Here is a 125,596-nt window from a genome sequence, read left to right on the forward strand (position 1 = left end):
TCAAATATTCACATTACCGCAGATCCTGGAAAAAACCCAAGAACACCAAATCGACACCCACCATCTTTTCATCGATTTAAAGGCCGCATATGACAGCATCTATAGGGACGAACTGTATAGAACAATGTCTAGTTTGGCATCCCTGCCAAACTCGTTCGTTTGTGCAGGATGACCATGGAGAATTCACGCTGCTCCATAAAGGTTGGAAACAACTTAACAGAACCTTGCGATGTCAAAAAAGGTTTTAGACAAGGTGACACGCTGTCATGCGATAGTGAAGAGCTCACACGTCAACACAAGAGGCACTATCTTTCAAAAGTTTGTCCAATTACTGGCATATGCTGATGACATTGACATAATCGGAAGAACTCAGCGTGATGTCAATGGGGCTTTTGTGAGTATTGAGGCAGAGGCGGCAAAAATGGGTTTAACGGTTAATGAGGGCAAAACAAAGTACATGCTGTCGTCTAGAAAGGACATACAACACCGACGTTTTGGTCAAAACGTCACAATCGACAGACGTAACTTTGAGGTAGTCAAGGACTTCGTCTACCTAGGCTCCGCTGTGAACGCAGAAAACAACACCAGCGCTGTTTCTTTGGACTAAGAAAGCAATTGAGTGGTAATGTCCTCTCTCGAGGGACCAAAGTGTTGCTATATAAGACCCTTATCACCCCCGTCCTGCTATACGGTGCAGAAGCATGGACCATGACAAAAGCGGATGAAAGCACCTAGGGTCGCTTCGAGAGAAAAGTTCTTCGTGTGATCTACGGTCCCGTATGCATCGAAGGGGAGTGGAGGAGAAGATGGAACGACGAACTGTACGGGCTGTACAGCGACGTAGACTTAGCCAAAAGAGTAAAAGTCCAACGACTAAGATGGCTGGGTCACGTAGAGCGCATGGAAACCAATGCTCCGGCCCGGAAAGTCTTCGAATACGCACCCACAGGACAGCGCAGTAGAGGAAGACCGCGGATCAGGTGGCGCGCACAAGTGGAAGGTGACCTCACCCAACTTGGAGCGCAAAACTGGAGACATCTAGCTAGGGACCGAGCTAGATGGAGAAGTTTGTTGGGTGAGGCCCTAGTTCACACAGGACTGTAGCGCCACCTTAAGTAAGTAAGTAAGATCTACGGTCCCGTATGCATAGAAGGGGAGGGAGAGGAGGAGAAGATGAAACGACGAGCTGTACAGGGACGTGGACCTAGCCAGAAGGGCAAAAGTCCAAAAACTAAGACGGCTGGGTCCCGTAATGCGCATGGAAACCAATGCTCCCGACCGGAGAGGTTTCCAATACAATCCACATGACAGCGAAGTAGAGTTTGCGTCCATTATCGTAAATGTAAGACTTTGAACTGAAAACGGAAAATTGGTTTAATAACTAAGTATGACAGATGTCGAATTCCAGCCCTTTACTTTTGAAACCACAAAATGGATAACCAGTTATTTTGTCGTTGCAGTTCCACATCCGAAGAAGAAGGATGTGAGCCTGAAAACGAATATAAAAAGCTAAGAGTACGATCGTCAGTGAAACGATAAATTTTAATTAGAAGTTAGAGAGAAGATAATTTAAAAAAAAATGGGAAAGAGTGTTGGAATTAGAACAGAGTCCTGAGGTACACCAGCATTTATTTAGTGGTTTTAAGATTTGAAACTATACAATACCCCTTCCGATCCGAACGGTTATTACTAATCCAGAGAAGAATTGATTCATTCAGTTCCTTAAGTTTCTATGGGAAGTGGTATGATTTTGTCTGTCTTCTAAAGGTATGGAAAAACTCCACACATCAAAATAGTAATAAATAGATGTGTAATTTAGGGCCGCTAAAGTCAAAATCATTTTAAAATTTTCGGGGTAAGTATTGGACAGGCTGACAGCACCTGACTTCACACTGCATTTTAAAAACTAACTCCTGCGTTTGGTTTAAATTTCATATGTCATGTCATGTCGTCGTTTACCTAGAGAATGGTACAATGAAACTACATTTCTGTACAGAACAAACGTGCACAAACTTCAAAATCGATTAGATCTGTTTAAAGATGTTATATTGTTGTAAGAACTAGAGAATATTATTACAAAAAAAAAAACATTTTGTAAGAAATAAAAACAATAGCACCGAAACCAAATCGATTTACGAGAACCTACACCAATTTTCAATTGGCACCCTTAAAATTCTATCGCAGATGGATATTGGGATCTTTATAAAACCTCTGAAATTGCATTATTTTTTTGTTCTGCCAACTAAAAGACAAAAGTCCAAAGTTTCTATATTTTATACCTAAAGATGCTATATTGACGTTTAGCTTTGGAAAATGCAGAGGCAGACTCAAGACACAGAGAAGCAGAGACACACCCGATTGCTTTCGAAAAACTTTTATATTGGGTAGTAGGCAAGACTTGTTACTAACGGTTAACTGGTTCGGTTCTTCTTCTGTGTGTGTGTGTGTGTTATGTCTCCCATCAGAAGAAGTCCTAGACAAGATGAAGACGAAGAAGATTTTAAGATAAAACAACAACAACACAAAATGGATAACTCTATTACCGTTATTCATGGCATGGCCTTGGTGTGGTACCATAAATCTTAAACTCTGATGTTCGTCTATTTGACTTTTGCCAACTATTCTCATTTTATGTTGACTCGACGTGTAAGGCAGTAAAATATACTCCTTGTGTCGTCGTCGTCGTGGTCCTTCGCTTGTTACAAGGAGGTATAGGTAAGGTTCCGAATACCGATGATGATGACGATGACGACAACGACGCAGCGAACGTTAGGTATATGTAGGTACCTAACCTAACTTACCTATACTACTGTAAGAAAATTGAAACTTTCCAACAAGCCTTGCGATTTTCCGAAGGCCAAATTCAAGATCGAGAGGGTGACATGATGGAAGATGGTACCAGCATCATCAGTACCTCTATATCTAACCTCCGCTTACCATATATGATTCTATAAGAAGACCGAGAAGACTCGGAGTGGAAAGGGAAGCCGAGTAATATCCAATTGCCATCGTTTAAATTTGTCACGCTCTGGTGACGATTTTTACGCTGAGGATTTTGTAAATTACAACTTTGTAGCAGCATTTTCAGCAAAACCACACGGAAGAACGATGACTTTATAATTTCACTTCTTAGTATAGAAATATTTCACTGCTAAAGGCGTTTCTTGTTTTGATGAGAGATTCTAAGGGCGGTAAGGCTGGAATGGAGGGCTGGAGTTGGAGATTCGAATAATATGAATTGTTGTTGGTTTGGGTTTGCAGAGAAGGTACCTATGTACCTGCAACGAATAAATTGGAAAGCAGCTCTAACTTGGAAGGAATTATTTTTATATGTGTTATTTTCTTTTCGTTGTTTTTAATATTTTTCAGCCAAATTCTTGCGGCGCATCGTAATTTGTGATTTTGAAAGAAAAGCACGTTTATTATTAAAACGTTTCGTTAGACTTAAATGCTATAGGAACGAGGATACAGAGTTCCGCCCACATGCACCATTAAATAATATATTATTAACGGTAGGAGTAAGGTACCTACTAACGTGCTGATTTGGCAATTTGGTAAAAATTTTAATTTCTGAATGACATAATAATCGAAGTTCCATATAATAAACGTGTGTGTATCACGTAATCAAATATTATAGGCTTCAGTTGTCTTCAGTGGGTGTAATGTTTTTTCCTAAATGTACCTATACTTTATACAATTTGAAAAAGATACAAAATGAATTAAATTTTTGCAACAACGTGGAGGCGGGAAATATTTTCAAAGTGAAATGACGAAAAAGCTCATATTTCTTAAAATAATATTGAAAGCTTGGGGTTTTCTGCTTTTTATTTATTAGCTTTTAGCAAATAGGTACAATTTAAAAAAAAGAGTTTGGGATGAGACCCACACTGATAACTTCCCACGCAATATGCCTGGGAGCCCTTTCTGCATTTTTCTGCTCTATTATCTGTAAAACAAAATTTATGTCAATCGATATCTCTTCTGGTTCTTGAGCTAGGGACGATGAAAAAAACGTCGCGTACACACCGACGCACAGTCATCTTTCTAAAAATATTTTATTTCGATTTTAGGGACCTTGAAACGTCGAGAAATATCAAAATTGTCAATTTGAAAAATCGTACTAATTACAATAATTTCCTTACTTACTTAAGGTGGCGCTACAGTCCTGTGTGAACTAGGGCCTCACTTCTCCATCTAGCACGGTCCCTAGCTAGATGTCTCCAGTTTAGCGCTCCAAGTTGGGTGAGGTCACCTTCCACTTGTGCGCGCCACCTGATCCGCGGTGTTCCTCTACTGCGCTGTGGGTGTGGATTCGAAGACTTTGTCGGGCCGGAACATTGGTTTTCATTCGCTTTACGTGTCCCAGCCATCTTAGTCGTTGGGCTTTTACCTTTCTGGCTAAGTCACGTCACTGTACAGCCCGTACAGCTCGTCGTTCCATCTTCTCCTCCACTCCCCTTCGATGCATACGGGACCGTAGATCACACGAAGAACTTTTCTCTCTAAGCGACCCAAGGTGCTTTCATCCGCTTTTGTCATAGTCCATGCTTCTGCTACGTATAGCAGGACGGGGATGATGAGCGTCTTATATACCGACACTTTGGGCCCTCAAAAGAGGGCTTTAACATTCAATTGCTTTGTTAGCCCAAAGAAAAGCGGTTAGCAAGAGTTATTCTACGTTTGATCTCATCGCTGGTGTTGTTTTCTGCGTTTACAGCGGAGCCTAGGTAGACGAAGTCCTTGACTACCTCAAAGTTACGTCTGTCGTTTGTGACGTTTTGCCCAAGACGGTGTTGTATGTCCTTTCTTGACGACAACATGTACTTTGTTTTGCCCTTATTAACCGTTAAACCCATTTTTGCCGCCTCTGCCTCAATACTCACAAAAGCCCCATGGACATCACGCTGAGTTCTTCCGATTATGTCAATGTCATCAGCATATGCTAGTAATTTAGCAGACTTTTAAAAGAAAGTGCCTTTAGTGTTGACGTGAGAGCTCTGCACTATTTTTTTAAGTACGAGGTTAAAGAAATCGCATGACAGCGCATCACCTTGTCTAAAACCTCTTTTGACATCAAGTTGTTAAGTTGTTTCCAACCTTTATGGAGCAGCGTGAATTGTCCATGGTCATCCTGCACAAACGGACGAGTTTGTCAGGGATGCCAAAACTAGACATGGCTCTATACAGCTCTTCCCTGTATATGCTGTCATAATGCTGCCTTGAAGTCGATGAAAAGATGGTGGGTGCCGATTTGGTGTTTTGGGTTTTTTCCAGGATCTGCCGTTATGTGAATATTTGATCAACTGTGGACTTTCCTGGTCTAAAACCACACTGATAAGGACCTTTCAGGTTGTTGACGATGGGCTTTAGACGTTCACATAATAACGAAAAGATTTTATAGGCGATGTTAAGTAGACTGATTCCTCTATAGTTGGTGCAGTTTAGAGGGTCTCCTTTTTTAGAATCGGGCAAACAATACTGAGGTTCCATTCATCGGGCATGCTTTCTTTCGACCATATCTTACAGATAAGTTGGTGCATGCTCCTAACCAACTTATCCTGCTTTACACAGCTCGGTATTCAAGCCATCCAGCGGCCTTATTAGACTTCAGCTCAGATATTGCAATCTTTACTGCGTCTAAATCGGGAGGACGGGATTGTTGGCTTTCGTCGTCTATGTTGAATGGATCGTCCTGTCTGACAGCGGAATTCAGTACGTCGTCGCCGTTATACAGTCTGCAGAAGTGGTCCTTATATATTCTCAGCATTGACTGCGGTTCCACTATGATGTTTCCACTTTCGTCTTTGCAGCCTTCGGTTATAGGTTTATGTACCTGTGAATTTCGTTTCACCTGTTCATAAAACTTTCGAACTTCATATTCATTCCTGCTTTTAAACCTCTCAACATCTTCGACCGTTAAATTGAGGAGCTCTGATTAAACTTCTCTCTGAGAGTACTTGATTTACTCAGGAGATCCATCAAAGACTCTAAGAATACAGTGATGAATTTTTGTGTTGAACTAAACTGTCACTAATGTGTTCACATCTGTCAGTTAGTTGTCAAATCTGACAGTAAAAAAATATGTGTCTAAATATCTAACAATCTTGCGATGTTCATATTGCCAAACATACAAATTCGAACGGAACCGGAAATAAACTGTTAATGAAGTAATGTTTTTCAATTGAATTTCAATATTGCTCAATGCACTTTTTAAACTTTTTATTTAAAATATTAAATCAGGATTGGTCTGAACGACACAGCCTGGTTTCTGTTTGACATTTGTTGAGTACTGCCACTCATTCCACGCCATCAACCCGAACTCTATCTCCGTCCAGACCTTTATTAAAACACCAAATTAAAAGCCGATGTTATGAGTATTTTGGTTGTGATATTATTTTAAATAAGTTTGAATTTATTGTAAAAAAAATCGTGTTAAGCATTTAATATTGAAATATCATATTTTTATTCATTTAAGGCTCTCTCCAACGGTAAAAGTTTACAGAAATACACAAAAATATCAATAAAAACATTCTTTTATTAAAATTACATAATTTCAATAAATAATAAACCTGCAACTCTCGATGATGTTGTTATTATTTTGTTTGCCTTTTTAAAGCCTTTAGTACCTACATATCTACGTTCCTAGTGTTTTTAGTTTGATAGGTTTATTTAATCCAAGCCTTTGCTTTTTACAAAGCCCCCAACGTCATCATCGACCGCTATGGCATTCAACTAAGTGGGCCGGATTTGTACTTAAGCCTTTCAATTAATCTCCTTCAATTGCATTTATCTGTTTTACTCCAAACAACCTCGTTCTCCTGCAGGACGATACCATAGGTTGTTGAAGGTTGGTTTGGTTTGGTAGGAACTCGGATGATATAACTGATCAATAATACACAAAAAATATCTATAATACCAATTGAAACTTTAATCTAAGCCCCCAACCGAATTCACGTGTTGGATTCCGATTTTTCCGAGTCCTTAACAGCCCTTATGGAGCTCATAAAAATGCAAACCCACATCACACGGAAATACAACGAGTAGGTGAAAACTAAGTAAAGGGATACCAAGTGGAGTTGGGGAGCCCGCGGCCCTGGATGGCGGGTGAATGGGTGAGAGGAAGTATCATAATTCTACCGCGGCCACAAATTGTTTTAAATAAAATAAATTGAAATTTAATGGAGATTTTTATCGCTTGAAATACCGTTAGTCCTTTGGAATATGTGCTCACCTCAGAACCCCAGTACTTGGTGATCCTATAGTCCTGTTTCTGGTTCTGGTTCTGGTACTGCCATAGCCATTGATGCGAGTCCTCGAGTTGGAAGAGAGGTAGGCAGGCACTGATAATAATTTCACCTGGATCTCCGGATTGAGAGGGAGCTTTTGCGAAACAGGACGATAGTGATGCCATATTAAATTGGACCTTTGCCAGAATCAAACCAGAACCAGAACCGAATTGAGAATCTGTTCGTTTATAGGGCACCCCTGTAGCAATGAGTTGGGTTAATTCGTTACTTACATTATGATGGTGCTTCAACACTTGAGTAGTTTTGAATCATGGAGCGGAATGGCCAACGGTTAAAATGTGTTCCGGTGCAACGATAGCGGGTTACATTACACACACCACTCCTCTTCCTTGTCCTCGTCCTCGTCCAATGTTCATGTTGTTGGTTGGTTTTCGTTTTGTGTGATATTGTGGAAGTGGTGCTGGTTGAGGTGGCTGTTGGCTGGTGGATGTTCGACAGTTTCACAAATCTTGCCAGGAGATATGATTCGGTCTCATCTGTGGATTGTTCAGGACGATTTCATTCTTGATTACCGGCGAATCGGAGGTCTGATGTGAACCATTGCTTTGGCTCGGTTTGGTTAGGTTTTGGTTCTGATGGGTCTGGTCCTGGCTCTGGTTCTCTAGTTCTCTGGCTTGGCTATATTGGCTCCCATCCATTCCACTTCCATCACACTTCTTGGTGAAACCACAAATTCGAACGAGCATGAATTTAATTGGGAATCCTTGAAGTTTAAATTGAAATAATATAGGTGCAGATAGAGAGAGATTGCTAAATGGAACACAGAAAGTTATCGGCTAGAGAGGAGCAAAAGTAGGATATCCGGGATACACTTTGAAGGTATGAAGATATAGGTACCTAGAAAGAAAGAGTTGCAGTTTTCCAAACAAGTTTACGGTAGTTATATTCAATGTGGAAGAGAGTTTACTAATTGGCTAAAAGTTAGGTTAAGTGGTGGGAATTGTTTTTTTTTTTATTTCTTTCTCGTATTTAATTTTTGAATGAATAATGATTTGAAAAGATTCTTGCAATGAAATATTCAATAAAAATATTTTTAATTAGATGGAAATGAACTTAATTGTAATTAATTAAAGGAATTGAAACACTTCATTGATATTCAATCATAGGTAAAGGTAGATTACGCCACTACGGCTACGGCTACAACTATGGTTATGGGTACATAAGGAATATATGAATAGGGGTAAATGCCCCAATTAAATTGACTCACAATAAGGATATTGACCAAGAAGTTCTTTTGAGATATACAAATGGTGGTTTTCGGTATTCAATAACTTTATTGAATAGAAAAAGGTGGAAAAAAACCTTTGGTTTCTTCTTCTTTCTCGCTCTTTCTTTGGTTTAACTCAAACGATTCAAGTCGCAAATACTCGTCAAACCATTGAACTCAGTCATGCATGACCAGCTTTAAAGTCAACCAACTGTTAGTGTTGAAAATATCTGAATTCAATATTTTGACAGGTGGTTTCAATTCAATTTCTAGGGATTTTAAGAATCTGTCATCAACACAAGTGACAGGTAGATCTTTGCAAATCTGTCATTAAAAAGTGATTTCCAGGCATTGGTATGTTCGTTTTTGAACAATTGTTTTGTAAAAAAAAACCGTTAAAATGTCACTGTTGCAAATTGTTTTAATTTGACAGAATCATTTATAAACGACAGTTGTTAGAAATCTTAGTTCTGTTAATATATCGATATCAAAAATGAAAAAAAAACTGTTTCATAAAAATTTTAATAAAAATTGATGAAATAAATAATAAAATATTTGCTGAAAAACAATTAATTTTTTATAAACAAATCATTTGATTTGACAGTTCAAGAGCTGAGTTGTGGATTGTTACAAATCGTTACTATTGGACACTTCAACAATGAGTTTAGGAAAGATGCGATGACGCCATATTGTTACAAATCGTGTTGCTGTGACAGGCGGTCAAAAACTGCATAATTGTGTGACGGATGAGTCACGAAGATGCACGTTTTGAGTATGCGAAGGGTAGCCAGGAGAAAAACATGAAGAATTAACCCATGTTCTACGAAAAATGTGCACCCTTTTTCTAATTTGCACACCACCCTAAAGTTAGTATGGCTAAATGCCCAACCTAAAGTGTGGGAATACTAAGAAAGGTCACCTTGCAATGTGTTTTCCGTTCCCCTAAAATTGTTTGCACGGAAGTTTAAGAGTTTAGAGTCTTTAAATTTCGAACTATCGAATTCTGTCTCTCAATTACGTTTGAGAAATGCCAAGGTTCCCAGTTACGAAAACGTTTTCCTCAAGTTATTAAGCTGGTCTGGTTTGGGCTGGGGATTTCATTCGCGAATTCTCAATAATTTTTCGTTTACTTTTTAGACCGATTGGATTCGACGGATAAGAACTGAACACGTCCATTAAGCCAAGGTTGGTGTTTAAATCACCAAGGTAAAAGAAGCCACAAATGTTTGGCTGGATTTAATCGTTTCTGTGACTTTGTAAAGAAGGGAGGTGAGTGCAATTGGACGATAATTACATGATGGGGAGGATTCGCCTTTTTTAGCGGCGGGCTGGACAAATGCAGTTTTTCCATGACTCGGAAAAGACCTGTAGAATAGGACAGATGGAAAAGCTAACGCAGTAGTTCTGCCAGCGTTGAAGAAGACCTCTTCAGAACAATAGCGGTGATACTATCTGGGCCAGTGGATTTGTGAATGTCAAGATCTTTAAGTACTCTGGTAACTGAACTAGTGCGAAAGAAGATTGAATCGTTTACGCTTTCAAGTACAAGCGGAGTCACTCATGGACAGCATCGAATTAACTGTGCTGCAAGCAAATTGGCTTTATCAATCGAGCTTACATAGGGAGTGTCGTTGGAAACTAGCGTCGGAACCGACGAAAACCTACGTGTTACGCAATTTTTTTACAAATGACTAAGAATTATGTCTACCATTGGGACATTGTAGTATTTCTTGGCGTAGTTTCTGATCATGCAAAAATTTAATGCATCGTTCATATGCGTAACAGGTTTTTCCAGCTTGTTTGAACTTATTCCAGTTTAACTCATTTGAATTGGCTTTCTAATTTCAGAAACTTACAATTTTGGTCCTAATAGCCTCTTTACAGCTCGAATTAAACCATATCTTCACTGGAATCCACTATCTAGGAAGCTTAGTGCCAGTTAAAGATCCTGATGAAGTCATTGAGACCGTCCCAGTTGACTTTCTCATATTGCCAAACGGTTCTCGTAAGGGTTTTGACTTTGACTGTTGTTTTTCGACATGATACAATGGTCTGATGTGCCTGGAGGCGATAATACACTGACCGTATATTAATATGGATCAGAAATAAGAAACCCGTACCGTTATGGTAAGTGCGTTGGACTGTCATGTCAGAGGTCTTGGGTTCAATCCCTGCTTGTATTATCTACAAAAATAAATTCTCCAAGTGCAATTTTTGCCATGAAAAGTGCTTTAGCAAATAAGATCTTCATATTGGGCTTGAAACTATAGGTCCCCTCCATCCCTGACAATAGTACTCGCACAGAGGAATGGTTGAGAGTTGTAAGTCACTAGGCCCTAGTTCTCAACGGACTTTTGCGCTACCTGATTAAATTTACTTATTTTACGAGATAGGAAACAAGGAATTGCCGAAAAAAGAATAATGGCATTTGGTGGCCCGTGGCAGCCATTTTGTTTTAGTGACACCTGCCAAATATTTTCTTTATTATTCAGTTGCTTATGCCAAATCATCATTGCAACTTACACATTTGAACAGCACGTTCAAATGATAAAACTTTATTATCAAAATGAGTGTTCGTTAACGCAAGCGTTGCGTGCATTGCTCCCATTTTTCGGTAGACGTAGGGGCCCTTCACAGTCGAATCTTCAACGTTTGGTGGCCAAATTTGGGACGACCGGTTTAGAAAACAATTAGCCACCCCCGTATGTTCAAGAAACGCAAGATTAGTCGAGAACATCGCCACGGTCCGTAAAAGTGTACATAAGAATCCGAGGCAGTCTACTCGCTGTGCACAAGAACTCGGCCTTTCGTAGACTCTTGGCAAAAATTTGCGTCGGGATTCGGACCTACACTCGTACAAGATCCAACTGACCCATGAGCTCAAAGTACATGACCATAGACAACACCGTTTGTTCGCTGACTGGGCTTCGAATCGTTAGGAAGAGGAACCCAAACTGTTTAAAACAATATGGACGTTTGAGTCTTGGGCTATTTGACATTTAAAATTGTTGACATTGTGTTGTGGTAAAATTTACCAGTTTCAACTCCCTTTTTGCTAACAATTCTTACTGCGGCCTCAAAATTCTAGAAACCTGGACCATCTCTTCTAGCATTTTGGGAAAGCAAATTAACAGGTCTTACCAAAGTGTGCGAAAGGATTCCACCCCAACGAACTGTGCGACGGATACCCATGCCCAACAATGTCTGTAGGAAAGTCACAACAACTTTAACTTAGTATGGCCGAGGGCCCATCATAAAGTATATTAACTGTAAACAAATCACTCCAAGAATTGACTTTGTGTAGGACACGAATGGCCAAATAAGGCGCATAAGCCGTGCCAAAAGTGATCGTCTTCAGTTTAAAGACTTTGATGGGTTGCTTTGGATTTTCACGCCAAATAATGAGTTAGTATCGATTGTATCGATCCAGTTCTTGCACAAAAAATTGTCAATACATCTTCTCAATATCAGTTGTTAGTGTAAATTTGAAAGCTCCCCATTTTAAAGTTATGTCAACAATGTTCTTTTAGGACCTGTCATCAGGTGTTGATTAAAGGATGTATCATCATAGGTTTTTTGAGGCTGCGTCAAAAACGACTCTTAATTTTGTGGTAGAGCTAGAAAATAGTGAAAAGGGGTTGTCAAAATTGTGTCGTTTACATCTACTTCTTCCATGTGTTTCAAACTAAGTTATACCATGATACATTGGCTGTAACTTTCTTGCAATTACGGGTCCCTTTCAAATCGTCTTTCCAAAGATAAAAAACGTCGAGTTGCTATTTCTTTGCTGGATCCTTCAGGATGAAATCCTACCTTAAATGGGAGATTCACTTCGTAACGGAATTTCTTCTATCTCCCAAAATTCTTAGATTTATGTATCGAGATCAATGTGTTGGAAGAAACTTCGGATCGACTTTGGAATAACTTCAGGATTCTTACCCAATATAATCCACCCCAATTGGGTGTTTTGTGCAATGGGAGCGACTACGTGCTCGCTGCGAATAATTTTCGGTAATATAATGTTCGGATAACCGTCTGAGCCGAAAAGTATGTTGTAAATTAGCCAAATAATCATAATTGTGTGGTATCATTTTGTGGGACGGAAGAAGGCCAGTCAACGACTTAAAATGTACGATTTGGTTGCGCCTTCAAACGCCGAATGTTTAGATTTAAACACGTATGTAAACGTAACTTTGACTGATGCCGTTGCTGACCTTCCCTAGCCCTGATACATTAACGTGTGTTTGGTGTTGAGTTAAATTTGAATGCCTTACTGCTGACTCAGAGATAAAAATGGTATGTGAGCCAGGGTCAATAAGTGCTCTAAGATCTGAAAATCTTCCATATTCACATTTAACTCTAACGATGGCAGTGGCAAATAAAATTTGAGTACCGTGGACTTGAGACGCATACAAATTGTGTCGGGTATTGCAACCAGGAGCATTTTCGCCCGTTGGTTGGAAAGCAGGAGTTTTTTGAATTCAAACTTTCTTTCAAAAAATGCATTTTTGTGATCCAGTCAGGATTGTTATGTACAAGTGACATAAAAATATCGTGATAGGAACGTCACGATGTATAAGATCCCGAGAAAGTTGGGGGTTTGATTGGAGGAAGCTTGAGGACATTTTTTGGTTGTGACGGATGTGTTGCTGGTGGAAGGCCTGTTGCTGGAGGTGCTCCCACTGTAGAAGTAAGTGGAGCAAACGAAGTTAATCTGTCCAAACCATCCATCATTTCAGTCTCGAAATAAATGGCACGGAATTGATCGAACACCCCTATCATGTCTTTCTTTTTAAAAGCCTCTTTGAGCTTCCCCCCGGTAACGATTTCCTAGTGATATTGTTTGACATTTTCTAGATTTTGTTCAAGTAGCTCCATGCGAGTTTTCAAATAGTAACTCGTTATATGAGCCTGGCCTGTCTTCTTAAAATTTGAAAAATCGCCCTCTAATTGCGCCAAATCTTCTTTTTGAAGCTCCCCAAACGACATAATGGATTTTTTTTATTTATAAAATGTAATTAAAAAAGAGCAAACAAAATACTTTAAAAATGAGGACTTACTTTGTGTGTCTTTGATGGATCATGTAGAGTTGTGTTGGGTTTTAATAACCCGTCGCGGCAGCCCTGATTTCCACAGCACAAAAATGTTCTGAAGGACCAATTTTTCTGCTCGCCAGTTAAATTTTCTATTTAAATTTCCAATTAATGAAAAATAAAACTCAAAACTTCGTTATTATTACTTTAATTCGCAAACAAAATTCGAAGGTATTTCACAAAATGGTGTCGTGTTGAATATAATAAGAATCAGAAAAAGATTGATCTTCTTTTTATTCAAGAAGGTTGAAAGATAACTTTTATAATTATGTATAACATAAATAATTAGTTTGACAAGAAATGTCACATTGGGCTAATATCATATTGGGTAGTTCACAATAGTAGGTAATTTATATTTAAAATGTTATACAGATTTAATTTATTTTGTTTTAATTGTTTCTTTTTAAAGAATAATATAAAAATAAATCTATAACATATGTCAAACACCGACTGACGTTTCTTTTAAATTGTCAAATTAATTATTGCGGCACATCGGATAGTGCAATTTGTTTTAGTTTAATCTAAAAAAATAAAAAAAATAAAAGAATTTAAAATCGCGTTCGGTGGTAGATTATATTGGATTCGAAAATCCAATATTGTTTTAAATAGTATTTAAATATATATATATGTTATATCCAAGCACACTTGTGCGCCCCAACAAATTTCAAACAAAGATAAACCCACGCAAAATCTTGACTTCAAATTCAATTAAACACATTGTAATAATTCTTCAAAGATGATGCAACGATAATAAACATAAATTGCATATCAGCACTTCTTGGCCTTCAGCCTTGTGCAAGAGTATCAAATGTATATCAAAAGTATTTGACAATATTGAATCATTGCATCATCCGCAGTCAAACAAAGGTTTGCTGCGTTAGCATATTAATAATATAAAAGGGATCTCCAGATCTCTTTCTAGTTTAGTTTTTTCACAAGTTTATCAACGTATAGCCGATGATTTCCCCCGACCAACGGTAAGGGATCTGACGCTTAAATAAAAGTGTTTTCAATTAAAATAAAACGGTCTTTTATTTTGGTTGCCCTGTTCCCAGAACAGGAAGAAAGATTTTTTTTGAATCTTTGAGAAAACTCAATTAAAATTGGCGCAGTCGGTAGGATTCCAGTCAGATTATAAGTGAAAATTATAAGAGACATGGTAATCCAGTGGTCGAACCGGAATTAAAAATTTTTTTTCGCGACCCAAAAAAATTTGTTTTTATTGTGAAAATTAATAAATGCAAAAACGTGTTTTAGTTAACAATAAAAAATAAATGCAAACAAAAAAAAAAAAAAATTAAATAAAGTAAAAGTGATTAATTTTCGAACGAAAATCGTGAATTTCATTTAACTAAATTTAATTACAAAAAAAATAATAATTTTTCGAACGAAAATCGAAAATTATTAAAAAGAAAAAATTATTTAGTAACCAACGCCAGTGAATATGGTTAATGTTGCGAAGCCTCATAGAGAGGAAATAATTTTTAGTGAAGAGTGAAAAGTGGAAGAGTAGAAGTGAAATTAAAGGCGGATGAACAATTATAATTAATAAATTAATTGAAAAAAAACCCTATACTGAAAATTGAGTAAAAATAAAAAAATGAGTGAGTGAAAAAAAGAAAAATTAATAAATAAATAAAAAGAACATAAAAAAAAAAAATATAATTTTTTTTACATAAAAGTAAAAGTGCAAACAAATTAAAAACAAAATAAAAAAAAATAAACCAAAAGGAACGATAACAAGCAAAATCAAAAAGGTTAAATGCAACAAATAGTGCAACTAAAAGAAAAAAATATACCTACCTAAAAAAATTTTAAAATTTATGGTTCAAATTATATGTGGAAAATCCACTTGAATCCAACGTGGATGTAAGTGGCATGATCTAAAGCCCCAACGAGATCAAGTTGATGAACCGAATCAGAAGAGATTCGCAACGAGCTGAATTAAGGCAGCTAAACTACAACCAGCAAAGAAACTTTCAAGAACAAGCAGACAACATGGAACCATCAGTAGCACAACAACAGCAACAGCAGCCGCAACAACCACCATTAGTAGGAGGTAATAATAATTTAAGATCTTTGGAATTAAATCCCCTTAAATATATAGAAAGATTACAAAATTTTGACGGTAAAACCGAAGACCTCCCTATTTTTATTTCAAATGTGGATGATATAATCCCCACATTATTAACTTATAATGACATTTCTCAAAAAATGTGTATAAACATTCTTAAGAGTAAATTTATAGGAAGAGCCAGACAGGCTATCGAAATTCATACCCATCTTACAAAATGGATTGATATAAAAAACATGCTTTTGCAAAATTTCGGTGGATTTAAAAATTCGTTCCAATTATATGAGGATCTCAGAGCTTCTCAATATAGAGGCGATCCGATTAAATTTTATAACTACATACAACATACCCTTTCCTTATTAAACCAAAAGAGTTTACAAGAAAATAATATTTCTGATATCCCTCGTAATAACGAAACAGCGCTTAAAATCTTCAAAGAAAGATTACCGACGCATATGCGAACAATTCTATATGCATTAAAACCCCCAACCATGGAGTCAGCACTTCATGAGATAACTCAAGCAGGATTTATCACACGACAAAATAATGACTTTAATAATGAAAAACAAAAGCACACTAATACTAATAAAAAATTTGAAAATAGATATGAGAATAAGAATAAAAATAATAATAATAACTTTAAAAATCCTAATAATCCATTTAGGAATAATGAAAATAATAAAAATTGGCAACCAAAACCTTATGTGCCGAACAATCAAAATAATTATAATAGACCAAATAATAATAATTATAATAATAACAATAATAACAGAAATAGACAGTATCCTCAAAGATTTGAACCAATGGATATCGATCCAAGTTCATCCCAAGTAAGGAGAGCACATGAAGCTAACTACGTAGACAAACAAAAAGAACAAACGCAAGCAAATTTTCGGCATTTTGCCTCGGAATCTCACTTCCCTATATTAAATTAGAAAAAGGGAATACAATTTTAAGACTCCTTATTGACACCGGAGCAACTAATAGTCTTTTGCGGGAACAAGATTCTCCAAAAGAATTTACAAAATGGCGTACCAATTCCATGACAATACGGACAGCAGGAAACCCTATAGTAGTAAAAAAAGATGTATTAATACCAAAAAACAGATTTGCACTATCTGTAAAAAATGATTGTGAATTCCAAGTGCACACCTTCAATGAAGAGTATAATGGAATAATTGGAAACAATATTTTGATTCCAAATGATGGAGAAATAAATTACAAAAATAAAACATTGAAATTGAATGACGAAATCATTCCTTTATTCTTCAGCGAAAATGAAGAAAAGGAATATGAAAAGACAATCAATTATTTTAATGAAATAAAACCTGTAGACTCCATATTAAATAATGAAGTGAAAAAGGATCTGCGAACAGATCACTTAAACAAAGAAGAAAAACAAATATTATATAAATTAATAAAAGAATGCGACGGAGCATTTTATAAAAAGGGTGATGATTTAACTTTTACAAATCATGTAAAACATAACATCCCAACGGAAGATAACTCTCCCATATACACAAGGATATACAGATATCCTGAGATCCACAAAAAAGAAGTGGACAGACAAATAAAAGAAATGTTAGAATCAAAAATAATTCAACATTCTACTTCGCCTTATAACGCCCCAATTTGGGTCGTTACTAAAAAAGAAGACCACGCTGGTAATAAAGAGTGGCGAATAGTAATAGATCATAGAAAGTTAAACAATGTTACTAAAGAAGATAAATATCCTATTCCAAACATGGATTCGATATTAGATAAGCTAGGACAAGCAATATATTTTACAACGTTAGATCTAACAAAAGGATTTTATCAAATAGAAGTTGAAGCTAAAGATAGGGAAAAAACAGCATTTAGTACATTAACGGGACATTATGAGTTCGTAAGAATGCCATTCGGTTTAAAGAATGCACCTGCAACTTTCCAAAGACTCATGAATGAGGTCTTGAAAGATTACATAGGAAAAATATGTTACGTTTATTTAGATGACATCATAATATTCTCCTCTAGCCTACAAGAACATATGGATTCACTCCATAAAATCTTATTGACACTCAAGAATGCAAATCTTAAAGTATCACTAAATAAATCTGAGTTTCTACGAAAAGAGACAGAATTTTTAGGGCATGTAGTAACCCCAAATGGTGTAAAACCAAATCCAAAGAAAATTGAAACTATAAAGAATTTTCCTATCCCAAAAACAGTAAGAGAAATACAAAGCTTTCTAGGATTAACAGGATACTATAGAAAATTTATAGATGACTATGCAAAAATAATTAAACCTTTAACTTTATGCCTAAAGAAAAACAGCAAAATAAATATAAATGATCACGATTACAAAGAATCTTTTCATAAATTGAAAACTTTAATGACTAACGATTTAATAAATAGACACCCTGACTTCTCAAAAGAATTTACACTAACAACTGACGCCAGCAATTTTGCTATTGGAGCCGTGTTAAGTCAAACACATGGACCTCTCAGTTTTGCCTCAAGAACACTTAATAAACATGAGTGCAATTACAGTACAATTGAAAAGGAATTATTAGCAATAGTTTGGGCAACGAAACAATTTAGACATTACCTATACGGTAGACAATTCATTATTAAAACAGATCATAGACCTTTAGTATGGTTACACAATTTAAAAGAGCCAAATACCAGACTCCAACGATGGAAAATAAAATTAGAAGAATACGATTTTAAAATTGAATATATCCAAGGCAAAGAGAATAAAGTAGCAGATGCACTTTCCAGAATCAAAATAGAAGACAATAAAGTCATATTACATAACCAAGATGAGTTAGCAACACAGCATAGTGCTGAATCAGATAGTTCACATCTTATTCCTATTAGTGAAAAACCGGTTAATTTATTTAATCGACAAATAATTCTTGAAATCAATGAAAATGATCATCAAGAAATTTTGTACCCACATGTTGGAAAAAGAAGAATAACATTCAGTAGAAAAGAATATAAAGAAGAAGACTTTATAAACATAATAAAAGAAGTAGATACAACAATACTAAATTGCATATATGTCAAAGATGACGAATTATTTAAAAAATTCCAAGATATATGGAAAAAGGAAAATAAATTAAGTAATAAAATATTACAAAGAAGCATGATTATATTAAAAGATATAAAGGAGTTAGAAGCAAGAGAAATAATATTAAGAAATCATAAAAATCATAATCACGCAGGAATCGAAAAAATATTCTTAGAAATAAAACGAGAATATTATATGCCGAACCTTAAAAATTTAATTAATAAAATAATAAACAATTGCTCAACATGTATGGCAAAAGCAGAAAGAAACCCAATTAAACTACCTTACGAAAAAACAGAGACTCCAAAGAGTCCTAACGAACACTATCATATCGATATATGGTTTGTTAATAAAAAAGAAAAATATATATCATGTATTGACAAATTCTCTAAATTTGCAGCAATTGAACCAATCAAAACAAAAACTTATGTAGACGTAATAAACGCTCTCACTAGAATATTTTCATACATGAAGAAACCAAATAAAATTACTCTCGACAATGAAAACGCATTTGTATCAGAAACATTTAAGAACTTTTTAGAAAATAACAACATAATCATACATTATTGCACAGCTAATAGACACACCGGAAATTCCGATGTAGAAAGACTTCATAGCAGTCTAAATGAACATATGAGAATCTTACAGCAATTACAACTATCCAATGAAGAAGATATACCAATAAAGCACGCTACAAAAGCACTTGAATCTTACAATAACGTAATCCATTTAACTACCAAAGAAAAACCAATCGACGTTCACTTTAATAAAATTGACAACGAAATAATCTATAAACGAATTGAAGAACATAAAATAAAAATATTAAATAAATTAAACATTAATAGAAAAGATGTAAGCATAGACGAAAATTATGCGAAGGTAACAGAACAAGAGAAAATAAAAAACAAAATCGTACCTAAACATAAAAAGGTGAAAGTTATTAATAAAACTGATAAAAAATACACGTTACAAGAAGGAAATAGATTTAAAAAAATTCCTAATCGCATTCTTCATAAAGATCAATTTAGGAAGAAAAAAAAATATCAACAAATAAAATCTTCCAGTTTCAGATCCAATAAGGATATTGCATCAAATGTTGCAACCCATGGCGATAATGCAGAAAATAATTATAATAATGATGATTACGATAACCCTCAACCAAGTACGAGCAGAATTGGAAGTCATTGACTTAAATAAGGGAAATGGATTCACTTTAATCCAACTAGAAGAATATCCACTAATAGAAAGTTACGATACTATAATTCATATTATAAATCTAACTGAATATGAACAAAATATAGAAATTATGGAAAGGAATGTTAAAAGAATTCCAGAAGAAAATGACAGCTTTATTAGGAAAATGTCAAAAATACGAAAAGAGTTTGAAGTACTCTTACCCCATCCTAAATCAAATAGACAAAAAAGAGGATTAATAAATATTTTAGGAACAGGTATGAAATTTTTATACGGAACCATGGACGAAAATGATCGCCATGATATCGAAGAACATCTAAAAATAATAGGAACAAACAATCATAATGAGATAACAAATTTAAACAAACAAATAATAATAAATGAAAAATTTAATAAACAAATCAAAATACTTACTGAAACTTTAAATAATGAAACTAATAACATAATTAAAAGAATCAATACATTTGTAGAAAGCTACGATTACGTAAAAGATATAGCTAAAATACAGTACGAGATAAAGTTAAGAGAAAACCTCGAATATTTACATGAAGACATAGAAAAAATAAAAGAAATAATAATGACTTCAAGATTAGGAATACTCAGCAGAGATATTTTAACTGTAGAAGAAATAGATAAATACGGCATTAATATAAATAACTTGGAAGAGTTAAAACTCAGTTTAGCCCTATATAAAACAAATATTATATTTATAATTAAAGTACCCAAATATACAAATGAACTGTATAAAAAGATATACGTTCAACCCATTCCAAATAAGGATAGTAATTCCCAATTAAAAATACACAAACACCTTTATCTGACAAAAGATCAAATAATATATGACAGTACTAAATATGTACAAAATTTAACCAAAATAAATGATGATTGTATAGAAAATATACTTAAAAAGTCAATGAATTGTAAACTTATAAAAAATATAAATGAACAAGTATTAGAAATAGGAAATAATAATCTTGTATTAATTAATGTAAAATTACAAGAACTTAATCAAAATTGTAATAATCAAAAAATTAAAATTAAAGGTAACTACCTTATTAGATTTGAAAATTGTAAAGTTAAAATAAACAATAAATCATATGAAAGGAAAAATTATAAGCATGAGCTTTTAATTCCTAATACAATATTGGATATAAATTATACTAAAATTGAAGAATTAACTTTTGAAGAATTAAAATACCAAAATATAAACAATTTAAAAGAAATACAAGAATTGAAATATAGTCATAAAAAGTCAAGTTTCAAAATATATTTTATCATTTCATTCATTTTAATAATTGTAATAATTTATGTTTATCTAAAATTAAAAAGTAAGAAAAGGAAGATAATAAATAATGTAAATCTTCCAACGGTCAATTTCCGACCCTTAGAAGAATCTAAAGAGGGGGGTGTTATATCCAAGCACACTTGTGCGCCCCAACAAATTTCAAACAAAGATAAACCCACGCAAAATCTTGACTTCAAATTCAATTAAACACATTGTAATAATTCTTCAAAGATGATGCAACGATAATAAACATAAATTGCATATCAGCACTTCTTGGCCTTCAGCCTTTGCAAGAGTATCAAATGTATATCAAAAGTATTTGACAATATTGAATCATTGCATCATCCGCAGTCAAACAAAGGTTTGCTGCGTTAGCATATTAATAATATAAAAGGGATCTCCAGATCTCTTTCTAGTTTAGTTTTTTCACAAGTTTATCAACGTATAGCCGATGATTTCCCCCGACCAACGGTAAGGGATCTGACGCTTAAATAAAAGTGTTTTCAATTAAAATAAAACGGTCTTTTATTTTGGTTGCCCTGTTCCCAGAACAGGAAGAAAGATTTTTTTTGAATCTTTGAGAAAACTCAATTAAAATTTATATATATTCAATCAGTCGGACCGGTCCAGCGGTGGAAAAATCTGCAAAAATTGGCTGCGTTCAATCTCTGGAGTAAGGTTATCCGAATGTTAAAGAAAATCTGATCCAAAAAAGCTGGGAAAAGAAATCCAAAGCTATCCAAGAATTTCTGGTAATTATGGGTATTTGACAGAATAGCTGATTAAACATATGTTTCCCTAAAGGAACCCGAACATTAATTTTAAACAGGGGCGAACGCAGGGGGAGTTTTGGGGGTTAAAGCAAAAACTAGAGGTGTCACAGAACAGTGAAAACCGAAATGTAAGTTATTATATTGCAGTATACAGCAGCTGTAAAAACAATAGCACCAAAAACATATTTTCTAGTCTTTTAAGAATAAAGTTAAATCATTATCTAGGGAAAAATAAGCAACTGACTTTTAAAAAAAATTAAATTTTAATCATACATACAATTTATTCGAAAACTTTTTTTTTCAAAACCTACTCTAAAAATAGCCGGTGAAAAAATAGCACCACTACTATATTTCTTAACAAAAAATTATTACTTTGAAAAACATGAAAAAAACAATCAACAAAATTGTATTCTAAATAGTGTGTTGAAATAAAATTAATACTTCGTAATAAAGTTTTTGTTGGCTATTACCAACTCACATCGCCTGGTCATCGATCCATATCCTGGAATGTTCTATAGCGAAATATTTTTCCAGGAGACCTTTATTACGTCCCACAGTGCTTCGTTGCTAGTTGGTTTCATTTCTGGAACTGCTTTGTATAAGTCAGACCACTACATTTTCAATTGGATTGAGATTAGGCGACTGAACTGGCCACTTTTTCACATTTATGGTATGGAGTTGAAACCAAACAAATAGCATTCTTGCTCATATTTTTGTGTCTTTAACCTCTTGGAAGACCGACAAAAGTGGAATTTCTTGATCTTCATAGGATAGCATAATGTTTTTGAAAATGTCAATATTCAAAGGAAAAGCAAGCCCAAACCATTATGCTTTATCCTTCATGACCTACCATTTTGAGAGTAATCGTTTACTTTTTGAAAACTATCCACAAATGCGTCTTTTTGATAATGGTGTGTGCCTCTTTTTAGAATTTTTTCTGTATACTGCATAAATACATACGTACTACTTGACATTCTTTTGTATATGTAAATCAAACAAATAAATTATTCAAAATCTGAGTGATCATTTTCGTTTATTCTAAATCTGTAAGTGCTAAGCTTTGCTAAAGACCTTAGGTTACCAATAAAAAAAAACGATAAGAAAAATAATGATTGTAATGAATATAGCAAGTCTTGAAAAACACCACAAAATCAAAATCTAGGAAGGTAGTCCCTATCTAAATGATTTGACAAACTTTGTACAACTGAATCAAAGACTTTCTTATTTTATCCATAGAATTATGTTAACGACATTGCAAGTTTTTGTCGAAAAAAATTAAACGATAATGAAAAACACGAAGTTCTTGTTCATTGTTGGGCTCCTGATGTAGATTTTAAGTTTCCAATATCTGGCCAGAGAAATTAAAAATTTTAGTACTCTTGGTTACGTTCTTTTGCGTGGTTGGCTTATTCTGCTGCAGAAGACGGTGCTTACTGCCAACATTGTGTCATATTTGCATTAAAATCCGTCGGGAAACGATCTCATCAGAACACAAATCTATTAGTCAGGACTGCGTTTCGAGATTGGAAAAAAGCGCTTGATAAATTCAGAGAACACCAAAATAAAAGTTACCATAAAGACGCAATGGAGGATGGACAAAACTTTAAATCAATTTTTGAAAATAATAGACTTGATGTGGTTAGCGAAATTGATTCAGGCCGCAAAATACAACAACTCGAAAACAGAAAGAAGTTGATTCCGATCATAAGAGCTGTTTTATTCTGTGGCAGGCAAGGAATAGCGTTGAGAGGACATCGTGATCGGGGTCAATTGTCATTTGATAAGCCGGAAGAAAGTGAAGGAAATTTTAGGGCGCTACTTCGTTCCGCAATTGAAAGTGGTGACAAAGTTTTGGCCGATCATTTCAATAGTTCCGGATTGAATGCAAAATATATAAGCTATCGCATTCAAAATGGAGTTATTGACGCTGCAGCAAAAATAATAACTATGAATACTGTCCAACGCATCAACAAATCAGGATTTTTTTCTGCTATTGCTGACGAAACTACGGATATCAGCGGGAACGAACAATTCTCAATATGTGCCCGTTATGTTGATACAACCGACAGACAATATATTGTTCGCGAAGATTTTTTGTGCTTTATACTAGTTGAAGACGTAACTGGAAAAGGGCTTGCAAGTACCTTGCTGACTTCAATGAAGGATATGGGCCTGAATCTAGCTATTATGAGAGGGCAAGGTAATTGTCAATAAATCAATTATAGCTGTTTCTTAAATGATTTAGTATAACATGATCTTTTTGTAACATTTTGATTTCTTAGGCTATGATGGGGCGCGTGCAATGAGTGGAAGATTCAACGGCTGTACTGCCAAGGTCAGAGAATTATATCCACAAGCGATTTACGTCCACTGTGCGAACCATAATTTGAATTTGGCCATTACACACGCCTGTAATATTCCACCAATACGAAATTGCATTGGAACCATCAAAGAGGTTGTTAATTTGTTCAGAATTTCAAACAAAGCAGCTACAATTTTAAAAGACCAAATACACGCTTCCTGTCTAAAAGCAAAACAAACACGGCTTTTAAAATTTTGCGAAACGCGTTGGGTTGAGCATTTAGACTCCCTTAGTTTGTTTTATGACGTTTATGAGCATATCTGCTGTTCGTTAGAGATTCTGAATGAACAACATTTGAAAAGTGATGGAGTCAAACCTCACACTTTACTAACAGCAATACAAAATGCTCAGTTTATTGTTTCTTTAACAGTGATAAAGCCAATTTTTAGCCTTTTTAAGAATCTTAGTGAGTTTCTCCAAATAAAAAGATTGCGATCTCAGCAGCTGCGTAGAATATGCCAACCATCTTTACGAAGAAATTGTCGAAATGGGACGTAATTCCGAAACAAGATTTAGTAGCATATTTACAGAAGCTAAGGAAATGGCTGATAAAATGGGCTTACAATTGGTAGTCCCACGAATTATTGCCAAACAGACAAAGCGAGACAATTATGCGGGTGGTCCGGAAGAATATTTTCGTCGGTCTGTCTATGTTCCTTTTTTGGACCATTTGTTGGTTCAGTTAAAATGTCGGTTCCTCGACCATCGTGAATTAATTTCCAAAATTCAAAATATTTTACAAGAAAAATGTTGCAAACTTCATGAAGAAGACATGAAAAGAACTGTTGAAGTATTTACTCATGAATGGCCAGATGATATAAGAGGATATTTTGATGATTTTTTAGCTAAGATGAGAATGTGGCGCAGTTAAAAATCTTACTCTTATTTCTTATAAATTCTTTTTTTTTTTTTTTATAATAAGCGCACACTCAAGGGGATATATTACCCTTATTATGTAGACACAGTGTGAGCACTAGGAAAGGGAGAGAGGGGTTGAAAGGAGATGTCGGTGTACATTGGTTTTGAATTCCTGAATATTGCAATAGCTGGGAAAGACAGAGTGTGGTAAGGCATTCCACATTCGCATAGTACGGCTAAAGAACGAATCTCTATACTTGACAGTACGACCGAAGATGGGCTCGAGGGTATATTGATGAGCATTCCTAGAAGCGCGAGTGTTACGGTTGAACTGTTAAAGGGGAGGAATGCAGCTGGCTATTTCTCTAGAGCATAAACCATTAAAATAACGGTAAAACAGGGTGAGACAAGAAACATTTCGACGATGTTCAAGTGACGTAAATGATCTTATGATGGTAATATCACCAATCAATCTAAATGCTCTACGTTCAATACTATCCAAGAGGCTTAAGTAAGTTGCAGGAGCACCAGCCAGATATGGGAGTTATACTCAAGCTTTGGACGTATATAAGACTTGTAAATAACAGCCAGATCAGAGGGGGAGAAAAACTTCTTGCATCGCCTTAGAAAACCCAAACACCTTGCGGCATTTTTGGCGACATCGCGTATGTGATCGTTCCACAAAAGGTCGTTGGTGATACACATACCAAGAATATCCAGATGTTCAGTTTCCTCGATGCAAGTGCCATTTATGGATAATGGCAGCGGGGGTATATTTCGCTTTAACGATACAAGACAGCATTGCGTTTTCGAAGCATTAAATTCCACGCGGTTTCTTATTCCCCATTGTACAATGCTGTTTAGGTCGGAATTTAATGAGCTTATCATATTTTGTCGTTGCAGTTCCACATCCGAAGAAGAGGGGTGTGAATCTGAAAACGAATATGAAAAGCTAAGAGTACTATCGTCAGCGAAACAATGTATTGGATTAGATGTTGCAGACAGGAGATCATTAATAAAAATGAGAAAGAGTGTTGGAGATAGAACAGAGCCCTGGGGCACACCAGCATTTATATTATGGGTTTCAGACTTGAATCCATTCAATACAACTTGTATTGAACGATTCGAAAGGTAATTACTAATCCAATGAAGGAGGGATTCATGCAAACCGAAAGCACGCATTTTCGATAAGAGAGCCTGATGCCAAACCCTATCAAATGCTTTTGAAATATCAAGTGCAATAATCTTACTTTCTCCAAAGCTATGTAAAGATTTGTTCCACTGTTCAGTGAGATGAACCATGAGATCACCAGTGGACCTATTGCTACGAAAGCCATACTGTCGGTCATTGAGAAGCTTCCGTTCTTCAAGATATTTCTTGAGCTGATAATTAATCAGCGTTTCCATGACCTTGGAAAGAAGGGACGTAAGTGCAATCGGTCGATAATTAGACGGTGAGGAAGATTCGCCTTTTTTGGGAATAGGCTGGACAAATGCGGTTTTCCATCCGCTCGGAACGAGACCTGAGGAGTAGGACAGATGAAAAAGCTTACGCAGTGGTTTTGCCAGCGATGAAGAACACCTCTTCAGAACAATAGCGGGAATACCATCCGGACCAGCAGATTTGTGTATGTTAAGATCTTTTAGGACCCTCGCTACGGTACGAGTGCGAAAAAAGATTTGCCCCATAGAATCATTAACTCGCTCAAGTACAGGCGGAGTCATAACACTCACTGGCAGAGTTGAATTGGCGGCGAACTGCCTAGCAAAGAGATTTGCTTTCTCTAAGGAGCTAACAAATGGAGTGTCATTCACAACGAGCGTAGGAACCGAGGAAGAGGAAGAATTCCTCATATTTTTTACAAATGACCAAAAATTTTTACTGCCTTTGGGACATTGCAGTATTTTTTGCCGTAATTTTTGGTCATGTAAAAATTTGGTCCGTCGAATATGGGCGTTGCAGGCCTTCCTGGCTTGCTTGAACTTATTCCGGTTTTCCTCAGTTGGATTGGCTTTAAAACAACGGAAACTTACCTTCTTAACCCTAATAACCTCTTTACAGCTCGCATCGAACCATGCGTTTTCCTTAGGTCTGATGCTTTTAACCCTATTCGGGATAAAAGTTCTCATTCCTAGGAGAATCAAACTTGTGATCATATCAGCGCTGGCGTCAACGTCACTATCGAGGAAGCATAGTGACCACTTAAAGATCCTAAAGTAATTATTGAGACCGTCCCAGTTGGCTTTCTCGTATTGCCAAACGGTTCTCTTAGGAGCTCTTTCTTTAACTGGAGAGTTTTTACACGAGAAATTTGCTGATATGACACAATGGTCAGATGTGCCTAGAGGAGATAGGACACTAATAGTGTACTTACCAGGGTCAGAGGTAAGAAACAAGTCAAGAGTGTTTTCTGCTCGACCTACCACGTCCGATATTCGAGTGGGCTCGTTGACCAGCTGAGTTAGGTGGTTTAACTCAGCGAAGATCTCAGCACACACTCCTTCTGGTGTTGACTGGCCCGAATGTTGAAGCCATGAAGAATTATGTACATTGAAATCGCCCGTAACAACGATTTCAGTGCGAGGATAGGACGAAACAATTCTTTGGATGGAATCAGACAAAGCATCAAATTCACGAGAAGTTGATACTCTGTCTAGATTTGGGCTTCGATAAAGGAAGCAATAGTGAATGATTTGCTTATTCACGGAAAATTTAAACCACATAAAATTGAAAAAAGAATTTGTGCAGGGACCATATTGTGGCAAAAACTGATAAGCAACATCATTCCTAATGTAAATGGCGAGACCATGGTGAGAAAAGAATAATGGCACCAAGTTATACCCTTGAATAAAGAATTCAGTGGGATCGGAATCCTCACCCACTTGGGTTTCATTTAGTGCCAATACAGCTGGCCTGTTTAAAGCAGTATGGGAGTACACAGAAAGAAAATTCGATCTAAGCCCACGAATATTACAATAATCTACCCTGAAATTTCCAGCCATTGCAAATAAAAGAAACACAAAAACCAAAACAGACGAAGACTATAAGAAAAATATTACTGCGTTGAACCACAGAATGCTATTCGATACACGCCACTACTAGTGTTATGCCTTAGTAGTGACAAGAATCGAATCCGGCCCTGTTAATTCAAAACAGTAAAATTTTTGTTGTCAACAATCTGTTATCAACGATGACGTAGTCTGTGTATCAATTGCATTAGTTATTAAACACAATGCAATTTGATACACAAGCTAAGCCATGCGACTGTACGAGAGAAGGGGAAAGTGAAGGATGGTACTCACTGTGCTATCGCTATGTTGAGTTGGCTTAATATGATGATGTGTATTATTTTTTTGTTGGTTGTTTGTTGTTTTTGTTTTATTGTAATTGATTTGGTGTGGTGTGATTTATTGTTTCTTTTATTTTTGTTGCTTTTTTTGTTTTTTTTGTTCATCACTTATAATATTTTTTTGCTATTTTTTTGTTTCGTTTTGTTTTTGATTATTTGTTTTATTTAATTTTGTTTTATGTTAACATTAAGTTTAAAAGGAAAACACTTAGACAAATATCACGATTAGGCACAAGACTCGAACAAGACGCGCTTGCGCAACGGACGCACAACACAGGGGGACCTTCCCCAACGAAAGTTCACTGACAACTGATGATTTGATGATTGATTTATAGTTGTCAATGTTAAATAAACTATTGTTGCAGACATTGCTTGAGTATGTCAGATGAAAAACGGCCCAAAAACTTTATAGACGCCTTAAGTGTTTGCGATGCTTTTTATATAAGACAGTTCATCGCTATATGCAAATCGGTGCGACACTGCCAGTATCTGTGGGTACAAGTGAGCGGTCTTTCTCATGTATGCGCAGATTAAAGACTTATCTGCGAAGCAAAACCGGTGAGGAGCGGCTGAATGGCTTGATGTTACTTAACATCTACAAAGAAATAGACATCGATTATGAGGATGTAATAAACATTATGGCAAAAGTACCAAGGCGCTTGGATTTCACTTTGGAAATATTCTGTATATATCTAACCAAAAATGTATAATATGTAGATAACTACATACGAGTATGTATGTGTATATATTTAATTTTTATTCAAACATGTTTATTAGTACCTACATATATAAAATAGTGCCAAAAAAGCAAAAACAAAACAGTTGAAATTTAAAATAAAAAAAATAATATAACATACATATATTTATTGAAACCCCCTTCGAAATTTTTTTCTGCGTTCGCCACTGATTTTAAATGTCTATTATTAGTATCCATTTAAAAATTATGTTGTACAATAATTATGGCCTTCGAAATCTAAATCTGTGCCTGCTTTTATTGAATAGCTGAAAGTTGTTTTATTTGTTGACAGTTATCTCAATTCAAGAATCAAACTCGTTCAGTAAGTCATCTAAAATTTCAACTAACCCTGATTGAAAGCAGCCATTCAGATTGAGTCACATTTCTGACGTTATCCGTTTTGGATTGGTCGTTTAACACCTCGGTCACCGTTATGCTGAAGACTTGATAATTTAAATAATTCGCTTTAATTTTGTTTCCATTATTTGTTTGTCTTTCAAAAATTCTTTTATTATTTTATATTTGTTTGTTTAAACTGAAATTCTGGTAATTGGCTAAAAACAAAAAAAAATCTTTTCACGATAAATCCAAACTAACCACACGAATGATTTTAAAGGAAACACCTGGCTCGCTGGCCATATCCATCCCAGGTACTTAATTACATGAGGAGCCTGGCCATTATTGATGGTCATGATATAGGATATAGCGCGTCCCGAGCGTGCACTTGGTACAACCGTAGCCATAGCCATAGCCATAACTATAGCAATCGCCATCGTCATGACCAGACCATCCATTGCCCTGATCTTTTCAGTTAGCCATTGAAGTTTTCATTTAATTTATCGTTCGCTCATTGTTTGTTAATTGCTTTTTCGTAGCCCCTATTCAGCAATTTATATTAATTTTGTTTTATCTTCCCAACAAACAACCCCTTCCATCTTTTGCCACTCTTGATGCTAACGTAGGTACTACATATAAAATATAAAGTATGTATTTATATAAACGAACCTTGGCTATAAGGGGGTTAGTTATACTTATACCTAGATATCTAGCTGCAGCTTATACGCCATTTTATACCCTTTGATGTTTAAAAGCTTTTTATTCGGGATTAATTTTCGTCAGCGAATATAGCTGCAAGTTGTAGCAATACATTTAATTCCATTGTCTAGTGCCAAGAGTAATGAAATTAAAGTAGGTACTGCTTCAAATTCATTTTGGCCCTCTGTCGGCTGTCGACTGTCGACTTAGTTCAGTGGATTGGATAGTGTAGGGAGGTTCTGATGGTGATGCAGAAGTGAAATGCAGTTATGACTGCGAGAAAGACCCCTCTTCGATAGGGGTTAAACTACAGATGCTTTTGGTCGTCGTCGTTCTTGTCGTCCTTATCGTCGTCGTCGCCGTAGTCGTAGCCGTTGTCATCATCGGAGTCGCCCAGCGACTACAACTACGACGACGTCAACATAGGATTCGTATTCGTAGTCGGAAGTCGAGCTGGAGCTCATTTCGTTTTAGATTTAATACGTTAAAGGATTTCCGGTTCAGTCCAGTAACATACACAAAACTCTTATCTATCCATATTTATAAACCTTCATATATATTATTATTTTACAGAAATGAGACTTTGCTGCAAGGCAACGGCTGCCTCTGCAGCTGCAGTAGTGGAAATCCCTTTTTTCCTTCCATTCATTTAGATGAAGTAATTTTTATTGTTTTCCTGGGAGTCAAAGTCTATATTGTGGGACAATGGATTTCCAGATGCACGACCCGGGCCCCCTTGAACGCCCTTTAGCCATTTAGTGGGATTAGTGGGCTGATTGCTGTGTGTTCACAGTGCATTTGTTCAGTGGTTTCCATTCTACGAACTGTACGAGTATCTATAGATCCTGGATCCTGGCATTAAATTTATTTTTGGTGGTTTGAGATTGTAATTGTGGGGGCTTAGAATCATCCTGATCCCTGTATCTCCTATTCAGCCCACAAGCACAATGACAATCTACATAGAATGATTCTGTTTTTGTTGCGCACAGCACACAGGACGAATAATTGTCTTAGTTGAAATTCAAATGCAAAAGATTGCGTCACTCACGAAGAGGAAACACCTACGGCAGTAGACTTTTGTGGTAATGAGATTTATGAAACGTTTGCATTTGTTTCGACAAAGCTTAAGTAATGCTTTGCAATTAAAAACAAAATTCTATAGATATTTTAGTACATACATTTTCTATGCTATATAAAGGGTAAAACTTAACCCTTTGGATAAAGGGAGATGCTGATGATAGGGATGATAGTTTGAGAAGATGCAGACCAATCCGCACTTATGCATACAGGCTACAAAGGAATTTGAAGTTGAGGTATCTTCAAAATGAGATGTTTGCCCTTTTTGAGTTTCCGGTTTAAAATTCCTGATAATACATATAATTGGGTATTTTCTGTCCATTCTAAGCTGTTTAAGGTTAAATCTAAAGGGTGGTTAAATTTAAATTTTCAAGGACCGATGTTGATTTTGACTAAAGTACAAATTATTTAGAAAATTGTTGACCTTTCACAGCAGAAAAGGAGCGAAACATCGACCTGCATCCAATGCGAAGGCGCTGGGGCATAATTTATTGAGGCCATCATTTAGCTCTTGAATTGTTGCTGGCTTCAAGACGTACACTTTGGTTGACGAGTCGAAGTGGACGGCTGTTCAGCCACACTATCGCTAATGGCAGCATTATTTTCTGCAGTACGAACTGTTTGAGAATACACTTGTGTTTTCACATCCCCTACAGAACCGGTTTGTTAAAAATTTTGCATGGCTTTTTAAAAAGTCTAAAAATCTGAACTGAACCTACTTGATTGTTCAACTTTCCATGGTTCCAATGGAGTCTGAAATTGACAAATGTCAAATGAAATGCAGAAAAAACTCATAGGTCATAGGCCTTAAAATTTAACCACCCTTCAGCTTCAATACATCAATTAAACGTGAAAAGAAACAAATCAGCATCGGATATCCCTGTTGTATAAAGAACTGAGCTGAACTGAAACTACTTTTTGCTTAGGGTTTTATGCCACTTAAATTGAATACAATATTTTCGATTTTATGTAAAACACTACAAAAAATAGTCAAGATGATGCTTCTCTTCTTACGCAACTTTTAAATCAAATCCATATTTAACAAAAGCATAATAATAAACAACATTCATTTATTTTCTGGTGCCTTGACCGAGATTCCTCTTGAAAATTTATCTCCACTTCTGGGTGTGATCAAATCGAATGCTCATTTTAACTCTTAATGCGTTTTCAAGAAAAATTCCAATTCTCAAATGTATTTGAAAAATGTATTTTGATTTTTGACAATGACGACCAGTTAATTTTTGTAGTAAGTTTTAATAATTTTAAGCCCTTGCGATCCATTATCGTTAATGGCAAATATTCAACCAATAATATGACATTTCAATAAACAGGCTGAGAAATGAGAGTGTCAAATGCCAAGATATACACTTTTGCAGGGTGATTTCGTCAAGCTTCGGCATTATTGCGATGGCTGGAAGTTGAAAATCAACATTCAGAAATGCAAAATTATTCTGTTCAGGACTTCGCTGTATGGAGCTTCAACGGATACGAGAACGAACTGGAAAAATCTAGTGATCGTTGGACCAAACCAACAGCCACTGGCAAATAAAAGTGAAGTAAAGTACCTTGGCATCTGGTTGGATCAGTACTTATATTTCGACAGACATATGAGTGCTGATCTGCCCAGAGCCTTTGCCTTGACAAAACGATTGTTTTTTAGCAGCCGTCTAGACAGCAGGGTGAAGGTGATTTGCTACATTGCTCTTATCCTCCCGATGTTTGCCTATGGGTTCCCGTGCCCGGTATGGTTCAACGTTGCCCCATCTCAAATGGAAGAGATTAGGGTGTTTGAGAGACAACGTCGGTGACGTTACCTTGGACTACAGAGAACACCAGAGTTGGAGTACAAACATTACTATTTCAACCAGGTTCTATACAACAGAGCCAACAAAAACAGAATAGATAATTTCTTGCTGAGGGATAGGGAGGCGTTTCCGCTAATCTACCACGTCAGCCGTAAAACTGTCGATAGACCGAAGTGAGGCAGGTGAACCAGTTTTGGTGGCTTCAAATTGAGAATGTCAAAATTGTCTAGGGCGTTTGTTCTTGGCCTTACTGTGGCTGTTCTAGTTTTTAAGTAGTTTTAAGTATTTTTGAGTAATATTATTGGTTTTGGTAAGTCTTAAGTAGCTTAGCTTTTTTCTTTTTATATAGTTTTAAGTTTATATAAAGTAAAAAATAATGATAGGTACCAAGTTTTTTTTTATTTTCTTGGTTTTTGATTAAGTTTTTGGTATTTAGTATTAAAATTGTTCTTAGGCCGAAAAGCAATAGTTATAAGATAATGGATTAACTTAGAGCACCCTTATAGGGCAAGTAAGATATTTTTTTAAGATTTTGAAATTTACGCTAGTTTATTAAGAATTTTTGTCTAGCTCTATGATAGCTTTAAAATGTTGATAAAATAAAAAAAAGGACCAAAGATACAAAGTAAAGTTAAATCTCCTGCATCCTGCTCTTCACATATGTACCTGACGTATGTTGCCAAAAATGCCACAAGATGTTTGAATTGAGACGATTCAAGACATTTTTCTCTCCTTCCGATCTGGCTATGTTTCTTGCCTCACCCTTCTTTAACGTTATTTTTAAGGGCGTATACTCTCGTAAAATAGCCAGAAGCATTTCTTCCCTAAAACAATTCAATCATAATACTCGCGCTTCTAGAAAAAACCTTCAATACTCTTTAGTCCAACTTTTCGGTCGTACTGTGAAGTACAAACAATCAAACAATGGAAACAATCAATCGGTGCTTAGCTAGATGTCTCCAGTTGCGCACTTCAAGTTGAATCAGGACAATTTCCACGTGTACACGCCACCTGATCCACGGTCTTCCTTTACTGCTCTGTCCTGTGGGCGCGAATTCGAGGACTTACCGGGTTCTAGTATTGATTTGCACGTGACTCGCCACCTCACCCATTATTGTTTTATATTTCTAGCTAAGTCTGCGTCGATGTAGAGCCCGTAAAGCTCGTCGTTTTATCTTCGTTTTATTTTTCTCTCGAAGCTCCCTAAGTTGTTTTCATCCGCTTTTGTCAATTCTTCATTTGATATCACCGCCGCTGGTGTTATTTTCTGCGTTCAAAGCAGTGCCTAGGTAGACAAAGTCCTTAACTACCTCAAAGCTACGTTTGTCGTAGATGACGTTTTGACCGCGACGTGGGTGTCGTAGGTGCTTTCATAATGACATCATGTGAACTCAGATAAGACATCAGCATATGCCAGTAATTGAACAGACTTTTGAAAGATAGTTCCTCTAGTGTTGACGTGGAAGCTATGCGCTATTCTTTTAAGGACGATGTTAAAGGAATCTCATGACAACGCATCACCTTGCCTTTAACCTTTTTTGAGATCGAAAGGTTCTGTTAAGTTGTTTCCAATCTTTATGGGCAGCGCGAATTCTCCATGTGTCATCCTTCACAAGCGGACAAGGTTCTATACAGCTCGTCTCTGTATGGGTGCTCCCATATGCGGCCTTAAAATCGATGAAGAGCTCACAGCCGGATTGAGGGGAGGGCAACCGGGGCTGAAGCCCCGGGCCATCCACAAATGTTTGTTTCAAATTTCAACTAATAAACACTAATAAATATATTTTCCTTCGATAATTATATAATCTTAAATAACAGAAATCATTAATCTTTATTTTTTCACTCCAATCAGGCAATCAGTGAAATATCAAAATCTCAAATGGCACTGATAAGAAGCACTTCCAATTCACTACCCATCTTGAGGGAGTACCACAATCGCTTAATGGCTGCGTGGGGTGGTACTTGCCCGCAACCTCGGAGGCCAGTACAGAGCGGCACCGAATTCTGATTGAGAAATTATCGGAGAAGAAAACCGGCCAGTTTTTAGTTTTAAAAAGCTCAGCGACACTCGTTGGCGTTGTCGGGCTGAAGCTACAAAAGCCTTAGTCAACGGCTATTCGGAAATCGGTAAAACTGTAACCAGCATATCTTTCATTAAAGAGCAAAAACACATCGTGAGGAATGAAGTGGTCTCGAAACCGCTTTGTATGCAACATTTTGAAACGATATCTTGGAGCGATTCAACGCTATAAACAAGATGTTTGTAAGACTCGAAAATGATTCTTGAATCGGCAATGCTTGCACTAGAATCATTGAAATCATTCGTGGAATCCAAAAGAAATGATTGTGATAAATACGATGAAGGTTGAATCCGCTTGATTACGGGAAACCACAAGACGTTAATCTGTCACAAAAAGAAAAATATAAAGTATCCGCCTTCATCCCAGTGATTGACCAGCTATCCGTTTCTCTTACTGAAAGATTGCATGCCTATGAAGCTGTACGTTCGAGATTTGGATTCCTGAATCACTTCGAGAAGTTGGATGGTAAAAATTTGCACGCTGCAACAGATGCATTGGTGAAAGTGTATCCGAATGATTTAGAGCCTAATCTTGTTAATGAGTTGCTTCAACTTGTGTCTTTGATTGACTCATACAAAAAGGAAAAGGATTATGAAACAGACCAATCACCGGAATTCTTTTACTACCAAATTCTCGAAAAGCCAAATTTCAGAGCTACATACATTCCCAAACCTCGAAATTGCATTGAGAATGTATTTGGTGTTGATTGTAACAAATTACAATGGAGTAGGCTCATTTTCTAAAATGAAAATTATAAAAATAGGCTTCGAACCACAATGAAAACGATTTACTTCGAAAACCGGATTTCAACGAAATCATCAACGATTTTCCGGCGAAAAAAGCTCAAAAGATTCCGTTCGTTAACCCTAAGATTTTAGATAATTCTTTTTTCCGTTTATATGTGTTTGTTCAATACTAAAGGAATCTACTTGGTTTCACAATAAATTATTTATTGAAAACCTAGAGTGAAAAAAATGGTTTACTTAATTTTGAAAATAATTTGAGACCTCCGCTTCTTTATTGCCCCGAGACCTCTAAATCTTGCCCTGGAAGATGCAAGTGGATTTCGCTTTGATATTCTTGAGGTTTTTACGAGATCTGCCATAATGTGAATATTTGATCGAATGTGGACTTTTTTGGTTTAAGACCACACCGATAAGGACCTATCAGGTAGTTGACGATGGGCTACATATTGTTACAGCAAATAAGATTTTATAAGCAATGTAAAATAGACTGAATCCTCCATAGTTGGCACAGTTTAGCGGGTCTACCTTTTTCCGAATCGAGCAAACAATACTGAGGTTCTATTCATCCCTCTCTGATCTGGCTTTTAAGATTCGAATACGTCCAAAGCTTGAGTATAAATCCCATCTTTGGACACCAGCTCAGTATTGAAAACAGAGCATTCAAATTGATTTATGATGATATCATCGTCGAATCATTTACCTTATTTTCTCTTAAGCACCATCGTTCCTTAAGTTTTTAGACTCCCAATTTTTCAACGTTATTTAAATAACTAAAATCCCAAAGGCCAAAGCAAGCTGTTTAGTTAAGAGATGTTGTTTGCTAATGGTGCTTTCCTTAATTTCAAGACAAATCTTAATTTATTAAAGCTGAATAACGAAATCTAAGTTTTTCACCTTTACCAAAAAAAAAGAACAACAAACAAAAAATTTAAAAACGTGTCTTTGTTTAATTTCATTTTTGTATTTCCAGACCTCAAAATTACCATCACACCATATATGAGAAGCAATTAACCGTAGAAATCCTTAAATCAATACGTTCCAATCAATGGTTACCAACAATGTTTAAAATTGAATTTCAAAAGAAACTCTCACCCATATGATTCCGAAGGTCCATTTGGTTAGATGACAGCAGTGCTGCAGAGGCCGACAATGACAATGAGCTGAGCTGAGCACAGGCGACCAGGTGAACAGGTTTGTTTTAAAGCCACATCATCCGTAAAGTGTGTTCGATTTGGATACTCAAAAGCTATCTCTCTTATTTCTTAACCCGCAAGCAAACCACAAACAATTCGACATCCGTAAGATACAATAGCTAGCTGGAATGATAAAGCAATGTCACCATGGCCAACAGAGAGACGACACCAAGCTCTATGAGTACGAGTTCTGCCACTCTGATGTGTTCTGTTTTTGTGATGCCTGGTTCCTGTGTTCCTCCCGTGTCTTCAACTACATTGTACCTGGGTACAAGCTTCGATTGTGTACACCTTGCTCTCTCAGTTCTTCGACCAGGAGTCAGGACAACAAGAGGTATGAGAACATTCATTTAAAATGCAAAACCACATTTCTCTTGAATATTTGCTATGATGTCCATGTCGGTGTCGGTGTTTCGTCAAACCATTTACCTTAAAGGACGTTTCTAACTATTTTCCTTTTGAGCACAAAGGCCTATAGCTTATACAATGGTTTTCTCCTTGGTTTAAACTCTCTGGACACATCAAAAACAAAGCTATGTACTTATGTATGTTGTTGAACTATAGTATCCGGAAACAGAACTGCCTTGCCTTGCCTTGCCTTTGTGGAGTGGACATATTCGAGATTCTTTTGGACGGGTGTTGTCTTTTGTGTGAATCACTTTTAAGACGCATTTATGCAAAAAGGAATTAAAGTAAAGGGGTCTAGCTTTTGGTTTTGGTACCAAACACAAATAATACGGCTTTTAAAATTCCTTTCAAAAGCCTTCTTGAAGTTAATTTTCGATTACCAATGAGTGTCTAGAATTTGCAATGTTTCTTCGTTCTTCTTGAATCTTTGAAAATTGACTATGAAGTATTTTTGTACAAAAGCAAACCGAAATAATTCAATATTTGAACTGGGGAGAGGTGTTCAAAGAATCTTGAGAGGCATTTTGCACACTAATCGAGACGAATTGTTTTATTGCTTCATTACAAAAGCTGGAAATTGAACCCATTTAAGCCTTAGGGGCTTTCGAGTGAGTAATCCACAGTAAGTGGTCTACATATAATTTTAATTTTACTGTAGACGATCAACGATAGACCAAATGTTCAAGTTGAAGCAAATTCTCGGAAAGAACGAGTTTCTAGTCCAGACCTACTATCCAGACCTAATAGCATGTAAGTCTTTAGCTTATTTAGGCCATGTTGAAACTTGGGATCCTTAAAATACTGATCCAGCTATGCCACTAGACATTAAAAAACATTTCATACGAGCTACTGCAGGCAAGTACGGGTTTCAGGAATAGAGATCCGCTGTTATGTGATTGCCTCATGAAACAGGTTGTTCGAAAGTGCACTATCTCCAACAAGTCTTCCCAACAATTAAACTTCATGAGAAGCGTTCACAGCTGTGCGGAATGCGCTGGTCTTGAAGTGGGTGAGGATAAAATAGAAAATTTGAATTAGGAAATACGATTATTCGTGAATATTTGATCCTATACGCGAAGAGTGAATAAAGAAGAAAATTGTAATCATGAATTGTACAAGCTTAAACAAGATGTGGTTTGTGGATGCAACTCAGAGAGCCTAAACTAGTCTAATCCCAGGGTTTGGAATAACTAAGAGGGATTTTGAAGCCTCGTAGCGTCCATTTTGCTTTGGGGACATCTGTCAAATCTTTTGTTTATTATTCAGTTGTTTATGTCAAGGAATCATGGCAAGGCAAGTTACACGATTGAATAGGACGTTCTACTGATAAAACTTTATTATCAAAATGATTGTTTGCTAACGCAAACGTTGCACTCATTGCGCCCATTTTACGGTAGACGTGGTGGCCCTTCTCAGTCAACTCTTCAATGTTTTGGGAATATCGGTTCAGTCAGTAATCATCCAACACCCGTACGTTCTAGGAACGCAAGATCGACCGAAAACATCGCCACGGTCCGTGAAAGTGTACAGCAGAACCCGAAGCAGTTTATTCCTCGCTGTGCAAAAGAACTCGGTCTTTTTAGACTTCAACTTGGCGAATTTTGCGTCGGGACTTGAGCCTACACCCGTACAAGATCCAACTGACTCAGGAGTTCAAAGTTAGTCGGTTACTGTCAACAACAAGCGCTACATAATGATGATAACTAATGTCTTAAGCAAATTTAACTATAAGGACCTAGACGACATGAGGTTCCAGCAGGATGGCGCTGCGTACCACAAACTAAACGCCACGATTGACATTTTGCATGAACGATTTGATGGTAAGGTTATCTCTCGCGGAGATGATGTAAATTGGCCACCAAAGTCATGCAATTTGACCCCGCTAGACTTTTTCCTGTGCCGTTTTTTGGAGTTGCAGGTCTATGCAAATAAATCACAATCGAGTGATGCTCTAAAAGTGAAAACAACACAGGCCATCGCTCAAATTCAGCCGGATCTAGGCTAAAGAGTCATTGAAAATTGGACCTCTCTGATCCATGCCACCGTTAGAAGCCTAGGCAGCCATTCCACACTTAATGGCATACATAGGTTAGGTTATAGCGGTTGTCCAAGATGGAAACGGGCACACTTAGGCCAGTTTAATGGCCCATTGTGATTCAACATGAATCTTGAGGCTTCCTCCTAAGATCAATGGAACTAGTTTTTTTATGATTATGCTGATATGATTTAGATCGTTTAGATCGTTAAAAAGGAATTCTCCTAGGTAATTCTTGCGTTTTCGAGCCAGAGCAGGGCATGTGCAGAGAAGATGAAGAACTATTTCTTCCTCTTGCTCGTCCATACAGCTTCTGCAAAAGTCATTTGAGAATACGCCTGGTCTCGTGGAGTGCTTTCCTATTAGACAGTGTCCGGTTATGACACCTATTATCGAGCTTATATGCGATCGGCATAGGGATAGCAAGCACCTTGAACGTTTTAAATCCAGTGTTGGCCAGATGTTCTTTGTGACTTGACACGTGGTGATGGTGATGTTGTTCCACGTGGTGCCTGCCCTCTCACAGCGTCTTGCATTAGCAACAGTTTATAAGCAGCTATTGGTATACCAGTACGTGCCCTACGTGGTAGGATGGACTGTACTGCACCGTTCCTGGCGAGTTCATCTGCCTTACAGTTACCTGGAATGTCTCTATGGGATGGCACCCAGCAAAGGAATGAGAGACTTAATTTCAGTCGTTCCGTGTAGACACCTTCACCAACCCCTTCTTTTGTTTTTTTGACCCATCTGTGTAAAAATTGATTGACTCATTCTCCAAGAATGTTCTATCCTCCTAAAAAGAAGTCTTTGTGCTTTGGAATTGATTCTAAATATCTAAGAATTACGGAGTGGCCAATGTTGTTGTTAGTCCACTGCGACGAAGCTTTGAGGCGAATAGCAGAGCTTGCAGCAATTTGTTTGCTAAATATGTCAAGAGGTGTTAGGAAGAGTAAGGTATCCAGTGCTGCAGATGGGGTCGTTCGAAGCGATTCGCTTATACATACGCAAACTGAACGTTGGACTTAATTTAACTTATCCCTGTTTATAGCTTTCTCTAAAGCAGTCCACCATACTGCCACACCATACATTAAAATCGGTCTGATTACCAATGTGTATAGCCAATGCGTGATTCTGGGTTGTAAGCCCCATTTATTACCAAAAGCTTTTTTGCAAGAAAAGAGACCTACAGTAGTTTTTTTTTTTTTCCTGTACGTTGCGTTTCCAATTTAGTTTCTAAGACAAGACCCAGGTATTTAGCTTCGTCTGAGAATTGTAATTGGATCCTTTAATATAGGGAGGTTCAACAAATGGAATTTTGTATCTCCTCGAGAATAAGACCAAATCGGTTTTGTATCCAGGCCACACCGATCAGCCCATAGTATACATGCGCCTTTCTAATAAAAAAATAATGTACATTTTGTTAATACCTCACACCCAGCTTGTTTTATTTTATTTCAACATTTACCCGCCCTCATTGAAAAACCCTTTAGAAAGAATGAACCTTCTCTGCCGGGAACAGGAAAATGGAACCGAAAACGATGGAAAAACGAAGGCCAATCGTGTCTGCTGATTGAGAAAGTGATATATGAGTATAAGCCTTAAACAAGCTAGAGTTTCATTAAGAAGGTTTTGCTACATTCAAAAAGTATGTGCATAAAGCGAAAAAACACACACATGGTAGCGACATCTATCTCTGAAAAAAAGCTACGACGGTCCTGTTAAGTACTTTAAGAAAAAGCTATTGAAACCGCCATAATTATTCCTTATTTTTTTAACATAATCTATTTAGTCGCCCCTTTTAGTGCCCTAAAGAACTGGGTTATCTCTAATGTGGGAAATGAGATCCTATTTCTCCTTCTTGCTTAAATGTATTAGTGTGTTGAAAAAGTGAGAAAATGAAAGCTTAGGCCGTTTACGCGTTTCACTTTTGTTTTGCAGTAATGAGAGGTAGAAATTTCCAGTGTGTTGGTAAAAGACAAAAAGATTCGTCCACTTATGCACTTTTTAAAGTTAAATGCAAAGGGTGATTTTTTAGCTATTATCTTTTTCGAAACACTGGTTTAAACAGCTGACGCACGTTTCGTTTGTTTCACTGTCAAATATCTTTAGTTTGGTCTATAATTTAACCATGAACAACAACAACCACACGAACAACGCTTGCAAATTATTGAATTTTATTATCAAAACACGTGCTCTGTAAATAAAAAGTCACAGTTTGGTGTGGTTTATGGGCTAGTGGCATCATTGGACCGTAATTCTTTAAAAATGATGAGAATCGTAACGTTACCATGAATGGTGAGCACTACCGTGAGATGATAACAAACTTTTGTTTGCCCAAAATGCAAGAGCTTGACTTGCATGACATGCATGTGGTTTCAATAAGACGGTGCCACATGCCACACAGCACGCAACAATGGACTTATTAAGAGATGAGTTCGCTAAACATTATACTTCACGTTCGGGACCGGTCAATTGGCTGCCTTGGTCACGCGATTAGACTATTTTTTGTGGGGCTATGTTAAAGCTCATGACTATACAGACAAACCCGCTTCGAATGACGCATTAGAAGACAACAATGGAACATATGTTCCATATATGCCAAAATTGAACTAAGCGGATGGACCACTTGAGGCGCAGTCAAGGTCATTATTTGCATGAAATAATCTTCAAACATTAAATTATATGGACCGTACAATCGATTCAAATCAAGATTACATGCATTTTTCTGAATTATATGTGTTTTTTTTTCGAAAAACTTTCCTATAGCTTTTAAAAAATCACCATTTACTTAAGCCTTAAAGTTTCTCAAATCTAGATTGTAAGAATCCTGATTAAAGGTCATTAAATTGTAAATTTTAAACTGCTTTTAATTTAATTTAAAAGTTCAGTTCTTCACGTCGTTTTCGTAATCGAAGTTGAAAACTCAAAAGCTTCAAATAGTCTAAACTAGATTGGAGTAGAATTGGCGCAACATCGTCAATATTCGAAAGAGAATTAAATTTCCGATTAAGGCTGCTATGCCGTTAATTTGCGGATTATTTCATAAATTGTTGTTGGCTTATCGACTTACAGCTTTTCTTTCAAATAACTCCAAAGAAAGAAGTTCAACAGTGTCATATCACATGATCTTGATGCCACCAGCCCATAAACCGCACCAAACAGTTACAATTTATGGGTGCATTGGTTTTCCCAAAAGCCGTAATTCTGATTTTTAACGAATCCACTTAGGTGTAGTACCCGTGGCCTGATGGTAAGTGCGTTGGACTGTCATGCCAGAAGTCTTGGATTAGATTACTGCCTATGCCATCAAAAGTCTTTTCACGGATACTGCCTCTTGCAAGAAATTGACAAATTCTCCAAGAGTAACTCTTGCCATGAAAAAGTATTTTCTCAAATTAGCTGTTCAGACTCGGCATATATACTGCAGGTCCCTTGCATTCCTAACAACATTACTTGCACACAGGAATGGTTGTGAGTTGTAAGTCACTACGCCCTAGTTTTCAACGGACTGTTGCGCCACCCAATTTGTTTTATCAAATATGTGTCATACTGAGGGTGTTTTTTCTCGTAAATGGATCATCCACTGTTAACGAGGCTTTAAATGGTCAAGAGTTTGTAAGCGTGAAAATACAAATCTTTATGTGTAATGGCTAAAACATAAACACGCTTCAGGTTCACCTTCGTCTGCGTTACGTTGGGCCTGCTTCAAGGTTGCTTTGAATGACATTTCTGTCATTACCAGCTGTTATTTTTTCTCAGAATAAAAACAAAAATAGGAGTTTTAAAATCGGAAAAATAAATGTATTGTGGAAGTAGCTTACACCCTATAATAACCAATGGGAATCCCTGCAAAAGCAAATGTATTTGGTTTGTTGCCTTTTTTCAGCTGTTGAGCAAATATGAACTAGAGCTTCCGTTTGGAGTCACATTACGTAACATTACGTTATCTCCTTACGATTGTCAAATGAAACGTGAGGTCGAAGCTTCATTGTGATAGCATATGCATTGTATTCCTTTGGCTGTACTCGTAAACGTCAGGAAAAGACTAAGCTGAAGCGTGTTTGTGTTTCAGCCGTAATGATTATCAACGACGAGCGTGAGAATACAATTGTTGGACACGGCGACGAGTTGAGGTGGACGCCTCTTCAGCCACACTATTGCGAACAGCAGCAATATTTTCTGCCGCACGAGCTGTAAGAGCATGCACAATTTTTGTAACCGAACAATTCACAAAGCTTTCATAAAAAGCCTCAGTAACTTAAACACGTTGCTTGATTGTGGATCTTTATATTTTTTAAGTTGAGTATATGGCTGCGTTCAATCTCAGACAGGTAGGGTATCCGAATACCTTTTTGTTAGTGTTTTACTTGTAAAAAAACAGCTGATCAAAAACAGCTGAGATGTCAAAAAAGTAATCCCAAGGTATTAACGAATTTCTGGGGTATGTAGGTATCTGACAGAACGGCTGATTCAACACATGGTTGAATTTCAAGAAAATTGAACATTGATATCAGCTTTTTTTATTTGTTTGTAAACAAAAAAAAAATGTTAGTTTAAGTTGTATTTGAGGATGTTCTGTACATAATGGACGATGAAGAAGCTATTTGCCTCCGAATTTTAGAAGGTAATCTTTCTTCTTAAACGTCAAAATTGACTTGTTTTGTTCTCGTTTTGTAGATGACCAATTTGCTAGGTCTTACCTTCAGTCTAGTGTCCAGCATTCTGAAGTTGAAGAAAATCAAAAAAAAATAAATAAGTCTAACTTTTTTGTGTTTATGTATAAAAGCAGACAGAGGCGGACAGCTTGTGGAGCTACAAGCAAATAAGGTCGCTGAAAGGAAAGATAAGTTATTCTTTCAGATGATTCAAAACCAAAGAAGAACCACTCTATTCCCATTTTTAATTTTTGGGAACATATATCCATTTTGCTCTTCTTGAAGGAGTGCAGAAAAAGATAGGACCAGCTCCGAGACCCAAAAAACCAGCGGCGAACAATTTTTCAAGAAATTGCAAAAGTTCTTGAAGAATACGGGTCAATTTTTGATGGGAAGAAATTAGAAATCAAATCAGTTGAATTATCCATTAATTGTTTTATCTTACAACAATTTTGACTTACAAGCTTAAATATTCCTCTGCCGTTTGGGAACAGCTGAAAGATGTTTATATTTTTTGACAGCTATCTCAATACAGTTATCCAACTCGTTCAACAAAGTATCTAAAAAGCCCCCTATCCAAGATACCCTATCCAACACGAGATTGAACGCAGCCAATCTAAAATTGACAAATGTCAAATTAAATGCAGAAAGAACATGACCAAGGCAACTATTTAAGTGTTAGAAACTTCAAACTTCGAACCTTACTTCACTAACCTCTACTGTCAGTTGATGGTGTAAAAACTGCCAAAAGCATTATTGTCTACAAAACATTCTTCAGGCAAGCTACAAGTCCATTTCTTTTCCAATTCCATAAGGCATCCTTTTTAATGAAACTTCAAATATTTTTGTGCATAAAATTAATAAGTCACAGAGTAATAAAGTTTAGCTTTCAGTTAAATTAAAAATTATGATCATATGTCATTTTGACATAAGTTGAATTGACTAGAAAGTTATTCAACATTCCAATAAAGTTACCTTATTTGGAAGGCAATTTTTGGCAGCTGGCCAATCAGATACTAGCAAAATTCCCTTACCTTCAAATCTCTTATGTCAGCTGAATCTGCCCAATGTCTATTGCACTCAATTCAAGGCTGCTTATGTCAAAATTGCAGCTGATTATTAAGGTAAAAATAATGAAATAAAGTTCCAAGTTTGTTATAAATGTCATATGAAAAGAATTCGATTGCCAACGAAGTTTCTTATGTTGTTACAATCTATCCACTTCCATTAAAGTAGTAAAAATGTACGACTACTAATTATAGCAATCATTGAAATCCATATTGATTGAGTCTGAAGGATTCGAGAATTTTAAAAGTTTAGTTACACGAATATAGCAAATCAAAGTAAGTCGACAGAGTCAAACCGCACCACATCAGTTTAACTGATTTGAATTTTGGTCTATATTTGATCATCTTGTGTTCAGTTGGATCTTTAGCTCTGTCGTGTGTTGTATGGTCAGCTTACGAAAAGTCAATGCATAAAGAAAATCTTGAGGTTCTTGATTAAGCCTAGTACATACTTGTGAACCATCTCGTGAACCCATACAAATTTCAGTTTTTGGTTCACATGTGAACTTGCTCGTGAAGCTGAGTGGAGAACAAAGTGGAGAGTTTTCGTTCACGGGCAATTCACGTGCAAAATGTACGGGAACTGTTGGTGAAGCTTTGACATTTGGTTTGTTCATGTTCACAACGTGTACTCACAAGTGTGTACCAGTGAGCAATGTCAAAAGTTCACTTTCTCCACTGGTGAACGTTCACTTCACGAGGAAGTATGTACTAGGCTTTAACATGAAAATCTAAAAGTTGTATGCTGTTTTATGCAACATAAAGTAACTTTAAGCAACTTAAGGCTGCAGGCAACTTTGCGCTTTACTATGTGTTTTCGCCTTAGACACAGAAATTGTCTGACCAAAATTATTTTGAATGCTTGCTAACCTCAAAAAGATTTAATTGTTCATGAACTATATTTAAATAGCCCAAACTTCATTATTATTTTGAACATAAAAATTAAAATAACTCGCTACTTTTTAGATTCAAGATAATTCACCTCACTCACCCTTACACAATTTGTTCTGTACTTAAGTAACGAGAAACTGACAGCCAGCTGCGATCCCTTTCGACTCTCGTTCTACAAATCGACTCTCGCTATACAAATTTAATCTGACATTTCACAAGAAGCCGCCGTTAGTGAAAAAAACTTGATTTGAAAAAAAGTGATTCTCCATAATTTTTCACACAATTTCTATAAAATTTATTTATTTATTTAAAAACATAAAAGAAAAACAATTAAAACACCAAGTTGTATGTTAATCTAGAAGAAAACCATACAAAATGCAAATAATCGAAGTGAATGATCGTGAGAAATTATCCACATTAGTGATACAAGAATTAAAAGAAATCGGAGTCAAATATCGCAAGGATAAGAAAATTAAACCCTCTCAGGTAAAGATTTGAAAGATTCCTAGTGCCCTAAATTCGTAATTATCAATTTATGATAAAAAATATTGTTTTTTGTAGGAAAAAACCTGTCGCAAACGAATCTTTCGCACGCATCTGCATCTCCTCGAACTTACAGATGTGATTCTGGCCAGCGGCAGCGTTGTCCAGATACCACGTTTCGTCGCAGACGCCTGCAATCGTATACTCGAGCATGTCGAGACCGAAGGTCTCTTTCGCAAAGCGGGCTCGTCCCTAAGACAAAAAGAAATCCGAATAAGCCTTGAAGCGGGCTTACCTCTGGGAAAGACCCATCACGTCATAGACGTGGCAAATGTCGTCAAGTCCTTCTTCCGGGAACTCCCCGAACCCCTACTCCCATCCTACATACAAGAGACCCTCTTGCGCAGCCTCCTAATCGGCGACAATCGCATCAAAGCGATTCTCCTCGCCATCCTCCTGCTTCCACCGCTCACTATCAACACCTTATCCTTCTTCCTCCAATTCCTCAATACAGTGTCCCTGTATTCCCACATGAACAAGATGCCAGTCGAGAATTTGGCCATCATTTTCACTCCCGGCCTGATGCCCTTTCCCGACATCGCCAGTCTGCGTTTCAATAATCACGTCAAAATGGTTCAACTTCTCATCGAGAATGCCCATGCCATAGGAACTGTCCCCGAATGCATTGTAGACAAGCTCCATATCCACGAAATCTTCTCGAAAACCTCGGGAAAATCGAAGTCCGTGGAAGCTCTGGACGTGAAGAAGAAAAAGAAAAGACGCAGCGGTTCGCTTACTCGTAATTGTTGCTTCGCTGATCCATGTTATTCAACTGAATTGTTTTTTCTTTCTCTTTTTCTCTCTCTTTGTTTGTTGTTGTGTACACAGAAATGTTCAATGGATTGAGGAAGATGGTTGGAGGAGCCATCGGCAGCGCTGAGAACCTCGGTCACACTCCGGAAGCCACAAAAACTCCCCCAATGGTCAAGAATCCAGTTGCCGCAACTCCTTGTCTTTCAAAGTCGTCCAAGAAGAGGAAATTTGCAGATCCTGTTTGTGCCTTCAGTGCCAAGAAGAAGTAAGTCTTAGGCGTGTTCTTTGGTCAAGTGGTGTCCTCAATTGTGCACTCCTCTCTTTCAGGAAAGATCTACTCGCATTGCTGCCCAGCAACAGTGGTGGATTCTTGCCCAATACTCCACTCATAAAGTAAGTTTGGATCCAACGCAATTTTGGTCACTTTCTTAATGTTTTTTCTGTCTTTCCAGGGAGTCCAAGAAGACCCGTCTCAGTCTGGGTGGACGTCGCCAAACAAAGAAAACATCTCCCGCAGCTCCGGCTCTGCCCTCAATGGAACGACGTTGGAGCATCGTCGGATCGGGTTGGCCTCGCAACAAGAAGACCGACAAAAAGGAACCCACCTCAACCATAACGAAGCCTCTATCGCCAGTTGCCTCGATGCCATGCATTTCAAAGCTGGATTTCCCACGCGTCGAGTTCCCAGTCATTGAGCAGACGAGCTTCGTGGACAGCTCTGTGCCAGACTCAACAACCGCTGATGTGGAGAAGAACACAAGCGAGACATCAGACGGAGAATTTGTGCGGGTTCCCAAGAACTACTACGAATCCATCATCGAACGAGTGTCTGCAATTGAGACCCGAATGTCCCAAGAATTTGGGAAAATCCAGAGCTCCCTGTCGAGTGGTGATGATTTGGATCTAAGCATGAAGCAGGCTCATCTGTCCAACGACGATCGATTGAACTGCAGCATGAGTGGTCTGGAGAGAGTCCTGAATGAATACGAACAGACCAAGGAGGAGACTGAGCGACTCACATCGCCGTACACAGAAAATCTAGCTAAGCGCCTGAGTCGCGAGTTGAAAATCCGACGAAGCTCGGAGCATCGTGTCATTCGTTCACCGAGTGCCAGAAAGATAGGAACAATGAGGAGACGATCCAGGGAGGCGGCCAGGCTAACTCGCAACAAGACCTGGCACGACAGTTCCACGTCGGAGAAGCCAACTGCCGCAAAGCAAGTCATCCTCTACCCACCCAAAGCGACACAAGACTTCTGCTCCAAGTGTAATCTTAAGCGAGGGCGTCCCAATACACTGCACACTGGTCTACCCCAACAATGCACTCCCACTCTCACTCCCGTTGATGATAAGAAGATGATTTGTCCAAGCCCAAGGAATCCACCACACACCGATGAGAAATGGACAGCTGGAGAGGTTTTCTTCGATTCCAAGAAACCCCTCAACTTTGACATGGAACACAAGTCCCTAGAGGAGTGTATTCCTTCGACCCCGGTTACAGCAGCCAAGCCCGAGCCATTTGCTGAGATGAAGACACCAATGTTGCCCCCGAGATCGATTCGCAGAAAGGCAATGGGAAACAATCGTACCCCGGCCTCGGCAATGAGGTTGGTTTCCACAAGAATTCTGGCCACCCCAGGAGAAGATGAGATCAATGGAAGAGCATCGATTGCCAGATTGAGAACTCAGAACGCCGGAATGGTTATGGCCAAAGCAAAGCTTTTCGATGGTTTAGGTGGCAATGAAAATGAGAACATTCCACCGGCGACTCCAACGACACACACCACAAACAACCGCCGCAGGAGCATAAGACTCCCCGCAGCGCCATTGAACTTGAAAAACAAGATCGACGATGTCAAATTACCCCCAACAGACGAATCACCATCGGTGCGCAAAAAGAACAACACCGCCAAGAGCCCGGGCTATATTCAGAAGCGTCAGCGATTGTGTTTGGCTGCCAAGGTGCCCAGTAAGCAGTTCTTGGACTCGATGGTGAACGAGGAGAATCTACTGTCGAAGATGTCGCCATTGAACGTTTCCTTCAAGAACATTTCGAACCAAAACCGAGGTTCCAATAACAGTCCACGAACTCCAAAGAAGCGAACTAATCATTTTGGTGGAGTGAATTCTCCGAGACGTGGTCGCAACCCAAACTCGGCTGGAGGAGGATCGAGGCGAAGGACTCCCCACAAACAATCCAACACACCTGGAGCTGGAACAAGGAAATCTCCGCGCTATGTTAAGGCAACTGGAAGAACTTGAATTTGTTATATTCTTGAATTTTTGAATTCTCGATGCCATCGTTTTATTATTATTATTAATTTCTTATATTTCATACAAAACATACATTTATATATTTACTCGACTTACATTATAATCTATATACTTAAAATTTAAACAATTAAAAATACACTGTCTTTTGTGTATTCTAACTTATTTTTGGACCAAAAACGATCAAACTAATAAAGATTTATAATTAATCTTAAAGCAAATTTTTTTTTGGGTGTTTTTGTTTGATGGAGGTGGCATGGCATCTAGATGAGTTTCTGATAGGTGGGGCAACAGTCGGTAGAGAACTAGGGTCTAGTGACTTGCAACTCACAACCATTCCTGTATGTGAGTAATGTTGTCAGGGACCTACAATTTTAAGCCAATTCCGAACGGCTGATTTGAGAAAGCACTTTTCGTGACAAAAAAAACTTTAGATTGAACCCAAGACCTCTGGCTTGACTGTCCTACGCACTTACCATCTGTTTTTGTGTTAAGAATTAAAACAGTCAAAACTATTCAGCCATATCACAGGCCCCGTCGTAATTGATTCGTAGTAAGTTCCCCGAAAAAAAAGTAGCATTGCTCCCGTCGTACTAAAAAAATTTGCTACGAAATTCGGAGTTCGTGAAATGGACAAATAAAGTTGTCACAAATAAAATGCATTTCCAAAGGCTTCATGAAATGCTTCAAGAAAAAATTGAAATTGCCCAAGGATTTTTGAAAATCCCTAAGGAGGAAGTGAATTCCTTTTGGGAAGCAGTAAAAACAAAGTTAAATAGCCTAGGCCCACCTTCTAAGGACATCTCTAGCTGGAGAAAAGTAAATTGAATAGATGAGTCCAAAGTTTTTTTTAATTTAATTCAATTCTTAGGTGTGGTTTGATTGGAAGGCATATATCAAGAGAAAAATGGTTGAGAACAAAAAAGAATGCAAGGCTACAGGTGGCGCACGAAAAAAATGCATTCTTTTAGCAGCATCGAAGAAGGTGGAATAAGACTGACTGGCCTTGACAATTCGATCAGAGGAATAAAAGATACATAATCTTTTGGATCCGAAAATTCTTCCGAGCCTTTAGAATGTAATGAACCATGTGAAGAGATTTTGACACTCCGAAATTAGTATTTCTGTGTGGCAATGCTTTTTTGATTTCGTTCGGGGCTCATGATGTAAACGCATTCGCATTCGTAGCGTAAAAAAATTTTCAGGGACTTGCTTCGAGGGACTTTGTAAAAGAAAATAAAGTTACATTCAGTTATTATATAGTTTTTTTACTTCCTATAAGAAGTTATTGTAATGGGTCCGATTTGTCAAATTGAAAATTTTAACATTTCTCGACATTTCAAGGTCCCTAGAGTCGAAAGAAAGATTTTTAGAAAGATGTCTGTGCGTGCGTGTGTAAGTACGTTTGTACGTCCGTACGTTCGCGACGTTTTTTTCGTCTTCCATAGCTCAAGAGCCAGAAGAGATATCGACTTCAAATCAATGTTGTTATACAGATAATAAGGCAGAAAGATGCAGAAAGGGCTCTCAAGAAAATTGCGTGGGTGGTTTTTTTACCATAGCAGTTTGAAAAAAGGTGAAAATGTTGGTTAACCCTAAATATCTTACGAACCAAAAACGCTAGAGACTTGAATTAAATTTTATATAATAAATTGTAACGTGATATCAAAGAAGTACATTTTTTGAAAAAAAATCCATCTAAAGGTTTTTTTATAAATCAAAAAAACTGAAAAAAAAATTTGTCACCTCCAAAATTTTACGACTAAAATAAGATTTCATTTCCAAAACAATTTTGTGCAACGAAGAATAATGTTTTTGACATCTCATAAAATCTTTAGAAAAATAGAACTGACAGTTTTTTACAAAAAATAAAAACCTAAAAAAAAAATTTATAAAATTTGGTAAAAATTGATTTTCGACTCAAATATCTTTTCAAAACTTTGAGATATTGGCTTTAATTTACTTTTATCTTTCAAAAAATCTTGTTGTCAACATTTAGTTAAAGTTTGAAAAAAAATCGAATTGACAGTTTTTTTAACAAAAAATTAAAAACCAAAAAAAAACTAAAGTTGGTAAAAATTGATTTTCGACTCAAATATCTTTTCAAAAATTGTAGATATTGGCTTTAAACTACTTTTATCTTTCAAAAAACATTGTTGAAACCATTCAGTAAAATTTTGAAAAAAATCGAATTGACAGTTTTTGTACAAAAAATTAAAAACTTAAAAAAAATTAACAAAAGCTGCAAAAAATTGGTTTTCGACTAAAATATCTTTACAAAAATTAAAAATATTGGCTTCAAACTTATTTTATTTTACAGAAAATATTGTTTTCGATATTCAGTAATTTTTATATAAAAATTCAACAGTCCGTTTTTTCATAAAAAATAAAATCTACAAAAAATAGTATACATGAATTTGGTAAAAATTGATACGAGTACATATAGACAAACTTTTAAGCAAGACAAATGGAAAGACGGGATGGGAAGTTATCAGTGTGGGTCGCATCCCAGCCTCTTTTTTTATGTTATAATTATGCTTGCGGACACTGCGCCCCTGGATCGCTGTGCCCCAGGCGAGCACCTTTTCATAGAAAGCTATAAGTTAAGCCTAAAAGCTGTATTGCTACATACGCAGTTCATACGAATTAGTCTTATGAGAATACATATAAAAAGTGCTCTGCTTCTGATTTAATATGAGGAACACCAATGGCAAATCAGCGGGGATTTAAAAGTCGTAGCTATGCTGCTTGGACTGCAATTAGTCTACAGAAAATGACCCTCTACTTGATCCACAAAAGGTGTTACTTCCGCCCTTGCATATAAAGCTAGGTAACATGAAAAACTTCGTAAAGGCAATCGACAGTGATCGAGCTGCTTTTCAATACCTTCGCCAAAAATTAACAAGAATAAGTGAGGCTAAAGCCAAAGAAGGCAAATTCGTCGGTTCGCAGAAAAGAGATTTTTTTTAAAGATGTCAACTTTGACGTGGTTCTAGACGGTGAGGAAAAAAAAGCCTGGAATGATTTTCGCATTTTCTGGGAAATAAGAGGAGTGACAAGTAAGTCGAAAATATGCTTTCGTCATACCAACAATTGGGTTGTAATATATAATATGTCTTTAAAAATCCACTTTTTACATTACCACTTGGAGTTCTCTCCGAATAATTTCGGAACTTTTAGCGATGAGCACGGTGAGCGCTTTCATCGGGACATCGCCAATATGGAAAAGCGGTATCAAGGCCATTGGAACGCTTCAATGTTAGTGGACTTTTGTTAGACTATTTATAAAGATATTAAGGAGTCCTGTTGGGGATTGAAAAAACATAGGAAATCCTCTACATTTTTCTAAAAACTGTTTTTTTTTTTTAAGTCAATCTAATTTTAATTCATAGTAATTGATTTTTTATTAAGAACATATAAATACATAAAAAAAATACTTTACATAAGGAATACTTTTATAAAGTCAAAATTTGTAGACCAGTGACCGACATATCGTCTGCAGCGTAAATTTCAACAAGGTTCTATTTTGCTGTTAGAACTTCTTGAACTGAAATTTAGATTGGGATTGTGTAGATAGAATCTGTTTTCCTGTTTTCTGTTACTAAAGTCATAAATATTTAGGTTCTACATAAGAGTTACTATGACCTACTTAATGGTTTGAACGGAATTAAAAGTTGGTTAGGTTCAGGGACTTGAAAGTAAGAATTGTTTCTAATATCCAATTGGCCAGCTGCCAAAATATTGCCTTCTTAAGCATAATTCACATGAGCACGACCAACGACCAACGAATGAACGAATATTCGTCGATTTTGACATATCTTTCATATGAGAGTTTTTAATTCGTCGCGAATAAATTTTGACTTTGACCACCGCAACCAAAACAAGAATGATTTTTTTAGATTAAGTACGCGCGATTATTTTATTCGTTGGGAGTGTGGATAATGTGGAACGCGAATAAAGTTTGACAGTTCGTATCAACTTCAATTTTTTTCGCTACGAATATATTTGTTTTCTAAAATGTATTAATATATGATATTGAAAAGTAAAAGTATGCATCATAAATCAAATAGATACTATATTGCTATCGTTTTGTTAAGAATTTTTGTGGAAATATGTCTTCAAACGTATATAAACTCACATTTTGTAAGTCATTCGTAGTTCGTTGGTCGCGCTCATGTGAATGCTGCTTTATTAAGGCAACTTTATTGGAAAGTTGACTGGAAAGTAAATCTACAAAAATCTCCCTAACAATCAAGTCAACTTATATCAAAATGACAATTGATCACGTTTTTTTTTTTTTTAATTAAATTGGAAGCAGAACTTTACTTACTCTATGATTTATGTTCTGTACAATTCCATTTTATATTTTGTGTTAAAGGGTTCCTTATCAAATTATGTAATATTTATTTACAATTCAAAATGCAAATCGTGATAGACTTGTAGCTTGCCTGAGGAATGTTTTGCAGAAATAATGTTGATAATAGTTTTCGTACGATAAACTGAAGGTAGAGATAATATTGTACATAAGTGATGTTTTAAGATTCTGAACAGTAATAATATTTATTTTCAATAGATCAAACATAAAAAAATTTGTACGATGTTATACCTAACGATAAAATAAACTAAGTATTTAAAAACAAAGTATCAAATCTCAACTTTCAACACCCCATCAAGGTTTTTATACTTTTGTAGCAGGGAGTCCTTTGGTTAGAACATCAGCAGGCATCTATTCAGTTTTCAAATATTCTACTTTTAATTTATTATCTTTTATAAGATCTCGAATGAAATGATGCCTTATATCGATGTGCTTTGAACGTTGCTTTTAGATATGTTTATTGCACTCTTGTTATCGCATTGCAATATAAGTTCTTGATTCCAATTAATTAGTTCTCGCAATAAAGATTGAAGCCAAAGTGCTTCTTGAGATGTGGAGGCTAAGGCCATATACTCAGCCTCTGTGGTGGAGAGAGCGACAGTAAGTTGTTTCTTTGCATTCCACGAAACAGGTCCTCCTTTGTATTTAAAGAGATAACCTGTAGTTGATTTTCTGTCATCTGAGTCACTAGCCCAGTCAGCATACGAAAATCCTTCTAAACAGCTTTCAATGTCTAGAGTGTATTATAGCTTGTAATTTATTCTTCCTTTTATATAACGGAAAAGACGTTTAACCGCTATCCAATGAGATTTTGAAGGATTATTATTAAATCTTGATAAAGCCCCACTGCAAAGGATAAATCTGGCGACTTACTTTTGCTGCATATAAAATGCTTCCAATATATACATATATGGAACGTTTTTCATGTAATCAGTTCGTGTTTGCTTCGTTGATGTTTCTTTTATAAGCTTTTGGTTAATATCTAAGGGTGTGGATACCGAATTACAATCCTCCATATTGAATCGCTTGAGAATATTCTATAAGTATGTCCGTTGGTCTATCCATAACTTTCCCTTTTCACGATCGCGAGTTATTTGCATACCAAGCACAAATTTAGCTTTTTCAAAATCTTTCATCTCGAAGATCTTAGCCAAATTTTCTTTAATAATTCTTTTTCCATCTTTGTTATTTGTAAAAATCAGTATGTCGTCTACGTAAATAGCAAAGAAAGTTTTATTTGAGCTGTTTGTCTTGTAATAAATACACGGATCGGTTTTTGATTGTTAAGTCTAATTTTCCCTAAAGTTTCATCCAATTTCTTTTTCCAAACTCTGCTAGCGTGTTTGAGACCGTAGAGTGATTTCTTGAGTTTACATACTTTATTTTGAACATTATCGAAACCTTCAGGGAGATTCATGTAAATTTCATGGTTAAGTTTACTTTGCAGGAAAGCAGTCACCACATCCATTTGATCGATATCCAATTCATATCGTACAGCCAAACTTAAAAATACCCTTATGGACGTGTAACTTATGACGGGAGAAAATATTTCTTGATAATTGATCCCTTGACGTTGCGAATACCCATTCACGACCAATCTAGCTTTATATTTATTTTTCGATATTACCACTTGCATCTTTTTTCGTCTTAAATGTCCATTTGGAATTTGTGGTTTTTTTGGAACTTATTTTATGTGGAAGTTAAAAGCAGAGTGTAGTACCCGTGAGATGATAGTTAGTGCGATAGATAGACTGTCATGCGAGAGGTCTTGGGTTCGATCCCTGCCTATGCCACCAAAAGTTTCTTTCACGGGTACTGGCTCTTGCGAGGAATTGACAAATTCTCCAAGAGTAATTCTTGTCATGAAAAGTGCTTTCTCAAATTTGTCGTTCGGATTCGGCTTAAAACTGTAGGTCCCTTCCATGACAATAGTACTCGCACACATTAACGGTTGAGAGTTGTCAGTCACTAGGCCCTAGTTCTCAAACGCAGAGTGTAAGGTTATACTTAGGAAATTTATTGGTTTATGTCCTATGATGACATTTCAATAAATTGTACAATTTTACCAAGTCTATGTTTTGTTTTTTTCTAGGTTTTTATTTTTTTTGTAAAAAAACCTTTCAATTCGATTTTTCTCAAAATTTGTCCGAATGTTGGAAACAATATTTCTTATAAAATAAGTTTGAAGCAATAATCTCAAGTTTTGGAAAGATATTTGAGTCGAAATTCAATTTTTATCAACTTTGAGTACTGTTTTTTTTTATTTTTTATAAAAAAAACAGTTCATTTGATTTTTCACATAATTTAACCAAATGTTAAAACATTATTTTTCGTTGCACAAAGTTGTTTTGGAGATGAAATCATTTTTTATACGTAATAATTACAAGGTGACAATCTTTTCTTCAGTTTTTTTGATTTATAAGAAAACCGTTAATTGGATTTTTTTTCAAAAACATATTTGTTTGGTACCACGTTACAATATATAATTTAAAATTTAATTCAAGTCTCTAGCGTTATTGGTTCGTGAGATATTTTGGGTTAACCGAAATGTTCACCTTTTTTTCGAATTGCTATTGTAAAAAAAAACACCCTCTCAATTTTTTTGAGAGTCCTTTCTTCATCTTTCTGCATTATTATCTGTATAAAGAAAATGTATTTTAAGTCGATATCTCTACTGGTTCTTGAGATGTAGAGGACGAAAAAACTTCGCGAACGTACGGACGTACATATAAACGACAGACATCTATCTAAAAATTTTGTGGCGATGTGTCAACGGCACCGCATAGGTAATGCTTCAATTTGCCAAATAAGCCACAGAGGTTTAGGAAGTCCTGACCGCAACCCTTAAAGCTATAATGAATAAATGTCTGGTCAGGTGTCGCAAATGCGAAAATGAGCAACACATTCCTATCGTCTATCGGAAGAAAATGGTCAACGTTCCTATATTTTGTACCACATTCACTTGATATATTCTTAATCCCTGCACATTGACACTCTTCATCCTCTGTCTGACGCTCTGACCTGTCCATTATGTGTTTTTCCACAACAACAACAAAAAAACCTCCAGGCCCTAATTAATCAAGAATTGCAAAACCTCCAGCAAACATAATGAAACAAATGGAATTCCATCTAAGTTAAGTTCTTTAATTCTCCTTAAAGCTGTACATAGTAAAATAAATCACAAGACCCACATCAATCATTATACTCAGAAAAAAACGAAACAAAAATAATAATAACAAAAAAGCACAAAACAACTTCAGAGTCCATCTCCAACTCCAAATACTCGTAGAGACACAAAAACACAGAACCATACTATGCCCATGAGCAAATCTGTCTTGTTTCCGACATCAACCACTGATAGGTGTCCATAAATCTGTGCTTAAGCAGTATCGGTCCGATTGTGTCCATCACCCTCTTGTTGTGAGCATTAACATAGTTTGCCTGAAATGAATGCGCATTGAATAGATTTCAATTCCAAGAAAAAAGAAACAAAACCCCCAAAACCCAAAACCATATCAAGCCCGCCTTTCTATGATGACTGAGCCTTGAGCATCAACCAAGCAAAAGCAAGCTATACAGAAATCGGCTTTAGGGAAAATGTTGTTTACGCTCGACAGTCCTTATACTCGGATGCCTTCCCCGAACCAGAGACAGAGACGCAGTCCCAGTCCCAATCCCAGTGAAAGAAAGAGAAAGGGACAGCGGAGCAAGCTCAAAGTCACCCTTAAGTGTTACTTACCTCTTCTTTAGTGAGGAGATTTGTATCGATAAGCTTCGTCTGAAGTGGAGCGTAGGTAATTGATTTGAATGTGAGTCCTCCCATTCCACTGAACGCATTTTCGATATCCGATTTAATCACCTGAATGACATCCTCGATCCTGATGCCATATTCACCGTCCTTGTAGTATGCTGGTTCTGGAAGCACACAAAGCAACAATAAAGAAAAAAAACGAGAAACATAAAATGGCAGCTTTAGATTTTTTTTTGTATCATCTGTTTGGGATATGATATCGTCTTGGGGTGTGCTCGAGGCCAAATCCATTCTGTCAATGAATTTCAACTGAAGCAGGAATAAGACTCTAGACTAATTTACCATTGGACGTGAACATATTCTCGAGAGCTTTGGTGGTTGCTTTTGAACTAATCAATGGTGGATATTCATGGACAAACAAGTATGCACCAACGCCGTGTCCAGTTCCATGACCATAATCCAAGCCAGCTTGCCAAAGTGGTCTTCGTGCGACATGGTCCAAGTAACTTAACTGTAAAATTTATTTCGTTTTAGATATATGCATATATATTCACTTTTTGGATTTCGGAAAGGTGAAGTGAAGTCATGGACGGTGATGGTGATGGTGATGGTTATGGTAGGGTCTCTTTCTCTGTATCTCGGACACACAGAGGATGAGGATCTATACTGAGGTACTTTGTTATTGGAAAAATATTGATAGGGCTACACAACCGCCATCACCAAACTAGTTTTGAAAAAAAGGTGAATTTCAAAAGGAGGCTAATATTAAAGGAAGGTGGTATCCAAGGTAAAGGGTTTTTTTCCAAAAAGAGGGTTTATTGTGATATTCAAAAAAACGGTTATTTTTCTAATTTAAATCGATGTATTGTTATTTCACTGTCAAGAAAAGGTTATGCCATTTACAAAGGAAAAAGGTACCATCCATTCCATATGCTTAAGGTCTTGAATCCCTGATCTTTGGCATTGACCTTATATTCCTTGTGGCAGCTAATAAAAAGAGGCCAATTGTTATGACCTTTTCCAGAAATAACAAGACCATGAAAAACCATTCCTCATTTTGTTTCGAAGCTTTTGTGGTACGTAGCTCTATCATCAGGGCATTGCAAATCATAAATCATACCTCGGTAGCCCAATCCATTCACCTTAGCAGTTGAACCTGCGTCAGTTTAAAAATATAAGAGTGTCCAATTGCACCACCGACTCCGAGAGTAATTCTTGGCATGAAAGGTGCTTCGTTAAATAAGCTGTTCAGATTTGACATACAAATTGTAGGTCCACTCTATTCTTGACATTACTCGCACACAGGAATGGTTAAGTGTTGTAAGTCATTATTATATTTGTAATCATATTGGCTGCGTTCAATCTCAGACAGATGTATCCGGATACGTTTTTGTTAGTGTTTTACGTGTAAAATAACAGCTGATCAAAACAGTTGAGATGTCAAAAAGGAATCCAAAGGTATCCAGGAACTGGGGTATGTAGGTATCTGACAGAACAGCTGATTAAACAATTTCGGCTCCATTCCAAACTGCAGCCTGTTTTCCTCTGTACAACTCTTCGAGCCAAACTTCAATGAAAATCCCAGATTGTACAATTTGTGAAATAAGGCACCTCTGTTGATCGTGTCAAAATCTGCTTTGAAATCAATGAAAAATACATACAATTTTACACCTTGCATGCAAAAGCTTTCGGCAAGGCTCCTGAGGACAAAGATATTGTCGATTGTAGAGTATCCGGATCTAAAACCAGGTTGACACTCGTTTAGCACATTTTGCGTTGTAATCCATCTTGTAAGTCGTTTCTGTAACATTGTTGTGAAGATCTTATATGTTGCATTTAGAAAAGAGATTCCTCTACAGTTCGCTGCATCCAACAAGGATCCTTTTTTGTGTATCGCGAATATTACAGCAGTCCTCAATTCCGGAAGATTCCCCTCAAAAACTTTATTAAATAATAATTCCAGATGTTCTTTCAGTGTGACGCTTCCGTATTTGTAGTACTCTACTGGAACACCATTTGAACCTGACACTTTCCCATCTTTTAGTGTCCATAAAGTTAGTTCGAGTTCAAGCATACTAAATTCTGGGTCTAAAATTTCGTTCTCAAATCGAGGAACTGCATAATGCCAGTTTGCTAATGTTGTTTCGGGATTTAGTAAATCTTTGAAGCGAAGGAAAAGTGAATTTGCACACAGATTTGTTTGTGTATTACTGGTTGCTTTCCATTTAAGTCCCAAGCCAGTTCCCAAAAGTCCCTAGCGTTTTTACAAGACAGCATTCTTGATCAAACCAAGGCTCATTTCCTGAATTTCATCCTTTTCCGCGAGGCTGCTGTTGGGGGTAAGAATAATTTATGGTTTGCTCTAAAATTTGAAAGTCTGGTCTTTGATGTGCTTGTAGTCTACCATCGAATTGTTGTCTGAATGCTGAGGCTTGAGATATCTTCCAGTTAAGTCTGGGCAGTGATTGCGGGCTAGTTATTTCATCATCATTTGGTTGCAAGCGCCGCCGTTGGAATGTTACAAAAATGGGAAGGTGATCCGAATACGGAAATTCTTTACTTTCTAGATCCGTCACCAGTGACTCCCAGTCTTCAAATAGGATTGCATAGTCAATCAACGATGATGCTTGGCCTCCAATAAATGTGAAATTACCCGAGGTGTCACTCACACTCGTTCCATTCTGAATTCGAAGTCCTAAAAAATCGCAAAGATCTAGAAGTTTCTTTGCATTACAAACAGTATCCTTTGATTGCCTATAAAAACCGTTAATAACGTCATTACTCCTGCCTCTAGCCCGATTCTCGCTTTCAGGTCTCCAATAAGCATAACATTCGTCTATCTCATGCTCATGCATCTCAGCTTTTTGTATTTGATGGTAAACAAAAAGATACAAAATGTTAGTTGAAGTTGTATTTGAGGATGTTCTGTGCATTACAGACGATGAAGAAGCTATTTGCCTCCGAATTTTAGAAGGTACTTATGATCTATTTTTTTAAACTTAAAAAATAAATCACCAATTTGCTAGGTCTTACCTCCAGTCTAGTGTCCAGCATTCTGAGGTTGAAGCGCCTCATCTCATCCTGTTCCAGAGGTAGAATAAAATACAGGTAAATATATACATATTAATCTTTGTGCAAATAAATAAATCTAACTTTTTTGTGTTTATGTATAAAAGCAGACCGAGGCGGACAGCTTGTGGAGCTACAAGCAAATAAGGTCTCTGAAAGTAAAGATAAGTAATTCTTTCTTATGATTCAAAACCAGAGAAGAACCACTCTATTCCCTTTTTTAAAGGTTGGGAACAGAAATCCATTCTGCTGTTCTTGGAAGAGTGCAGAAAGAGAAAGGACCAAATACCTGGCGAAGAATTATTTTTCAAGAAAATTGCAAAAGTTCTTGAAGAATACTGGTCAATTTTTGATGAGAAGGAATTAGATATCAAATCAGTTGAATTATCCATTAATTGTTTTATCTTACAACAATTTTGACTTCGAAGCATAAATGTTCCTCTACCGTTTGTGAACAGCTGAAAGTTGTTTTTATTTTTTGACAGCTATCCAACACGAATCGGACGATATATGCTTTCAACAGGAACGAGCCACTTGCCACATAGTTGAAGAAATAATGGCTTTTTGCGCGACGAATTCAATGGCCGTGTTATATTACGTAGCTGCGATGTTACATTGCCAACAAGATCATGTAGTTTGATACCGTTGGAATTCTTTGTTTGGGGTTATTTGAAAGAAAAGGTGAAGGTCTATAAAACAACAACCGATTATGCCAAATCATCTCTCATTCCTTAGAGATGATTTGGCATTTTATCAGCATAGACCCTCAATTATGTCTCAACGTGATACAAAATTTAGGACCATCGGATGCAGGTGTGCCGCCCAATACGCGGCATACACAATTAAACCATAACAATATTATCATAATAAAAAGTAATGACAATAATTTCCAAAATAATCTGTGTTTTTTGTAGTACCCGTGGCGTGATGGAAAGTGGGTTGGAATGTCATGCTAGATGTCTTGGGTTCAAACCCTGCCTGTACCATTTAAAGTTTTTCATTTTTACTGACTGTTTCGAGGAATTGACGAATTCTCCAAGAGTAATTCTGTCATGAAAAGTGCTTTCGGATGCGGCTTAAAATTGTGGGTCCCCTCCGTTCCTGGCAACATTACTCGCACCCAGAAATGGTTGGCAGTTGTAAGTCACTAGGCCCTAGTTTTCAACGGACTGTTGCGCCACCTTATTTATTTATTTTTAATCAGTGTTTAATTCAAAATCAACATCGGACCTTACAATTTAACCATCCTTTATATAAACAAGGTTGGCCAATGGACCACTTCTTGTGTCGGGAACCCCTTAAGGGGCATAGGGCTTCTATTACCTCTACGTGCCATAGTGTACGGTTTCCGGAGATGTGTTTCAGCTCTCCCCCACTTTTGCCTAGTGACGCTGATTCCGGCTCGACTTTCCTGCACCTCCTTCTTGTGTGAGCGGATTCCACTGCATTGCTTGGCCTGCAATGCAGTCGTTACCTTTCGAAACGTGTGTCCAATCAATTTTCACTTACGTCTTTGTATTATATACGGTTTGGCCAGAAAATCCTCAGGATGTTTTACGAAGACATCTATTCACGCTTTTTTGCAGCTTTCTTGTTATGGCTGAAGTATCCTTTCAAGTGCTGCACCTATTATGAAGCACAGATTCGGCATTTGTTCAAAACAGTCGTAGCTTTGTTCTGAAGCTGCAAATTTTTTGACAGCATACCGAACGCCGCTTTTGCTTTGCCGATGCGGCAGATGACATCTTGTTCGGTTCCGCCTTCGATGGAAACAATGCTTCCAAGGTATTAAAAGCTCTCCACTTTTTCCACCGGTTGCGAGAAAATATTTATTTGAGAGGATGGTCGGGTTCCGAGGCTGATCATTTTTGTTTTGCCGGAATTAATTTTCAGTACCACAACTTTTGCTTCTCTCTCCACAATTGTTGTCATTTAATGGAGATCCATGATCCTATGAGAGAGTAAGCAAACATCGTCCGCGTAATCCAAGCTTTAAATAGATCGCTTATAACCAACAAAAACAATATTGGCGACAGAATATAGCCCTGTCCAAATCCGCTTCGGAATTCAAAATCATCTTACAACCTACCATCGTGCCGAAAGTGACACTTGGATCCATCATATGTTGCTTTAAGAATAGCAATTAGTTTTTCTGGGATGCCTCTCTTCCGCAAAGCCAATTTTTCAATGATGATCCGCAGGTTGTTGATATGATCAATACAGGAGGACCTAGTGCGGAATCATGCTTGTTCAGCATCGAGTGTGGGCTCAAGGTATTCTCTGTGCGTTAAAGTATGACTTTTGTTTCTATTTTGGCAACGGCAGGTAGAACGCAGTTTTCACACTTTGTAAGATCTCCTTTTTTGGGAGCTTGACAAAAATTTTCTTCTTCCACTCATGGGGGAAGCTTTCGGTGGTCCAGGCTTCTTTTATGAGAGGATGAAGCAAATTGCTTGATGACGTTTGCGCTGCTTGTAAAAGCGCTGCGGGAATTCCATCAAGTCCTACCGCTTTGTTGTTCTTAAGTGCTTTAATTATTGTGGCAACGATCTCATCTTAACTGGGAGGTGCGGTGCTGATTCGGGGATTAGTTTCATAGTTAGTTCCGAGTAGTTTTTGTTGTTCCGAATTCTTAAGAGTCAGTTCTTAACATAGGATTTAAATATTTCGTAGTATACTGTCTTTAAAAATGCCTATGCAGTGTGAAGCCTTATCAAAAGCTCAAGCAGCATCTATTAATATAGAGCGTTTTCCTTTAATTACTTTTTACACCAAATCCTTAATTCGATGTACTTGGTCTATCGTGGAATTCTTATTCCTAAATCGAAGCTGATGGAATGGAATAAGTCTTTTGTCTTCTATTATTTCGCTGAGCCTTTCCAGTAGCAGTGCTTTCTTCATGCATGCGGGAGATCTTAGGTTTATAACACCTTCATGTATAGGTATAGTCCTTATTACAAGAAGCGAATCGAACGTTTGACTGAAAGCGACTCTTGACTCTTTCTCTTAATACCTTTGACTATGAATAAGTCTATTTTGGTCCAGAATTTAGAAAGAATTAGATGGACAATATGTTTTTTTTGCTATCCAGTAGAAATTTGACAAAAATTGTTCACCATTTTTGTGGTGAATTTTAACAATATCAATGCGTCGCCGAAACGTCATTAAAATGACAGCTTAAAAACTGACAATAGTGACAAAAGGGAATGTTCAAAATAAAGCCCTTAATTTGAAAATCCAAAAGCTCATAACTTTTGACTTTCATTAGGATTCAAAGTTGGTATGAGAGCTTGTCCACATCTGAAGTACAACTTTGGGGCCTTTTCAAAAGGTTTAACTATGAGCCTGTTCTTGCCTAAAACTGTGAATTTTATAGAACTTTTAAACTTCTCTTCAAACTTCCGTAAAGAAGACCCCCATCGTTACTTTTGAAATTCACCTTTTTCTCTATGTTTACACACTAAAAATGAAGATATGTATGTTTTGAAAGTCTAAAGTTTAACCCTATATATATTCGATGCGCTTACCGGTGTACTTTGTGGAAATATTGAAGTTGCCAATGCAATGAAACCTTTTAGAACTCGAGTATAACTGACTTTTTCTTCATCCTTTGGCACACCAAAGTGAACTGTTCGGGTGACATCGGTTGTTCCGTCCCTGAAAGCAAACAAGAAAACAAAAAAAGGACATTTTAGGTACTCGTAGTATACGTGTGCGGTTTTAACATGACACAAAATATAGCAGAAAAGTAGCTAAGCCGAGTTAAGAGTTTTGTATGGTGCTGGCTTGGCTGGCTTGGTGCATCGTCCTCGTAGACGTCGTTTGTCGTCGTTGGTCTCTATTCGCATGCATGGTTGCGTTTTGCTTGCCATACAATATTGTGTATTGTTTTGTACGCGGTGAGTTTAAAGTTTGTACTTGCCTCTTTTATACCGTTCTTGTTTTCGGTATCTGTACAGACGACATTTTCCTGCCCGCGATCTAACATACAAAACATGTTTGCCAAATTAGATAAGGTTAAAAGGAGAGTTCCTTGTTTTAGATTATGAAGTACTATAATATACCTATGATGGTCACTTTTGGAACAGGGATTAGGAGCAATTTTGGTTTACAATTGCAGGTAGTATGCATGTAAACATAGCTTAGGGTTGCCATATGTCATCATCATTTTTGAAATATCGTTGGGCACAATGAATAAACTATTTCTTGTGTAATGTTCTATTCTTAAGAAATAAGGCGTTTTCTATAGGTACATTCTGAACAAAAATTATTTCTTTCGGTCAGATTGGTTAACTTATGTCATGTGTCAGTTTTGTTTTTTGGTATTGGTATTTTAGAAGCCATCGGAACTTTTGATATAAATGACTTCATATGCAGTCAACGGGAATTCTTTGGACGCAAATTTTTGCCAAGCAAATAGTTAAGCTTATATTAGTGTCTGTAAAAAAATCAACAAGTCTATAATGAGGTGTCTTTTCTTCTTGAAAATAAACCTTTTTTTTTAAAAAAAAAAAAACAATAACAAAAACTGCGTAGAAAATAAATGCATCATAGGGTTACAATATGTTTCCATCTGACACTGGACGAACTTTTTCCAACATTCCAATGATTACATTGAGTGAAATAGTGGAATCATACTTTGTTTCCCCGCAAAACATTTTTTTAATTGTTCTCCATATTTTTAAAATGTTGTTACTTGACAGCTTAAGAATTTTATCTTTATTTATTGTTATTCAATGGTAATTCCTTACTGAGGAAGCCAAAGCCATTGAAGATTTAATTCTACTTTATTGGAGTATCCTGAAAGAAAATATTCAATTATTACAAACATTTTTGACGTATTCATATGTCATACTTCAAATGGCTACAATTGAAGTGTTGCCCGAAAAAGGCCATTTATCAATATGCGCAACAGGCAAATTCGGATCAAATTTGCCAGGGAACACAAAAATAGAGATGCAACTTGGTGGGATGATGTAATATTTGCTGAAGAAAGTAAGTACAACCTTTTTGGATGGGATTAGAGAGTCATGGTGAGGCGCAAGTCAAATGAAGAGCTTAAATCTCAGGAACACAAAGCCATGGTTTGGGTGCATTTCGGCAAGAGGCATGGGAAATTTAGTATTCATCGACGGTATCTTGAATAAGGAATACTATTTAAGGATTCTAAAAGAAAATTTAAGGCAAAGTGCTGAGAAAATTTTAAATTTTTCCAGGACAACGACCCTAAGCACAAGGCGCATGTTGTAAGAGAATGGCAAAAGTTATCGAAACACCTCTACAATTTCAAGACCTTAACCCAATCGAGAATTTGTGGGATGAATTGGACCGTCAAGTTCGCAAAAACCCCTTCTCGTTTCTCTTCAATGACAAAAGTGACTTTAAAGGCAAGTTTGTACCATCTGATTGGCGAGCTGCAAAAAATTACCTTCCAATAGGTAACTTTTTTGAAAAGTTGACTGGAAAATTAGCCAAGAAAAGTCTCCCCAGCTGTTAAGTCAATTCCACTTATATCAAAATGACAGCTAATCATAGTTTTCAATTTAACTGATAGCTGAACTTAATAACTTTGTGATTTATCAATTTTCTGCACAATTCTATTTTAGGTTTTATGTAAAATCGTTCCTTGTCAAATTGGAAAAGGTATAATTAATATTTCCTTAAAATACAAAATTCATGTCAAAAAAGAATTGAAGCTTGTTTTGTAGACAATTAGGTTTTTGGTAGTTTTTGCACAATCAAATACAAGTTGGTAAAGTAAAGTTCCAAGTTTAAAGTTTATGACACTTGCCAAACTAATAAGTTGTCTTGGTCTAAATGTACGTTCAAAGAACGCAGTTGACTGTAAATGAAGTCCCTTACATAAAATGTCAATTTTCAAGTCTATTTAAAGCGGAGCCGGAGCATTGGTTTCCATGCGCTCTACGTGACCCAGCCATCTTAGTCGTTGGACTTTTACCCTTTTGGCTAAGTCTACGTCGCTGTACAGCTAGTACAGCTCATCGTACGGGACCAAAGATCACACGAAGAACTATTCTGCGTATCCTCTGCGCTGGTGTTGTTTTCTATGTTTGTGGCGGAGCCTAAGTAGTCCTTGACTATCTCAAAGTTACGTCTGTCGATGGTGACGTTTTCACCAAGACGTCAGTGTTGTATGTCCTTTCTTGACGACAGCATGTACTTTGTTCTGCCCTCATTAACCGTTAAACCTATTTTTGCCGCCCTTCCTCATGTCATGTCATCTTCATCAGCATATGCTAGAAATTGGACAGACTTTTGAAAGATAGTGCCTCAAGTGTTGACGTGTGAGCTCTGCACTATTCTTTCAAGTACGATGTTAAAAAAATCGCATGACAGCACATCACCTTGTCTAAAGCCTTTTTTGACATTGTTCTATACAGCTCGTGCCTGTGTCGATACTCTCAAATGCGGCCTTAAAATCGATGAATCGATAGCTTTCATCGTCTATGTTGACCATCCTGCCTGACAGCGGAATTCGGTTCGTCGTTGCCGTTATACAGTCTGCAGAAGTGGTCCTTTCATATCCTCAGCATTGACTGCGGTTAAACTATGATGTTTTCACTTTCGTCTTTGCAGCCTTCGGTTCTAGGTTTATGTACCTGTGAATTTCGTTTCACCTGTTCATAAAACTTTCGAACTTCATTCCTGCTTTTAAACCTCTCAACATCTTGGACCGTACGCTTTGCATGCCCTCTCTTTTTACTTCTGAGAAGTCGGTGTTCCTCTCGCCTATTCTGCTCATAGAGCTCATGAGCAGCTCTCGTCCTTTTACACAGCGCCGCTTTGCGTGCCTGTTGTTTGGCTTCATTTGCCTGCCGACATTCCTTGTTAGTGCTTCCCACCTATGAGGCTTTTACGTGGCCAGAAAGTTACCCCGACGGCACAACCCCCGGCCCCAACCTGGAGGGCCAGGTCCTTAGTATAACTCCAAGGACGGGGAGCCGGATAAACCGCTCCTTAAATGCCAGGGCTCCAAGTATCTCGAAGAAGCCCTATAAGGTGTCCACTAAGTTCAACCTTGCTGGAACTGTAGACGCCACCGTTGATTCAATCGGGAATTCCTCCGCTGCCGTCTGGATAAGGAAAGGTGCCTTAGTAAAAAAATCTCTCTCCCCCTTTCTCGTTTGCTGCCCCCAACAACTTTCCACTGGGGTTGGAACCCTATCTTCAGTTCAGGTACTAGGCACCCGATGTTCACCACGGGGAGGTGAGAGTAGGAGTTGATAGACAGAGGTTGGTTTTGAGAAAAACCTGTAAACGCTTGTGTACTGTTAAATGCACATGTCTACCATTTGAGCATCATCGTGGGTATCTGACACAACAGCTAAATCATCTTTTTGTTGAATTTATAGGAACTCGAAAAGTGGTACTTTATTTTTGTGACAGCTGAAACTTGTTTTTATTATTTGTCAGCAAATTTGCCAGAAATTCAGGTATCTAGCTCATTTAAGAAGGTATCTCGAAATTCACCTATCCAGGATAGATTGAACGCGGTCACACCTGTCATATTTTTGACAACATTAATAGCATACTCAAGCTTTAAAGAGAAAAACGATATGACATAGAAATAGCTTGTCGTTTGAGAGGATCTTTATTCCTTTAAACAATTTCAAAAATAAAGAAAAGAGAGTTTTAAAGAGTTGAAATCCATGTTTTGACAGATGAAAACAGTACAAATAATTTTTACTGTCAGCTGTCAAATTGTTTTCCGTCACTGATTTGCCAACATTTTACTAAATATGTTTAAGTTATTTAAGTTTTAATACAATTTATTTTAACAATGTTGTTCCTAATACAAATTGGTCCAATAGAACTCGTAATAGCCTCTCATACTTTGGCCTTGATAAAATATAATATCAATTTCTGTTCTTTTTCATCTCAAATGTTTTCCTCGTGGCATTTTGACAAAGGGTAAATCACTTTTCCTAGAACATCCAGATTTAAGAGAATTTATTAATTAGCTAAAGTGAAATGAAAGTATTACTAAGACCAATGTTAATGTCAAATGTGATATCTGGCCATCAATTACTATAAAAGAGTGTATATAAATGTTCATCTCACATACAGATGTAGCTATTTCTACTCTGAAGTCTATACTCGGAAGTTGATATAGTGATGTTAATTGCTATTAAGTTGTATTTTCTTTCAAATAAGGATTAAATGATTTCAAAAGATTTTTCCAAAAAAAAACAATCTCGTATTAGAGACATTCGTTAATTAGAGATTACTATTTTTGCGAATTGCATTAATGTCTTTGGATTGTTCAAGGAATCAATTTATTTCGTGTATTTATTAGGAATCAGTTCGTTACGAAAAATGTATAGCTATACAGTGTCAATTTCAATTAGCTGGGCCTTTAAAAATGTACTTATTTTAACATGAGTGTCAACGAACCAAAACATTATACGAACAAAAAGTTTTTAAATTAATAATTAGTTATTGTAATTTAGTTTTGACAGTTTCGATGCTATAGGTGCATCAAAGAGCGCCTCATGACCATACGTATCAAGGCTAAATTCGACAAAATTAGCCTGATATGCGCGCACGCCCCCACAGAAGAGAAAGACGACAACACCAAAGATATATTCTTCGACCTCCTAGACAAAACATATGAACAGTGCCCCAGCTACGATATTAAAATAGTCCTGGGCGATTTTAATGCCAAGCTAGGAAGGGAAGATATCTTTAGTGGAATAATCGGGAAGAACAGCCTGCACGACAACACTTCCGGCAACGGATTCAGGCTCATAGATTTTGCTGCGGGGCGAAACGTCATGGTAGCCACTACGCGTTTTCCACACCTCACCATCCATAAAGGAACATGGACTTCTCCAGATCAATCTACCGTCAACCAGATTGACCATATTGCGATCGACGCCAGACACGCTTCCAGCATCATGGATGTACGAACTTTCCCAGGAGCTAACATCGACTCGGACCACTACCTCGTTGTAGCCTAGGTACATAGAACTTCAGGTTTCCAGACCCAAGGCAAAACAGGGAGATGTGGGAGAAGGTACGTCGAACGGCTACAATCGCAAAGGATTGCCAAATCCTTTCCCGACCGAGCTTCAAGTAACCTCTCTCGAAGTTCTCTGCCGCCAACACAATATATCGAAAACCAGTGGCAACTTTGCCAAGATGCATTCAGAGGAACCGCCTCTGATGTACTGGGTTTCAAGCAGCCACCAACAAGGAACCTCTGGTTTGATGAGGAATGTCGGCAGGCAAATGCAGCCAAACAACAGGCACCCAAAGCGGCGCTGCATAAAATTACGAGAGCTTCTCATGAGCTCTATGAGGAGAAGAGAAAAAAAAGAGAGGGCATGAGAAGCGTGCGGTCGAAGATGCTGAGAGGTTCAAAAGCAGGAATGAAGTTCGAAAGTTTTATGAAAAGGTGAATCGAAATTTACAGGTACATAAACCTAGAACCGAAGGCTGCAAAGACGAAAATGGAAACATCATAGTGGAACCGCAGTCAATCCTGAGGATATGGAAGGACCACTTATGCAGACTGCATAACGGCGACGACGAACTGAATTCTTCTGTCAGGCAGGATGATCCATTCAACATAGACGACGGAAGCCAACAATCCCGTCCTCCTGACTTAGACGAAGTAAAGATTGCCATATCTAAGTTGAAGTCTAATAAAGCCACTGGAGCGGATAACTTGAATTCCGAGCTCTGTAAAGCAGGATAAGTTGGTTAGGAGCATGCACCAACTTATCTGTAAGATATGGTCGGAAGAAAGCATGCCCAATGAAAGGAACCTCAGTATTGTTTGCCAGACCCTGAAAAAAGAAGACCCCCTAAACTGCACCAATTATAGAGGAATCAGTCTACTTAACATCGCCTAAAAATCTTCTCTGCCGTTATTTGTGAACGTCTAAAGCCTATCGTCAACAACCCGATAGGTCCTTATCAGTGTGGTTTAAGACCATTAAAGTCCACAGTTGATCAAATATTCACATTATAGCAGATCCTGGAAAAAAACCAAGAACACCAAATCGACACCCACCATCTTTTCATCGATTTCAAGGCCGCATATGACAGTATCTACAGGGGCGAGCTGTATATAGCCATGTCTAGTCTTGGCAGGATGACAATGGAGAATTCACGCTGCTCCATAAAGGTTGAAAACAACTTAAGAGAACCTTTCCATGTCAAAAAGGTTTTAGAAAAGGTGATGTGCGGTTTTTTTTAACATCGTACTTAAAAGAATAGAGCAGAGCTCACACGTCCACACTAGAGGCACTATCTTTTAAAAGTCTGCCCAATTACTAGCATGTGCTGATGACATTGACATAATTGGAAGAACTCAGCGTGATGTCAATGTACATGCTGTCATCAAGAAAGGGCCTACAAAATCGACGTCTTGGTCAAAAAGTCACCATCGACAGACGTAACTTTCAGGTAGTCGAGGACTTCGTCTAGCTGGGATAAAACGCAGAATAACTCTTGCTAACCGCTTTTTGCTATATAATAACCTTATCATCCCCGTCTTGCTATACGGTGCAGAAGCATGGACTTTGACAAAAGCGGATGAAAGCACCTTGGATCGGTGCATAGGAGAAAAGTTCTTCGTGTGATCTACGGTCCCGTATGCATCGGAGGGGAGTGGAGGAGAAGATGGAACGACGAGCTGTACGGACTGTACAGCGACGTAGACTTAGCCAGAAGGGTAAAAGATGGCTGGGTCACATAGAGCCCATAGAAACCAATGCTCTGGCCCGGAAAGTCTTCGAATCAACGCCCACAGGACAGCGCAGTAGAGGAAGACTGCGGATCAGGTCACGCACAAGTGGAAGGTGACCTCAACCAACTTGGAGCGCGAAACTGGAGACATCTAGCTAGGGACCGAGCTAGATGGAGAAGTTTGTTGGGTGAGGCCCTATTTCACACGGGACTGTAGCGCCACCTTAAGTAAGTAAGTAAGTTTTGTCATTTTATGATGGGAAGATATACGAGCAGACAACTAGTCGAAATTATTAAAATTTACTACCAACATTCGGAGTCAGAGGCAGCCTCATCGTTAAGAGCGCTACATCCAATTTATGATCATAATCGTTATATCAGATCAATAATTGAGCAGATCAATAGTTGATAAATTTGAATCCATAGGCACAGCATGACGTGAGACAAAGAAGTGCCCCTTGTGTCGAAAATATTGCTGCCGCTTAGGCTTCCGATGCAGAAAGCCCAAATGCGTCTCTCACACGTCGTTCTCAAGCGTTTTGCATCTCTATGACTTGGTTTTCGCGAATCCTTACAAGATTAAATTGACGCAAAAACTGAAACCGCTTGGCCACCACAAGCGTGTCGTCGTATGTTCGTGAATTGGTCTGAGCAACAGCTTGAAAAGGACTCGGATTTTCATCAAAAAATCATCTTCAGCGATGAGACTCATTTCTGGCTGAATGGCTTCGTCAGTAAACAAAATATGCTGAATTGCTCAGGCAGCAATCTACACGTACTCCATGAGTCATCATTGCAACCCGAAAAAACTACGGTTTGGTGTGGTTTATGGGCCGGTGGCGTCATTGGGCCATACTTCTTCCGTGATGATCAAGACCGGCACGTAACTGTGAATGGGGATCGTTACCGTTTAATGATAACCGAATATTTTTGGCCCCGACTGGATGATGTGGGTTTGGACAAGCCACACGGCGAATGTCACAATCATTTTATTGGAAACCAAGTTTGGAGAACGTGTTATCTCACGAAAGAGTCCTGTTGCTTGGCCGCCTCGTTCGTGCGATTTGGCTCCGTTAGACTATTTCCTGAGGGGCTACGTCAAGTCTATGGTCTATTCCAACAAGCCAGCAGCCTTTTGGTGCCACTCTTAAACCTCTTATTATTTGAATACACAATATTTCCCCAACAAAGCAAATAATTCTATTCAACTATCGTACCCATATTTGCTGCACCCTAAATTTGTATTGTAAAAAAAGTGTCATAATCTTATTTGAGTAAAATAACTTAAGCTATAATTTTAGTTTTTGAGTAACTTGAATAAAATTGCACTTCAACCCTCCTCTTAGCACTCTTACACTCAGGACGTATAAATAAACTTATTCACCAAAGTCCAGCTTTGTCAAGATATTTCGAAATACCTAATGACTTTTATAAACTAAACATACATTTTAATATTTTTTAAGCAATGAAGCGAAGTGCACTTCATTCAAAACAATAAAAGGGGGAGTTAAACCCAATGAATTTATAAGAATAAGTATTTAAACAATAAGCTGTCACTTTGCTTCCACACCGGGCGCCATATTTCTTTTCTACTGAAATTCACATCAGTTTAGCTCTAACATTTCGAAACGATTTCGAGGAAGCTTTAAAGCTTAAGATATATCTCTTATTATTCGCCACCAATAATAGTTTAATATCATGGTTCATTAATTTCCTTTTTATGAACTTAAACATTTCACTGATAAGTGCAAAAATACGAAAAAAGCTTAACCTACAAAATTTTAATTATTTATTCGAATGAATAAACAATGTTCGAGGAAAAGTTAAAAAAGAACACCGCTATAAAAAGATTATTGTTTTCAGTTTTATTCACTGTAAACCCAAAGTATAAATAATGGTGATCCACAAATCCATTGTCGTTAATATATAAAAAAGTAAAAAAATAAAAACCCAGAATGAACAAAATCACCCATTACAAAAGTTCTCATTCAATAAAGCTAAACACAAACAACATTTTGGTTTACAATTTATTGCAAAACCACCCATCAGCAGTCAGTACCACTCAAAACATCCTTATAGATAACTTACCTATGTACAGTTAGTTATGTATGTACATAGAAAGTAAAAACAAACAGAGCCAACACACCAATACATACAATTGAATAGTTAAAACTCGGTCAGAACTAGAATAAACCTTTTACAACACAACCCGCATCCATTGATTTAGGCCAAGCTTTCTTTAACCTTTCAGCAATCGCCATTTTTGAATATGACTAAGACTAAGACTAAGACTAAGACTAAGACTAAGACTAAGACTAAGACTAAGACTAAGACTAAGACTAAGACTAAGACTAAGACTAAGACTAAGACTAAGACTAAGACTAAGACTAAGACTAAGACTAAGACTAAGACTAAGACTAAGACTAAGACTAAGACTAAGACTAAGACTAAGACTAAGACTAAGACTAAGACTAAGACTAAGACTAAGACTAAGACTAAGACTAAGACTAAGACTAAGACTAAGACTAAGACTAAGACTAAGACTAAGACTAAGACTAAGACTAAGACTAAGACTAAGACTAAGACTAAGACTAAGACTAAGACTAAGACTAAGACTAAGACTAAGACTAAGACTAAGACTAAGACTAAGACTAAGACTAAGACTAAGACTAAGACTAAGACTAAGACTAAGACTAAGACTAAGACTAAGACTAAGACTAAGACTAAGACTAAGACTAAGACTAAGACTAAGACTAAGACTAAGACTAAGACTAAGACTAAGACTAAGACTAAGACTAAGACTAAGACTAAGACTAAGACTAAGACTAAGACTAAGACTAAGACTAAGACTAAGACTAAGACTAAGACTAAGACTAAGACTAAGACTAAGACTAAGACTAAGACTAAGACTAAGACTAAGACTAAGACTAAGACTAAGACTAAGACTAAGACTAAGACTAAGACTAAGACTAAGACTAAGACTAAGACTAAGACTAAGACTAAGACTAAGACTAAGACTAAGACTAAGACTAAGACTAAGACTAAGACTAAGACTAAGACTAAGACTAAGACTAAGACTAAGACTAAGACTAAGACTAAGACTAAGACTAAGACTAAGACTAAGACTAAGACTAAGACTAAGACTAAGACTAAGACTAAGACTAAGACTAAGACTAAGACTAAGACTAAGACTAAGACTAAGACTAAGACTAAGACTAAGACTAAGACTAAGACTAAGACTAAGACTAAGACTAAGACTAAGACTAAGACTAAGACTAAGACTAAGACTAAGACTAAGACTAAGACTAAGACTAAGACTAAGACTAAGACTAAGACTAAGACTAAGACTAAGACTAAGACTAAGACTAAGACTAAGACTAAGACTAAGACTAAGACTAAGACTAAGACTAAGACTAAGACTAAGACTAAGACTAAGACTAAGACTAAGACTAAGACTAAGACTAAGACTAAGACTAAGACTAAGACTAAGACTAAGACTAAGACTAAGACTAAGACTAAGACTAAGACTAAGACTAAGACTAAGACTAAGACTAAGACTAAGACTAAGACTAAGACTAAGACTAAGACTAAGACTAAGACTAAGACTAAGACTAAGACTAAGACTAAGACTAAGACTAAGACTAAGACTAAGACTAAGACTAAGACTAAGACTAAGACTAAGACTAAGACTAAGACTAAGACTAAGACTAAGACTAAGACTAAGACTAAGACTAAGACTAAGACTAAGACTAAGACTAAGACTAAGACTAAGACTAAGACTAAGACTAAGACTAAGACTAAGACTAAGACTAAGACTAAGACTAAGACTAAGACTAAGACTAAGACTAAGACTAAGACTAAGACTAAGACTAAGACTAAGACTAAGACTAAGACTAAGACTAAGACTAAGACTAAGACTAAGACTAAGACTAAGACTAAGACTAAGACTAAGACTAAGACTAAGACTAAGACTAAGACTAAGACTAAGACTAAGACTAAGACTAAGACTAAGACTAAGACTAAGACTAAGACTAAGACTAAGACTAAGACTAAGACTAAGACTAAGACTAAGACTAAGACTAAGACTAAGACTAAGACTAAGACTAAGACTAAGACTAAGACTAAGACTAAGACTAAGACTAAGACTAAGACTAAGACTAAGACTAAGACTAAGACTAAGACTAAGACTAAGACTAAGACTAAGACTAAGACTAAGGCTAATACTAAGACTAAGACTAAGACTAAGACTAAGACTAAGACTAAGACTAAGACTAAGACTAAGACTAAGACTAAAGCTTAGACTGAGACCGAGACTGAGACTGAAGACATTAATTCAAGTTTAAAGAGGAAGCACCAATCCAGCGACTTGGTCTGTGCCATTTATAGATACACATATCGGCAAATAGACAAAGTTACATTATACAAATACATATTTATGTATGTTTAAAGTGCATACATATGTACATACCAATATTGACCACCCGAATCCACTAGATAAATTTCATTTCTAGTTATTTGTTTGTCCGTTTCCACAGATGGCGAATAGTGGGCCATAGCAGCATGCTCCCCAACAGCACTGATAGTCTCGAAACTTAAACCACGGAAGTGCTCCTGTTGCCTGTAACGAGAAAAACGACAAAATAGTAGCAGCAATGAAATGAACATAGAGTTACATAAAATAAATCTAAAATTCCACTACATCAATAGCAGTAACCGTATATATAGTCATCAGATCAGTTTTTTGGAGGGAAAAGTAAAGTGAAGTGAAGATGTTCGAAAAACGGAAATGGACTCATAAAATGAAAAACGAAAGGTTTGTTGTTTGCGAAATAGTTTATGTGTCCGGAGAATAAAATGTGTATATAAATATAAAAGGACATGGAAGTATATTTCCACTAACTTCCTTTTTTCACTTGAAAAAAAGTAAGAAACAATTTTTAAAACTAGGAAAAACATTTATACGTACATAGTTTTGATGAACAGTTTATTGTGTTTACGGCTCAGCTATGTAAGGGTGAAGATAGCGATGACAAGTGAGAAGTTTAAACGGAGTTGCAGTGCTAATGAATTTTTTAAATCTCGAAAATCTAAAGGATTACATGACATGGGAGAGTCTTATTACTGCGGCGCAAGGACGAAGTTATATTTCCTGAAGCAGTGTTTTCAGAATATGAAGTTTATTGGCAAATATTACTCTAAGTTCTGAGAATGTGTATTCTGAAAATAAGGACAGATTTGTGTATAAACGTAGGTACTTATAATGGCCTAGAGGAAATCCTGTTTGTTTTTATAGGAATAACTTACTTACAATATGTTGATTTTCATATTATTGGAGTTGTGGAAGGCCAATCAGGATTTGAAGTTAATAAAACTAGCAATGTTGAGATTTATTTAATGAATAAAATGTTTCTACCCGGGGCTATATAATATGAATGCTAATTGCTTTGAATGAAAAGACTTTTACTTGTAAATGGTGTCTGATATTTGATTTGATCAGATCATTTCAAAAACTTATTTATGGATAAACGTTCATTTGTCCACTCTAGGTCATAGGAAAAATGATGATATTAATCTTAAAATGTTTGCTAAATAGAGGGTGAACCAGTAATAAGTCATAGTTTTATTCAATTCATCAGCACCTGTCAATGTCACCCAGCTGTCAAAATATTTTATTTGTCAAATATGCACAAAACGATTGCTAAATTACTATGTTAAAAATGATTTTGCGAATTTAAAACTATCTAAGCATCTTTTTATCTCTAAACATTTATTAAAGTTAGGAACAGAAGTTCACTACTTAAACTTTTAGTAATTTGTTAAATCTAAATTAAATTTTAGTTTTTAACATTTCAAATAAATATGCCGTTCCCCAGATTAAGGCTTGTTTGCTTTGCTTTTCATTTGTACGAACTGTCACTGTACAAATGTCTTGAGATGTATCGTTATCAATAAAAGGTAATACGATTTCATTAGTTAGAAAACGATTAAAATGTTGGAATAGCCAGTTAATTGATAAATATTTAGAAAATGACTGTCTAATAAAGTGGTTAGATCTTAAGAATACATTGTGTAATATTTTATTGGGAGATATTTATGGCTCATTTACAGTAGACTTGCATTTCGAGACAGTACAAGAAACTTTGCAACTGAGTACCCTCTGTTCGACCTGTATTGTCAACCATCTGACAGAGATTAGTGCAAAATGGAGAAAAGATAGCAGTTCTATGTATTAGGGCACAGAAATGTGGATTGAGGCATCGGCAGAAAGTAAGAACGTGGCTTTTTTCGCTGTTGAAACTGTAACTGAATTTTTGGTTGAACATCCGGGGTTTGTTTTAATAATTAAACTCCACCTCATGAACTGAACTTAATATACAAGCTATACAATAAAGTACAAGCTTTGGATAAAATATCAATGCATCTTTATAAGAATTTATAGTTCGGACCGAAATTTGTCAAACTGAGGAAGAAGGCTCAAAGTCCCTTATAACGCCTTCCTGTTCATTGTAGGGTGTTCCAGGCGGAATTTTTGGCGATAAAAGAAGTCTTTTCCTGGCTTAAAAAAAACGTGATGTCAACATCTGATATTCCTATTTTCTCATATAGTTAGGCCGCTTGAGCATTTTTAAGCATTGCGACTGAAGCGAAGAAGATGCTTTTAGTGGTCAATGAGGGCAAGACCAAGTATATGCTGTTATCAAGAAAGGACATTGAAAAACAACGTCTGGGACAAAAAGTCACCATGGACAGTTATAACTTCGAGGTAGTTAGGACTTTGTCTACCTAGACACCGCTATAAACACATGCAACGACACCAGCGCTGAAATCAAACGAAGAATAACTCTTGCAAATCGCTGCTTCTTTGAATATAACGACGAACTTTACGGGCTGTACAGCGACTCTGGCCTAGTTAACAGAAATAAAGTCCAACGGCTTAGATGGCTAGGTCATGTAGAGCGAATGGACATCAACGCTCCAGACCGGAAGGTCTTCGAATCCAATCCCGAGGGGCGAAGCAGTAGAGGAAGACCGAGACTTAGGTGCGGAACTCAGGTGGGTGAAGACCTCAACCAACTTGTCGTATGAAACTGGAGACATCTGAAAGTTGGATAGATGGCTGCAGACGCATGTTGGTTGAGGCCCAGGTCCGCCCCGGACTATAGCGCCACCTTAAGTAACAAAGAAAGTTAGGCCACTATTAAATATCTGGACTCGGTCTCTACAAACTCTATAGCATTCCAAAACCGTCGATCATCTCTAATGGATATGGCTCAACAGTTTAATAATTCCCTTTGCTGGGTGCCGGGTCATAAAGACATTCAGGGAAATTGTGATTCAGATGAACTCGACCGAAATAATACAATACACCCATTCTACCACAATTGGCTAATGCTGGGATACCAATAGCTACATGAAGAAAGCGTGGTTTAGCATCAGGTTTCAAAAAGTATCTTACCTATACTAGATTTCAACTGCTTACGCACCTTAAGCAGATCGCATTTAAGCTTGATGATCGGTGTCATAACGTCATAACTGGGCACTATCTATTACGCCATGCAGCTAGGCGTATTTTGAAATAACTTTAGCACAAGCTGTAGGGATGATGAAGAGAAAGAAACTCTCTTCTGTACATTCCCTGCTCTAGTTTGAAAACACAAGAATTACCTCGAAGAATATTTCTATAACGATCTAAACGATCTCAATCAAATTAACATAACCAGTTGTTCACGTTTCCTAAGGGATTCAAACTAGTTTCATTTAACTTAGAAGAAAGTCTCAAGATTCATGTGGCATCGCAATGGGTCATTAAACTATCCTAAGTGTGCCTTACTCCATCACGGACAGACACTTTAATCTAACCTAACATTATAAATACAGAATAAAGGTAAGGTCCTCAGTACACTTAATTATTTCGATGTTTTGGAATGTTCAGCTTAAAAATGTTTAATAAAAAATAATAAAAAATGTGTGAGAAAACATGGAACCCTGAGGTACCTCACCTACTGTTTGAAAAATTTCAGGAAAGAAGATTTCAATGTAAGTACGTACCTAAAGAATCGAGTGCTTTAATAAAGTTTACTATACTATACTAAATAAGTCGAAAAAATCACACAAGTCATGCTTAACCACAAGGGACCAGCAATAGAGAGAGAGGGGAGAGATGTTTCCACTAAGGCATCTCTTCTTATCCAAACGGCAGCGGAGGAATTCCCGAGATGGAATCAACGGTGGCGTCTACAGTTCCAGTAAAGTTGAACTACTAAGTGAACACCATATAGGGCTTCTTCGACTTATTCGGAACCAAGGCCTGTAATTAGCGGTTTTATCCGGCTCCCTGTCCTTGGAGCTATACTAAGGATCTAGCCCTCCAGGTTAAGGGTTATGCTGTCGAGGTAACTTCATGGCCACATAGAAATATCATAGTTGCGAAGCACCAGCAAGCCTCGGATATGGACGGATTTACTGTTGATAACCAATGCAAACGAAATAAGGACGATGAACTTCGGATATACACGTAGAATGTTAGGTCCCTTAACAGATCAGAGGATGAAAAACTGCGATATTTACTATGGTGACTGCTACCACGAAAACCAACAGCACTTATTTGGATGCGGCTTTTTCATTGGAGCCAGACTAAGGCAAGAAGTCTTGAGCTATAGATGCATTAACGAGCGCCTCATGACTATCCGCATCAAGGCTAAATTCGGCAACATTAGCCTGATATGTGCGTACACCCTCACAGAAGAGAAAGACGAGAACACCAAAGATATGTTCTTTGAGCTCTTAGACAAAACATATGAGCAGTGTCCTAGCTACGATATTAAAATAGTCCTGAGCGATTTTAATGCCAAGCTAGGAAGGGAAGACATATTTGGTGGAATAATGAATTCAGGTTCATAGATTTTGCTGCGGGGCGAAACGTCATTGTTGCCAGTACGCGTTTTCCACACCACAACATCAACAAAGGAACTTGGAGTTCTCCAGATCAATCTACCGTCAACCAGATTGACCATATTCGATCGACGCCAGACACGCTTCCAGCATCATGGATGTCCGAACTTTCCGAGAAGCTAACATCGAATCACAGTGGAACCCCACTCAGTGTTGAGGATGTGGAAGGACCACTTCTGTATACTGTATAACGGCAACGACGAACCGAATTCCGCTGTCAGGCAGGATGATCCATTCAACATAGACGACGAAAGCTAAAAATCCCGTCCTCCCGATTTAGACAATGTAAAGATTGCCATATCTAAGCTGAAGTCTAATAAAGCCGCTGGAGCGGATGGTTGAATGCCGAGCTCTTTAAAGCAGCTGCAGATAAGTTGGTAGGAGCATGTACGAACTTATCAGTAAGATATGGTCTGAAGAAAGCATTTCCCGATTGTTTGCCCGATCCTGAAAAAAGGATACTTTCTAAACTGCACCAACTACAGAGGAGTCTACTCAACATAGCTTGCAAAATCTTCTCTGTCGTTATATGTGAACGTCTTAAGCCCATCGGCAACAACCTGATAGGGTCTTATCAGTGTGGTGTGGTTTAAGCCTTGGAAAGTCCACAGTCGATCAAATATTCACATTACAGCAGATCCTGGAAAAAACCCAAGAACACCAAATCGACACCCACCATCTTTTCATCGATTTCAAGGCCGTATATGACAGCATCTACAGAGACGAGTTGTATAGAGCCATTTCTAGTTTTATCATCCCTGCCAAACTCGTCCGTTTGTGCAGGATGACCATGGAGAATTCACGCTGCTCCATAAAGGTTGGAAACAACTGTTCGATGTCAAAAAAGGTTTTAGACAAGGTGATGCTCTGTCATGCGATTTTTTTAACATCGTCCTTGTTAGAATAGTTCAGAGAAGGGCAAACGTCTAACGACTAAGATATCTGTGTCACGTAGAGTGCATGGAAACCAATGTACTGGCCCGGAAAGTCTTCGAATCCACACCCACAGGACAGCGCAGTAGAGGAAGACCGCGGATCAAGTGGGTCGCACAATTTGTAAGTGACCTTACTCAACTTGGAGAGCGAAACTGGAGACGTCAAGCTGCTGACCCAACTAGGTGGAGTTTGTTGGGTGAGGCCCTAGTTCACACAGGACTGTAGCTCCAAGTTAATGGTGTTTTAACCAAATCCTTTTTTTTAACTTCCCATAGGAAGTTATTGTAATGGGTCCGATTTGTCAAATGGAAAATTTTGACATTTCTCGACGTTTCAAGGTCCCTAGAGTCGAAATAAAAGATTTTTAGAAAGATGTCTGTGCGTGCGTGTGTACGTACGTTCGTACGTCCGTACGTCTGTACGTCCGTACGTTTGCGACGTTTTTTTCGTCGTCCATAGCTCAAGAACCAGAAGAGATATCGACTTCAAATAAATTTTGTTATACAGATAATAAGGCAGAAAGATGCAGAAAGGCTCTCAAGAAAATTGCGTGGGTGGTTTTTTTACCATAGCAGTTTGAAAAAAAGGCGAAAATTTTGGTTAGCCCTAAATATCTTACGAACCAAAAACGCTAGAGACTTGAATTAAATTTTATATAATATATTGTAACGTGATATCAAACAAGTATATTTTTTGAAAAAAATCAACATAACGGTTTTTTTATAAATCAATAAAACTAAAAAAAAAATGTATCACCTCCAAAATTTTACGACTGAAATATGATTTCACCTCCAAAACAATTTTGTGCAACGAATAATAATGTTTTTGATATCTGATAAAATTTTGAGAAAAATCGAATTGACAGTTTTTTTACAAAAAATAAAAACCTAAAAAAAGTTAATAAAAGTTGGTAAAAATTGATTTTCGACTCAAATATCTTTTTAAAACTTTGAGATAATAGCTTCTAATTAATTTTTACTTATAAGAAATATTGTTTTCAACATTAGGACAAATTTTAAGAAATATCGAATTTACAGTATTTTTACAAAAAATAAAAACATAAAAAAAATGTATAAAAGTTGGTAAAAATTGATTTTCGACTCAAATATTTTTCCAAAAATTGTAGATATTAGCTTTTAACAACTTTTATCTTTCAACAAATATTGTTGTCAACATTCAATAAAATTTTGAAAAAAATGGAATTGACAGTTTTTGTGCAAAAAATTAAAAACCTAAAAAAAAATTACCAAAAGTTGGTGAAAATTGATTTTTGACTAAAATAAATTTTCAAAAATTTGAAATATTTTCTTCAAACTAATTTTATCCTATAAAAAATATTGTTTTCAATATTTGATAAAATTTTGAAAAAAATCGAATTGACAGTTTTTTTTACAAAAAATAAAACTCTAAAAAAAAAAATACTAAAACTTCGTAAAAATTTACTTTCGACTCAAATAGGTTCTCAAAACTTAAAAATATTGGCTTGAGACTTATTTTATTTTACAGAAAATATTGTTTTCGATATTCAGTAATTTGTATATAAAAATCCTACAGTCCGTTTTTTCATTAAAAAAAAATCTAAAAAAAATAGTACGCAAATTTGGTAAAAATTGGTACGAGTACATATAGACAAACTTTGAAGCAAGACAAATCGACAGACGGGATGGGAAGTTATCAGTGTGGGTCGCATCCCAGCCTCTTTTTTAATTCTGTTATCACCTTAGTGGCAAATTCAAATATTAGTCACCGATTTCCTTTTTTGAATTACTCTTTTCATTTATACTAAAAATTCAAAAAAGTCATTCGCTGTAGTACCTGACCTTATATACTTTGAAAGAGTTAGATGAACTCCTTTAAGGTCTAACTACAATGGATTCAACCCAAATAACTACTTCTTTAGCAATCAAACAAATGCAAAGCCTCACATGTCACAAATTCACAAATACTAAAGGAAAAGCTGTTCTCTCTTTCGTTAAGTTTATTCGTTAACATTCGCGAAATTCATGAATAAAAAAGACACTCCATATGACAACTGGAATCCTATATGTCATACTGGGTTGCCTACAGAAATGTCGATTTACATGCACACATCTACAACTAAAAGCAATGTACCGCACACGTTAACAGCTAATATCAATTTTCCCTTAATTGATGATAGATTTATGGAAGTGTTCACAAAGTATGAACATAAGAACAACAAATTTCAAAGTGCTTATTTTACCTTAAATGGACAAGTTTTGTGCAACAAGCAGTTCGTAAGGGAAAATGTATTAATTCTGATTTAGAATGTGGGGACTAAAAACTGAAACGAAAGAATTAAAATGTTCTGTTTCATTCTGTGTGATTTTTACTTTTACTTTATTACTAGATATACATTTTTTATCAACCCTCAAAAATCGTTTTCATCATGACGGGTAGATGGCTATTTTGTGTTTTGAATGGTTAAGTAGTGTAAACTGCATACACAAGAAAGTTTTATTTCAATAACAAAACAAATTAACTCTTTACTTACTCTCTGAACTGTTCCAATTTTTTAGCACCACCCAATTCAGTGACGTTGTCAATGTCAATAGTTATATTTAACCAATGTAAATATTGTATAAGTGCTAATCCATCCCGAATGTGTGCCTTTTCCAGATTTGCAGCTTCCACCGAGTTCTTTACCGACTTTGTTTCAGCTACAACATTTTTATAAACCAGCCTATTCTCAGGTATGAGTTCCGATATCGCTTGGCTAACACTCGTTGGAACAATTATCCTTCCTGATGTTGTGTTTACCTTTCAAAATAAATAAAATAAAAGATTCACATCATAATAAAAGTTGAAATGTCTTTAAGTCATGTAAGCGGCTCATTATGTTTATTGTATCTACATTTGTTTGCTTAAATACATAACGTAACATTGTTCAAATTCAAATGAATTTTTATTTTTGCATCTTTTCACTTAGGAAACCTTGAACCCATTTTCTGTTTTTGAATATTCAAAAAATTAAATAACAAAACAAACTCACAAGTTCCATAATTCCTTCGAGAATCCTTCCGTAATCCTTCACTGTTATATTTAAATCCTCTTTTATCAATTGCTTTACAGTTTCATTCGAGAGTTTATCCTTTTCTATAAACAACACGTAACTCTTTGGCGATAGTATGAGGTAGCTAAAAAATACGGGATTGTATTTGATGTCTGATCCTCTCAAATTTAGAAGCCCTGCAAAAAAGGATACTCGTATTTATAATTAAATTTACAGTTTTTTTTTCGTTCTTCGTCTTCTATATAATTTTTTGTTTGTAAGAAAAAGGAAAAACAAATAAACTTTGCACAACCCGCCCTATATATTACATTTTGGTATGAAGTTCGCTACACAGAGTTGTGAGAAGAATCATGATGGCACGCGTAGACATCGGCATTTAAAATCCTTCAAATTCCAACCCATTAACCCTTAGGAACTGTTGGCATCAGTAAAGGATTTATCTAAGTTAAATGCTAACACGCTAGTTACTGCTACTTATGTAAAGGGGCCCTTATGACTGCGTGGAAAATACATAGTAGTCTTTTGTAATTAATAATTTAAACAACAGTTATTATTATTCTATTTTGGCCACAAAATAAAACAACAAAATCAACGAAATATTCGTGATTAACTCATGTGTACGTAAAATTAGGCGTGTTCGATGTTTCTAGAACAGAGCAAGATTGTCCCACAAATGTCAAAACGGATTTTGATTTTACCAGGAAAAAGTCAGTTGCTGATCATTATTCTTTGTTCTGTTTTTTCTTTTAGTTTTCATAAAAATGTTAAAGATCATAAACCATTTGACCATCTTAAAAAGAAGTAAGGTTATTTTTCTCATCTCAATTGAATTTATTTTGAATTGGTAGATTTAGATTCAGTACAAAAACTGATAATGTTTTTTCTTTTCACTGAACACATTCTTGACGTTTCTGTCAAATTTTTTCTTCAAATTTGTTTTTACACTTTAAAAGAAGGAAATGAGTTTCGCCCAATCAATTACTATGTTGGAAACTGCCTTTATGCTCCATATTTGAGATGGAATCATTTTCAAAATATTAAAAAAATATCTTACGATGTTTACAATAACAAACTTAATCAGTCGAACTGACAAATAAAACTTTTAATAGTGTTGGTTCAAGTTTAATTATTACCTCGTTTTTGGCTTTGCATCTTCTCGAGATGAAATGTGATTTAAGAAAGTACACTTTGAACAAGATGTCCAACTAAAGGTTGTCAAATCAAATTGAAGAATGGTTTTACTGTTGATAGACATTGACATTTTGCAGATTATGCAATTTAATGCTAGATTTAATAATATTGGTCCCATAACTGTTAAAAGATTTGCCTTTGACTAGTCAACAATGTTGGTACATCTATAAATTTAGTTAAAATTCCTTCAATTAATTCCCTTTTCTTTAAATTGAACATTTGAACGGGTCTAAATAATGACAGTTTGTAAAACAGACCCATTGCTTGGAAATGTTAAGAACTCAGAAGTCATTTAGCTTAGGGATAATTACTATACATTAAATTTCAAAATTTTTTCTGGATTAGTACCTTTTTATACAATTGCTTTGAATTTTTATACAAATTATAAAATTAAATTTGGATTTTAGTACAAAAATTGATTATGTTTTCAATATGTCCATAGGTGAATCTTCTTTTCCATTAAAACAATCTTGAAGTTTTCGCAAATTGATATAAAAATTTGTTTTGGGACTTCAGAATCAATGGGCAGGTTCGGCCGACATAAGGGACTTAAAAGTAAGGCATGTTTCTAGCGTCTGATTGGCCAGCGGTCAAAACATTGCCTTCCAATTAAGGCAACTTTATTGGAAAGTTGACTGGAATGTTAGTCAAGTAAAATCTCCTTAACTTTCAAGTAAAGTCAACTTATGTCAAAATGATAATTGCATGTTTTTTAATTCATCTAAAAGCTAAACTCAATGATTTATTTATTTTCTGCACAGATCTGTTTAATGCTTTCTCTAAAAAGATTCCTTGTAAATTAGGAAAAGAAAAAAGAGGCTGGGATGCGACACACACTGATAACTTCCCATCCCGTCTGTCGATTTATCTTCCTAAAAAGTTTGTCTGTATGTACTCGTATAAATTGTTTACCAAATTTACGTATTATTTTTTGTAGATTTTATTTTTTATGAAAAAACGGACTTTTTGATTTTTATATAAAAATTACTGAATATCGAAAACAATATTTTCTATGAAATAAAAAAGGTTTGAAGCAAATACTTCTAATTTTTGAAAAGATGTTTGATTCGAAAATTTTTTCTTACCAACTTTTGTTAAATTTTTGTAGGTTTTTAATTTTTTGTACTAAAACTGTCAATTAGATTTTTTTCAAAACTTTACTGAATGTTGACAACAAAATTTTTTTGAAAAATAAAAGTAAATTAAAGCCAATATCTTAAAGTTTTGAAAAGATATTTGAGTCGAAAATCCAACTTTTATTAATTTTTGTGTAGGTTTTTATCTGGGGCAACAGTCCGTTTGAGAATTAGGGCCTAGTGACTGACAACTCCAACCATTCCTATGTGCGAGTACTGTTGTCAGGGATGGAAGGGAAATACAGTTTTAAGCTGAATCCGAACGGCGAATTCGAGAAAGCACTTTTCATGACAAGAATTACTTTTGGAGAATTTGTCAATTCCTCGCAAAAGGCAGTACCCGCGAAAAAAAACTTGAGGTGGCATAGGCAGGGATCGAACCCAACACTAATAAAATGACCAATTTTGTTTAGAAATACTATAGGTAGACTTTTGTGACTTGACATCTCAATAAAATATAAAATCACAGAAATTAACGAACAAATCTGATCTTATAACAAAAAGTTATTTGATTTGTATTCCCTTGTTATCAACATTCTAAGCGCCATTTGCAAGTAATTGTTCCTATCTGCTCACTTTTGCTCTCAGTTATAAAATTTAAAAACAAATTTTGAAAGAACAGCAACAAGACAGTAATATTTTGTGAAAAATTTGTTGTTTCCCCTTTAGCTTACCTTTTTGTAGTAGTTTTTTTTGGTGAGAGAATTTTACCCTCACTCTTTAAAATATGTCTTTTTACGAATTTTAGTGCAGAAAGTACGCGAACGAACCTATTATGAAACGATTGGACAGGTTTAGATAACATAAGGGACTTTATTTGCAGTCAACTGTATTCTTTGAACGTACTTTTTATAACCAAGGCAACTGGTTAGTTTTGCAAATGTCATAAGTGTCAAAACTTAACTTCACTAACCTCTGCCTTCAGTTGATCGTACCAAAAACTAATAAAAACATATGTAATTGTCTACAAATCAATCCTCAGGCAAGCTTTCCGTAACGTAATGTTACGTAATTTGACTCCAAACTGAAGCTCTAGTTCAAATTTGCTCAACATTTGCTTTGTCTGACAGCTCAACAGCTGTAAAAAAAATATACCGGACCCACCAATGTCTCTAAGTCTGCGCTTCTTATTGCTCTATGAGCTGAACATACCCGCGATAGGCTGTGTTAGCTACCTCCGCGAAAAATTTAATTTTTTCGATTTCAAAATAAATTTTGTACTGCACGAAAACTGAAAACAAACTTGTAAGAAAAAATAACAGCTGCTAATGACAGAAGTGTCATTTTAGAAATGTCATTCAAAGCAACCTCGAAGCAGGCCCACCGTAACGCAGACGAAGCCGAAGCTGAAGCGAGTTTGTGATTCAGCCATAAAGCTCGCCTAGATTCTTTATATACCTGAATCGAGTTGATATGAGTTTGATTCTTCTTGTGTGGTGGAAACACCAAAAAGATTTATTTAATCTAAACTAAAACTTAAATATGGCAAAACTAAATTATCTTTTCTATTTTGTTTTCTCTTGCAAAATACTCGTAAGCTCAGTTAGTCCGTTTTCTTTAACAAAACTAACTAATATCAACAGCAGCAGATTGATTTTTTCCCCAATAGAAAACACATGATTCCAAATGCACAGCTACTCAACGAACACTGCCATCGAGATACTAATGCAATATCAATCGTACCAGCATTTGATAACGGAATCACATAGTATATATGTCAAAAACACAATCGTAGTAAGATTCTACTTTACTTTTATCGGTAGTATTGTTTTTGTTATACGTTTAAAATCCTACTTTACTATTGATAGATTTTCCAACAAAACACGGGTACTATTGACTTTTTATTAAACGCTTGGGCAGGTTCAGACAACATAAGGGCCTTCATTTGCAGTCAACTGTATTCTTTCAACGTACTTTTCAACCAAGGCAATAGTTAGTTGTACAAGTGTCATACATTTCAAACTCATAACTTTGAACTTTTTTACACACAACATTAAATGGAACTATGCAGAAAATAAATAAATCATAGACTAATAAAGTCCAGCTAGCATTTAAAAAAATATGATAAACTGTCATTTTGACATAAGTAGACTTGCCCTGATAGTTAGGGATATTTTTCATGTCCAACTTTCCAGTCAACTTTCCAATACATTTTTTAGGAGCTGTCCAATCAGATACTAGAAACTTGCCTTACTTTCAAGTCATTTATGGCTGAAACACAAACACGCTTCAGCTTCGGCTTCGTCTGACGTTTACGAGTTCAGCCTTAGGAGTTCAATGCATGCTATAACAATGAAGCTTTGACCTGACGTTTCGTATTACAATCGTAAGAAAAAGAACGTAATGTGTTCTAGTTAAAATTTATCCAACATTTGCTTTGTCTGACAGCTCAACAGCTGTAAAAGAAAAACAACAATCAAAATACCAGGCCCACCAATGTCTCTAAGTCTGAGCTTCTTCTTGCTCCATGAGCTGAACATACCCACGATAGGCTGCGTGTTAGCTACTTCCGCGATAAATTTAATTTTTTCAATTTCAAAATAAAAATATCTTTTACTGCACGAAAACTCAAAACAAACTTTTGAGAAAAAATAACAGCTGCTAATGACAGAAGTGTCATTTTAGAAATGTCATTCAAAGCAAGCTCAAAGCATGCCCATCGTAACGCAGACGAAGCTGAAGCTGAAGCGTGTTTGTGTTTCAGCAATTATGTGTTTTGACCATTGCTCGCGAGGGCCCTTAAAATGTCCTAATCCGGAACTGTTCAAAAACCCCGTTTTTTTCATTTCAATTTAAAAAGATAACCATTTTGAGCTTCTCCATAGCTATTTTATCTTCCCGCTGTTTATTTAATGAAAAAATTGTTAGCTACAGGGGTTGAAGATTTTTCACACTATCTCTCTATTCACATACCCTTCTTATATAATAGATATTGTATATGTAGGTTAAGTATATACACAGATATATCTTTGGGTCGGTAGGAGTTCGACTACAAGAGTGTGTTGCAGCTACATACATATACATATACGAAAAGAACATTTTTGAAAATTGTTTATTTAAATGTTCATGTTAAGCTACTTACATGCGATATCGTCTAAAGTTGTTACAACAATGGATTCAGCATCATCCTCTTTTTTGATTTGGTCCATCATCTCGGATACTTTTAAGCCCGCCACTTTACCTTTATTCGTTTTCAGTTTTAAGTTTTATTTTTTGTTGTACACCCCCAACATCATCGTCGTCGTCGTCCATTTTGTGAAGCAGAAGCAGGAGCAGGAACAAAAAAGATAAAACAAAAGCAAAAATAAGGTTTGTGCGCCCGCATCATGCACAGCTCATACAAATAAAATTAAAAGGAACCGGAAATGAAAATGAAAATGAAAATGAAGCAAATGTAGGTACAAAAAGGAAGGTATAGCAAGCAAACGGTTACACTATATCGAATTGTTGTTGATTTGAATAAGTGGTTATTTGCATATTTATGGTTTCAGTATTGTTGGGCTTTTGTTGGACTATCATCCATGGAGTGTGGACTGTGGACTGTGGTGTGGGGTTCTGGGTTATATGGACATGGACATGGACAACATGAAGCAGAACCCATCAAGGTTTTATGCTCATGGTTAACAAATAGAAACAAAAGTGCTATTAAGCGGGTGGTGTATGGCGGTGTATGGTGTGGTGGTTTAATAAGTGGTAGTTAGGGGGAAGTGGTTTTTCAGCCATCTATCTATATAGTGCAAGTTCTGATATGGCTCGCAGTTTTTGTTGGACAAAAGAACTGAATTAAAAGAAGGACTGGTTTTTGTAGGTATACTCGTATATGGATGGGATATTATGAAATTATACCGACATATTGCCCCGGACCCCTTTGTAATATATATGAAGAGTCATTTCATTACAATAACAATACCATAAAGATTGACGATGTTTTCACAAAACATCTAAACGGTCTTCTGTGTGTTATTCTGTCGTTCTGGTGGAAATGACATAACCTCTTTATATGTATATACCAACAATTCGCAATTAAAAGGTCATAGGTTCGTGCTGTGGTAGCTCGTTGGCTTTAAGTACAGAAGTCGAAAGTATTAGTTTAATTTATTGGCAAAGTTGTTGTAGCAGAATTTTTAATTTTTTGTATAATGTGACAATATTATAAAACACATTGCGAAGAATCAGGTCAATTGGGGCTCAAATGTGCTTTTGTAGGCGCAATTTTTACAAGGTTATAATAATTTTGTATAAAGGTTTCACGAATAAATACAAACAATATAATATTTTCTAATCCTCTTAATTCATTGTTGAATTACAAATGACTCATCGACCGAAAAACGAAATCTATTTTTTAAGTCCCTTATGATTATAATTTAAATAAAAAAGAGTATTTTATGTAAGACTGTATTTAAATTAAAATTGTATCTATTTTTTAAAGCATAAATTAGGTTATAAGGCCATACAATTTTTTTTTCATATTTTCATATTATTTTCAACTCCAGGATAATACGCTTTTAGTCGGAAGCTTAGCTGTGGGTCTTAACAATTTTTTTTTGCTATGTTAAACTACCTGACTCAATTAGTTGACGAGCCAGCTCGGATTCTTGATTATGCAGGTCAATCTATAGCTTGTTATTGCTATTATTTTATTAACACCATATAATAAATCTCTAATAAATGAAACACAAGTGAATAACTTTAACTTTAACTGTATTATATTTAAATCAACTTTTGAGTTTTAGGTTGGGAGCTTTGTTATATTAGCATCTAGCACACAAGACGGACGAGAATATTCTAATAAGTAATGATTATAAAGTTTTTACAAGGAAAAGATAGCAAGGAGGGAACCAAAAACATTCTGATTTAGGATGCGTTCAGAATTTTCGAGATCAGAAGCGTTTATTACTTGAAAGTAAATAATGGTCGCGTTCATTAATTGAAATTAAATAATGGTCGCGTTCAAACAAGCAACTTATATTGATGCGATATAACTTTGTTAACGCGATTGAGTATTAGGTGCATAAATTAATATACACTACAAATCCACCAAGACTTCAGACTTGGTTCTTGCCTCTGATACTAATAAATATAGGGTGAGTGTATTATTAGACCATTGTGTCATATCTGTAAATTTGTCAAGCCAAAAAACTTCAGTTAAAGTTAAAACCAAAGGCACTCCATACAAAGACCGAAAACCAATCTGTCATTGTGGTTGGCCTACAAGCTGAAACATCAATTTTTACCTACCCTTTATTCTAACAGCACTGATCAATTTAAAAACTAATTTGTGGAGTACTTTAACAGGTTATATAATGATGCTTATTTTCCAAAAAACTTCAATAAAGCAGTTACTTTTGCCATTTTTTTTTGCAAGGAAGAAGAATCAAATCTTGGGGAAAATTACACAGAAATTTTTATTCTTAACTGTTTGAGGAAGATTCTGACTTCAATTCTGTACGAAAGGCTCACTAGGTGAACGAGAACACTAATCGTCTAAGCAAGTTTTAAGCTGGTTTTCGGTCGGGCTTTTCAACGAGGGATCACATTTTTGCACTTAAAAGCAGTATTGCCCAGGAAGTCTATTAAAAAGAAAAGAAATTGTATGCTTGTTTTGTAGATTTCAAAGCAGCATTTGATAAGTTCAACAGACAGGCTTTAATGTATAAGCTCTCATTACTAGGGATCTGTCGAAAATTCCTGATTATGTATTTTAAATTTTTGGAGACATCAAACGCCTTTGTATGGGATGGATCAGAGTTTTCGGATTGGTTTGAAACAACAGCGGGTGTTCCACAAGGCTGCATTTTGAGCCCAATAATGTTTGCTTTGTTTATCGATGATATCTGTGATGAACTTCCAGGAGGAATACTCTTTCCCGATATCCAAGTGAAAGATTTGCTATACATTTTTATTTTAGGTCCCTTAACAGACCACGAGCGGCCGAAGAATTAGCGGAGGCCCTAGACTGCTATAAAGCAGACATCACCTCATTCAGAAACTACGATGGAATGGGCCGGGCAAAAAGAGGATGAAAAACTGCTATATTTGCTACGGTGACTGCTACCACGAAAACCAACAGCTCTTATTTGGATGCGGCTTCGTCATTGGAGCCAGGCTTAGACAAGAAGTCTTGAACTATAGGTGCATCAACGAGCGCCTCATGACCATCCGCATCAAGGCTTAATTCGGCAACATTAGCCTGATATGCGCGCACGCCCCCACATAAGAGAAAGACGACAACACCAAAGATATGTTCTTCGAGCTCTTAGACAAAACATATGAGCAGTGTCCTAGCTACGATATTAAAATACTCCTGGTAGATTTTAATGCCAAGCTAGGAAGGGAAGACATCTTTGGTGGAATAATCGGGAAGAACAGCCTGCACGACAACACTTCCGACAACGGATTCAGGCTCATAGATCTTGCTGCGGGGCGAAATGTAGCCAGTATGCGTTTTCCACACCTCAACATCCACAAAGGAACTTGGAGTTCCCCAGATCAATCTACCGTCTACCAGATTGAACATATTGCGATCGACGCCAGACACGCTTCCAGCATTATGGATGTCCGAACTTTCCGAGGAGCTAACATCGACTCGGACCACTAAATCGTTTTAGCCAAGATAGCACTTTGGGTTTTCAGACCCAAGGAAATACAGGGAGGTGCAGGGAGAAGGTACAACGTCTAACGGCTGCAATTGCAAGAGTTCGACCAATTATCTGTAATATATGGTCGGCAGAAAGCATGCCCGATAAATGGAACCTCAGTATTATTTGCTCGATCCCCAGAAAAGGATACCCTCTAAATTGGACCTAAGAGGAATCAGTCTACTTAACATCACCTTTCCTGCCGTAATATGTGAACGTCTAAAGCCCATCGTCAACAACCTGATAGGTCCGTATCAGTGTGGTTTTAGACCAGGAAAGCCCACAGTTGATCAAATATTCACATTACGGCAGATCCTGGAAAAAACCCAAGAACACCAAATCGACACCCACCATTCTCTCATCGATTTCAAGGCCGCATATGACACCATCTACACGGAAGAGCTGTATAGAGCCATGTCTAGTTTTTGCATCCCTGCAAAAAACTTAACAGAACCTTTCGAAGTCAAAAACGGTTTTGGAAGAATAGTGCAGAGCTCACACGTCAACAATAGAGGCACTATCTTTTAAAAGTCTGTCCAATAACTGGCATATGCTAATGACATTGACATACTCGGAAGAACTCAGTGTGATGTCAATGGAGCTTTTGTGAGTATTGAGGCAGAGGCGGCAAAAATGGGTCTAACGGTTAATGAGGGCAAAACAAAGTACATGCTGTCGTCAAGAACGGACTTACAACACCGACGTCTTGGTCAAAACAAGGACTTCGTCTACCTAGGCTCCGCTGTAAACGCAGAAAACAACACCAGCCCTGAGATCAAACGCAGAATAACTCTTGCTAACCGCTAATTCTTTCTACTAAGAAAGCAATTGAGTGGTAAAGTCCTCTCTCGAGGGACCAAAGTGTTGCTATATAAGACCCTTATCATCCCCCTCCTGCTATACAGTGCATTGTCATAGGCCATGACAAAAGCGGATGAAAGCTCCTTGGGTCGCTTCGAGAGAAAAGTTCTTCGTGTTATCTACGGTCCCGTATGCATCGAAGGGAAGTTGTGATGGAGAAGATGGAACAACGAGTGGTACGGGCTGTACAGAGACGTAGACTTAGCCAGAAGTGTAAATGTCCAACGACTAAGATGGCTGTGTCACGTAGAGCTCATTTAAACCAATGCTCCGGCCCGGAAAGTCTTTGAATCCACACCCACAGGACAGCGCAGCAGAGGAAGACCCCGGATTAGGTGGCGCGCACAACTGGAAGGTGACCTCACCCAACTCGGAGCGTGAAACTGGTGACATCTAGTAAGGATTGTAGCGCCACCTTAAGTAAGTAAGTATTTGAGTCGAAAGTAAATTTTTACCAAGATTTTTTTTAGTTTTATGATTTATTAAAAAACAGTTAAATAAATTTGTTTAAAAAAATATACTTGTTTGGTATCACGTTACAATTTATTATATAAAATTTAATTCAAGTCTCTACTGTTTTTGGTTCGTAAGATATTTAGGGTTAGCCAAAATGTTCACCTTTTTTAAACTGCGATGGTATAAAAACCATCAGCAACGCAATTACCTTGAGAGTTCTTTCTGCGTCTTTCTGCCTTATTATGTGTATAAAAAAGTGTATCTGAAGTCGATATCTTTTCTGGTTCTTGAGCTATAGACGACGAAAAAAAAAATCGCAAACATACGGACGAACGAACGAATTAAAATCTTTTAATTCGACTCTAGGGACCTTGAAACGTCGAGAATTGTCAAAATTTTCAATTTGACAAATCGGGCCCATTACAATAACTTCCTATTTGAAGTTAATAAAGTCCAATAACACCGACCACCAAAAAACTATCCAAAACAGTGAAATTTTAAGGATAGAGAGGCTTTTCAACAATAATTTTTAAATATTCCGAGCCCCAAATGCGACAATACTTCTTATTAACCTATTATTTTCGAAATAAAGCGCTTGTGTTAACTAACTGTTGAAAATATAAGTATCTTAGTATTTATTCAAAACAAGTTGTTTAGTTGTTTGTGGAATGCCTAAATTCAAAGACCGAAAAGTCATCGTAGCAGCAATATTTTCAACTGTTTCGATTGTGCACTAACTTTTCCCAACAGCTCACGTTTATTTCCCAGTTTTTCTAATGATAGCCAAGAAGGTTCATCACGACCCGACGCGTCGCGACGTCTCAAAATTTATTTAGTGTTTACTTGTCAAACGACAAATGATGTCAGCTTCAAAAGTTACAGCTTCTCAAATAGCGGGCTGTTCTAAATAAAACCTCTAATTGGAAAATCCTTCAGATGATTAAATATGTAAAAAAAACATGATACCTTAAATCGCAATACAACTTAATTGTATGTAATAACTATAAGAGGACATTTGTTGCAATTGGTCTTAATCAACAGATATGCCAAATTAGTGAATTAGGTTTCTTTAAGTTCTCGAAAAAGTCCATATAGAACACACGAGCACGTTGTTAATGTAATTTTCTGTTCCACTTTTAGTAATTGAAATAAATTAAGAGCAAAATAAACAAAATTAGAAATTCCTTTTCCTTAAAATTTATACACGTATAAGTGCAATCATCAGCAATTTCAAAGCACCCACCTTACATCCACCATCCACTTCTTGTATTCCTAAATTACAAGCATTTTCAAAAGATGATAATTAATATTTAACAAACGACCAACAATATAAGAAACAAATAAACATCTAGAAAAATTAATGGAACTAAGTGGTTAGGGTATACGCGCGCAGGTACAGGACTCAAAACTTATCAAGACTCACCTGTAAATTCTATATCAAGTGGAATAATATTATTCCGCGCTGGCGGCGGCTGACTCATCCAAATCTCGTCAATAAGATTCCTTGAAATGCTAATTAATTCGTGTCCCTTTGCATTTAGCTCGTTGGAAGTTTTACGAAAATCTGACGCCTTCATAAGAAAAGGATCCACACCGACAGTTGAATTTGACGGCAAGTTGTTAAGCATCCACTCTGTCATGTTGGGCACATTATTTTGTCCTGGAAAATATACATAGGACATAAAGTTGAATAGATTTATTATGTACATACATATATACAAAAGTCCCTAACTCTCCTGATGGATAAGGAAACAGAAATATTCATTCATCACTATCGCTTGAAAGAAAACCATGCATTTTTTATGATAGGCATCTTTATAAATATTTATAAAATGAATAAGGATACGCTAACGCCAGCGCTAACTTTAACGTTAACGTTAACGCTGTTGCTGATGATGGTTGATGTGCCTGTGTAGCCTGTCGCCTATCGCTTTAAGAAGGTAGCTAAGGTATCTACGAGTATACCTTTTTAGGAAGGATACACCTTGCTTTTGGAGGAAGGAAGTGGAAAACTCGCTGCCAAAGTGAATAAGGCGGCAAGTGTTTGTTAGTTGTTGTTGTTGGCCATGGCCGTCCCAATCTCAATCTCAATTCCTATCCCTATCACCATCACAGGACCGAAGATAGACACAATTAATACTTGCTTAGTAGGGATTCTCGAAGGATGCGATTAATGTAAAATATTTATGCTTCGCTGAAAGCAATTTAGGAGGCTTAAAGTTAAGATGGATGGCAAAATGGACTCGCTTCGCCTCAACTCAACTTCACTTGATTCTCAACTCGACTCAACTCATCTCGACTTCTGTCCTGTTCCTGTTGTCGTTGCAAAATATGATATTTAATTTTATTGGGCTAATTAAGCTTTATGACAACGAATTCACGGGGCTTATGGATGGGATTAAGAGATATCTAGTGGACAAATTTAAATGATGAGGAATGTTTAATATAATGTAGTTGAGGCACAAGCACAAGGCATAAACGCACAAGTAAAAGTGTACGTGGTTGCTTAACGGTTGGATGTTGGATCCTGGAGCATCGCATCGTCAGCAGGATAATAGAAACTTTGTCATCAATAAAAATTATTTAGTAAAAAAATATATATATTGTGAATAAAGCAAAAAAGGATGAAGGCTTTGCCTTATGCAAAATCAGCTTTTTATAAGTTATATATCGGTCTAAGGCAGTGAGGCGTGTTTTAGGGAAGCCGGATTTTTCAAGTGGATTAAGAGATTTTTATTTTTTAATTTAAAGGATTAATGACGGCATTTTGAAGGAAAGCTGCATAATCAAAAGAACTCTTAGAGGCGAAAATATAGAACTAAGGGAGAACATTTTTATTTATTTATTTAATTCGTTAAAATCTAACGTTAACAATATTTAAAAAAATTCTTATAATCTAATAATATCATAATTTATATTTATTATACAATATTGTTGAAAAACATAAGTTTAAATTGTTTACATTTTTTATTATCATTTACAGATTCTAAACAAAAATGAAATTCGTTATAAATTGTTATTAACTGATTGAGAGGGCTACATACACCATAGTTTGATCTGCTAAATATTTGAATAATAGGTTGCTGTCGCCTTAAACTTGCACGACTGAAACTGAAATTTAATTTACTTAGAACTGATGGTAATGATATCGAACCATTAATAATCCCAACAATAAAACAAAATTGTAAATACTTTCTGTGGTTAGTCAAAGAAGGGAGGCTGATCAAAGCTAGTCTTTGAGAATAAGGAGGAAATAGATTTTCCCTTGCCCATGGAAGAGACCGAAGACAGAAACGCAGAAACCTTTTTTGGATCGCTTCAATTCTTGAAACATGTATTGAGTAATAAGGTGACCATACCACACAGCCGTATTCTAAAATTGGTCTAACAAACGAAATAAATAGGAGTTTAAGAACATAAGGATCCCGAAAATCACGACCGAATCTTTTAATGAATCCAAGAACCCTATTGGCTTTTTTAATTATATAACTTAAATGATCATTAAATGATAATTTGGGATCTAGAATAATACCTAAGTCAGAAAACATAGAAACTTTACATAACGGACAAGAATCAAACATATAGTCGTACAAAAACGGAATTTTTTTACGTGTAAAACTCATAGTTTTACATTTGTCAACATTTAAAACAAGTCGGTTTTTATTGCACCATTCCCTAAATATTGTTAAGTCTTCTTGTAATAATAAACAGTCAGAGGAGGATTTTATACTTTTGAAAAGCTTAATGTCATCAGCATAAATAAGGACAGACGAGTTTTTTAAGTTTGAAACCAAGTCGTTAATAAATAAAACAAATAAAATAGGACCTAGGTGGCTGCCCCGAGGGACGCCAGAATTGACAACAAATTGAATTGAACTTTCATTACGAAACAAAACAGAATAACGACGATTTTTTAAGTATGAAGAAATCCAATTTATAAAATTGTTGTTAAATCCTAGATGGTATAATTTTAGAATTAGTGTATTGTGACATAACTTGTCAAAGGCTTTACTAAAGTCAGTAAATACGCAATCAACTTGCCCGCGTTTTTCAAATACATCTAGACAAAAGGACACGAAGTTAAATAAATTAGTTACAGTGGATCTCTTTTTGACAAAGCCATGCTGGCTATCACAAATAAGAGAACTACAATGAAAAGAAAGAACATTACTCACAATTGACTCAAACAGTTTAGGTATCACAGATAGTTTCGCAATGGGCCTATAGTTCATTATTTCATTCTTTGGGCCTTTTTTGTGTATGGGAATAATAAATGAACTTTTCCAGATAACAGGAAAAATTGAACTTTTTAAGGATGCATTGAAGAGAACACATAACGGATATGACAAATAAGAAGCACATTTTTTTAAAATATAAGATGGAACACCATCGGGGCCTGGAGTAAAGCACTCATCGAGTTTTAAAATATGTTGAGCAACTGTGTCTTCACTTATTTCAAAATTAATTGCGTTTAAATGAGTAAAGCTGTCAGAAGAAGAAGAAAAAGAAGAGGAATTATTAAAGTCTGATTCTTCAAATGCTACTTTGAATTGATTAGCAAACATGTTTGCAATAATCTTTGGATCATGACTAGTTGACGAATTATTTGACATCGAATTCGGATAGCCACATGTTTTCCTTTTATTATTAACGAAATTCCAGAAACTATCTGGATAAGATTTAATACCATGTTCTATTTTACAAATGTAATCGTCATATAGAATGTTAGAATAATCAGAAAAGAGTTGTTTTAGAATTAAGAAAGTTCTGTAATCATCGTCAGTTCTAGTTATGTTATATTTTACCCAAGCTTTGTTCCTTTTATTTTTTAAGTTTTTAATACGCGTATCAAACCATGGTGGTGCATTTGAAGCAAAACGTGATCTTTTTAAAGGAATAGTTTCGTAAAAGCAGTTAAAAAGAGTTCTATAAAAATTATTACACATATCCTCAATATTACAATTACAAAATAATTGATTCCAATTTACAGTTATTAACATATCAAAAAGATCTACAAAATTACATTTAGAAAAGTCAAATTCAAGTTTGTTGTTATTATTGTTATTGTAAGGAGAAGACATGTTTAAACCAAGTGAAATATCTAATGCAGGATGATGTCGATCTTCGTCTATTAGTTTTACAGTACCAGGTAAAACAGCAATTTCGTTGTTAATTGTATCGACGAAAAACACTAAGTCAAGAATTTTTCCAAAACGATTTCTCATTCCATTGAATTGACTTAAACCACACGATGACATACCATCTATACATGTTAGTTCATTAAGGCTGGACGCATTTATTGGAACATGGAAGTTGTCGTCATCAATTTTTGTCCAGTTAAGGTTTGGTAGATTAAAGTCACCTACGATCAAAATTTCATCTTCGGGTTCCATAAGTACATAAATATTTTCTATGCAGTCATTAATCTTTTCATAAGCCTCATTGTTTGAACTTGGAGGAATATACGCAGAGATAATAAATAAATGGCCAGATTTCAACTTGATTTTGATACATAGAGCTTCGACACCTGTGGCTCGAAAGTCATCTATCAGGTAACACGTAAGTGAGGTCTTGATCGCAAAAAGAATTCCTCCTCCGACAACATTAGAGTCTTCTTCATCATGTCGATCACGTCTGAAAATTTGATAAGATGCATCAAAAAGCTCCGAGTCAAGAATAGAAAAGTTCAGCCAAGTTTCTGTTAGTATAATGACATCGTGGGGAAGGTTGTTTACATTTTTATAGACCATATTAGTTTTTGTCCGAAGTCCATTTACATTTTGGTAGTAGACTAATATTTGTTTAAGCTGCTCAGATGTTGATTCAACTTTGTCCGAATTTGACGAAAAGGGTTCTGGGGTATTCCTTTACTATTCTGTTTATGAACAAATTCGTGTATTATTACACCAATTGGCCAGAACGAAGGCGAGTTTAGTACATGGAAAACTGAATCCGGAACACGTATTTTAAAAGACGAATATTTAGTGTAGTTTCTGTGAATAATTTTTTCAACATTAAAGAACAATGATCCCACTTTTTCTTTAAGATAATTTTTGATATCAAGGGCATTAGTTGACGGTGATAGTTTAGAAAGAAACAACACTTTTTGCCCCTCTACAACCTTAAGCCCGGATATAATTGGCGATATGATTTCGTTGTTGTTGTTGATGTTGTTGTTGTTGTTGATGTTATTGTTGTTGTTGTTGTTGTTGTAGTTGTTGTTGTTGTTGTTGTTGTTGTTGTTTTTGTTGTTGTTGTTTACAGATTCCGTTTGAAGTGGTATCGAAAAGGTTGGTGATGATGATGATAACGATGATGATGATGATGATGATGATGATGATGAAGATGATGACGATGACGATGATGATGATGATGACGATGATGATGATGATGATGATGATGGCGATGCTAAAGATGTTGATGCTGATGGTGATGAAATTATTGCAGGAGTTGATAATGAGGCCATTGCAACAGTGGTAACTGGTATTATCGATGGGGTAATATGAAATTTATTTGTATCATTTGAGATCAATGAGTTCGGCACCTCAGATGATTTCTTATTTTATTGTTGTTCTTTTCATCCCTGATGGGTTAAATAGAAATAATTTTTTAAGCCCTTAAGGATTCGAGGATGTGTTTTTGTAAACATTTAATTAGCTAAATGCGGGTTCGTAAACAAAAATTCTATCATTTGCAATTCATCATATTTTCGTCTACTTGTGAACTTTTGATAAAGATGAGGTTTTATGTAAAGCACACATTTCACAAATTTAAGGAACATTCGGGATGACTGTTTCTTTTCTTGGAGGTACATACCTTTTGATAAAAAAAAGTCTTACGATTGGTCAAAAAAGGTCAATTAATTTTAGTAATTGGTCAAGAAATAAAAGTGTTGCAATTATATATTAATTAAATTGGCTTATCGTAGATACCTTTTAGCGCAGAAGAGGTGCCGATATGGGATTTACCACTTAATAATAGCTATCCTACGTTCAGCTACAGTTCGAAGATCCAACGGAACAACACGAGCACCCAAATTCAACATCGCCAGACTAAAGGATTCCACGACCCGTCAACAATTTAAGGACCACCTGTCACACAAAATGAGAACAATCAGCAGCAAAGTACATGACGACTGACAGAAAAGTCGGTTGGAAAAACGCAAGTAACAACACTAGGCTTTCAGAAGAATCTTGGGCAAGGATCAACGAACGCAAACAGTTAAGGGTTCGTGTAACTGCTGCACAAGAGAAAAAGAAAGAAACGAGCTGGAGTCTCCGTATCGCATGAAAAAGAGAGAGGTTCACCACAGTGTACGCCGCGTCAAGCGTAACTACATCAAAGCATTGGCGCAAGAAGCAGAAGGGGCTGCCGTTTACAGAATTACCAAAGAGCTGACCGGTACACACAGCTTAAAGCAACACCTGGTGAAAGAAGTAGTGGATTAGCAAGTCAGAGAGAAGCCTTAACCACTGAAAGCTTCCCCCATGGGCGGAAGAAGGGAATTATCGTCAAGCTCCCAAAAAAAGGCGTTCTAGCCGTTTACAAAATAGTAGCAAAAAATATACTGGAACGCATCAGAGAACACCTGGACGCTACACTTGATGCTGAACAAGCAGGATTTCACTCTGCATCTTCCTGTATTGATCATATTAACAACCTGCGGATCATTATTGAACAGTGCGTTGAATATCGATCACAACGATCGATCACCTGTTGTTCATCGACTTAGAGAAGGCCTATGATAGCGTTAACAGGGAGTATATCTGGTTAGCTTTGCGGAGTTAGGCAGGGCTGTATTCTAACGCCTATATTTTTTTTGTTGGTGAAAAGCGATGTATTGCACTCAGCTCGCCGAGGGATCCAATAAACTTCGACATCCTATTTAAAACACTTGGATTACGCGGACGATGTTTGGACCTCTATCAAATGACAACAAGTGTGGAGAGAGAAGCAGAAGTTGTGGGGCTGAAAATTAATTCCGGCAAAACAAAAATGATCAGCCTCGGAAACCGATCATCCTCTCAAATAAATATTTTCGCTCAACCGATGGAAAAAGTGGAGAGCTTTCAATATCTTGGAAGTATCGTTTCCATCGAAAGCGGAACCGAACAAGATGTCATCTGCCGCATCGGCAAAGCAAAAGTGGTGTCCGGTATGCTGTCAAAAATTTGAAGGAATAACTCTATCAGCTTAAGAACAAAGCTACGACTGTTTCGCACCGAATCTGTGCTTCTTTATGGATGCAGCACTTGGAAGGTTACTTCAGCCATAACAAGAAAGCTGCAAACCTTCGTAAATAGATGTCTTCGTAACATCCTAAGGGTTTTCTGGTCAAACCGGATTTCAAATGAGGTCCTTCATAGAAGGACAGGTCAGGAACCTATAGAATCTATAATACGAAGACGTAAGTGGCAATGGATTATACATACGTTTTGAAAAGGTAACGACTGCATTGCAGGCCAAGCAATGCAGTGGAATCCGCTCAAACAAGGAGGAAGAAGAGCTGGACGACCGAGAAGCACATGGTGCTCTCCGGTAACTGTTACTATGGCGCGTAGGCGTAGGAGAGGCCCTATGTGCCTTAAGTGGTCCGCAACGGAGTTAACAGGTCTGAGGACCTAAGTAAGTAAGTAGTGATTTCTTATCAGTTTGTTGATTTTTCGTAGGTTTTCTTGTTTTGTTAAAAAAAAATGTCAGTTAAATTTTTCTAAGAAATTAACTAAAATCTACTCACGCCTTTCTTGAAAAGTGTCAAGATATTGGCAAATTTAAGAGCAATTGTGTGCACCAAAAGTTACTCTGCTTTTCTCTTCGACAAAAAACAATTTTACCGAAAAGGTTTTCCTTGTTTTGAATCTCCTACAGAATCACGGATCTCTAACAACAAAAAGACTGGAAAGATAAATAAAAATCTTGAGGATAAAGATTAACTTGGAAAACTGAAATTGTCAGTCTAAAAACGTCCTTATCAATTCAAAAAAAATATTTCTGAACAACAGGTAGAGATGGTAGAAGATTTTGAATACCTTGGAATTTTTGTGTCTACGGCGAATTAGAACCAAAATATGGAGAAACAACTCTTTTAGCTTGAATAGCAAGCTGCAACTACTCCGCTTCAATGTTGAATCAGAAAGTCAGACACACAGTTAATCAAAAGTTTCAAATGTTTTGTTAATTAATGTCTTCGAAATATCTGAAGAATTTTCTGACACAACGGTAGGCCCATGCAAGAACCAGTCAGGAAATCATAGACTCTATGACATGAAGACCAAATTGAAAGTGATTTTGTCATACGCTTCGAAATGATGATGAAGCTGTGCAGTGGAACTCACTCAAATAGGAGGGCGGACATGCGGTCCAGCCTAGGAGTATTTGGTGAAAATCGGTCGAACAAGAATCAACACGACTATAGGGAAGAGTTGGAGAGAGCTGAGATACATTTCGTGGAAAGTCTGACAAACCTGTGTAGCTGTTAATTAAGTTATCTTAGTGTTGGAAGTTTATTTTTCTTACCAACTAATTTTCACCAAATTTGGTAGCATTTCCTAAAATTTTATAATTCTTATATAAAAAACACAAATTGAATGAACGAAATTAATTTGAAGTCAATATCTCCTATTGTTCGCGAGATATAAAGAACTGAGCATCAATTTTTATCAAATTTGCGTACTATTTTTTGTAGATTTTTTTTTTTAAATAGGACTGTTTGATTTTTATAAAAAATAACTGAATGTCGAAAACAATATTTTCTGTGAGATAAAATTAGTCTAAAGTTAATATATTTAGTTGTTGAAAAGATATTTAAGTCCAAAGAAAATTTTTACCAAGTAGTATTTTTGTTTAGGTTTTTATTTTTTTGTAAGAAAACTGTCAATTCAATTTTTCTCAAAATTGTATCGAATGTTAAACACAATATTTCTCATAAGATAAAATTAGTTTGAAGCCAATATTTCAAATTTTTGAAAAGATATTTGAGTCGAAAATCAATTTTTACCAACTTTTTTAATTTTTTTTCTTAGGTTTTTAATTTTTTGTAAAAAAACTGTCAATTCGATTTTTCTCAACATTTTTCAGAATGTTGAAAACAATATTTCTTATTAAATAAAATAAGTTTAAAGCCTAAATTGAAAAGATATTTGAATCGATATTCAATTTTTACCAACTTTGAGTAATGTTTGCAGACTTTTATTTTTTATAAAAAAAACTGTCAATTCAATTTTTCTCAAAAACATCAGATGTCAAAAACATTATTCTTCGTTGCATAAAATTGATTTGGAGATGAAATCATATTTTGGTCGTAAAGTCTTGGAGGTGACAAAAAACCGTTTAATGGATTTTTTTCAAAAAATGTACTTCTTTGATATCACGTTACCGTATATTATACAAAATTTAATTCAAGTCTCTAGCGTTTTTGGTTTTGGTTTTTTTCAAACTGCTATGGTAAAAAAACCACCCACCCAATTTTCTTGGGAGCCCTTTCTGCTTCTTTCTGCCTTATTATCTGTATAACAACATTTGTTTGAAATCGATATCTCTTCTGGTTTTTGAGCTATGGACGACGATAAAAACGTCGTGAACATACGGACGTACGAACGTACATACACACTCACCCACAGACATCTTTCTAAAAATATTCTATTTCGACTCTAGAGACCTTGAAACGTCGATAAATGTCTAAATTTTCAATTTGACAAATCGGACCCATTACAATAACTTCCTATAGGGATCATTGAACTCCTTTGCCCAGCGTTTTAAAAAAGCAAGCATAGAACTTGCCTTATTAACAATAAAATTAATGTGATGTTTAAACTCTAAGTTGGAACAGAAATGTACAGCTAAATCTTTAAATGTGGAGACTCGACAGAGTTTTTGCTGTGATATACAATAGTCACATGCACTACTGACTAGTTTTTTAGTAAAAGTTATCGTCCGGCATTTTAAAGGGTTGAGGGTTAGGCTATTTTTGCCACACCAAAATTTGAAACTATCAATGTCGGCTTGTAAAAGAATACGATCGTGGGTTGACTTTATTATCTTAAAAATGTTCATGTCATCAGCAAAAATGAGAACTTCACTTGAGCGTAGACATGACGATACGTCGTTAATAGACAGAATGAATAGAAAAGGACCAAGATGGCTTCCCTGGGGAACTTCAGATTGAGCAACAAAAGGTTCAGAATGACTATTCTAAATTTTACCTCATAGGACCTGTTTTCAAGTATGATTTAATCCAAGCTAAGAAAAATGGTGGAAAACCAAGAGCTTTAAATTTTAATAAAATAATTCCGTGGCTAAGTTGGTCAAAAGCTTTTGAAAAGTCAGTGTATACACAGTCAACTTCATAACCTTGTTCTAAAGCGTTTGATCATTTGCTTGAGAATATGAGGAGATTTGTAACGGTTGATCTTTTTCCCACAAAACCATCTTCCTGTTCGCAAATGAGATTATTTCTAAAAAATGCTACACTTTCACAAACAACTTGTTCAAATAATTTAGGAATACAAAAAAGCTTTACAATGGGCCTGTAGTTTGTGATATCCTTCCTGTTACCTTTCGTGAAAATTGGTGTTAGAAATGACTTCTTCCACTTCCACACTGGGAAATTAGCTTTTTTTAGAGAAAGTTTGAATAAAAACGTAAAGGGTTCAACTAAAGCATCATTACAATTTTTTAGTACTATCGGGGGAATACCATCATGACCGGCTGAGCAGTCATCATTCAAAGCAGATAAAAGATCAAGGACCGTACTCTGTAGCACAGGTATGTGACTACAGCTACTTTGCGAAAAGGAGTGAAGATTATGAAAATATACTTCATCAACTTCTTGAGGGCTATTAACAAATGGCTCACGGAAATTCGTTGCGAAAGCGTTACAGATATCAAAAGTTTTATCTAACAAAAGGTTCTTGTAAGTGAAGTTAACTGGAAAGCCATCTAATTTTTTCTTTGAGTTTAGAAAATTCCAAAATATTTTTAGGATTCTCTTTCAAAGAGGTGCCCATATCAATAACATAACAAGCATATAAAAAATTAGAAAGAGACTTAAGTTGGTTAAAGAGTTCAACATAAACAGAGAAGTTGATTGGAGACTGAGTTTTGATATACGTTTTCCATGTCTTATATCTTTTGTTACGCATTAAACGCAATTCTATCGTGTACCAAGTATGGCTAAAGTTTGTATTTCTTGATTTCTTTAAGGGTATATTTTTTTCAAAACAATAATTAAGGATCTTATAAAAAGTTGAAGGTAGGTAGAAATGGCGATCTCAAGGCAACCTAGCCTGAGATCCAAATTTGATACCAAAAACTCGTTTGACCTTTGATTGAAAGGGATAGATTGATAGAGAAGCTTCATAGCGATTATGTTAGAGCCATTTTGTCGCATTGAGAAAAAAGATAAGGTTTCTAATCTTTGTCTCAGATAGCTCATCGAGTTCTTGAAAGAATGCTTGTCCAAAGCATTTCATTCTGGTGTTTGCCAAAGCAGGACATTTGCAGAGGAAATGGATTATGGTTTCCCTTTCTCTTTGGTCACTACAACTACGGCAAAGGGTGTTGTAAGAGATACCCAACTTCTTTGCATAGGCCAATGTCCGGTACAAACTGCAACAATCCTGGCTATGTCTTGACTTGGCCTGCATAGAAGATCGTTTGTACGGGTTTTGTTATAGGTGGGCCATATCTTCCTAGATATAATGCAGTTGGGTAAATTGCTCCACCTTCGGTTTGATTCAGTTTGGTAGATAGAAAAGATTTTACCCTTCATTGCACCAAGAGGAATGTTAACCATTTCCGCAAGAGAGCTATGAAGGGTCGATCCTTGCCTGGCTAGCTCGTCAGCCCGTTCATTTCCCACTATACCACTATGGCCCGGAACCCAGATCAGGGTGACACCGAGGTTAATATTCAGGTTCGCAAGCTCATCGCGACATTGCTGGACCAATTTAGATGAGGATATGGCCGAGTTAATGGCTTTGACAGCTGCCTGACTGTCTGTAAAGATAGCCACATTTCGGTTTTGGTTTGGGTTTTGTTTAAGTATCTTACATGCCTCCCTTATTGCCAGCAATTCAGCCTGAAAACGCTAGCAAAGTCAGGAAGCCTAAAGGATTTGGCTACATTTAGGGACTCAGAAAAGACCCCAGAACCAACTCCGCACTCCCTTTTTGAGCCGTTAGTAAAGATGGTTGTGTCGAAACCTATCGACACGATGTCATCCTCCCAATCTTCTCTCGATGGGAAAATAACCTTAAAACCCTTACTAAGGCTCAAAGTAGGAGTGCAGTAGTCAGTGTCTACCGAGATAATATCTGAGGGAATCAATTTCGTATTGTTGCTGTGACCATAAGGTTTTTACAACCAGCTATTTGATTCCTTCAGCCTAATAGAACTGCAGAAAACTATGTATTTAATAAAAAGGTCGATTGGTAGAAGATCCAAAATAACGTTTAAGGCGTCCGTTGGGCAAGTACGCATGGCCCCTGTGGTGCCCACGCAAGCTGTTCTCTGAACCTTCTTTAGCTTATTAATGTTATAGGCTTTGCTAAGAGCAGGCCACCACACAATCGAACCATATGTTAAGATAGGGCATACTACGGCTGTGTATGTCCATAAAATCATCTTCGACTGAAGTCCCCACTTTTTGCCGAAAGTTTTGCGGCAGGCGTAGAAGGCAACACAGGCCTTTTGAACCCGTACTTCAATATTTAGTTTCCAGTTTAGTTTAGGGTCGAGTATAACTCCCAAATATTTTGCACTGAAAGACAATGATAGGATTTGACCGTTGAGTCGAGGTAGCATGAAGGGCGGTACTTTAGTTTTGGTGGTAAAGAGCAACAGTTCAGTTTTACTTTGGTTAACTCCTAGTCCACAACTCGTGGCCCAGCTGCTAATTTTCTTCAAAGCTGACTCCGTGATTTCACTAATTACAGAGGTGTACTTTCCTGACACCAATAGCACCAAATCATCTGCATAGGCTACCGCCTTCACTCCATATCTCTCTTATTTAACGAGAATTGTATCCATGACCAGAAGCCATGGAAGAAGCGAAAGGACACCACCCTGGGGTGTTCCCCTACTCACGTGTTTTGTTGCGATTGTATTGCCTAGAGAGGTTCGAATCTTCCTACCACTGAGCATGGAAATAATCCATTCTCGAATGAAGTCTTCTACACCGAACTTAACGAGCGATTCTTCTATGGATTCTGTAAGGACGTTGTTAAAAGCACCTTCTATGTATAGGAAGGTGGCAAGAGTAAATTCCTTATAATGGATTGTTTGTTCTACAGTATACGCACTGCCTCATGGAGTCATGGGCAGTCTCCGTAGATTTGCCTTTAAGATAAGCATGCTGAGAGCTTTCGAGAGGTCGTCTAACTAGGATTTCTCTAATATGGTAATCAAGAATGCGCTCCAAGGTTTTAAGCACAAAAGATATTTAGCTTATTGGTCTGAAATCCTTCGCGGATTCGTGACCTCGCCTACCCACTTCCGGGATAAAAACTACTTTGACCTGTCTACACGACATGGGCATATGTTTGAGAGGGAGACATCCTTTGAAAATTTTTTTCAGCCATGGAGCTGCCACATCATGCAACTTTTGAAGCATAACTGGCAGTATACCATCCATGCATTAGGATTTATATCGAGAAAAAGTATTGATGGCCCACAAAATATTTTCTCTAGTTATAACGGAATTGAATTGCTCCATATGAGCTACGTTTAGCTCTTTGGTTTCAAACGATTCGGGGTTATCACTCTCGCAACCCGAAAAGTGCGTCTTCATTAGTAGCTCAAGAGATTCGGCTGGAGGGGCTGTCCAGGTTCCATCAGGCTTTTTTAGAAATGATGGATTACAATGTTCCTTCTATAAAACTTTGCTGAGCCTTGCGGAGTCCTTTATGTCTTCGATTGATTGACAGTATTCTCTCCAGCCTTGTCTTTTGCCTGATGACAGGGCTTGCTTGTAAATTTTAAGAGAGTCTTTATACGGTTGGTAAAACTTATGTTTGTGGCAGATATTGAAAATTGTCCTCGTCATTTTCCTAAGACTCGACAGTTCTTCATTCCACCACGAAGGAAGGGTTTTACGGCTATATTTAACTAGGCATGAGACTCTAAAAGCTTTACTTATAATATTAGTAATTCCTGATCTAGAGAATTTTTAAAACAGGAAAAAGAGTTCGCTATAAACAGACTCTAAATTCTTTGGAGGAATATAAACGTTTAAAATGAAAATAGTCTTAGTATGTACAATAAACTTTACACAGACCAGTTCAATTGATAGTTCAAACGGAAAAGATACAGAAGACGAGAAATGTGCATTTTTTACCGCTATAAGAAAACCCACACCTAAATCCCTTGCATTACCAACATGACGATCATTTCTGTAAACTTCGAACTTTTGACTGAAAAGTTCTGTGTCGGAAAAGCTTGAATTAAGTCAAGTTTCTGTCAAAACGAATACGTTGTGTGGGAATTATTGGGAGTTAATTAAAAGATTGTTTTGACATTTTGGTGAAAAAGCAGCAACGTTCTTCTACGTTGACTATAACATAAAAATACAATTTAGAGCTGGTACCGGAAAGAGTTTAAAGAAGTTCAGCAAACCGGAAGATAAAGTTTGATATGTTAGCTATCATTTGACTAAAAAACCACTTCTTGAAAAGTATTCAAATATTTTATGCCCCTTTGTATCTTAACAATACCTTTTAGTGTGAACTTCATTTCTTCCAACATTTCTTGTACCATTTCAACCTTAAGTTCCATGTAAAGTAAGTCATCTTAAAAACCTTCACTTTAAATCTTTGAGTATGTATAGAAGTAGCAACAAGAGCATAACACTTATATTATGTTACTACAGATATATATTTTCATTCAAGGCTAAGGACATCGCAATCATACAAGGATATGTACATATGTATTACCTAAGTCTTATCTTTTGATTTGTGTGTCGCAATAAAGCTTTCATTTCCCAAATGCATAATAATTTCTCTTTTGGAATAAGAAATTTAAAGCAAATTGACTCGGAGCAAAACGACTCTTGTTATAATCCCATTAGGATTATAAGGTTTAGTAATAATTACCATCTCCTAATCATGGTACATCAGAACAGAACATCACTCTCCTCTTTCTCTCTGATTATGGTGATATTGCTCTATGGCACAATAATTTTCCTTTGTTAACTTTTCTATTTCTATTTCTATCGTCGTCGTCCATCCAAAGCTATTGGATTGCCTTGCCATTGCTGGTAATGCTGCTTCTACTGCTTCTACTGGTGCTGGCCCCTTTGGGAACAATCTATAGAACAAAATATGTACCTACTTCCATTTTGTCTAATCTTAAACTACCTTGAGGTTTGAGGTAAGTAGGTTCGTATAATGCTTCATGCTTCCCCCAATTTTACATACATTCGTCCTTACAAGGTTTACATTCTTCTACGAGTATATATATGTTTATACACACCTGTCTTCATTAGCGTCCAGCAGTTAGAATCCAGTTGGTTTTCAGCTTGGAGATGATATCTTGAATCAGTCCAGAGAATAGCCTCAGTTGCAGTAACAACAGCTTCCCCTGCAGATCCAGTGAATTTGCTAATATATTGCAAGCGTTTGTCATGGTCGGCAATGTACTCGCTCTGCAAGGACATACACCAACACCAACACCACACGTCCACGTCCACGTCCGTCCAGTCCACAGTATAAGACCACCAACCCATGAGATGATGAGGATAAAGACGAGAACGAGAAGTTGATAATGCCCCAGGACAATTGGACAAGAGTATAGAGGTGGTGGTGTCCGAAGTAAGGGAGAGAAAGAATAGGTTTTTGGTATATTATTTCGATATCAGATGGAAGAAGCACTGCACAGCACAGCAAAGCTTCAGCAGTGAATCTCCAGAGCACATGCAGATAAAATGCAGTGATGGTGTTGCTGATGATGACACAACTTACGAACCTGGTGGGCATCGTTCATCAGAACAATGTACGCCTGAATAGCGGTAGGAGTGGTACTGCTGCTGCTGGTAGTAGTTCCTTCTAGTACACTCGAATCCTTCATTAGGACTCGCAATGACTCAAGTATCTCGCCTACTTCATTTGTGCATTTATTTTTTGTCTGTGGCACTGCACCTAATGACCTGGAAGTGTTGATTATTATCGTTAGTTAGAATCTTATGGATGTAATGTATAGAAATGTGCGGTATTTAGTGATTTAAGGGAGTTCTTTATATTAAAGGAATTGATTTATATTTCATTTAACTTTAAGCTGACAAATCAAAGAAAAAATCAATATTGAATGCTTCAAAAATTATAGGAAATAGTAATCTTGAACAAGCGTTAAACAGTCGCTGGATTGCGCGGATTCGAAAAGTCCTGGTGCATAAATAAGTCTCAAGTAACTCCATGGCATCAATTAACTGGTCGACAAAAATACTTTCTTTCTGTCCCACAAACAAAACAATATTTTTTCAAATGATTAAGATGTCCTTAATTGGAATATCGCGTTTAAATTTTTATTTTCACATCATTTTGTTAAATATGCCCCTTCAAAAACAATCCAATATGTATCAATAAATTGTACTATGATTTTGCACAGCACAAATCTCTTTCTTCTAGAAAAAATCACAATAATTTTAGTATCTTACTTACTTTAATTTATATGAAGTTGTGAGAAAACCTATAATTTGATACTTTTATAGTTTTGCAAAAACGTTTTGGACTTAATTTTTAGCTCTGATTTTAATTTCAAACTTTAATTTTAAATATTTGCTCAACTTTTCAACGATTTATTAGTTGAAACCAATTTTTATCAATTTAAGTTTTCTTAAAAGTTTTTATTTTTTATATAAACAAATACAAGTTGGATGAATTAACTTAATATCTTTTATTCTTCACGAGATAAGGAGATAACGGAACATCAATTTTTACCAAATTTGCGTTCTATTTTTTGTAGATTTTATTAACTTTCCATAGGAAGTTATTGTAATGGGTCCGATTTGTCAAATTGAAAATTTTGACATTTCTCGACGTTTCAAGGTCTCTAGAGTCGAATTAAAAGATTTTTAGAAAGATGTCTGTGCGTGCGTATGTACATACGTTTGTACGTGCGTACGTTCGCGACGTTTTTTCGTCCTCCATAGCTCTAGAACCAGAAGAGATATCGACTTCAAACAAATTTTGTTATACAGATAATAAGGCAGAAAGATGCAGAAAGGCTCTCAAGAAAATTGCGTGGATGATTTTTTTACCATAGCAGTTTGAAAAAAGGTGAACATTTTGGTTAACCCTAAATATCTTACGAACCAAAACCGCTTGAGACTCGGATTAAATTTTATATAATATATTGTAACTTGATATCAAAAAAGTATATTTTTTGAAAAAAATCCATTTAACGGTTTTTTTATAAATCAAAAAAACTGAATTTTGCGACTAAAATATGATTTCATTTCCAAAACAATTTTGTGCAACGAAAAATAATGTTTTTGACATCGGATTAAATTTTGCGAAAAATCGAATTGACAGGTTTTTTTTATAAAAAATAAAAATCTAAAAAAACATTACTCAAAGTTGGTAAAAATTGAATATCGATTCAAATATCTTTTCAAAAACTTGAAACTTAGGCTTTAAACTTATTTTTTCTTATAGGAAATATTGTTTTCAATATTCGATAAAATTTTGAAAAAAAATTGAATAGACATATTTTTTACAAATAATAAAACTCTAAAATAAAACAATACTAAAACTTGGTAAAAATTTCCTTCGATTCAAATAGCTTTTCAAAAATTAAAAATATTGGCTTCAAACTTATTTTATTTCACAGAAAATATTGTTTTCGATATTCAGTAATTTTTATATAAAAATCCAACAGTCCGTTTTTTCATAAAAAATTAAATCTACAAAAAATAGTACTCAATTTGGTAAAAATTGATACTTTGATACATATAAACAAACTTTTGAGCAAGACAAATTGACAGACGGGAAGGGAAGTTATCAGTGTGGGTCGCATACCAGCCTCTTTTTATCCTTATGTGTAGGTTGAGTTTGAGGTATTGAAATATTAGCTGCTGATCGTATGGCTTTTAATATCAATGCAGTTTCCTATATATGGGTGAAAGTATTGTACCTCTTGAGTTTGTGGATGGAGACCCTAGAGAACGCTACAAGCGTTGACATCATCACCACAAATTAAAGGTGAATTGAGTCGAAAATCAATTTTTAACAACTTTTGCAACATTTTTTAAATATTTTTTTGTAAAAAAACTATAAATTCGATTTTTTTCAAAATTTTACTGAATGTTGGACAATAATATCGTTTAAAGATAAAAGTAGTTTAAAGACAATATCTCAAAGTTTCAAAAAGATATTTGAGTCGAAAATCAATTTTTCCCAACTTTGAGTAATGTTATTTTTATGTTTTAATTTTGTATAAAAAAACTGTAGATTTGATTTTTCTCAAAATGTTACCAGATGATAAAACGTTATTTTTTTGCACAAAATTGTTTCATTTTTTATTCGTAAAATTTTAGAGGTATCAATTTTTGTCAGCTTTGTTGATTTATAAAAAAAAAACAGTTAATTGGATTTTTTTCCAAAAATATACTAGTTTGGTATCACGTTACAATATAATAATATAACATTTAATTCAAGTGTCTTGCCTCATTTGTTCGTGAAATATTTATTTAAAATGTTCCCCTTTTTTTAAACTGCTATGGTAAAAAACCTAACTACGCAATTTCTTTGAGAGGCCTTTCCGCATCTTTCTGTATTATTATCTGTATTACAACATTTATAACTTCCTATGGGAAGTTCAAAAAGGATTATTAATTACTTTTGAAGATGGATTTGAATTAAGGCCATCAAACCTTATTGGAAAAGTGGAGTTTTATTGCCATTGAGAAAACCATCTCCACCAGTGTATCAATTATGTAGTATTTAAGGGCAGTGGCGATATAATGCTTGTTTGAATAGACATACGACTTAAGAAAGTCCCACAAGAAAAAGTCTTAAAATGTCAAATCACACGATTTTATGGACCAATCAATTGATGCCATAAAATTATAAATAAATAAATTAGTTGGCGTAACAGTCAATGAAGAACCAGGGCCTAGTGACTTACAACTCTCAACCATTCCTGTGTGCGAGTAATCGTGTCAGAGATGGAAGGGACCTACAGTTCATATGCCGAATCCAAACGGCTTATTTGAGAAAGCACTTTTCATGACAAGAATTACTCTTGAAGGATTTGTGAATTCCTCGCAAGAGACAGTACCCGCGAAAATTATTTTTTTTTAATTAAGGTAGCACAGACAGGGATTGAATCCAAGACTCCTTGCATGACAGTCCAACGCACTAACCATCACGCTAACGGGTACTGCCATGAAGTTGCTCACGGATAATATCGATTTTGTCTTAAGGTGTCGTAAGTGTTCATGTCATTTTATTCAGGCCACAAGATGTTGATGGTCATCAACCCATTGCTTTCGCTATTGATGGTGATAAGCTCATCTCTAAAGATGGTTTTTCGACCAAGATTGGGATCAACTTCCAACTGCTTCAAAACCTTAGCAAACATACGACTCTGTGTTTGGTCGTTTGGTTTTAGCTCCTGGGTCAGTTGGACTTTTTATGGATGCAGGCTCAAATCACGTCTCGAATTCCCCATTTTATGGTTTGTGACAGGCCAAGTTCTTATGAGCGACACGGAATGCATCGGCTTCCTCGGAATCTGCTGCACACTTTTTTGAACAGAGGTGATGTTTTCAGCAGATCCTGCTCTTTGTTGACGTACGGGTGTTCTCTGTTTGTTCACTAGACCGAGAACTCAAATTTGGCCACCAAACCTCGGATAGTCGACTTGCAATGAAGACCATGTACCCCAGTTTGATAATAAAGTTTTATCATTTAAATTTGTTGTTTTTTGACAGAAATTAATTATAAGTGTTGATAAAAAATATTAAGTCATTATTAAAATGCCTTTGGTGGAGAGATTGTATATGAAGAAGCTAAATGCAATGTTCATAGGCAGGGAGAACATAAGGACCCTCCCACGGAAAACCCTTGCGCACAAAGTGAAAGACATTGTGTTGAATTGATTCAATACGAGATTTTTTGACTTTCATAAAAGGGAGTCAATACTTATGAAAGATATTCAACATTGAGGACAAACATTAAAATTGTACAAGGAAACGATCAAATAAGAACGATTTAATTCCTGTGCCCAGCGTTTTATAAAAGCAAACACAAAGCTTGCTTTTATAAATAAAATTGATGTGATGTGAAAATAAAATTGATGTGATGTAAAAGTTCTAAGCTGCAACATAAATGAACACCTAAATCTTTAAAAATGAAGAAGTAACAGAATTTTACCTGAGAATTACAATAATCTAATACACTTACGATGAACTATGAAAAAGGGTGGAAACCCAAGAACGTAAAGTTTCAATAAAATAATTCCTTGGCAAAGTTGGTCAAAAAATTTTAAAAAGTCAGCGTATACACTGTCATATTCATGACCCTGCTCTAAAGCGTTTAAACATTTGCTTTAGGATTAGAGAAGAATTGTAGCGGTTGATCTTTTTCGAACATGAAATTTTTACTTAAAAATGCTACAGAAGAAAGTCTTGAAATGGACCTGAAGTTTTTATGTCTGCATTGTAAACTTTCTTCAATCTTATTGTAAATAAAGTTTCTAATTCCAAGATCGTATGTATCAAGTCAATATGCTCATACGCTGCATAGAAGAACGGGAGCTGCTCACGAGATCTATGAGAAGAAGAGGAGAGAGGAACAACGACTTCTTAGAAGGAAAAAGAGGGAGTTTGAGAAGCTTGAGGTTCAAAAGCAGAAATGAAGTTTGAACGTTTTATGTACTAAATAAACTAAATTCATAAGCATATAAATCTCGAAGGCTGCAAAGACAAAAACAGAAATATCATAGTGAAACCACAGTCAATGCTGAGGATATGGAAGGACCACTTCTGCAGACTGCATAACGGCGATGACGAACTGAATTCCGCTGTCAGGCATCATGATCCATTCAACATAGACGACGAAAGCCAACAATCCCGTTTTCCCAACTTATAGACAAAGCGAAGATTGCCATATCAAAGCTGAAGTTTAACAAGCCGCTAGAGCAGATGACTTGAATGCCGAGCTCTTTAAAACAGCTGGAGATAATTTAGTTAGGAGCAAGCAACAACTTATCTGTAAAATGTGGTTGTAAGAAAGCATGCCCGATGAATGGAAACCCATTATTGTTTTCCTGATACTGAAAAAACGCGACCATTGAATTTGCGGCAACCATAGAGGAATCAGTCTACTAAACATCGCTCACAAAATCAACTTTATTCAAATAGATACCCTTTCAAGTGAGTTTTGTTAGCATAAAATAGTTCAGAGCACCCATTTCAACACTAGAGAAACTATCTTTCAAAAATCTGTCCAATTACTGGCATTATAGCAAGAACTTAGAGTGATCGTTATGCCTATGAGGCCATTAAGAGTATCTTTTGAAGCAGAACGGCAAAAACTGGTTTGGAAAAACAAAGTATATGATGTGATTAAGAAAGGACCTACAACAACGACGTTTCTGTCAAAACGTCACCATCGACAGATGTAATTTTGAGATAGTTAACGATTTTGTCTACCTAGCCTCCGCTATGAACTCAGAAAAAAAATTCTGAAATCAAATGAAGAATTACTCTTGCAAACAGCTTTTTCTTAGGACAGAGAAACCTATCGAATAGCAAAGTCCTTTCTTGAGTGACCAAAGTGGGGCTATATTACCATTATCATTCTCTTTCTATACGGTGGAAAAGCATGGACTAGACAAAAGCGGATGAAAGCACCTAGAGTCGTTTCAAGAGAAAATTTCATCGCGTGACGTACGTTCCGTCACTTCTCCGAATTATATAACGGCGATGACGAACTGAATTCCGCTGTAAGGGAGATAGAACCACTCAACCTTGGCGACGCAGAACAAAAATTCCGCCTACCCGACCTTGACGAAGTGAAGATAGCTATATCTAAACTAAAGTCAAACAAAGCTGCTGAAGCTGACGGCATCGGTGCCAAACTATTTAAAGCAGCAGGCGAAGACTTGGTAGGAAGCATGCACCAACTCATCTGCAAAATATGGTCGGAAGAAAGCATGCCCGATGAGTGGAATCTCAGCATAGTGTGCCCGATACATAAGAAAGGAGACCCTCTAAATTGCGCCAACTACAGAGGCATCAGTCTCCTTAACATTGCGTATAAGATCCTCTCTGCCGTATTATGTGAACGTCTGAAGCCATTCGTCATTGTGGCTTCAGACCAGGAAAGTCTACTATCGACCAAATATTCACACTACGGCAGATCTTGGAAAAAACCCAGGAGCTTCAAATCGATACCAACCATCTCTTTATCGATTTTAAAGCCGCGTATGACAGCATCTATAAGGACGAGCTCTACCGAGCAATGTCTAGTCTTGGCATCCCTGTCAAACTTATCCGTTTGTGCAGAATGACAATTCACGCTGCTCTATCAAGGTCGGAAAAGATCTTACCGACGCATTTGATGTCAAAAAAGGTTTTAGACAAGGCGACGCACTGTCATGCGACTTCTTCAACATCGTTCTAGAAAGAATTGTGCAAAACTCAACCGTCAACACTAGAGGCACAATCTTCCAAAGGTCCATCCAATTACTCGGATACGCAGATGATATTGACATAATTGGAAGATCAAAGCGTGATGTCAGTGGAGCGTTTTTGAGCATTGCGACGGAAGCGAAGAAGATGGGTTTAGTGGTCAATGAGGGCAAGACCAAGTATATGCTGTCATCAAAAAAGGACACTGAACGACGACGTCTTGGACAAAACGTCACCTTGGACAGCTATAACGTTGAGGTAGTTAAGGACTTTGTCTACCTAGGCAACGCTATTAATGCAGACAACGACACCAGCGCTGAAATCAAACAAAGAATAACTCTCGCAAATCGCTGCTTCTTTGGACTTAGAAGGCAATTGAGAAGTAAAGTCCTTTTTGGAGCGTCTAAAATCACCATCTATAAGACACTCATCATCCCGGTTCTCATTTATGGCGCTGAGGCCTGGACCCTGTCAAAGAAAGATGAGATCGTCTTAGGATGCTTCGAGAGAAAAATTCTTCGGGTGATTTTTGGTCCCGTACGCATAGATGGAGAATGGAGGAGAAGATATAACGACGAACTGTACGGGCTGTACAGCGACACTGACCTAGTTAGCAGAATCAAAGTCCAACGGATTAGATGGCTAGGTCATGTAGAGCGGAAGGTCTTCAAATCCAATCCCGAGGGACGGCGCAGTAGAGGAAGACCGCGACTCAGGTGGCGCACCCAGGTGGGAGAGGACCTCAACCAACTTGGCGTGCGAAACTGGAGACAGATAGCTAGGGACCGAGCTGGCTGGAGACGCTTGTTGGTTTAGGCCCAGGTCCACCCCGGACTGTAGCGCCACCTTAAGGAAGGAAGGACGTACGGTCCGTATACATATAAGGTGAGGGGAGGAAAAGATGGAACGACGAGCTACGTAGACTTTGTCAGAAGGATAAAAGTCCAACGGATAAGGTGGCTGGGTCACGTAGAGCGCATGGAAACTATTGCTCCAGCCCGGAATGTCTTCGAATCTACGCATGGCAGCACACGCAAATTATAGTGCGCAACTGGCGAAATCTAGCAAGGGACCGAACTAGATGAAGAAGTTTGTTGGGTGAGGGCTTGTTCACACAGGACTGTAGACATAGAAGATTAAATGTTAATTGTATAGGGTAAAGGAACACGTTATTATTCAGTGCAATAAAGTTGCAGACCATTTACGAAAACAAGGATCAATGTCACTCTATATAAGGAGAGCTCTATTAAGGAATAAAAATAGTACTATCCAAGTTTTAAAAATCATTATTATCTGCAGGTTTTGTTATCAGTTCAAGGAAACACTGGACCCTATATTAGGTAAATGGAGTGCTTTCATTCAACAGAGACAAAGATATCTAAAGTTCTTTAAAAAATCCAATTTATCAAATCATTTATTAAAGTCAACACACATTTTTTTTTATTAAGACAAATCTAATCCGATATCATTGGGGTCTATATTTTACCATGCACTAACTTAAATTTAACATTATATACCGCAAGCACTCTCTTTTTCATTCATGAATTCTTTAAAAAAAAACCGGAAAGGAGAATTAAGGACGGATTTGAAGTTCACCTAACTTTTAGAATTTCTCTTACTTGATTGTGCCAAATGTTTATCGATATTGTGCAAACCTGTGGAACCAGTACAAAAATACTTTAATATACGATAAACAGCCGGTCCTATAAAGGTTTGAAATAACCCCTGGTTCGGTGTTTAAAAATATTTTGGATAAAATTTTGTATTTTTTTAAAGATGGTTTTCATAATATATTGCATATTAAATGTTGTAATAGCTTTTCACTTCTGGTTTCATAGACCGTAAATAAAGTGTTTCAATACATACATTTTTAAAACACTACTTGAAAACAGGACAATAAACAAATAAAGAATTATCTTTGATGGGAAGGAGTAATAAATTATTGATTTTAAATACTTTTATAATCACATTTTGCACACTATTTCCGTGGATCGTTAATGGATTAACAACACTTAGTATTTTATCTCTAAGATTAATATTTAAATAAAATATGTGTTATCAACCTAAAAACTATTTTCTTTTGTGTATAAAATCACCTTTCAACAGAAATTCTTTGCAAAACAAGAAAAATAAAACAACTTATCACCAAAAGATTCATATCTTTCAACTTTGTCAGATTTGTATAATTTATATAATGATTTCTTGTACGAATGTTGTTTACTCAACGTCCGAAGTAAAACTGAAATCCAACTCTTCAATCAACTTCCCGATTCGAATTCTCGTATAATATCAAGAATAATATTCTAAACACAATACAAAAATTAAATTCTCACATATGACTTAATAAAAAGGAAGTATACGCCACCGTCAACGCCGCCAAGTAGGTAACTACAATACATCAATATAATAACTTATGTATGTACCTACTTACCTTTTTTCGAATTACTGCCAATAAAAATAAGAATTGATAACAAAACAAAAATGAACAAATCAAGATTGAAGCCGCGGCCGGCAGCAGAGAACAGAAGCAACAGGAGCTGGAGATCAAATGCACAATCGCAAATCATAGTCTTCTTTCAGCTCGAAGCTCGAAGCTCCAAACTAAGCAGAGAACGCTTTAATAATAAATCACTCCAACAGGTATTTAACAACCCATTTGGGATATCTGTCTGTCTGGTCTGGTCGGAGCTGAGCTGGTCTGGGAGAGCCTGTTAAGTTTACGGAAGCTATATTTGATTTGGACGCACACGTTTTTCAGCGAGAGCACCACATGTGGCCTAGATTCAATCAAATAGCAGAACTATAATCGTATAGAGAGAGAGGCAAAGTCTTTGCACGCGTTTGTCCCATAAAAGATTCTATGAATTCCGTGTTGGTTGTTTCTCATAAAGAGCTTGTTGTCCATTTGGTCGTTGGTCAGTCGTCGATTTGATTTGTTATGACAAATGGCATAAAGTGTTTCACTTGAGTAGTAATTTTATTTTGTTTGCTCAAATTAAATTAGTATCACACTCTTTCGCGACAATAAATTGGCCACTGGCCTGGTGGGGGCCGGAGGTCGTCTATTGACTGGACACGGACATAATATATTATAATACGGTACTCATTGCACGTCGGTCGTCAGTATAACGTACGCACGGTCAAGATCAAGAAACAGAGGCTAAATTGAATTTGTATTCATCAGCTTTCAGCGCGTGCAAGGCCGTCTCTACCTTTTGTGGGGCCCTGGGCACATTTCGAAAAATGCAAATTTGCGTATTATTTCTTGTAGATTTTAATTTTGTATGACAAAATTGACTGTTACATTTGTATAAAAAAATATACTGAATGTCTAAAAAATATGAAGCAGGACAGTTTACCATCGCCGCCGGTTTACTTATGGACGGTTTACCTCTAGAGCAGGTAAGGTAGTTTATCATTTTCAAAACTACCTTCCAAATGAAACTTTTGACATTTAGTTTTGTGCTGTTTTTTATTATCATTCTTTATGAATTATGAGACTTCCACAATGCAAGAGAGTAAGTTTTTGTTTTGACTGAATATTTAAGAGAATCATTTTCATTACAAAAACGTTCATACAAAATGCAGTGTATCCCCTAAAAAAGTAAGTAAATATAAGTCTACTAAGTGTTTTTGGATGCTGCTTGTTCCTTAGCCATGAAAGAAGTTTGCAAATTACAGTCCTCAGAGTTCGGTATTATTAACTTTTTGCGTTGGTATCATTCGGAAGTGCTGAACAAAGCTGTTAATCCGATTAATACCAAAGACAACATTTAGTAATACATAACTCTGAGGACTGTCATTTGCAGGTATTGAAGAAACCTGCCAACAAATTTAATATTCTATAATATAAAAAACGTCAAATTAAAACAATCATGAACAAGAGTATTTTAAAATAAACAAACTAATATAAAAAGCCAAAAACAGAAAGATTGGCCTTTGCATTACTAAAGAAGCACCCTGTAAGCAAAATAAGACACATTTCAAACTACCTTGCTTGCTCTGGAGCTAAACCGTCCAAAGGAAAACCGGCAAAGGTAAATACTCACGTACCGAACAAATATTTTCTGTTAGATAAAAATAGTTTAAAGCAAAGATTTTTAAATTTTGAAAAGATATTTGTTTCGAAAGTAATTTTTTACTAAGTTTTAGTAGTTTTTACTTGCGACATATAGGAACTATATGGGAAGTTTTGCATTCGTGAAAAATTTCGAACTCGAGATTTTAATCAAACATGATATTACGATGGTAGAGAAGTCGAAAAAAGTGGGTCCCGCGATTCCGTCCGGTCGGTTTTGTCTGTCTGTCCACGCTCCTACAGCCTAAACCATTGGGTCGATTGAGTTCAAACTTGGAAGTTAAGGTTTTGAGCAGATTCGCATTAGGCGTTTTTTCATTTTTTTTTAAGATCAAAACTAACAGTGGCCATCATACAATTTTTTTGGTCAAAAACCGAAAATTCGAATTTTCTCAAAAACAAACCGATAGATTTTTTTTAAATTTTCTCTAAAATTTTATTTTTAACTTGGCTTCTTTTTATAAGAAAACCATATTTTGGTATTGCTCAGGAAAGGTACCGCTGATAGAACCGTTATTTTGTTTTTTAATTTTCTCAGCAACTTATGAACTGATTTTAATCATTTTTTTTTCTGAATAAGCTCCTATATTTCCTTAACAATATTTGATTAACAGAAATTCAATTTTTAATTGTTTGGATTTTTTAAAAAATATTGAATTTTTATTTTTCAAAACTCTATATCTCAAAAACGGGTCAACAATTTTTTACGAAATTCAAACGTAAGACGTATATTTACAATCACTATATAACTGCATTCCAAAAGTATTTTTAGAACAAAATTGGAAAATTTTATATATAAAAAATTAATTTAAAAAAAACCGCTCTAACGATTTTCAAAATAAAAATTTAAAAAATCAACGGTTTTTTTATTTATAAAATGGCATTTAAATTTTTGAAGACAAACTTATTTTTCAGGTAAAATTTTGAATCTTAAAATATTATTTTTTAAATTATTTTTAGTGTGCATGAGCCCGAAAGAGCGCATTATTTTGACAAAATTTGTAACTACATTCCTATCTTTCATCCAAATTAATGCATTTGGTACACATTTATATGATATATTTAATCAACAATCTATTTTAAAGTTTCTATCAAGAAGTATTATTTTGGTAACTTTGTATATATGATTTTAAAATATTATTCTTTACGAATAAGGTTGTTTCACACATGATTTACTTTCCTTCACCTATATGAACTTAGTACAAGTTAAAGAAACGGGCCAGAAAGAGTATATGTATATTTTCTATTAGAATCACTTTTTCAACGTATACATACACATTATACCTAGGTACTTATAAAGGTATTACGTACAACTTCTACAACTACTGCTTACGTGTCACTTCTTAACTAAAATCCAAAACGCACAAGAGCCTGACTGTAACCAACACATGAACAGCAATTTCTTGCACTTGTTCGTATGCTTATTTTTTAAAACTTTAGTTAAAAAAAATACACTGAACGTAATAACTACATGTTTGCGCTGAAAACTTAAGAAGGAACGTAGTATGTACCTTCTAGCCACCAATAACATTCCTTCATTATCATCATAAACATGTCCTTATCTATCTATCTGCATAAAGCTAAGCACGCCAAGTGAACTATTCTATGGTCGTTTTAGACATCTACCTGCTACCTAACTACACAACCAATAGGCGATCGCCTTACAATCTAAACATTCATGGTCTGCCTCTTTCTTATCTTATTTATTTTCCATCCTGGTTCTTCTAATATGAAATTACAATAAAGCTATCTAAAGGAAAAAAGCTTTTAAGGAACAAGTTGAATCTATATGAATCGCATTGTAGCTTTATAGGTAATAGAAACCATTTTTCATATACAAAGATCGTACACAAGTAAAACAAGACTTATGAATGTAAATAAAAACAAATATCGGTAAAAGATCCTAAACAGCTGACTTATGCATACAAAAGTTTGTTTCATCCCCTTATTAGATACAATATTAAGCCATTTTGTTTGTTATATAAAGTGCGTTGATATAAATAAAACAAAAACAAATTCATCAACCTTCATATGGAAGCTCTTTATGTGAAAACATATACGAGGATAGACTCAAATAAAATGAAGGAAATTGTGTTGACTTTTTGGGTCGAAAATTAATTATCTCCCTTATTCTGCTGGCTGCTTATGGGAATGGGAATAATATTTTTCTCTCGCTTCCGCTGAATTTCTCCACTTTCGTTACTAACGCCACGCCAACGACTCGGCATTTGGTCGCCCTAAAAGTTTATGCTCATGAGAGTACTATGGTTTTCATATACAAAGATCGTGCGGTTTTTTGACAATTCAAAGGGCATTTATATCTTTGAAGCCAAACTTATTGTATAGGAATATTTTTAAATCTCATATAAGTACTGTTTTAAACAGACTCTTTGCATACAGGAGCAAGTTCGTGCGACCCAGTCGTGCATTTTATTTATTTACATTTTAGAATGTTATTGTTTAATTCAAGTTAAGACTTTAAATTTGACATTTAAAATAAAGTTTAAGTATTAAGTGAATTCAAAAAATTAGTTTATAAAATTCAATAATAGATTGATGAACTGCTTGTGCTTCAACTGAGTCATCAAATTATATTGGAGGGCAAATGGTTCGTCTCCCACAAGAACGAAGAGTAGACAATTTTCTGCGCTTGACAATTTTTGATCAGCAGGAACAAATAATGAATTTGGGTTGCTTAGCCAAACTTTGACAAAGTTTGATGAAGAAGCTCCAATGATAAAACATTTGTAATTGGCATCAACAACTGTCATCAGAACTGTTGAAAAACATTTTATATAATTGAAATTGAAACTGCCGGACTTTTTGGGGCAAACATTTTCACATGCTTTCTATCAACAGCTCCAAGATATTTGGGAAAATTCCAGTTTGTTGGTTGCCTGAATTTTCTGCATTAAACACCATCCGA

General features: G+C 36.3%; 2 protein-coding genes across 3 annotated transcripts; one reads left to right on the forward strand and one right to left on the reverse strand.

Annotated features, from left to right (window-relative positions):
* Nucleotides 1-46,511: 46,511 nt before the first annotated feature.
* LOC129942370 (uncharacterized) lies at nucleotides 46,512-50,071 on the forward strand. Of its 2 annotated transcripts, none has more exons than XM_056051266.1 (5): nucleotides 46,512-46,770; nucleotides 46,846-47,566; nucleotides 47,656-47,845; nucleotides 47,908-47,973; nucleotides 48,033-50,071. In XM_056051266.1, exons 1-5 carry the CDS (start codon nucleotides 46,660-46,662, stop codon nucleotides 49,840-49,842), a joined length of 2,898 nt encoding a protein of 965 aa, XP_055907241.1. In that variant the 5' UTR covers nucleotides 46,512-46,659; the 3' UTR covers nucleotides 49,843-50,071. The 2 variants fall into 2 exon arrangements, with proteins under 2 accessions (XP_055907241.1, XP_055907243.1); XM_056051268.1 differs by having other exon boundaries at nucleotides 46,846-47,554.
* A 7,196-nt stretch (nucleotides 50,072-57,267) lies between these two features.
* Nucleotides 57,268-120,844, reverse strand: LOC129941908 (xaa-Pro aminopeptidase ApepP-like). The gene is made up of 12 exons (XM_056050677.1): nucleotides 120,689-120,844; nucleotides 111,923-112,103; nucleotides 111,431-111,602; nucleotides 96,387-96,623; nucleotides 90,091-90,189; nucleotides 84,661-84,857; nucleotides 84,163-84,428; nucleotides 76,231-76,380; nucleotides 64,574-64,703; nucleotides 58,320-58,488; nucleotides 57,966-58,141; nucleotides 57,268-57,667 (listed from the first exon to the last, which is right to left on the reverse strand). The coding sequence occupies exons 1-12, from the start codon at nucleotides 120,748-120,750 to the stop codon at nucleotides 57,539-57,541; spliced, it is 1,968 nt and encodes a 655-aa protein (XP_055906652.1). The 5' UTR covers nucleotides 120,751-120,844; the 3' UTR covers nucleotides 57,268-57,538.
* Nucleotides 120,845-125,596: the final 4,752 nt, after the last annotated feature.

This window comes from Eupeodes corollae, chromosome 1, assembly GCF_945859685.1.
Source record: "Eupeodes corollae chromosome 1, idEupCoro1.1, whole genome shotgun sequence".
NCBI lineage: Eukaryota > Metazoa > Arthropoda > Insecta > Diptera > Syrphidae > Eupeodes > Eupeodes corollae.

Bases quoted from the DNA above. Each gene is read 5' to 3' on its own strand.
- LOC129942370 (XM_056051266.1), top strand. From the start codon at position 46,660: ATGCAAATAATCGAAGTGAATGATCGTGAGAAATTATCCACATTAGTG. The intron at 46,771-46,845 runs GTAAAGATTTGA...TGTTTTTTGTAG, and splicing joins AGAAAATTAAACCCTCTCAG to GAAAAAACCTGTCGCAAACG. The intron at 47,567-47,655 runs GTAATTGTTGCT...TTGTGTACACAG, and splicing joins ACGCAGCGGTTCGCTTACTC to AAATGTTCAATGGATTGAGG.
- LOC129941908 (XM_056050677.1), bottom strand. From the start codon at position 120,750: ATGAATCTTTTGGTGATAAGTTGTTTTATTTTTCTTGTTTTGCAAAGA. The intron at 111,603-111,922 runs GTTCGTAAGTTG...ATGTCCTTGCAG, and splicing joins TGATGAACGATGCCCACCAG to AGCGAGTACATTGCCGACCA. The intron at 84,429-84,660 runs GTGAGTTTGTTT...TTATTTTGAAAG, and splicing joins TCGAAGGAATTATGGAACTT to GTAAACACAACATCAGGAAG.